General features: G+C 42.5%; 1 protein-coding gene across 1 annotated transcript; it reads right to left on the reverse strand.

Annotated features, from left to right (window-relative positions):
- Positions 1-7643: 7643 nt before the first annotated feature.
- LOC147201997 (contactin-associated protein-like 4) lies at positions 7644-119421 on the reverse strand. Its single transcript, XM_086115440.1, has 24 exons — positions 119279-119421; positions 105232-105342; positions 85006-85199; positions 71080-71227; positions 69441-69635; positions 58857-59032; positions 57932-58075; positions 56795-57062; positions 55568-55711; positions 52487-52658; positions 41305-41411; positions 39949-40068; positions 37439-37639; positions 37088-37250; positions 36736-36860; positions 35309-35479; positions 27654-27872; positions 24689-24928; positions 22171-22395; positions 16604-16737; positions 16317-16404; positions 15151-15366; positions 11716-11787; positions 7644-8805 (listed from the first exon to the last, which is right to left on the reverse strand). The coding sequence occupies exons 1-24, from the start codon at positions 119352-119354 to the stop codon at positions 8609-8611; spliced, it is 3906 nt and encodes a 1301-aa protein (XP_085971566.1). The 5' UTR covers positions 119355-119421; the 3' UTR covers positions 7644-8608.
- Between the last annotated feature and the right edge of the window lie 2475 nt (positions 119422-121896).

The following is a 121896-nucleotide window of genomic DNA, read 5'->3' on the forward strand; positions in this document are numbered from 1 at the left end:
GAGAGGAGTCAAGTGGCGCATTCAAGTGCGCTCAGATTGGTCGAGAACCGATTTTTGGTCCTAATCCGAGGCATAAAAAAACTAGAAAATTTTGGTCGAAAACCAATTTGGTCGAGAACAGAGACATTAAAAAACCGTGGTTTGACTGTATTTTGCTTTTATGGCAAAAAGGTTCCCGACCCCTGCTGTAGAGTCTATGTCTCACAGCTGGAGTGGGAATACCTTGGGATACCTCCAGAAGAGTTACACGATTTCACTGGAGAGAGGGAGGTCATTAGACAAGCTCAGTGTGAAAATAAACAAACAAAAACAATGAAAGTATCTGTCCTTGGTTCAAAAGCATGGCGGACACTTGCCGCTTTGGTCCTTTGGTTCGACGGTGCTGCCCTTGACGCAGATAGACTCAGGTGAAAAGTACCATAGGAACAGGCATGCTCTTCGCATTGCTATTTTGATCAGCTGATGACGACCTCTTTTTAGCTTGAGTGTGTTTTCCAGTGTCAGCTGCCTTATATTTGTCAAATGTTATATTGACTGCATACTTCCTTTCTCCTTTACCATGGGTAGGCAATGTTGGTGTCAGGTCTAGGAGGTAATCAGACCCTGAAGGCAAACTTTAAAAACATCAGAGAGACTTTAAGAGGTAAGCAGAGTTGTCTTCCTTGCAAAGAGTGTGCGCTGAGACGTGTCTCTGTTTACAATCTCGGAACAGCTCTGCAGCTAGCTGAGATGTGTAAACTGTTACAGTCCCTGGACAGCTCTAAAAAAAACGCGCTTGTCTCCTTGCTTTTATTAAGGATGTCCCTGATATATGATCTTCTAAAGGGATGTGGGGAGTGTTCACACGTTTCAGAACAGCAATGAATTCTCCAAATCGGGCATTCAATCAGAACACACAATGCATTCCTGAGGTGATTAGAGGGGTCACGCTGGAGGTCGGTGGTTTGTGATCGCAGCTGTTGACATCCCACAGATGCAACGTCCTGGGGTTGATGTTATCTTCAGTGTTATCTTTATCAGAGTCTGTTAACTCCATCAGAGGGTTTTAGCTTCAAGGCTGAGAACAGGAACATAGTGGTCTCTCCCAAACCGACAAACCACTCATCGTAAATTTATCCCATCGTAAATTACCGTATTTTCACGACCATTCGGCGCACCGGATTGTTGGGCGCAGTCTCAGTAACGGGTGCTATTTCTGTATTTGACACATACACAAAACACACTGTATTATTGGGCGCAGCCAGGCATGGTAAAACATACGGCAGTTTAAACATACAGCATGCATGCACGCATGCTAAAAACACGTTAGCTTGAAGCATACGGTGGCATGCATGCACGCTAAAACATACCAGGTATGTTAGCTTAAAGCATACGGTAGCAGCTAAGACATACGGACACACGCTAAAAACACGTTTTTAAAAAGGCAATGGAAGCAAAACCGAGTTTGGTTGTACTTTATTTAGCCATTTTACAATGTACTCACGCGACTGGTACCTGCTAGGGACGTGCGAAGTGTATTCTCCACAATGCAGAGGACCCAAAGTAGATAGAGAACAAAATCAAATCGTGGACTTCAAAAAGAAATATTGGTTTATTTTTCAAGGGATCCATGTACATACGGCCATCGACACTTAGTTATTAAGTGTCTGTTATTTCAGGTATCTGCAGTATGCATAAAATAGCCAGATGCATTTGATTCCATTTTATAGACACAAGAGGACCAGTGTGTTTAACTATAGGGTCCCTGTACAATACTTAAAGCTTGGCTGTTCCGATTATGAAAGCTAATGTAAAGCCATTAGTATCTACTGGTACTTAGACTCAACTAGGGGAATATTGTGTAGGCAGTAGCATTCTGGAATACAAGTTGCAAATGCACATTAAAAAAGTTTCAACCAAATTTAACAAGAAAAATAAAAGAATATCACACTGTGCTTCACTGTAATATTTATGTCCCCACTTAAAGGGACATATTTTTCAAAATGTACTTTCTAATTTGTTGTAAAGGAATAATGTGACTGGATCACTGGAGTGCCTGATCATCCATCAAGTATTAAAGAACCAATTAAGTCTTTTATCTGCCCCTTTTTAAAAAGGTGCCAGCGCACACGCAATTTTTACATATACCCATGACATTGACCAGCTTGGCTGCTATTGTCAAATGGCCAGAGTCCGTCACCTGGTCTACACAGAAGCAATGCCATGTCCAACCCAAGAGGTACGCTAAGCTGCAGAGAAAAGGGTGTATTCACATCCAAAAAGTTGTTCATTCCGCTTGTTGGTTCAGACGAATAGCAGACTTTTTTTTCATTTGTTTGTTTGATGCGGTTCGTATTCACACTGGTCTTAGTGCATCTACGCGTGGAACAATCCGCTCCAATTGGACAGAAATTACAAGTGTGGCACTGAGTGCAAAAACACGAAAATGGACGAAAACAAGCATTTCCTCTGTGTGGAATTCTTGCTCTGCATATTTGTGCTTGTGTTATTAGAGCTGCAGTATAATTTGGAATGTCAAAAGCAGCTCATTCAATGCATGTTTTGCGACCCTTTTTTTCTATAGCTAGAAACATCTTCAGTGAATTCGTGCAGAAACTCACAGGAGCCTGTGCTCTGAATGCTTTGGCCCACAAAATGCTGGCACCGGCGCATCTCAACTAAACACAAAGGATCATGTATGACCGTATGATTCACTACGGGCTAATATTTCCCACGATGTTGGGCTACGGTGGCTTGTTCACCCCAAAAAGTATCTCGTTTCCTGTATTTGGTGCAGATCAGCATTGATTTGTATTCAGACCTGTAGCGATCCGTTTGGAAGCACATCAAGATCACCTCAAAAAGAGGGTTTCAGTCCGGTTGTTTGATCTGCACCAGGATTCGTTTGTGTGTTCATACCTGCAGAAAAGGTTCGGACCGGCGTGGAAAATTAACCCCGGTCCGTTTAAAGTGCACCAAACAGGTGTGAATAGCCTTGAGTTTGTGAACAGTGTAATCAGTGGTAGTTGCTGATAATATTAATGTGTGTGCATTGGGGTGCGTGCAGGGTACATTTGTGTTTGACAATGCATCCAGTTACTATACGTTAATTGTAAAAGTGTCATTTGCTGTCTTGGTGATGAAATCTGCCCGAGGGACAATACAATTAAATCTTTACGGACCATTGCATTTATTAAAGAAGGTAGATGGCAACATTTTCCAATGGTGTGGGTTTGTGCAAGCACAATGCATTTGCAGTCTAGGTGCGGAGAGGTGACCACTTTCTGGTCCGGACAGTAACTCAGAGCCTCAAGAAGTCTACAATAATGGCACAAAAGGTTTCTGGCTAATGACGAAACATATCTGCGATTGGAGTTGTAAAGAATAGTTGATTGGTCAGATTGAGGACTCCACAACGGTGACCGACCGCTAAGAACATGTTTTTTTGGCTTGAGGAGGAAGGAGGACCACTTGTAATAACAGATGAATGCACTGAGTCAAATGAGTCTGTCATCTTAATTGATTGATTTGAATTGTCTACTTTTCTGAATTTGCATTTTGGATGAGTGAGGGAGAACTTCACAAGGGTGAAAAAAGCCAGGTTCCAGCATGAATTCTAACTTCAAAGTCAGTAAGTCAACAAGATGTTTTTTTTTTTGTTTTTTTTTAGCAAACACTAGAAAATCCCACCATGCAGAAGATGCTTCTATCGTGGTTTCAGAATGAATAGTGTTTCCTGATTGGCAAATTTGTGCATACCGGTACGTTACCTGGCTGCCCCAGTGGCAAGCACGCCGAGTGAAAGGATTTTTTTACTCAGACTACAGAAATCCCACCACACCAATGCTGGCGTGCCCCAGCCCACATCCATGCTCTTGCATTCTGATGAATGACTGATAGAGAAATCTATGAGCAAAGTGGTATCGTGTTTAAAGTTTCATTTAATTTGGGCATGTCCAGACATTTGGGTGCGTATCCAGCGCCCCCAAAAGCCTGTGCGCAAAGATGTCGGTCGTCTGGGCGGAGGGCTTTTGAAATCCACAATTATCACGTCAAAGCAAGGGGGAGAACACATAGAAGAAGACTAGACTCGGTCACAAAGTGGGAATAAACAATTTGGGAACGGCTGTCGCGCCCAGGCGGACATTTGTCATCTGCGAAGTCTGCAACTTGTTGATTCGTTGTAGACCAGACTGAAAGGTGTCAACGTATCTGTGGTTCAAAGCTTAAACCAAAGTAATTAGATCACTACAGAGGGGCCGGACCGGGGGCGTGGTATGCAAATATCGGGGCCAGTGTTTTTCTTGTATTTTGCATATGTAAACAATAAAAGTCCGACTGGAGGACAAGGAACTCTAAGAGTGACCACGGGGCAACTACTGTCGTTCGCCCTCAGAGATCCTCTTCCGCCGATCAGAAAGATAATCTTCCCTGTGTGTCGAGTCATTTGTTTAACCTCTTAGGCCGAGGGCAACTTTGCCAAAAACGCCTAAAAAAGGTGCACCCAAATTAAATTTTGAGCTGTTCTTGAACCATTTGGAGTATCAGCATAGTTTTGGTCTCTTTTTGAAGAAAACACTTTGAATTTTTCTCCCAAACAGTCAGAATCTGTGCTCCTGTCACTGAACTATGGATGTTTGGAAAAAAAAAATAAGTGAATCTTATGTTCGTCTAATTTCTTTTCAAATCTCCAGAAACTCAGCTTTTAAAAGATGTATAACATGTTCACAGATGTACTCAGCTGACGACGTGCATCAGCGATTTGTTGTGACAGACGACGGAGGGCTCCTCGTGGGCCGTCCTAACTTTACAGGGTTTTAACTTTGTCCGAGTAAAAAACTCTGACACTGATTGAAATGATCAGCTCATTAACAAGCTCTGATCAGCCTGATAATGATCCTGATCATTTGAATCAGGTGTATTGGAAGAAGGAGGCATCTAAAACAGGCTCGTTAGGGACCAAACTTGGGCACCCCTGATAGAGACCTTTGCAAAGCAGTCCCTCCTAATGTATTTTTTATTATCGGACCTTAGTGTAAAAATATCAAAGATTTCATCAGAGTATAGTAGACATCAAATTGACTTTCATCAAATTTGGGCCGATTAAAAATAAATAAATAAATAAGTCTTGCAACCCGTAATGTGTGAAAACAAAATCCCAGTTTGAATCCCATCACTCATTACTTGCTGGATACAGTCGTGTAAGTCAAGGAGCAAATGGGATGACCTAGTCAAGATTTGTCAGGTTTGTGCAAAACTGACAACATGACAGGTGCCATGACATCAAAACTGGTATGACTGTGACAGAGTTTTTCTCTTTGTTCCTCAACTCAACTCAACTGTATTTATAGAGCACTTTCAAACAGCCATCGCTGCACACAAATTGCTGTACATGGAGCAACTAAAATATACAATAGTAAAGCAACAAATCAGTAACAAAGATGGTAGAAAGCACTGAACAGCAAAACCAAGATCAAATCTGAGTCATGCTGAGTCAAATGCCAAAGAATACAAGTGAGTTTTAAAGATGGGCAGCGAGGAGGCTTGCCGAATGTTCAGTGGGAGGTCATTCCAGAAAGAGGGACCAGCAACGGAAAAGGCTCGACCCCCTCTGAGTCTCAGTTTAGTTCTTGGTACTTGTTAGGTTTATTGTTTTTAGTTATCATACATTTGCTTATTATTAATGATAGATTGATTATGCCTTTAATGATAAATTGATTATGCTTGCAATGAAGAACGTTTATGCTTTTCATAAAGATATAATGCTTTTAATCATTATATACTCACATTTATAAACAACAATACTTATTGCACTGTGTGGCAGTTGAGGGACGCAACCACCTTTCTGAGAAAGTGGTTGGGAAGAGATAAGTATTAAGACAAAACAAGAGATAAGTATTAAGACGAAACAAGAGATAAGTATTAAGACAAAACAAGAGCTGCTTGCCAGCTGCAACTTGGTGTTTTTGTAATGATCGCACACATGTACGTACGTACGTAATTTTCACTCACAGAGACACACATAGTCAAACAAGTTCAGTGTGTCTTCAACAGCCCTCATCCTTTAGGTTGGACACACCCATGTATTGCTGTAGATTCCCAATAAATGTGGGGGCGAGCGGGGAGATCCTTGGGTGGCGTGCAGAGAACTGAAACCTAACGCTTCTTTCTCCTGGTTCCCCCCTGGTACCAGAATTGAATCTCTTGTCTCCTCCTTGTGTTTTATTTCTGAATGTCAAATTGATGGACCTGACAGTACTTATAATAATGTCTGGTCTACAGACCTGAGGCGGTGTGTAAGGCCGGATGAGCTCAGAGAGGTAAGGTGGCGCGAGGTCATTTAGAGATTTGTAAACAAATAATAGGATCTTGAAAATAACTCTAAAATGTATACGGAGCCAGTGCAGGTGTGCTCCCTCTTACGAGTACCAGTCAAGAGGCGAGCAGCGGCATTCTGGACCAGCTGGAGGCGCTTCATGGAGGATTGGCTGACTCCAAAGTAAAGTGCATCGCAGTAATCGAGCCGGGATGTGACGAAGGCATGAATTACTGTCTCAAAGTGTTCATGAGAGAGGAGAGGTTTTACTTTGGCCAGCTGTTCAAGATGAAAGAAGCTGGATTTAACAACGGCAACAATTTGCCGGTCAAGTTTAAAATCACTGTCCAGTTTAAGACCCAAGTTTGAGACTGTTCCCTTGAAGTTATTTGTTGCGTTAGTCCTTTATTTGGTCACACAGGGCTGGACTTGTTTTCCTATATATATAAGCTTGAGTTACTCAGTTACACGTTGTCAGAACATGAAGCCTTCCGTGCCCTGCTACGTCCATCCCTGTGCTCAGTTTTGTACTTTGAATTTTTGCAGATAAAGTATTTTACTTCACTACTTTTGTGTTACTGTCTGCTTCTGGGTCCAAATTCCGCTCCTCACGTGACAAAAATATTGCAGAGGCCTACAGAAACGAGAGGATCTGAATTCAGAGTCCTTGTGATGTAGTTTGGAAATATCAATATTCAACTATCCACTGATTAAACTCAACTTCAAATAACACTGCATTGGAATAATGAATCCTGCATATCTAATAATTTCCGACAACAATGCAGGCGAAATGATTGTCAAAGTTCGGGAGCACCGAAATTCCAGATGGCTATCAAGCCGCTGGTTACCGACTATTATCACAACAACATTGTCTTCTCATCCGGTGTTCATGTTCAACACATACCTCTTGAAGAAACAGACTCAACTTCTTCTGGTTGTTAGTCAGCCAACGAGTTCTGCACAAGACATTTTTACATGCTACGGAGGGCTTTTAATCGTTTAGAAAAGTAACCAAAAAAACATTAGAAAATAAACCACTGTGGGAAACGAAAGACATTTTAACAAATGGGTCACCACTGCTTCCGGTGTTTTACAGGAAGTCACTCCCACAATTGTTTTCCATGACAGCCTTCATGAATAAGGTGAATAGACGCTGGTGGCACAAAGCACATTCTTGCTGTGATTGCTAGCATATGCTCTTGCCTAGATCCTTTGCGCAAGCACTGCATGAGTCAAACTAAAATAAACAACTGGCCGGCGTTCTTTATTTAATTGCAATTTTCCTCTGCACATCTACATTGTATCGTGAATTCAAGAGACTATTAAAAAAAAATACCGCGAAACCATCAACATTACTTACTGCCTTTTATTTTTGAAAGAAACCCAACAGCCAGGATGTCATAACAAATGTAAATGCATAAATCTGTACAAAATATTAAACAAGTATGTATGACACAGTATGTATTAAAATAATGACAGAGAACCAAGGCACACGATCCGATACATAGTCTTGTATATGGTTAGCACACCTGCAACACAGTTCTGCGTTTAAATCTTGCCTCTGAACTTGCTTAGTGCAGTTTGCATGACACCTGTCAGTCCATGACTGAATCTCCACTGTAGAAGTAACACATGTCCTGACCAGATGCCTTTCACATATTCAGATTGCAGATTAAAGATTAATTAATAAGACATTTGAATCGTCCCCATTATATAACTAACAGTTGTTTTGGAATAATCTCATACAATATGCAAGATTGTTGGTGCCTTAAAGTGTGAAGGAGACAATAAGACACGTTTATATAAACACTGCACACAAACATACACACACACACACACGCACACATACACTACGGTTCAAAAGTTTGGGGTCTATCAAAAAATGTTTTAAAAGAAAGCAATGCTGGTTTATTTTTAAAAAACACAAACAATGCCTAGAACTGTATTTCTTTTCATGTTATCGTCATTGATAAAACAGTGTATAAGGATATTTGGAATGATATAACTGTATACACTTGTGCTTTTATTTAAAAACAAAACAAACTAAAAAAAATCCCCCCAGGCAATTTTAGGTGATTTGAAGGGTAGTATAAATAATTAAATAAATACATGCGCTCGCGCGCACACAAACACAATCAGAATACTGCTGAGTGCTGAGAATCCACATATATGGTAATTGATAGTTTACCAATTTGTACAACACGTACAATATTTACAAATCAAAATGGAAAAGAAAATAGACCCATGTCTCCAAGATGCAGTCTCTCAAAAAGGACATCCAGATGAGGGTGACTCTGTCCTGTCAGTCATACTTTATATGAAAAACTCCTTTTGGTTGTCACCCCGAGCACTCTGATAATTAAGCTCATCACTTAAGTGGACATCGTTGATAACGTCGGGCTGTGACGCTTTCACATCCCTGTTCCGATGCCTCTCAAGTCTGCTGCAGGTGATTCCGATGATGATGGCCAGGGCAGACACAGTGATGAAGATGACCACTGCGATAACACCTACAAACAGCGGCATGCGGTGAACAGGAATAAAAGTAGCCTCCCAAGAATCAATCAGCCATTTTGTTGTGAGGATAAAGCGGCAATTTGTAATCTGAGCATGGTCAAGAAAATACAATTTCTGTTGAGGTGCATGTGAGATGAATTCTCCAAGTGTGCTTAATGATGTATAAAATATCATACTGCATTTACTGTACACAAAACATTCGCCAAACAATTGAAGGGTTTTTGTGAATTTGGATCTAACTTCAGTGACATATTCATTATTGAACTGTCACACAAGCAGAGATGTGTTCCTCGAGCCGGTCCTTGGCCTCGAGGACCGGCTCGAGGACCGAGGGGCGGTCCTTGGTCCTTGGCCTCGTAGTCAAGTCCTTGGCCCTTGGCCTCGGGAGTCAAGTCCTTGGCCTTGGCCTTGGCCTCGGATTGCCGGTCCTCGGACACAATGAGGGATTAGAGCCTCGAATCCTTTGCATAAGGACCGCAAAAATCACGAAGGAATCGAATAAATTCCATCGAAGGAAACCCGTATTGATGGATTAACTCTGTCGCTTTAAAAGGGGCGGGTCTGCCACTGACAGGTGACAGTTAGCGCAACGTGTAAAGAGCGGCATCACAGTTAGTTTCAATCACGGTTTGTTGCGTTCGCGATCGGCAGTTTAAATAGCGTGTAAGACTTTCTGTAACAGTGGTGTCTTTTATTTAGTTATTTTTGCACAGTCGTCACGTTTGTGTGGTCGCACTAGAATGTTTGTTTGAACCAAGTAATTTGCGTTACAGCTGGAGTCAATAATGCCGGCATTCACTTCCGGGTTTGGCCGTTGGGATTTGGAGGCCTTTTGCTCGATTCCAGTTATGTTTGCTGAATGCTTTCTCATGTTTGGAATAATGAATATTGATAATACATAGTTTAAAAATCATGGTTGGTTTAATTATTTATTATTATTATTGTGAAGTTGAAGGTATTAAATTAATGTAGTATTAGTGGTAGTGGTAATAATAGTAGTACTCAGAGAATGGTTAGAGATTCAGCCATCTCGTCCCGCGTTCTAGACGCATAATTTTCCCACGGGACGCACAGTTCCAAACAATGTGCGTTTTTGGGACGCAAGGAAATTTCTCAGTCAAAACAAACAAACAAACAAAAAAACTACGGCAAGCCTGAGGATTTCACAGTAACCATCGTTACCGGTAGCGTGTCGTTTCCGTGGCGTCATTTTCACGGTACCGAAAAATAGTGGCCTCGGAAAATTTCTCAAGTCCTTGGCCTTGGCCTTGCCCCGGAAGATTTTCCAAGTCCTTGGCCTTGGCCTCAGAGTCAAGTCCTTGGCCTTGGCCTTGTCCTCGGGTTGCCGGTCCTTGGACACAACACTGCACACAAGTAGTTTTTTTGTTTTTTTTGGACATACATTTGTTTCCCATAATTTACAGACTACAAAGTGTAACAGCCATGATTATGTTTGTACGGTACACACGGTGGTGCCTCATAATTTGTTATATCAATAAGTCATTTCTCCTTTGACCTTTTCACCACACCTTTTGTCACAGACTCTGTCGTGTGTACTCAGGCCGAGGTGCTCCTTTAAGTAATGCATGGTAAAGCTGAGTTTGTTTCTGTTCGCTACCAAGTACCGGTGAAAATCTACAATCTACATCTTTGCTCCTTCTGGTGTCCAACACCACATGTCCGTGGCTTGCCACCTTGTCAGCCCACACCACCAAACTTTACAAAAATGCACCTGATTAAACCATCTTAATCAAGCCATAAAACCAAATTTGTACAAATATTGGCCGCTTCATATTATTAGCCGCATGTCTCCATGTTACAACGTGATATTTGCAAAGAAAGAGGTCACACAAAAAACTACTTACCTTACACACCAGTAGATAACCCTCCACCTCTCTACAAAAAGCATTGCTGATCGCAGCTAGTTACACAGTCGCTTTCTCAGTCACAAATTTGCCGATGACCTTGTACAGTCATGCGGTAGTGCAGCTTTTGGAAACTCATTTGAGATGCAGGTTGCTGGAGTGGCTTTCCTCCGGGGATTGTGCCTGCCATCTGTTGCCAGCGATTGTGGGAGTCAGTTGCCATACAACAGAGAGACAGCCATCGTACTGAGGAGATGGCTGCGTTTATGGCACTCGCTCCCTTTGCTCATTAAACTAAACTCAGATTCTTCTTTTCAAGTGCTCGGACAGCACACAGCCATGCACTGTGATGCATATAAACCTACGTACTGCAACCACAGTTTCATTGCACCACTCTCTGTGACTTGTTTGGTAATTTTCATTGGTCAGTGTGATTTGACGATGGGTAAATCTAATAGCGTCTCGAAGCCCGTAAGTAAAAACATTAATAAATGAAACATGTCACGTTAAAAGCTGCAGGGTTTAAAGCGTGGGGAAAAAAGTAGCTGGCCTGTAGTCCGAAAAATACGGTAGGTGTTTTATACTTCTGCATTCTCTCATGCATTATTTCAGGGAGAAGAGGCACTTTTATTCAGTACCTTTTGAGATGCAGATTTTGCTGACAAAAACATTGTGAAAATGTATTGAACCATGATACTGAACGTACCATGTGTACCAGTACCGTCCCAGAATTATAGTTATGATTACAATTTTAAATAGTTGTTGGCCCTGAAATTGGATGTGTTCAACTGACAATGGTTTAAAATCCAAAATGGTGAATGCCATGTTTAAAAAAAATGTTAAATGTACATTTCAATTATGTTTGTTGGTGGTCATGATTGATGTATTGTGGTGGTTATACTCCATTAAAATCCTAAAATTCTGTCATTATCCAAAAAAAATGAACCTAACTACCGGTGCATGTTTTATTTTCTATATGAGAAGCAATTCATCCCCCTGAAATTAGATCGTAATCACAATAATAATCTGATCTGGTACCTCCAATTAGAGCTGAGTCACTCCTGATGGTTTTGACTAAGGGTTGACTTGGATCCAGTGAAGCAGGTGGGTCTGGAAACAATGTAAAAAAGAAAATTAAGACAAAAAAGTGAACCACATTTGCAGCTTACTGAAAGTATTATCGTTGACACTATATTGTACACAGAAATACTTTATGATGGAGTGATTGATTGCTTGTTTGTCTATTTTTATGCCCTGAAATTGGCTGGCAACCACTTCAGGGTGTACCCTACCTCACCCACAAAGACAGCTGGGACAGGCTTTGGCACACCCGGACTCCTAGTCAGGATAAACAGTTCAGATTGGACTGGTGGCTACTACTGAATATAATTTAATTCTCACAATCAGACAGATAAATTACAGGATAAAACAGGGATCCAACTTAAAATAATTTAACTAATTACATCGGGTGGGGTACCAATGAATCATAGACCTCCTGATTTAGTTGTCATACATCTAATATTAGTGGAGTCCGCAGGTGTCAACCTCAAGACCCGGGGGCCAGATCTGGCCCGCCATATCATTTTATGCCGCCCGCGAAAGCAGCTCAAACATGTCAACTTCCATGATCCTTTCTAAAATGTCTACCAAAATGTTCAATTCTCACATGTAATAAATAAGAGATATATTCTTAGCATTTTCTTGTTACCAAACCCCTCATGATAGAAACTTAAAAACAATAATAGTTGAATCAACAGTTATTCTTGACCTCTTTATAATGGTTCAGTCATAATAATTCACTCAACACAACTCAACTGTATTTATAGAGCACTTTCAAACAGCCATCGCTGCATACAAAGTGCTGTACATGGAGCAACTAACATATAAACAACAATAAAGTAATAAATCAGAAACAAAGATGGTCGAAGGCACCAAACAGTAAAACTAAGATCAAATCGGAGTCATGCTGAGTCAAATGCCAAAGAATACAAGTGAGTTATGAGGCGGGTTTTAAAGATGGGCAGCAAGAGGGATCTTGCCGAATGGTTCGTGGGAGGTCATTTCAGAGAGAGGGACCAGCAACGGAAAAGGCTTGATCCCCTCTGAGCCTCCGTTTAGTTCTTGGTACTTCTAATAATGCCTGGTCCGCAGACCAGAGAGGTAAGCTCAGAGAGGTAAGGTGGCGAGAGGTCATTTAAAGATTTGAAAACAAATAATAGGATCTTGAAAAAACTCTAAAATGCGGAGTTGAGTTGACTACTTTATATGGTTTCAGTCATAACGGCTCTCCAAGTGAAACATTGACTAAAATATGGCCCGCGCCATGAATGAGTTTGACGTCCCATGGTGTAGTCAAAAAAATAATCGTGGGTACCAAATCAACAAATGAGCTTGAAAATAGAGTGGCACTTCAGATGTCTGAACAGCTACTGGTTATACTGATTACTTTGGGCCTTAAAGTTGAGCCAGATACCGGTACATGATGTATGTGTGTATGCATTTATACTGTATATCAGAATCAGAATCATCTTTATTGGCCAAGTATGTAGAACACACAAGGAATTTGTCTCCGGTATAACACGCTGCATTAGTATCATCATAAACAAGGACATGACAAATAGGTATGGAAGGACATTTCGTAATGTAAGTGAACCGTAGTGCGGTGGTACCACCCAGTGACAACTGTGAGACAATGTGCAAAGTATCAAGCAGATCTAAAGTGATCAGTGGTAGAATACAATACTATGACAGTTGTACAGTTGGTGCAGAAAATCATTGAACCATTTTAGAGTGACCAGTAGCAGTATTTGTTGTACAAGAAGAGTGACTACGTCAGTGACTGTTTAGGGAGTTAATGGCTAGAGGGAAGAAGCTGTTTAAGTGTCTGCTGGATTTGGTGCGCATGGATCTGTAGCGCCTGCCTGAGGGGAGTAGCTGGAAAAGGTGGTGGGCAGGGTGCGGGGGATCCAATAGGATTTTCCGTGCCCTTGTTTTGATTCTTTCAGTGTGCAAGTCCTCAAGACTTCTAGGGCGGTGCCAATGATTTTTTCCGCCGTCCTAACTGTCCGTTGAAGTCGGATTTTGTCCTTTTTTGTGGCGGCCCCAAACCAAACCGTGATGGAAGAACACAGGATTGATTCGATGACTGCCGTGTAGAACTGATGTAGCACCTCCTGTGGCAGGCCATGCTTCCTCAGCAGCCTCAGGAAGTACATATAATAATAAGGGAGCAGAGGCAGCTGGGGTTTGCTCATGTGTGGGAGATGAGACTGGGACAGGCACTGGGAGTTTGCGGACAGGAGAGGGTCGTCGTGCATGTCCAGGACACTGTATTTATTTTCCAGATGGATGTTCCAATGTGGATATGTATGAGATGAGCGATTTGCTCTTGTGCTGCAAGAGCGGACAAGAGACCAAGGTGATGCGATGGAGTATAGCTGACTATTGTTTTCGACCTGGCCCTGAGCCGTGACCAGGAGTCATCCCTGACCATAACCGGAGCAGGAATAGCAGGAGCAGCGGCAAGCGGACAGGGTGAAGTGATGTAGTGATTGGTGTTGTTGGAATGAGCTTGCCCAAAGATCATGGTATCCATTTGTTTTTGGGCTTCCTGGATTTGATAAAGTTTGGTGATTCTTCCTTCTGGTTCTCTGATTTTTTTTCTGCCAAGAGGTAGCAGCTGATGCAGTCAAATGGAGAGGTGAGTGGAGCCATGGGCATATGCTATGGTATGCTATGCTATGCTATAATGTGGTAAAATGTTTCCTTACTCAGGGCACTCAACTAATAACTGTGCACTATGAATTTGTGGTTCATGCGCTTGACTTCAGTGCAGGTGAATGGGTTCAGCGCCGAGGCATCGTGGAGCGGCGTATCGCAGAGTGATTGCAGAGTGTAGGTGGGTTTTGTCAATGCTACGGCGCATTTGCTCAACTTGGCAAGTGTTTCTTTCTCTTTCTTATATATATACAGTGTATATATATATAAAACAGACACATGAGACAGAGTGCATGTGTTTCTGTCACTCATCAGCGAAGAGGTCAGTACTGACACGATTCGTGCTGATTACATTGACGGATGAAAACCAACTTCCATCAGTGCTTAGTCGATCATTGTTTCTTTTATGTTTCCTATTATTCGTCAGCAAAAAGGGCATCAGTGACAGATTGAGGGACCTTCTGTTAGCTCTGACGGAATTCCCACCTCTTCAGAGAACAATGAGGAAAAGAAGGTGAAGTCACTAAGTATGAAGAATGATAGCAGGGAAAGATACTCCCAATGTTAGATCACCATCCATTCATATATCCATTTGTAAAACTGGATGTTCTGTGACAGGGTATGGGGGTGCGCTATGGATATCATACAATAACAAAAGTAATATGCTGTACATTCCTAGAATGGGAGAGGTGGGGTCACAGGTACATACAAAAAAACAACTGTGGGTTGCACAAAGATAATTTATGTTTCACATACCTGGTAAAGAATGTGCTGTTACTGATAATTGGGGATTAGCAGAGGATAGAGAACCACAATTTGACTGTGTTAGTGGGCCTGTGATGGCGATATTGCGGTCAGGATGGAGAAGAGCTGCTTTCAGAGGACTGATGGAGTTAAAGTACACTGCTGACAAACAACCGGTGAAGCCAAGAGCGCCCACCCTGGCCAGCTCCATGTCAAACATATCAGCTCCTGAAGACACCAACACACAGATAAAAACAAAAAACAGAAACAAAATGGACAAGGGGGATAAAAGATTGCATCATACAGTGACTTGTTTTAAATTTTTGCTGAGTACAGCTCGGTCACGTAAAATATTGTACACTAACTCTTACACTATGTTCTCAGCAGTTATGACAGCACTGTTTGTCCAAATTGTAGTAAGCCATGGGATTTTGGCTATTTCTTTCTCCATATTCATGTCATGCTAAATTTTCTGAAGGTCAATCGTGGTATCCATGACGGGCATATGAGGGAAGGAACTGCTTTGTTGTTAAGACTTAAAAGTGCTCTCAATGACATGTTGAGTCAGGTGTGTCTTAACCTCCATGGCAGAATTGTTGTTTCTTCTGTGACAGTGAAGTGTGAAGACAAGGTTTAATTTAAGGGCCTTTTCTAAGGTTATGAACGCACTGGCATATTGAAAGCCACTGATAGGCAGACATGAAGTAGAAAGATACTGAAGCTCAACACTAAGATACCAGACAAAGGGTCACAGACATACAGACTGTGTCTGAACTTTTGCATTAGTGAAACAATAACAGTGCTGTCTTACCAGTGTACATCATTTCACTCGCCCACGTGGCTTAAAGTACTTTAAAAGCCATTTCAAAACATCATTAATGTAAGGGGGTGGCTCCATTTTCAGTGATGTCTTTGGTTTCTTATGTCATATTTTTGGAGCAAAGTGCTCCTTATAAGATAAGATAAGATAAGATATCCTTTATTCGTCCCACACTGGGGAAATTTACAATCATTCATTATGTGACCATGAACGCGTTAAAAGCTCCTGCTGTGATGACTGTATGAGGCCTTTATCCTTGCTGATAAACGATAACAGAGACCTGTCGTGATTTCTGTTCTAGTTTCTGTGGAAGGCAACAACCCATGTTGCAAAACATGAACAAGACTGCATCGCTTACCGCGTGCTCGTCCCAGAAGAATCGAGTTGATGCTGTTGAATTCTACATCAGATGTCAAGATGAAGTGCTCAGTGTCGTTCTTGTCAACCTGTAAAACAATGTCTCATTATTTAACCGCAAAATGTTGTCTCACGAAGCTTGAAAAGACTGCAATGGAAAAAAATGTAATGGGAAGACAAGAATGCATTTTACTGTTTTTTTTAAACTAAGCACAATAACAGAAACAATGAGAAAGAGTTTACGTGAGCCATTTGTTCAGTTAATTTAGGGGCAGTAATTTTGTGCACCTGAATGGAAATTGAGTCTTTGTGCCTCTTAATGGCCACTACATGCAAGTATCCATCTGCCAGGTTCATGACATTGCTTCCAAACACTTCCACATCTCTGCTGTTGTGCAACTTGTACCTTAACTCCAGTTCACCTAACAAAACAAAAGAAACAAAACAATTCAATTAACTCACATAATGCAAACTCAAATTATGTAGAGTTCAAAATTATACAAGACTATCAATTGTTTTGGAGACTTTTGAAGGCTAAAGTATGTAACATGACATCATCATAATTACCACTACAACAACTAGTACTACGATTATTACTACTACTACTACTACAGTAATCCCTCGTTTATCGCGGTTAATGGGGACCAAAACCACCCGCGATAAACGAAAATCCGCGAAGTAGCGACCAATTAACATATATATTTTTTAAATTGCCCCACGTGGGCCTTTGCGCTTGAGCAGAGCGCACTAACACACACTCACACACACACACACACACACCGGCCAGTGATCCCGGCATGCAGCAGACATGTTTATGATTAGTCAATGAAGGTTGCTTAGACAATTAAGGATGGAGAGACCTGCTTTTGTTCTTATAAGTCTCTCTCTCCCTTTCTCTCAGCAACACACATACACTCACCTGCGCCCCATGCGTGCACGCACACACGTGCCCCACGTGGACCTTCCGCGCGCTTGAGCAGAGTGCGCACACACTCGCACGCATAGTAAACAACACTTAGAAAATGATTTTTGCGGACTTCAAAAAATAAATAAATAAATAAAAAATATATATATATATATATATATATATATATTATGATTGTTTGAAAAAATCCGCGATGCATCGAAGCCGCGATAAACGAACCGTGAAATAGCAAGGGATCACTGTACTACGAATAAAAATAATAATAATAACAATAATAATAATAATACAGGCACCATCAAGGATATTGATGGTCATTGAAATCAAAAATAAAAGCATCCCATTTAAAAAAAAATCGGACTTGGACATTCTCTGAAATGCGCAAGATGAAATGAGTCTGATTAAATAAAACTGACGAGAGTAAGACTGTTGTAGTCTGACTGTGGAGAGGGCACTCCACTATTTTCCGACCGAGGACCATTGTTTCAAATTTAGAGGTACTGATTTTCATTCCAACCACCAAAACACGGTTCAACCTATTTCAGAAAGAAAACGTGGCAATTATTAGTCATGTGGTTTTGGGTCATTTTCAACTTCTGGAGGAATGTCATTGTCTTTTGTTATTGTTGTTGGCTTTGTATATGTGCTAGATTGTTTTTTGTACAGTGTAGCCTCGCTCAGCCTATCTGCAATTCATATTGTAACTAACTGGGTGAGTCCAGTGGTTTTGGGTCAGGAAACACTGAAACGTTCGCCATTTTGAACAACGAAGCAATGGGCCTTCCCACCAGAGGCATTGGCACCATCATAACTGCTGCCTTTTTGCTGTTTACTCAGATGTTCAATGTTGCACTCCTCCTCCTCTTCCTCCTGGGCAAACGGCCCCCGTCATGGATTTGCCCCCCCCCCCCCCCCCCCCCTCCTGGGTCCCACACCTGGTACGACTCTCGCAGGTGCCACGCGAGGTTCACACCCAGTGCGGGCCCCGGAAAGGCCCTCGCATGATTATTGTTTAAGGAGGGTTGTGGGGCAGCTACTCCGCCTCACCTTCCGGTGAGACCCCACCTCCTTCCCCGCCGGCTGGTGGGCATTTAGCCGCGTCTGGGGCCCAAGAGCCCCAGCGTTTCCCCCTCGCGCCACTCAGAGGAATCCCACCACGCGAGGACGACAGTCATCCTCCTCCTCCTCCTCCTGGGTAATCGGCCCCGTCAGGGACTTGCCACCCTTCCCGGGTCCCACAACCGGCACGACTCCCGCTGGTGCCTCGAGAGATTCCCCACCAACATCTCCTTGCCACACCTCCCGCAAATCACCCTTCTCCCTCCACTACCCCTGCTAGCCCGTTTTCCATCCTCCCTACCCCCCCTTCATGCGCCGTCCCCTCTCCCTCCTCCCCTGACCTCCTCTCTCTCTCTCTTTACTCTTTCACACTCTCTCACATGTCTGGCATGGTTTGCTTTTGTCACCCACCTTTCACACCCTCCGCACTGTCTCCTCTCTCCCCCCTCTTCAACAGTGTTGTGTCCAAGGACCGGCAACCCAAGGCCAAGGCCAAGGACTTGGAAAATTTTCCGAGGCAAGGCCAAGGCCAAGGACTTAAGAAATTTTCCGAGGCCAAGGCCAAGGACCAAGGACTTGCCTCCGAGGCCAAGGCCAAGGACCAAGGATTGATTTTGAAGCTGAGGCCTAACCGAGGACATGTATAAAACAATGCTATCATACCACTTGGGAGGTCTTCATGATTTGCAACACCCCTCCATCATAACCCCTTGCACTCCCTAACGCTTGAATGAAGTGTTTTTATTCAAAGAGTAGAACAGTCAGGGTACATGTTATTTATACTGAGAAAAACAAAAATAAAAGCAAATGATATACTGTACATTTATGAATTTATGTTTTAGTGCAGTAGTTTCTTAATATGAAGTAAATCAACACTCAACAGGCATGACATGGCACGGAACACAAGTTGAGAAATGACTTTGCATAGAAGTCAATCACTGACTGCAGAAAAAGCGGTAATCTCTCAGTGATAATTTTACAGTTTACCGGCAGCGAGTCCCAGGGACTCGCTGATCAGAAAAGTATGAGTGCCATTATGTATTGAGAGAGTCCCAAATTTCGAATTCTGAAATGGTCTACTTATTCAATTGCATATGATAATAACACAAAACAACAACATATACATACAATTATAAACAAATGCTGCAAAAATTTAAATAATTCAGTAGCAGGCCTGAGGATTTCGGAAATTCATGGTAACTGTTTTTCGGTTCCGTCGGATTACCAAATGGGAAACCATGGTAACTAATGTTGGGTTCCGTAAACGTTCATCATGGGAACCCATTTTTCTATTTTGACTGATATTGATAATCAAGAATTCCGAAACTCAAAAGTGTAATGTTTCAAGGGTCAATGTTTGAAAACGATACATTGACAATGAACATTACATCAGCAGCTGTGTACTCCAGGTTTATTCCAAAAAATAAATGGATCAAAAACTGGAGTACTCATGTGGCATCATCAGAGTAGTTTTTCCAATCTCACACTGCAAAGATTAATTGACTGGTAATCATTAATACAGGTAAGTATTGATGTGGCTTGACATCCTCTTCCCAAGACGATGCATGTGTAATCGACTATCAATTTGACGAAAGAATTTAACACACGTCATCATGAGTTCTACCAACAGTTAACATTAGCATTACTACACCTTGTGACGAATGTTTTATTCATAAAGTTACCATGCTACAACCAGTAAATTATAGAATAACCAATCCTGTTTCATAATATTTTTCAGAACGATTAGCCTACAAATCTAATGACCAACTTGCCTCGTAATCGTGCCTCTCGTCGTATCTCACTCTTGTTTTCTGTGCATACATCCCAGGTGAGTTTAGTGATACGCCCTTTGGACAATTCATACGAAAAATAGGACTGGCATTCCCATTTCTTAAATGTCGTAATTCGTAGACCTTTGTGAGTTTTTTTTCGTCGCCATCTCAAACTTTCATCCGCGCGATTCCTCAGTTTGCGGACTAAAATAGCAACCCGCATGCGCACATAACGTCATCTGTTGTGCCCCCCCCCCCCCCCACTGAAAACAAAACAAAACGAAAGTAAATTAGAAGAAAGACACTCACACACCACACCACACCACAAACACACATACAGGCACAGTGAAATCGCGTTGATCACACATCAACTCGTGTGCGGTGACTTTTATGGTTAAACTATTTTTCGGTACCGTTAAAATGACGCCACGGAAACGACACGCTACCGGTAACGATTGTTACCGTGAAATCCTCAGGCTCGCCGTAGTTTTTTTTTTTTTGTTTGTTTGTTTGTTTTGACTGAGAAATTTCCTTGCGTCCCAAAAACGCACATTATTTGGAACTGTGCGTCCCGTGGGAAAATTATGCGTCTAGGACGCGGGACGCAGAGGTACGAGATGGCTGATCTCTAAACATTCTCTGAGTACTCCTATTTTTACCACTACCACTCATACTACATTAATTAATTTAATACCTTAAACTTCACAATAATAATAAATAATTAAATCAATCATAATTTTAAACTATGTATTATCAATATTCATTATTCCAAACATGAGAAAGCATTCAGCAAACATAACTGAAATTGAGCAAAAGGACTCCAAATCCCAACGGCCAAACCCGGAAGTGAAGTGCCGACATTATTGACTCCAGCTGTTAAGCAAATTACTTGGTTCAAACAAACATTCTAGTGCGACCGCACAAACGTGACGACTGTGCAAAAATAACTAAATAAAAGACACCACTGTTACAGAAAGGCTTACACGCTATTTAAACTGCCGATCGCGAACGGAACGAACCGTGATTGAAACTAACTGTGATGCCGCTCTTGAGACATTGTATTGTCAGTGGCAGCCCCGCCCCTTTTAAAGCGCCAGATAAAGTCATCAACGTGGGTTTCCCTGGATGGATTTTGTTTGATTTCTCTATGATTTTTGCGGTCCTCTGGCCCACTTTATACCTGTGGATGGAGGATTAGAGGCTTTAATCCCTCATTGTGTCCGAGGACTGGCAACCTGAGGCCAAGGCCAAGGCCGAGGACCAAGGACTGCCCTTCGGTCCTCGAGGCCAAGGACCGGCTCGAGGAACACATCACTGCTCTTCATACGCTCCTCCTGTGCAACTCCTTACATGGCTTATCCTATTCCCCTTCGACACAAACATCCTCCCACATTTCCCACATTCAAACTTCACTTGTTCATCATTCACTCGATGCATCCGCTTCTCGTGCATTGTCAAGCCCGCTCTGCTTCTGCATACTTTCCCACACGCCTCATACCTACATCTAACCCATCATTCTGTCTTCTTATCTTCTGTTTTCTTATCTTATCTTATTCACACTCCTAACATTCATCTCCAATTTTTCCTCATTAATTCCCCATTCATATCTGTGGCCCTTCTGATCTTCCCATTTATACAAATGATCCATACGCTCACTCACTCTCTTCTTCCATCCTTCTCTGTCACTCGTTAGTCTGTCCACCTCCGTCCAGTCCATACCTGCGTTCCTCATTACCCCCTTCCAATACAACACAGTTTTCCTCTTGCGTCCTATCATCTTCCCTCTTCCTAACCAGTTGCTCCCACCTCCCACCACCCTAACACCATCACTTTCGTCCATTGTTGATTACCCATGCGCATCACATGTCCAATCCTTCATCATCATCATCATCAGAATTGTAAAACAGACAGCAATGTTTGAAATGCTATTAAAGTGATCATACGTTGTGGGGTCGTTATAAATATTGTCATCAATTTCAGGGGAGCAGCAATTATTTCTTTGTGGAAATTCCCTCTTCACAGTCAAACTCAGTCCCGAATCATCCACCTATAGTGGGGCTACGATGTAGACAGTACTTTTTACAAGCCACGAGTGGCCTTACCATGTCTGTTGATGAGCAGGGCAATGTATTCCCCATAGAATGAGTTGGCAAAGAACAGCAGTGCAGGAGTCTGTCTCGTCCTGAAGTTCAGGGAGATATTTTCACCTCTCAGTGTCATTTTAGAGAAGATAGATGAAAGCAAGGCACTATGGCTCTGGCTCAGCTCAAAGGGCTCCTTAAGTGTGTATCTGATAGATGTTGTTGACTCAAAGTTGGCAGAAATCACTGAAACAGATCACAATTTCTATTAAGTGTGGTCTCCCATGCATTGGCTTGTCAGACATTTGTAGCTAGGACAATGTTCAAGGAATAAGTTATCCGGGAAAGGAACTGCTTTTATTTGTTACAAGGAATTTGCCGTGAGCATGATGTTTGTCAACGGAGAGAAACTCATAATGTTGTTAGAATACCGGTAAGTTAAATTAGGTTCCTAGGGTGGATACTTAATCGGACCTCATAATTTGAGGAGAGAAAATACATTTGTAAATACAGACCGTAACTGCTTATTTTATGAACTGGAACATTGTAACACCTATTACTCCTGATAGTTATGTAAATTAATAGTAAAGTAACATTAAAAGTTACCCTTTATTTCCCAACAATACAGATCATTGCATTTCCACCGCAGTGCATTTTGACATTTGTTGACTTTCCCCATTCTGAAGCCAGTGAAGAACTGCAACTTATGTAAAATTACATAAAGACGTAAAGGAGTCCTTTCAAGTATGTTTTATGTGTCACCTTCTGCACAGAAGTTCTTGGTGTTTTCAAAGCCTCTCTTGAAAAAACAGACAGTGTCAAAGTGGACAGCACGAAGCTTCAGGGTCAGTCTGACGTCTACTGAGTGAAGGATCTCTTCAGACAGACCATGTTTCCTTTCATGATTGCACCTGGTCATGGTTCCATAACATACAGTAATTGTGCCTTATGGTAATTTCACCTGACTCATTTGTCACCGCAAAATCAAATGAATATGAATATGTTCATCATTTTGAATGAGTGATAAGACTTTTACAGAGTTACAATTGTGTCTGCATGCATCACTGGCTGTCAAGTCATCAGAAGAAATGTTAATTACCGTATTTTCCGCACAATAAGGCACACCTAGTGGCATTATAAGGCATTCAATTTTCCCAAAAGCCGGCAGTGCGCCCTATTATCCGATGCGCCTTGATTATGGTGTTACCGTCACCATTGGGCTGTTTCCCTATTAGTGTTCCGATGCCATCGAGTGGTGATTATTAGCAGGAACCAATTGTAACCTAAAAGGGTTCTGCCCCACACTAATTGACATTTGCATTCGCCAACACACACTCAAACAGAACCCTTCTTTGTGAGCTCTGCGCGCCCACAATGGAACAAAAATAATACCAACAGCATGGTTAACTAGTGACTAAACGAAGGAAGGAGACAAGCAAGACTTCTAAGGATGTTTAGCCCCTTGTGGATGTGAGCCCAGTGTTGAATCAATTGTCTTCATAATCTTTCATTTTTTGTTTTGTAATGCCATTTGTATTTATACGTTTCAATTCCGTGTTTGTGACCAGTTCTCATGGCTTTGTTACAGCTGCAGCGGTTGTGAAAATTATATGTAAATAAAGCTGTACTGTATTGTATTGTATTCCCTTTAGTGTAGCTCCATATTGTGGATGCATAGCGCAACCGCAGCCACTATTGTAGCTTCTATTCTTTGCACCTTATAATGCAGTGCACCCTATATATGAAAAACGTTTTAAAATAGGCCATTCATTGAAGGCGCGCTTTATAATCCGAATGCCTTATGGTGCAGACAATATGACACAATCTACAACTATGTAACGTAAATATGTAGATACTCGTGCTGCAATTCATGATTATTTGAATAATCTGTTAATCTGTTCATTGTTTCTTTGACTAATCGATGAATCAGATGATTTTTTTTATTATTTCAGTCCATTTTTTCAAAAAGGGGGCATTATTTCAAATTGGCACCCAGGGGAATACAAAAACAAACAAATTATAATTCAGTTTCTGGTATGGTGTGTTACATTCATCAGAAGATGGGCAAAAATGTTGATCATTGTTTTGCAAAATAAAAGAGCAGACATTTTCAAATGCCTTGTTGTAAAAACACAAAGGGAGTCTGCTTATTAATCTATTATCAAAATGGTTGTAAATTAATTTGACAAATGATTAGAATTGTTGCACCTCTTGTTTATATAAGCATGCATACACTTGGAAGTCTGCACTGTGGATTCTGACCACATTATGGTGGGTGTTTTATTTTCTTTGCTTATAAATTTCTGCCGCAACTCCGTTTTAGACGAGTCTTTAACGTGAAAAGACATACAGTTTTGATTTTGCATTTTTAAGTTAGACAAGACACATATTTTTAATAAGACCGTTATCTCATACCATGGATCATTTATCAATTGATCTATTTTTGGTTATGAGGAAGACACCATTGTTGTCTGTCATCTGATCATTCCATGACAGAATAGGATGTGTTTATCAGGAAGTCAAATTTGAAAATCCATACCTTTATGGCAGAAGGCTCCAGTGTAGGCTGACTGACTACAGTCACAGTAGAAACCGTTGGGTTTTTCCACACAAAGACCCTGGTTTTGACATAGAAAGTCATAGCTCTTGCAGTGGCCCAGGCATCCAGGTTGGACCCCAGGCGTGATCCTCGCCCTCTCCTCCAGATCAAGGGTGATTCCGTTTAACTGCAGAGAGCGGATGCAACCCAGAAAGCCCTTTTGTCTGGAAGCCGTACCCCCTAAAAAGGGAAATGAATGAAATCAATGCACTCTTAAATTATTTCTCTGCTGATGCAGGCTTTGTCAGAAGTACAGGCCTGTCTGTTCTACAATGCCAAGAATCAGGGTGATAGATGTGCCATCTGGCAGCACTGTAGACGGTTTACTCTTTTCACAAAGTGAGTCTTTTTCCTCAACAATAACAATTCTACAGCCTCACATTTTAAGTTCTGTAACAACCCACCACGACGGCATCGCAGCAACTGATAATAAACCCCATCCTCTAATGTGGAGTAATAAAAGGTTCTTGCCTAGTTTTACGTTCAGTATACAATACAATACAACACACCTTTATTAATATAGTATGAAAGTGTGCTCACAGACATACGGGCACACACAAGCATTGCTTGATTGGATGATTGACACTTGAACAAACCTTTCACAAAGGGCAGGAGATGCATAACAGAATCAATACACAATGCAAAAGGCAACAATTGATAGAAGTGTAGCAAACTAAAATAGCACTCGATGTTACAGCTGCAGCTGTTGTGAAAGCACCCTATGAATAAGGATGTATTGTATTGAATATGCCTGAACAAGCTTGAATGAAAAATTATTCACTTTCACAGGTATACAATTCTCGCATAATACAAGCTCATTTTGACCTACATTTTGGACTACTTTGACTTTCGTGTGTTTGGAATCTTGCCATTTCGTTTTGAGTACTTTCGGTTGTGTTGTAGGAAGAGCGGCCTCCTCTTCCCCGCGTGTTTGTTGAATTTTGGACGAGGAGAATGTTGGTAATCCAAATAAAGGCTGAAGGCGATGAACAGTTCCTTCGAAGGGTTTTAATTTATTTTCTGCAGTTTATGAGTCGATTCGGGCTCCTGAGGGGTCCAGATTTCAATCAGGAAGCGTAAAAGAAACACATTCATGTGATTATATAGAGACAATATGATAATGAGAGGCGGGGAGGTACACCTCTCAACCAAATGCCGGAAACAAAGAAAGTAACATGTCATCTGACCCAGTGTGGCTGGAAGAAGTTGGGAGTGGTGAGGGGAGACTTGACCCCCACTAGCCACCATTTGGTGTGATGGCACGAACACAGATACTTGAGATAACAGTTCCTCTTTTGATGTTTAACATGTCCTATGGAGGGGGGGGGGCCCTAAAAGTGGTGGGGGTCAAGGGGCACTAAAGGTGATTGTAAACACCGTGAGCAGGAAATACCTTCAACAGCATTCTACATTGTTTCTTTCAAGTGTCTGAACTAACACAACTAACAGAGACGAATAACACCGTAACCATCAAACCTAACTAAGAAGAGAGGAATAATACAAGAGTATTCCAATTCTAGGACATGATTGTTACAAGGACGCCAAGCTACGCTGTGGGCATGGGAAGGTTATACAGCATGACTGAATATGAGCAGAATACAGACCTCAGTTGTTAAATTACCTTGCCGTTTGCAAGTACTTTCTGTTCATATTTGGGTTTCCGGGCTTTTTGTTGCTAGCGATTTCCGTTTATACTTTGTTTTTCTATCAATAAATATTTTTGTAAAGCAGTTTATCTGATCCACACTCCACCGAGCTCGTTTACGAGCCCTTTCAATAACTACGGTCGCGCAATATACACTCATAAATAATGTTAAACATGTTACAGTATTTAATAAAACAGAAACTTCTTAGTCACCTGACCTCTGAAACACACGAAGGAGCCCGATTCAAGGGGCTGATAAACTATGTCCATATTTGGACTTCCTGAATGGAGCAGTCTGCGAGTCGAATGTGCGTCAATGGATGCATCAAATGATCATAGAACAACTACGTGTGCACCCTCGGTCGCACGATTGAAACTGTAATGGAAGTGGGAACAGTCTGGTGTCCTGTTTGTAGATTAAAGTGGGGCGGAAATGAAGGAATGATTGTCGAAATGTAGCGCGTGCGAGGTGCGCGTGAGCTGTCACCATGTGCGCTGCTGAGAGAGTGAGACGAGTGCGCAATTTCGAACAGCAGCTTCGAGGCAACATTCCCTGGAATGTCACCTCTCGCAAGAAACGAGCCCAAGCTGGCATGGTTGGTAGAGAAGTCCCGACTAGATACAGTATACCAGGGGTGGCCAACCAGTCAGAGACAAAGAGCCAATTTTTTTTTTACTGTGTCACTGCAAAGAACCAAATCGCACACGTGCACGCGCACACACACGACCTGCAGTAGTTACTTACTACTTGGGTCAGCTTGCAACATATTTGACCGAAGATCGACTTTTGAAGCGACGAACCTCCCGTCATCCACCCGATTGCGCACACACACACGCACGCACGCGCGCGCGCGCGCACACACACACACACACACACACACACACACACACACACACACACACGTACTGCCCTGAATGTCAATCCAGTGATTCAGTTGTCATCTGATTGGTTGCCCTCTATGTCAATCAAGTAACGGATTGGTGATAGGCTGACGTAGTTAGTTCTGTGTATTTAGAGCCGTTGTTTGAATGGCAGCGCCACCACCGAGGCGTTTTCGACGCGTTTCGTGAAAGCCCGGGAGCCGCATTGAACCAGCCAAAGAGCCGCGGGTTGGCCACCCCTGCAGTATACAGTAGTCGGGCTCGCTGATTGGCTGACAGATCTTTTTAAAAAGGCAGTTGCCGAACTACGTCAAAATGCCAAATCTCGGTGCTGATAATCGTCCTACAGTATCCTCAAAATGCATAAGTGCTTCTCACCTATAAATAGTTGACTGTTTAGCTGGAGATGAATTTGGCCATCAGAAGGAGCCTCCTGTCTGGCTGCAGGCAGGTCATCAACATGAAGCGTTGCCTCTTTGACGTTTCGTTCAGCTCGTACACTGTGCCAGCGGTTGTCATTCAGAGGGCCACTTGCTTCCACTTTGACCTCCAGTGGCCCGTTCCCCACATCAAAAGAGAACATCACCTCCAAGGGGGCTGTGGTTAAGAAAAGAGTTCAGTGGGCAGAATAAAGAGGACGTTTAGACCAACACACTTGAACTCAATTAAGCTGTAATTTAACTTTTGACTTGACTTCATATTCCTGCTATACATTCAAATGAACAGATCAAAGAAGCATTCCTGGCACTTTATATTTTGTCCTACTGCTGTACTTGCAGTGGAATCTCAAGGGTCAGTCCTTTGAGCGGCAACCGTTCCATTTTGTTTCACATTTTATATATGATGTGATGTGTTTGAGTACAGTGATCCCTCGCTATTTCGCAGTTCGTTTTTCGTGGCTTCAGTGCATCAAACATTCATAAAAAAAAAAAAGTTTCATATACATGGAGTACAGTACTGTATATGTTGCTCTATGTGACTCACTGTTGTTTTGCTGACTTTCGCAGCTTCTCGCGGACCGTTTGCGGACTTAAAAGTAAATAAATTAATATGTTAATTGGTCGCTACTTCGCGGATTTTCGTTTATCGCGGGTGGTCTCGGTCCCCATTAACCGCGATAAACGAGGGATTACTGTATTTATAGCAATAATTTCTTGATAATGTAGCGGTGTTAAATTGCATGTTTGCAGATTGCATACACTGTTGGTGGCTGTTTTACGCGTTTTTCCAATAAGATCTTTTCATAAAATACCAAATTGCGAGCACTAAATTGTGTGTTCACTAACTCTAACACACAGGTGTCAAAATCAAGGCCCAAGGGTCAGATCTGGCACGCCACGTCATTTTATGTGGCCTGTGAAGGCAAATCATCTGTGTCAACTTCCATGATCCTTGCTTAAATCTGTACCAAAATCTCCAATTTTCATTCAAAATGAATAACGGTGACATTTTGCAATAATTTGTTACCTTGTTTATACTCACATGAGCAATACTTGACTGATTTCAAAACTAGTGAGCCATCTTTTTTTTTTGTGCACAAGTAATCATACGATGTGATGATTTAAGTTTCACTGTCTTAACGGCTCTCCGAGGGAAGACGTAACTCCAAAGTGGCCCGCGACAAAAATGAGTTTGACACCCCTGCCCTAACAGATTGTGTGTGTTGCTGGCAACAGGTGTAAAAATGGCTGCAAAACTAAAACAGTGGCTATGTGACAAGAGCTGTGTCGCAGTTAAAATCTTACCAATAAACAAACAGCACAATATTCTCTTTATTTCTCCCTCCTTTTGAGGTGAATTCACATACTTGAGACAAGCACCGAGTTCTACTGTTGTCGGTGAGCAGTTTTTATTCACAACTGATGGAGGAACGGTAGGTAAGAAGGCATACAGGCCGGCGTGGCATCTCTTTGCTCACAAATGATTCCAACAGCTTGTTTAATGTATTGAAACAAAGTGTTTTGGTCACCATCAAACATTTGGGAGACTTTTGAAAGTTCAAAATGAAGTTTGATAGGATGAAATTAGAAGTGTTTGTGGAAGAGTAAAACATGTTCTTTTGTTAAAGTCACCCAGAGTGCATGGCAATTGGATGCCCGGGTACATGGCCACCTGAGGAACATTTTGTTTCAAACTTGAGAGCGCAAACTGCTCTGAGAGAGAAGAGCACCAATTGTCAGTGGGCATTGAAATGACACAGACTCATAGAAATGATGTTTTTTTCATTGCATTACTCTTTTGTGTGACTGGCTTTAAGTTAGTCCTTCAATCATTCAGAAGCTCCATCATTGTTTTGATGAATAAACCGTGATCCTTTTTGATGGCATTTTTAAAAAAGCTTACAAGAGCGGAAATGTTCTCCTCAGCGCCTCTCATTTTGCCTTCTGCTACAGTGGCACCGCTTTGTACCTGGGTTGTGCTTTAAATGGGTCTGCATTATTTAAAAGACACAAAAACTCACAATTTAGCTTGGGTTTGATAAATGACACTAGACACGGTGCTGCAATTTAGCACTTTAGTCAGATGCAATCCTACTTGTGTGCTATTAGTAGATCAGGTACCACATGGACAGTATTTTCATGCACAGCTAGTTTTGCACTATAGGAAATTAGGTACTGTGTGTTTCCTTCAGCATGATAAATTTAAAAAATGCATCCATCGTAACCAAATTTAAGTCAACACCAAGCATTGCAATTAAGCAGACACTTTTGGTTGTCAGTAGACTGGTTCATTCTCAAGAGCAACTCTCGTGGGTTTTCATTAACAACCATAAAGAGGCCCTATATTGAGTGTCCTGAATAGGGGAATATCAACTGAATGTCAGTTATGGGTTAAAATAATGAACATTTTAAAAAAGTATGGCTGTTGGCTAGTTTGAAGTGATGGGAATGAAAATGTAAAGAATAAGATCGCAGCCACCGCCATGGTTTATAGCAGAGGACAACATTGGGATGTGAAAAGGGCGATGCACTGAATATTCTATTCATACATTTAAAATGTCTCAGCCAGAAAACAAAAGGACATGAAAGCAGGGATCCAGCTTGCCTGAATGATGAAGTTTTTGTATTTCACTGATGTTCGTGGGTACACTTTACGCGTATGTAAGTTCAGTGTACTGAAATGGTCTCTGAAATGAAGCAACCTTCATTAAGAAAATTAAGTTAAAATAGAGCTGAGCCCACAAATTTGATTTATTTTTTGGTTCCCCACACAAACTGTCTTGATAACCTGTTTCCATCATGTGCCAAGTGGAAAAGCAGCCTTCCCAAGGCTCCATGGGTGTGAAGTGACTTCTTCCCTCTTGCCCATTGTTAGAGGGATCTATGAGCAAAATTGTATCATGTTTAAAGTTTCATTTAATCTGGGCACATCTAAGCGTTTGGGTGTGTATCCAGCACCCCCAAATGCCTGTGCACAAAGGCGGAGGGCTGTTGAAGTCCACAAGTAGCACGTCAATGCAGGTGGGCGATCACGGGTGAGAGGGCGAAACTCGGTCACAAAAGGGGAATGAATAATTCGGGAACAGCGGTTAAACAACAAAAGACGAGTTGAGAACACCCGTCGCGCCCAGGCGACATTGGCCATCCGCAAAGTCTGCAACATGTCAATTCGATGTAGACCAGACAGAAAAGGCGCCAACGTACTGGTGGTTCAATGTTTAAAAACAGGTAACCAATCACTACCGAGGGGCCGGACCGGGGGTGCGGTATGCAAATATCCGGGGCAGTGTTTTCCTTGTATGTTACAATAAAAGTCTGAATTGGCGGGAAGGGAGCTCGAGACTGTGATCGCGGAGCAACTAAACCGTCGTTCGCTCTTAGAGATCCGCTCCCGCCGATATTGAAGACAATTTTCCTGTGTGCCGAGTCATTTCTTTAACTTTGTCTGAGAAAATCTCTGACACCCATCCGTAGGCACAACTGGACAGCAGCTAGAACAGCTGGGCCAGCGATAGAGAATTGGAGAAGACTGTAGCTCCAGGCGCTTATCTGTGCCAGTCCAGTGGAACAAAAATAAGTCTCCATTTTATTATACTTTGGAAACATTAGTCATTTTGAGTATTTTCTTCAGTGCAGCTGCACATGCCTGGCAAGTCTCTCAGGTTTGATTCTTTTGATTCTTGGATTCATTTACAATCATACAGTGCTTTTTCTGTTTTAGGCCTTTTGAAGTAAACTACAACTACTGTTGAAATTCATGTTTCCCTAAAAAGTCTATTGTATTTTAAAAGACATTCTACAAAATCAGTCTGTTCTCAGCTATCGTCACATTTTTAGTGCTATTGTGACTTCCTAAGTGAAAAGTTATTAATGAATTGAGACTTTAAAACTGTGGAGGGATGGAGCTTCGATGCTTACGATGTCGATGGCCATGTGTTTGAAATTTACATGAGTGCTGGGCGCCCCGAGCTGTCTTCATCACCAATGCACGAGACGCAAATAATCACACGTTGGCTTGCTTGGTCAAATTTAGCCCCCTGCACCACTTAAAATCATTTTTCTAAAAAGGTGCATGAAGAAACGTGCATTTCTCAGTGTGTGAGTCATGGATCACACTATTGATGAGTAAAGCACTAGTTTATTCTACTTTATGTTTTTAAAACAGAAAGCGACCAGCGGCATTACGTGTGCTTCCGTATTCGTCATCTAGACATTCCTGCAAACCCTGGCGATTGTCTTAGCCATAGAACATGTCAAAAGGTCTGGTGGCCCATGTATGATGAACCCAATAATCTACAACCCAATTGCAGGGCACACATAGACACACAGACAAACATCCAAGTGCGCTCACAATCATGCCCAGGGACAATTTAGAGTGTTGAATTAGCCTGTCATGCATGTTTTTGTAATGTAGGAGGAAACTGTAGTACCCCACAGAAACCCCACACAGGCATGGGGAGAACATGCAAACTCCACACAGGAGAGCCGGAGCTGGAATTGAACCCTGCACCTCTGTACTATAAGGCAGATGTGCTAACCAGTTGTGCAGCGTGCCACAGGATGAGATACACATCAAATTACCATTTGCGAAATATATCTTTGAAGGGAATGACACATTCAGAGTATGACATTTAGAAGTGGAGATCGGGCACTGTACAAACACGCCCGAAACCAATTGACAAAGGAAATTAACATCGCTAAGAGAAGCTATGCAGAGAGGCTGAAAAACCAGTTCTCTGCTAATGACTCTGCATCTGTATGGAATGGCCTGAAAGCAATCACTAACTATAGAATGCCACCCCCCCAAACAGTGAACAATAAAGGTCTTGCTAATGAACTAAACATGTTTTTCTGCCGATTTGAAAAGGTCACCCCCATTTCCCACACACACCCACCTCTACCAGAAACCACTCTACCTACCCCCACACCCTCTTTTTCTCCACTACAGATCCACGAACAGGATGTGAGACGGCTCTTCAAGCAGCAGAAGATCAAGAAAGCTGCGGGGCCTGACAAATTGTCCCCCTCCTGCCTGAAAGTCTGCGCTGACCAGCTGGCTCCGGTCTTCACACAAATCTTCAACAGATCTCTGGAGCTGTGTGAGGTCCCATCCTGCTTCAAACAGTCTACCATCATCCCAGTTCCCAAGAAATCGGCAACATCGGAACTGAACGACTATAGGCCTGTCGCCCTGACGTCTGTGGTCATGAAGTCCTTTGAACGCCTTGTGCTGAACCACCTAAAGAACGTCACCGGACCCCTGCTGGACCCTCTCCAGTTTGCCTACCGGGCAAACAGGTCTGTGGAAGACGCAGTCAACATAGGTCTGCACTACATCCTCGAGCACCTCGACAGCACAGGGACCTACGCAAGGATTCTGTTTGTGGATTTCAGCTCTGCGTTCAACACCATCATCCCGGAACTCCTCACCCCCAAACTTCTCCACCTCGGTGTGTCCCCTACGATCTGCCAGTGGATCCTCAGCTTCCTGACGGGACGGACACAACAGGTGAGACTGGGAGCAACAACATCATCAATACGCACCACCAGCACTGGAGCCCCACAGGGATGTGTCCTCTCTCCACTGCTCTTCTCTCTCTACACAAACGATTGCACCTCAACAGATCCAGCTGTCAAACTCATAAAGTTCGCAGACGACACCACGGTCATCGGTCTCATCAAAGACGGCGACGAGTCTGCGTACCGCCAACAAGTGGAGCAGCTGGAGCTCTGGTGCAGCCGACACAACCTCGGGCTGAACACGCTCAAGACTGTAGAGATGATCGTGGACTTCAGGAAACATTCTTCTCCACAGTTGCCCCTCACACTATCCAACTGCCCTGTGTCAACCGTCGAGACCTTCAAGTTCCTGGGAATCACAGTCTCCCAGGACATGAAGTGGGAAGTCAACACCATCTCCATCCTGAAAAGGGCCCCGGCAGAGGATGTACTTCCTGAGGCTGCTGAGGAAGCATGGCCTGCCACAGGAGGTGCTACAACAGTTCTACACGGCAGTCATCGAATCAATCCTGTGTTCTTCCATCACGGTTTGGTTTGGGGCCGCCACAAAAAAGGACAAAATCCGACTTCAACGGACAGTTAGGACGGCGGAAAAAATCGTTGGCACCGCCCTACCCACTCTTGAGGACTTGCACACTGCAAGAATCAAGACAAGGGCACGGAAAATCCTCCTGGATCCCCCGCACCCTGCCCACCACCTTTTCCAGCTACTCCCCTCAGGCAGACGCTACAGATCCATGCGCACCAAATCCAGTAGACACTTAAACAGCTTCTTCCCTCTAGCCATTAACTCCTTAAACAGTCACTGACGTAGTCACTCTTCTTGTACTACAAATACTGCTACTGGTTACTCTAAAATGGTTCAATGATTTGTTGTTTACGATGATACTAATGCAGCGTGTTATACCGGAGACAAATTCCTTGTGTGTTCTACATACTTGGCCAATAAAGATGATTCTGATTCTGATTCTGACATTTATATGTACCTAAAATGCCAACAGACCAGCTGGGATAATGGATGGAAAGATGGATGAGATCCATCCAACCATTTTCTAATCTGCATATCTTCATGAGGGTCGAGGCTGAGCTTTTCACAGTTGTTTTCAGGCAGCAGGCGGGGTACACCCTGAACTGGCTGCCAGCTAATTGCAGGGCTCACAATCACACCTAGGGACAATTTGGAGCGTTCAATCAACCGAGCACGCATGTTTTGGAATGTGGAAGGAAACTGGAGTACCCGGAGAAAACCCACTCAGGCACGCGGAGAACATTCAAACTCCACATAGGAAGGCCGGAGACCGCAATTGATTTCATGACCTCTGCACTGTGAGGCGGACATGCTAACCAGTTTACCGCGCCACCCATCTGTATCTCAATATATTGGAATATATAGTATAGTGCATTTGTATATAAGTAGAATGAGTGAAATCAGTTTGATTTGATCCACTCACGTCTTTTAAATCATAACAGATTTTCCGATTCCGAGATAATTTTTTGGTTACATGCCTATATGGTTGCCATCAAGCGGTCTCTTGAAACTGTAATTTTTTTCCCCCACAGATGTATGACTGAGTTGCAGTCGAAAGCAGACCTGAGACTCCTTCTAATGTGGATTAGGTTGTACACTGTAATCTGTGCCACATCTACGTTTCTGTCTTAGGCATGCAACTCAAACGAGTCTTCTCCTTTATTACGGTAATCAAACTGCTCGACTGCAGGTATCCACATTTAGAGATAAAGTCAACAGTGTTGATTCTTGTTTGACAACTTTTTTCTCATGGAGGATGCGGAAAATAGAAATACATCACAGATGGGAAATTGTGAAAAAGGAAACAAATTAATAAAAAATAACAACAAAGAGTATTTTATATGTATTCTGAAGGATCCTATAACATCTAACCACCTGTTGCCTGAAGAATAGCAGCCAAATTGGAGGCATGCTGTTTTTTTTGAGCGAGAGAAGAAAAGACAGAGGGCAGAGAGAAGAGACTAGTGCCTAGCTTTGTCATGTCATACTCAAAGCAAAAACATGATTGCATTACAATAAGGAAAAAGAGCTGAGCTCTCACTTACATCTGAGTTCGATTCGGATAAAATCTTTGATGCCCAGATTTTCCAGGAAGACCCCAGAGGAAGATGTTGTTTTGAATAAAAAGGAGATGTCTGCATTCAGCTCTCCATGAAAGGTAGGGAAGTGAAGGTAGGATGTCTCTTTATCAAAGAGTGCAGCATTCCAAAAACTTTCTGGAACACAAAAAGGACATCGGTTTGTAAAGTCTGTACATATTTGTCACAAGAGCACTTTAATACTTACTGCCATGCTTAAAACTTAGAAAATTAGTACATTTAAAACAATCGAGTAATTGTAAGGTATGGTAATTAGTTTGGAACAAAAGCAGAGCTGCAACCAGGGTTTCTAAGTTCACTTTTTTTGAGCACCAGCCAAAGTGGCTTCGACCTCCCTGTGTGGAGTTTGGATGTTCTCCACGGTCCTGCATGAGTTTTCTCCGGGTACTCCGGTTTCCTCCTACTTTCCAAAAACATGTACAGCAGGCTGATTGAACACTAAATTGTCCCTAGGTGTGGGTGTGAGCGTGGATGGTTGTTCGTCTCTGTGTGCCCTGTGATTGGCTGGCAACCGGGTCAGGGTGTCCCCCGCCTACTGCCTGAAGATGGCTGGGATAGGCTCCAGCACCCCCCGCACCCCTTGTGGGGATAAGCGGATCAGAAAATGGATGGATGGATAGAATGCTTTTGTTTTGAAAATCTCATGAAAATAAATTCCCACACAAGGATAAATTAGCATCCACTCCACTGTGCTCCCACTGATGGGCTCACCTGCTGTGGAGACAGACAAAAGCAGAGTAACTTAATTCAGATTCGCAGCAGGTTCCATGTGTGTTTACAATGTACATGTTGTGGACACAGGCACTTGCTGTGTAGAGAAAATGTGCTCATGCTTGCTGTTTATTTGCATTCGAGTTGACCCACCATTGAGTTGTTGGATGCGTAACTGTTGGTAACTGACAGTTCAGCGCACTGGAGGCTTTGACTTGGAGCGGGAGGGAGCAATAAGCTCGATAGACACGGCACTCCATCTCAAGATGTCCTACCACCTCCTTTGCACAAATCATCTCATTGTAAGTGTTGCACTGAAGCGGCTCTTCATTTAGTCTGACAAAGTTAAGCCACACTTGTGATCAGCTCCAAGTGCACCCACATGATGTGCGGGTGTCAAAGTTATTGAACGCACCTCGTATATCTGACTGACACTATTGCCTCACGCATCACTGCCCAAACTGGCTGTTAAGTTTTTATCAACACCTGCCAAAATTAATTATAACTTGCATTTGGTGCGTTGGCAGGTGTTAATTTCGAACCCCGGCTGTATCTATGCAGTTTTTACAAGAGACCAAAATAGATTTGATAACTTGTGTTACGCAACAAATCTTCCCATGTTGAAAAATTACAAACATGTAACATAACCAAAAATAACCTACTGTCTCCATGACAACGAAGAGGTCCCACTTTGTAGGCAGCTTCTGAGCCTGGCTGGCCACCCCCGAGTACCAGAGATCGGACTGGCAGAGTCTCCATGTGGGTGAGGAGACCTGAGTCATTAGTCCTGACGATGGTCAAAAGAAGAGGAAAAGCAGAAGAATAGAAACATAAACAATGAACAAGGTGAGAAGAAAAAAGAAGAGCCACCAAAATGTTGTGGATAATTTCGCCATCTAAGCCAATTTTAGATTTGAAAAGCAGTACTACGGAAACGCCCCCCAAGACAAAACGCAAATCAATACGAATGCATTAACCAAACATCATACATAGGGGTATTACAAATTACAACACCATTGTTCACTGTCAGCATCACAGTTGCACTGGACATTTGAATTCAGACAGTTGTTATGCAGAGCGCAAGCACACTGTCGACTGCCTGGCAAAGCTCCAGCCCAATGTGTTTGGATCTGTCCAGGAGCTTGACCTCCAAACCACCAGCTTAGTGGCGTACTGTCTGAAACACAGACAACAATTACCATTTGGTATTTTACACAGACATTCATTAATTGTGGTCCGAGACACATGATTGGGTGAACCTGCACAACACAAGGATTAGTAAGATTCTTTTAAATTGTACATTTTCTTTTTAATACAGATTTCTAAATGGGATTACAAACAAGTATTAAAGCATTTAACTTTTACCTGGTTTGTTGAGGAGACGGGAATTCCTGCAAAAGTATGACAGTTCCTGCTCACAATGCTCTGATTGGTTGAGGATCACCGCTAACTGCTCCTCTTCTGAAGCGTACTGGAAATGGGCTCTATGATGTTGCTTTCTCCCAGTGCTTGACTGCAGTGTGCTCAGTTCTGTATTATTGTGCTTGATCACAATCCATGCCCTGTCTTAAGTGGTCACACGAGAGACATCATTTCCAAGTACGTTAATGCAGCACTTCGGAAGCAGAAATTTAGAGGGAACAGATGAAGTAACTATCTTGCCAAAAGTATTTGCTCACCTGCCTGACTCACTTGTGAACGTAGGTGGCATCATATTCTTAATCCATCTAATCACGATGACAGTGGTCCACCCTTTGCAGTAATAACAGCTTTAACTTTTCTGGGAAGGGTATCCATGGGAATTTTTCACCATTCTTTCACAAGCGCATTTGCGAGGTCACACACTGTTATTGGGCAAGGGGGCCTGGCTCTGGGGCTCTCGGTCTCTGCTCTAATTCATCCCAAAGTCGTGCTATCAGGTTGAGATGAGGACTCTGTACAGGCCATTCAAGTTAATGCTCACCAGACTCTGTCTGACCTGTCTTTCTGGACCTTGCTTTGTGCACTGTTGTATAGTCATGTTGGGATAGGAAGCGGCTACCTCCAAACTATTCCTACAAAGTTGGAAGGATAGATTTGCCTAAAATCTCTTGCTATGCTCAAGTGTTCACAGTTAAAGTTTAACTGTGACTAAGGGAGCAAGCCCAGCTCTTGAAAAACAACTCCATACCATCATCCCATCCATCCATCCATGATCTGATCTCCTTATCCTGATGAGGGTTGCGGGTGTGGTGGAGCCTATCACAGCTGACTTTGGGCAGTAGACCCTGAACTGGTTGCCAGCCAATCACAGGGTACGCATAGACGAACAACCACTCTCACTCACAATCACACCTAGGGACAAATTGGAGTGGTACATTGACCTGCCATGCATGTTTTTGGAATGCGGGAGCAAACCAGAGTAACCGGAGAAAACCCATGCAGGCACGGGAATCACTTGCCAACTCCATACAGGAAGGCCGGAGCCAGAATCGAACCCAACACATCTGTACTGTGTGGCTGACGTGCTAACCAGTCATCATCGTGCTGTCCTACTACAATCCCCCCTCCACTAATCTTTATACTTGGCACAATGCAGTCAGACAAATTCCATTCTCCTTGCAGCCACCAAACATATACTGTTCCAGCAGATTGGCAGATGGAGAAGCATAATTGGTCATTCCAGAGAACAGCTTCCTTACAAGAGGAAGTGATGCTTCCTCATGTAACATTCATTGTTAGCAGACGTGTTTGTTGTGATTTACGCAGATCTGACTGGTTTTTTTTTTGTGTTATTTCTGCATAGTATATTAGTCCCTGATCATGGGCAAATAAAATACTTTCGGATTTTGAACAAATCACTTTTTGAACAGCCTTCTAGAACGGATTATGGTCGAAAACCGAGGTATGACTGTATAGATAAAGCTGTATTGTATTGGATTCCCTTTCGCATAGCTCCATATAGTAAATGCAAAACGCAACTGCAGACAGGGCTCTATCTAAACAAAGTTGCATTGTATTGTATTCCCTTTAGCGTAGCTCCATCGAGTGGATGCATAACGCAACTGCAACCATTATTGGAGCTTCTATTATATATATACTGTATATGCACCTTTGAATGCCTTACATATGAAAACAGTTTTAACGACACAATTTTTGCCTTACAGGCAGGAAATAACATGAAAACAGTGAGGAAACATTGATTTACTGTATTCAAATTGGGCGAGCTGTGTGAGTGGCAATGTAAAATGGCCACCAGTGGCTTCTCTTCTCCCGAAAGCGATTAAGGCAGCATTAGCAGTCCTGATTATTATAAATCTATCGATAGTCTGTTTGTGAGCCAGGGAGGGACGGTGTGAGTCTTTTAGTTACTTGCTCGTTTAGTTAGATTTATGTATAAACTGTACTGTATTTGCAAACACATTCAAACATATTGATAAAATGTGGGCTAAATGCATTTTTCTTTTACTTGAGCATGTGCAAGTCAACACCGCATGGAATTATGGGAATAAATCCTGTTTTTAGCATTTAGCCTACATTTTATCAATACGTTTGAACTGAATGTACTTTGCAAATATGTTTGCACCCCCCCACTCCCCCCCCCCCCCCCCTTTACGGTATCGGTCAAAGCCATCCTTAGCCCCGGGAGAGAAAAAAGTCCTGGCACCATGCTGGGAACACCCGATTCCAATTATTCAGATGGGTGAGAGAATACTTTTGGCAATATATAACTTAATAGTTAGAAAAAAAAAACAAATGAGCAAATTACATTAAATGTAATAAAGAAAATATTTAGTAAAGAGTAGATTGAAACTGTGTGAATAATGGAATTATGCCATGAATGTTTAAATAGGTTTGTGTGTGTGTGTGTATGTGTGTGCGCGCGCATGTGTCACCTGACATGTTGCAGTATACCAGTTGAGGTTTGATTGGTCCACTGCCATCCACATCCACATAATAATGTCCTGATGTTCTCCCTTTGTGTTTGTATGCCTCACAGGACTGCTCATATCTTGCTGTGGAGAAAAATAAACACCAGCTCAAAATATCTGGATCATGAAGGATCTTTTTAAAATCTTGAAATTCGCTCTCACATGAACAGGTGTCAAGAAAAGTGTTTTGTGTGTCTCGGCGTGTTTTTAACCAAGGCGCAACATTGCAACATTTTGGAATTTCCTGTGCCTGGCTAACGATAAAAAACTAAAGTAGAACATTCTATTGTCGCTTCTAAAATGGGTTTTTACAAATGGCTTTTGATGGGCTGCTCCAGAACGAGATGACGATATTGCATTTCTACTGTGCCAGATTTGCATCAATGTCCGTTTCAACATAATGTATTCAATAATGCAAAAATAAAAAGCTGAGGAGGTTCACATTTTTTTTCTTCATATAATTAAGTGGAACGATGATAACCTCGGATCATGTGGACATTGAAGGTCAATTGGTTAATAGTGAACATCTGAATAAAATTAAAGATTTTTGATGAAATCCTGAAATATGAACGCACTGAACACCAGCTGCTGTGCGTGTTTTTTCATGCAGCAATACCATGCCCGCTTACACTGCGGGGCTGATACACATTTTTCATCATGGCCTTTTGCATTATGTCCTAAAAGATGTCGAGATGTGTGAGTAAAATATGTATTTACATCTAATATACATACTGGCCTCACGTAATGCTAATGTTGCAACATGCCTGCTGAATTTTAATGGGTCTTAGCACGTTTCCCTGCCCCTGAGTAAGCAGCAAGAAAAAGAATGCCGCTTTTGTTAATTTATGAAATACAAGTTATCTTTCGCAGCACGGTGGATGACTGGTTAGCATGTCCGTCTCACAGTGCAGAGTTCCAGGGATCAGTTCTGGGCTCCGACCTTTCTGTGTGGAGTTCGCATGTTGTCTCCGTGCCTACGTGGGTTTCCTCCCACATTCCAAAAACATGCATTGCAGGTTATAGGAGCATTCTACATTGGCCCAAGCTTTAATTGTGAGTGTGGATGGTTGGTTGTCTTTGTGTGCCCTGCAATCGGCTGGCAACCGGTTGAGGGTGTGCACCGCCGATTGCCCAACGACGGCTGGGAAAGGCTCCAGCACACCCGTAACCCTCTTGAGGATGAGCGGCTCAGATAATGGATGGATTAATTTATCTGTCAGTGTCTCAAGGGGGAATTCACATTAATGTCATAGATAGATAGACAGATAGATAGATATCACATTATTTTCCATCTTAACATCACAAAAACCTTTTGCTTACAGCTGTGACAGGTAGCGCCTCTGTAGCCATTGTTGGAACAGTTACAATGGAAGGTGCGCCATGACTGAGTACATGTTCCTCCATGTTCACAGTGATTGGGGGAGCACCTGTGAGCCAGACAAGTGAGCAAAAAGGAAGGTTTTCTGTTAGTTTCTCATAAATTGTGAAAAAAAATATATAAATAAAGTTACTGAAATGAATTGCGCTGCTAAATTAAAACAAAACACAAAAAAAACTAAATACATATTATCAAACCTTGCACTGCCGCACTGTGAGCTGGACGTGCAAACCAGTCGTCCACCATTTGTACCCCATGCTGTCGTATTTAATTAATTTAATATTTGATTAAAATTTATATCTATATATATAGATATATAGAGAGAGAGATAGATAGATATATATCTATCTATATATAGATAGATATAGATATATATCTATCTACAGTATGTAGATTGATACTGTAGATAGATATAGCCACGATGCTGTATTGTTATTTGTCCCGTTAACTGCTCTTTGCCATTGTTGTGTATATTGGCTAAATCAATCAGCAGCTTTGAAGCAACTTTCTTTGAAATAGGCCATTATGGTCCGATGCTCTGCCTTGTCATTTACCGTCCTCCTAAATACCGTCCAATAGGGACTTTGTGAGTGACTTCAAATCCTTTTTCATTCATTCATTCTCCGAACCGCTTTATCCTCACGAGGGTCGTGGGGGGTGCTGGAGCCTATCCCAGCTGTCTTCGGGCAGTAGACGGGCGACACCCTGAACCGGTTGCCAGCCAATCGCAGGGCACACAGAGACGAACAACCATCCACGCCCACACTCACACCTAGGGACAATTTTGAGTGTTCGATCAGCCTGCCATGCATGTGTTTGGAATGTGGGAGGAAACCGTAGGACCTGGAGAAAAAACACGCAGGCCCGGGGAGAACATGCAAACTCCACACAGGGAGGCCGGAGCTGGAATTGAACCCGGTACCTCTGCACTGTGAAATCAACGTGCTAACCACTGGACTACCAGGCCGCCATGACTACAAATCTTCCAGCTGAAATCAGGCTCAAGTACGGTCATATTGTTCTCGAGGGATTTTAATATTCATGTGATTTCTCCGAATAAAACACTGGCAAAGGACTTTTTAAGTCTCATTGTTTCCTTTAATTTTGTACTTATGACAAGCCCGACACATGAACAATGACATACTTTAGACCAGGGGTGGCCAACCAGTCGGAGACGAAGAGCCAATTTTTTACTGTTACTACAAAGAGCCACATCATACCCTTCCTCGCGCACGCGCGTGCACACACTCAAACATGCACGCGCGCACGCACACACACACTCACACACACCTTTTTGGCCAAAGATCGACTTTTGAAGCGACCAACTTCTCACGAACGACCAAATCGCGCACGTGCAAGCATACACGCACGCACACACACGCACGCACGCGGGTGCCCACCAGAGCACTCGCGCACATATGCACGCACACCCCGATGAGCAACAGTCGGAACGGGCCAAAAATGAATGAAAGCTAAAGAACAAACAAAACAAACAAATCATTTTTTTTCCTCACGCATTTCCTCCTCCCACCCCTTACGGTCGACTTGGGACCAGTTCGCTGGCTCCCGGTCGATTCTGATCGACGTATTGGTCACCCCTGCCTTAAAATCAGAGGTAATTCACTGACTAGCTTAGCGCTTAGCGCCGTTGTTTGCGCATGAGCGGTGATTCAGTCATCTGATTGGTTGCCCTCTATGTCAATCAACTAACGGTGCGATGATAGGCTGAGTAGTTCTGTGTAGTTAGCGCCTTTTTGAATGGCATCGCCACTGCCGAGGCGTTTTCGACGCTTGTCGTGTGAAAGCCCGGGAGCCGCATTGAACCAACCAAAGAGCCGCATGCAGCTCACAAGCCGCGGGTTGGCCACTCCTGCTTTAGACCTAGTTTTTATTCATTCATTCATCTTCCGAACCGCTTCATCCTCACTAGGGTCGCGGGGGTGCTGGAGCCTATCCCAGCTGCCTTCGGGCAGTAGGCGGGGGACACCCCGAATTGGTAGCCAGCCAATCGCAGGGCACACAGAGACGAACAACCATGCACACCCTCACTCACACCTCGGGACAATTTAGAGTGATCAATCAGCCTGCCATGCATATTTTTGGAATGTGGGAGGAAACCGGAGTACCCGGAGAAAACCCACGCAGGCCCGGGGAGAACATGCAAACTCCACACAGGGAGGCCGGAGCTGGAATTGAACCTCTGCACTGTGAAGTCAACGTGCTAACCACTGGACTACCGGGCCGCCACCTAGTTTTTATTTATGGTCAAATGTTCAATTTGTCCAAAAAAAGTTTTGGACAAGGTGGTTTCCGATCATAAAAAAAAATTCTTCACTGCTGTCTTTTCTTGTGCTGCTGTTAAATCTGCCCCTGCGGCATCCAGATCTGGATTTTTAACCCTCTCACTGCTGGTCTGTTCCCGCAAAGTGGAAAAAAAAAGCTCTTATCAAATATGGAAAGACTGTTGACGTAACTACCTGTTCACAGTTAAAGAGGCCAAAAGAGAACGTTTATCAAACCTCATTCAGACGAACTTGTCACAACCCATGTGTACCGTTTAAAACTATTGATTCGGTACTTAACCTTTTCAAGGACAACAGTGGACTGCTTATCATGTTACAGGGTGCATGAAAGGGTTAAACTCCCTCCGCCGATTTGCTTTGACTCTTCCCCTGAAATGTGCAATCGATTGATTCATTTTTCTCCGAGTGTTTCTACAGCTACTTATTTCAAACGCTACATTTGCCTCTCCGTTATGTCCTGTGTTCAGCAGTCTTAAATTCTTTTGAGGTTGTTTCCTTGATGTTTTTAGAGGATGCGGCCACCTGGCTTGTCTTATGACTCTGTTCCTCCACATTTCTTTAAGGAGGTTCTCTCGTGTATTGGTACATCAGTCATGCACTGTAATAAAGAACTTTTGGGTGTAGTAAATTACATCTACTAAATGTTAATAATATCTACATATAAATTGGGGTTTTGATGATAACTCTAAATAATGGTGTAAATACAACACAATGTATTCATACACTGAACAAACTAATACAAGAGTAACATTCACTCAAAAGTGGCTCATAACATTTACACAATTAAAAGACACGACGCATAAAACATAGAAACCCAAGTACATTTTACTTATATTGAATCCAGTTTGAATGTGCATGCTCATTGAGGGCAGCACATGAGTCACGCATGCGTCAGCCACTCGAAGGAGGAGCTGAATACCGACAGTCCCCGTCCACAGTTGGACGAGTTCATTGAGACAGAAGCACTTCATTCAGTTGGGTGTCCTCATTGAACTACTTGGCGATAAACCGTTGCATTCATGAAGCTTGCCAAAGTTAACTTGCCACGAGTCTGTTAAACTGACTTTAATCACTTTGCTATACGATGGTGATATCACTGAAGTGTTTGGTGTGACGTGACCCAAGGAGTTTTTATGAAGAGCAGGTGTGACCACACGCCAGGAATGGCATCGCTAATCGCGTGGCCAACAATTATGTCGATGTGTTGAGCAGCAATAGCTCATGTTATCCAATGTAATCGTTTCTTTCCATCTTCACCATCGAGCACAATCATCTCTAAATACATCTTGGTATATCCATCCATCCATTTTCCGAACCGCTTAATCCTCACCAGGGTCGCGGGGGGGGGGGGGGGGCGGAGCCTATCCCAGCCGTCTCCGGGCAGTAGGCGGGGGACACCCTGAACCGGTTGCCAGCCAATCGCAGGGCACACAGAGACAAACAACCATGCGTGCGCACACTCACACCTAGGGACAATTTAGTGTGTTCAATCAGCCAGCCATGCATGTTTTTGGAATGTGGGAGGAGACCGGAGCACCCGGAGAAAACACACGCAGGCCCGGGGATAACATGCAAACTCCACACAGTGAGGCCGGAATGGAATTGAACCCGGTTCCTCTGCACTGTGAAGTTGATGTGCTAACCACTGGACTACCGGGCCGCCCTATCTTGGTATAGTGTAGTCAAAATAATGCTTCCTCAAAATAGAGCCCGATCTAAGTTGTAAGCCAACATGATGAGCTAATGTTGTTCAATATGACACATTTTCTCTTTTGTAGGTTTTGATCTGTACACTCAAGTCATTCTTTAGATAGGTGCAGAACAGTATTCATAATATTAATCATAATATCATTTCACTATTTTGGCCAGTTCCATATCATATTCTTCAATCCTGGAAAATTATGTCTGGCACATGCTACTGCTGTATGAGTCAATGTGTGTCTGGTTTTGTTGGATTTAACTGCAGCTAATTGCATCTGCCTGGGGGGAAATGCAGGGTCCACGCTGGCCAGGTTATCAGTCAATCACAGGGTGCATTAATTCATCATTGCAGAAATAACATTGGTTTTGTCTTCCATATGACAGTTTAATTGGAATGTCAAAATTTTTTGCGTAACACACAAAAAGTACGTTTTGTAAGCCTCACCAGGCAGCTTCTCTGCTTAACGAGCATAAAAAGAAATACATGGAATGGAAGAACTTATTTTAACAGATGGCTTACTTGATTGCAAACAAGGAATTACTTCAAGCATTTCAAGTATGATGTTTCTTGCAATTAACATTTACACAAGCATGTGATATATATATATATATGGTGTTTTTTTCCAACTTAAAATTGGTCTCTCTGCTTTGAAAACACAAAAACACAACAAACAGGAAGAAGAAAATAATCAATCATGTTCTTTTCTTTATTTCATTGGGACAGTGCACATTAATCAACACAACAGTGTAAATGCGCCGGACTTAGCATTAATGGTAGTTTTCAGCCGTAGTCCCCAGGCACGTTTCTTAACACGAACAGAACATAGTTAACATAAAATAACAAAATAATATAAAACAACACATAATATAAAACACGGACAGTCATGCAATCTTAGCCAGTGGCGGATGCTGGTCTGTCAAGGAGGGGAAGCTCAATTTCGGCCTACATCATAAAATCTTCCTACTCCCTTGAACATAATAACTGTGTTGAATGAAGATTGATTTCTTTCTTTTTACTTTTTTTATCTACCTTATTTTCTGTCAAATTATTACTGTATATATGTTTTATGTTCAATAAACAAACAAACAAACAAACAAATGTGTCCGTTTATTTATAAGTGAATTCTACTCTCCATTCCTTTTCAAGAAACTGATCTGTGACCCTGTCATAAAAACAAGACGTCTTTTCCATGGACTTAACTAGTGTCCTCTCTATGGCCAGCAGACCTAGGCTGCTTTAATGGCCTTGGCCCATGGTGTTGCAGGTGTAAGACTTGAGCCACTTTAAACAAGAGAAGCTCCTCTCTACACCTGCAGATGTAGCTCCAATCGTTGCCACTAATGACAGCAGTTTGTAGACCTGAGGCATTGCATTGATCAGTGATGGGCTAATTTCGCTGTCAATCAAAAAGAGATTCAGGCTCAGACAGATCATTCGATCATCATGCAGAAAAGCTGAGCGCCCAGGCCAGTCAATAAACGCCCACTGTCCATAGACTCCCAGAGACACTGAGTGTCCGATGGGTGGGACAAAACCAGCATTTATCCAATGACTCGTCTTGTTTCAATGCATTGGGACAACGGGCTCTGAACTCCCGACGCCCAGCGTCCGCGCGGCAGACGCTCAGCGTCCACACAGTTTAAAGCACAGTGAAGCTACGGGAATGAATGAGAAGAGAGTCGCGTCGTAACCAGTAATAAGAAGCTGATTCGGAACAAAAGTTGAGTGTGTTGTAGCGCATATTTAGTCAATGACATATCCAAACAATTGTATGTCCACACATATATTTGATCACTTATTTTTGGACATTTTAGGGGAAGCTGAGCTTCCTTTGCAGTCTTAGAGCAATCGTCTCTGATCTTAGCCACTTTTCCTGTGTATTCTTTGTTGTTTAAAGCAGTTCTAGATGAAAGAGGAGATAATCAAAGTGATAGGTTCCAAATTGCTACAAAAATTAACAACACAGCAGGGCAGATTTGAGCATGCCTCTGTGTCACTGTTTTGGGGGTGGGGGTTGATAAGGGTGATGGAGGAGGTTTGGGGAAATTGTGTTCTGAAATAAGGGTGACTTTGGCCCTGGAACACCCAAATCTTGTCCTCAGTTCGTGGCCAGAAGTATCGGTTTCGCCTAATGTTGTGTGTATTACCTTCACCTCCCGGACACCTGTTGGAGATCGGAGAATAATATGAAAAAATGGGAGTTGGAGAAACAGGATATTTTTTTACATGTACCGGTAATTGAACTTAATATTTGGAAGGAGAAAACATACCCTGTTCCATATGTTCACTAATACCAGGATAAGGCCCATTGTCAGATGTGAAAATGCACCACAAATGCTTCCAACAAGATCTTCGGTAAAATCATCAACTGGACAGAGAGTCTCCTTTCTCTTGAAGGTGAAATGGGGCCCTCGTTGTCCATCTTGTGGGGCTGCAGAGTTAGGTGTTGTTTCATCTTTTTCAAGGTGTCTACGTCGTTCAATGTTGAATATCGGCAGTTGGAAACACGAACAGGTGGCCTCTCTGTCGCAAAAACAGCTGAGAACTCTGTCGTTGAATGTGCCAGGGTTGGAGCGATAACCTGACGGATGCCCAGTGTTCCTTGGATTGTTCGAAAGATCTTATGGAAGGAGTGCATTTATTCTACATATCTTTTCCTCCTCCATATAGTTGAGCGTCACTTTGGTAAGAGGCAGGATTGTGTCTTATAGCATTTTAGCCGTTGGTATATCAGTACCTCTGGCTACCTGAAATGAAAAGTCAATATTCATTTCCATCGCAGCTTTCATATATAAAATGCAATTGAAAGTACTTGACATACTGTAAAAGGAGATCATAGAGACGAGACCGGGGAATCTGCAGTTGGCTTTATGGTGGCTCTAACACTCAACAGGCCCTTTGGCATGACTGATGTTTGGGGAAATTGTGTTATGAAACACAAGGGGCTTTTTGATAGGATCTGGAACTTGGTACTGTACGTCATTCACTGCTTCTGAGTCTTTGTTCTTGGAGAGGTCTTCAGCTTCAACCCGTGACATTGTTTTCCGTCTTGTTCAGTTCTTTGAGCTTCAGGTTTAACTTGTGTATTTCTCTGGAGTTGTGTTCACCCTTTTTAGCGCTGAAGACCGAGGCCCCGGTGCGTGATCACCTTCACTGGAGGTACTAGATGGTGAGGAAGTCCAGCAAAACATCCGCATCTCTCTGTTGCTGTTGTCTTTTTCCTTCACGCTCTTCTGACTTTCCTTTGCCCTTTGCTGGAGAAGTCGTTGATAGATTTCAGTTCTCCTTCTTCCTTCTGTCTCTTTTGTCTTTTCCTTTGCTTTATTCAATATTCTAGGTATTTCATGGGGTCATTTTTTACTCTGCGCCGAAACTCTCTCAGTCTCTCTGCTCTGCTTTTTGGCATGTTGGTGTTTCTCCCTTAAAATTCAAATACAATAGGAAATTGAATATAATGAAAATCAGAAAGATGTATGCATGACAGATGCATCTAAGTATTATGACTTACACTATTGAAAAATGAACATCACATCGTCACGACCGAAACAATGATGTCACAACTGAAACATTTCCGTAGGTTTTGGCAGTGACTGTTTCAGTAGTGATGTTTTATGATAGTGGTTCACAGTGCTCAACAATGCTAGCCCCAGTGTGGCTACCAAACACAATTTTGAGCATGTGTACAGAGATAGATAACACAACATTTCGCATTAAAGTCAAAAGTGCCAATTTAATTGCAGAAATTAAGTGTTCGGTAGTGATGTCCCTGAATAACACCACGTGCTGATTTTCAGACTTTGGAGTCCATGTAATTAGTAATGCTCAGCAATTACTCACCATGTGACCATGGATGAACGGAAAGGCAATGTCTCTTCTTGGTGAAATTTCTGGGGATGTGGCTCAAACCAAGCCCTTCCTACAGACAAATAATACTCCTTGTGTTTCGGTAGTGCCATGAAAAGTTGGGACACGTTTTTTTTTTCTTTTTACATAAAATTTTTTCAAAAAATCTACAAAATCAATGTGCATCTTTCACCATACATTTAATAGCAATCAAAAAAGGTCTATTCAAATTGAATATTTAGAAACGACCATTTAAATGTTCTTTTCAGTATTTGAAATTTTGGAGTTAGAGGTTAAGAGAGCTACCTCCCAGTAGGAAGTGACATAAAATATATTTTTTTAAATATCAAATTTAATAGTATCTCAATGAATGTTTTGTGATAAAATCATTACAAGATAATAATATGTTTGCAAAATCTGAACACTTCATTGTTTTGTAAATCGTCATTTTCATGGTGTGACAGCAATTTGAAACAATTCGGCAGAATGGCTTAAAATAATTTCAAAGCAGTGTGAAAATCTCAAATAAAATGCTACTCCTCTCTATCAAAGTATTTTCATCATATCATGCAAGTAATGCTATGAAACTAGTGACACCCCCGCTCAATCCTTTCCGCAACAAATAAAAAAAAAACATATGCTATGGTGTAAACTGCTTTTCAGCATTCAAAAGACAAAGACGTCAGGACACTTTCCAGGGTGCTGATGCTGCAACATTGTGTGAAATGTTGGAAACAGGAGCTGAAGTCCCAACAGTATCACTCATTTTAATCACTTCAATAGAAACGATTTGACAGCACTGAAAATATATTGTCCGAGTTGTCCTAGTTTTTTTCTTTTTCTCTCTCAGAGGTTTCACGTCTTGCTGGGATAATGAAAGACAAGCATTTACAATAAGGATATTGTCTGGAAAACATTTTCTTCTACGAATAATAATTCCACTGTTTGTTTTACATGGGCGCAATTCCAATCCAAACGAAAAGAAAAGGTTTAACTGTGAATGTTGTGAAGTTTTTATTTATTTTATTTTTTTCCCAAGATGGCGCCCGAGTAGGCAGCCTTCGGCAAGTGCTCTTCAAGAGCCTTGCTTTTTTGTTCTTTTTTGGTATTTTTGTCTTTTGTTTTGTCACATGTTGTTTGTTGTTTCATCGTGTGGACCTGATATGGACTGTTTTCAGCGCTTTTTGGCCATGACATTCGTCAAAGGAGAAGTATCTGTGCTTGGTGGTTGCGCCTTCTCGGCAGCACGCCTGTACCAGCACAGATTTTGATTGGGAGGAATGACGGCGCCATTGACTGTCGGTGTTGGACAGCCCCGGGGTGCTTGTGTTTTTTGCGCCTGTAATGGGCAGCATTTTTCACAACCCCGTTTTGTTCAGTGGCTATGTCGGCGCTGTTGGACAGTCGGCATTGGTGCGGCTGGATGGATGGCTGCTGAAGTTGAGGATGAGGAGAGAGGAGCGTTGGCGCAGAGCGCCGATGCGTATTTGGAACTGAGAGTCGCCGCTTGGAATTGAAATGGATTTACATGTGACAGGAGAAGTGAACCAATCTCTTTTTCGTCAATGGATGCTACAGCTTCTTGTTGACTTTGAAACTTAGCTTGTAGCCGACGTGTGCACATTTTGAGCATGACGTCTCTGATCCACTGGTGAAAGGACACTTTGATTCTCTCCTCTTTCATCTCAAACTGCTTCAAACAAAAAAGCGTGTGACGGAAAAGTGGTTAGGACTGCACGACTGTCCGTGTTTTATGTTATGTGTTGTGTTTATTATTTTACTTTATGTTAACTGTTTTGTTAAGCGCTTTGTTACAGCTGCCGCTGTTGTGAAAGCGCTATACTGTATAAATCAGCATGTATTGTATTGTATTGTATTGTAATTATTAGCCACTGGCTAATAGCCAGTGCTACAGTTTAGTGTCTGTTCTTCTTATCAGCAACTTTTCACAGTTGACATCTCTCTCTGTAGTTGTAACCAATCTGACCAAACTGCTGTCGAGATGTGGAGTGAGAAAATAAATCGATAAAAAACACAACTCGCCACTTCTAATGTTGATATTTGTGTCATAATTCCTGTTCTCTCTTCTTTCAGAATTCTACCAATAATACCTGATCTAGCAGGGTTGCGATATCTGGAGCGAAAAGTATGTCATGGATTTTTTTGGGACTCACAGATAACTGCCGATAATGGTTCTTTTAGATTTGACTCCACATTAAAATGAAAATGATTCAGGTAAGTTCCAAGCTACCTGCAATCATGTATTTATTTGATTGGATTAATGCAGTGCTTCTCAATTATTTTCTGTATTGCTCCCCCCCCTCAGAAAAAGAAAACATTTCGAACCCCCTAACTCTCCATCCTGACAATAAATGTTTCATTTGTCTCTAAAATCTTTGATACGTCCTGTACACCTCTGCAGCACACTGCATGCTTATTAAAATTAAAGAAAACAACAACAAAAAAATAAAGAAATATAGATCATCTCACAACAAAGAACAACTTTATGAACATGTTTTGTAGCTTACAGAAAAGGCTTCAAGCGAACTTGGTTCAAATGGAAAATATACACATGAGAGCGCCACTGCCACCTACTGTAGTGGATTTTAAAATTACTCTTAATTCTTGTATGGGAAAAAAAAAAAAAAAAACATGTTGCCCAGGTCCCATTCGCCCAGGAGGCCTGCCCCACGAATTGAGAAGGAGTGGATTGATGTAACAAACATTAACTTCATCTTCGTGGGTTCAACTAACAAAGTACTGTAGCTGTCTAGGAAAAAAAAAAAGAAAAATTCAAATTTAACATTTTTATTATTATTATTATTATTTTACATTCTATTGTAATCAAATTTAATAAGGCGGCCCGGTGGGCGACTGGTTCGTACTTCGGCCTCACAGTGCAGAGGTGCAGAGTTTGATTCTGTGTGGGGTTTGCATGTTCTCCCTGGGCCTGCATGGGGTTTCTCCGAGTACTCTGGTTTCCTCCCACATTCCATCAACATGCATTGCAGGTGAATGAACACTCAAAATTGTCCCTAGGTGTGAGTGTGAGCGCGGATGGTTGTTCATCTGTGCATGCCCTGCAATTGGCTGGCAACCGGTTCAGGGTGTCCCCTGCCTACTGGCCGAAGACAGCTGGGATAGGCTCCAGCACGCCCCACGACCCTCGTGAGGATAACCGGATCAGAAAATGGATGGACGGATGGATATATTTCATAAGGCACATGCAGTGTGTTGTGAGTTGGTTTTGCAAGGCCAGTGCATTTGGAGCTTTACCTGTCGGTGATGCCACACATATCAATCTGCAAGTGGCTGTAATTTCCGAGCAGCCTTTCTTGCATCTTGATGAAGTCCGCCGGATGTTTAGACAGAGTCACAAGGCGCATACAACCCTGGAAAGTTGTAACGGGGTTGCTACATTTGTGATGACCACCCGACGGAGGACAGCCTGAGGAACACGCAAGACAACACAGTTAATGGAATACAGGCTTTGCTACCACTATGTATTGTTGACTAGTGTCTACTCTTATGCTGCTGCGTAATTACCATAAAATTCAACTTTAAATTGTATTAATTATCTGATATTAAAGTGTTAAATGGCAGCACTCAACTGCGAAACATGATTATGCTGATTAAATTACTCAAGGGCTGTTCAGTCAGCGGCTCCCTGGCAAATCCTGGTGAACGTGAGAAGGAGAAACTCGCAACAGAAAGACTTACATTTAGAAACCCTTGACCATATTCATGAATGATAATTCAGAGTTGTTATTGTTTTGAATTATGATCTACAGTATTTCAGCATGTCTTTGTTAACTCGCCATGACCTTAAGACATATTTAGGGGGAAAAATGAATTTATGGCAAGCATCATTGGATATTTGACAAAAGTCGTTTGTGAGTATAAGTCGCATCAGTCAAAAATGCACCACGAAGAAAGAACATCACACACCAGGCATTATCTTGGTACCTCCAAAATTGTCACTTTTCAAGAGACCCCAAAACAGCTTTTTTGCTCAATCCTAAACATTGTATCATCGAAGAGAGTTTTTTTCAACACTTTAGATTGGTCAACAATGAGTTTTGCCGCTTAGAATTGAAGCGGATTTATATGGGACAGGATTAGTGAACCAGTCTCATTTTGTCAACGCTACAGCTTCTTGTTTACTTTCAAACTTAGCTTGTAGCAGACGTGTGCACATTTTGTGCATGACGTCTCTGATCCACAGGTGAAAGGACACTTTGATCCTCTCCTCTTTCATCTATAACTGCTTCAAACAACAAAGCGTATGCAGGAAAAGTGGCGTTCTGACTGTTTTTGTTATGTGTTGTGCTATATTATTTTGTTATTTTAGGTTAACTGTTTTCTAAAGTGCTTTGTTACAGCTGCAGTTGTTGTGAAAGTGCGATAAAAATAAAGATGTATTGTATTGAATTGGGGCGACCTGGTGGCTGACTCTTTAGTGCGTCGGCCTCACAGTGCAGGGGTGCGGGTTCCGAATCCGGCTCTGGCCTTCCTGTGTGGAGTTTGCATGTTCTCCCTGTGCCTGCATGGTTTTTCTCCGGGTACTCCGATTTCCTCCCACTTTCAAAAGACATGCGTGGCAGGTTTTTGGGACACTCTCATCCACTGGTGAAAGGACACTTTGATCCTCTCCTCTTTCATCTATAACTGCTTCAGAGAACAAAGTGTATGCAGAAAAGTGGTGAAGATTGCACGACTGTCTGTGTCCTATGTGTTGTGTTGTGTTATTTTTGTTATTTTGACTTCAAAATGGCGCCGCGTGAGTGGCTGCCTTTCCAGCAGCTCCTATATTTTGTTGTTCTACTTCTTCCTTTCGTAACTTTGCTGCTGTGAATCTGGAATTTCTCCATTGCGAGACTAATAAAGGTTTTCTTATCTTATCTTAAATTGTCCCTAGGTGTGAGTTTGAGCGCGGATGGTTGTTCATCAATGTGTGCCCTGCGATTGGCTGGCAACCAGTTCAGGGTGTGCCCCGCCTACTGACTAACATATGTGTTCATGAATCAGTGACAGTAAAGCTACCACACTGTTATTAAAGTTTCATTTACTTTTCAGAAACCATGAGAAACAATTGAAAATCTCTGTCCGGATATGTTATAATGGACTACAACAATTCAGTTTGCTTCACATTCACGGTTTTGTCCTTATTCTTATTCTGCTTGATTTAATTTTAAAGGTACTCGTGTCACTGATACCATTCAGTCATTCATCTTCCGAACCGCTTCATCGTCACTAGGGTCGCGGGTTGCTGGAGCCTATCCCAGCTGTCATCAGGCAGTAGGCGGGGGACACCCTGAATTGGTAGCCAGCCAATCGCAGGGAACACAGAGACGAAAACCATGCACGCCCTCACTCACACCTAGGGACAATTTAGAGCGTTCAATCAGCCTGCCATGCATATTTTTGGAATGTGGGAGGAAACCGGAGTACCCGGAGAAAACCCACGCAGGCCCGGGGAGAACATGCAAACTCCACACAGGGAGGCCGGAGCTGGAATTGAACCGGTACCTCTGCACTGTGAAGTCGACGCGCTAACCACTAGACTCCCGGGCCGGTTGGTCACTGATACCAAATAAATATAAAAGCATTCTACTGACCACAACAGAGTAAACGCTATATGATCTATCCGATATTCTTTCTTGGGGGCTGATGGTCGTCCTCAGACATATTCATTACTATTCAGGCTACAGGCTGCGCATTTATAGTCAGGCCATTGGGTGCAGTTTGACAGCTCCCAGCAGAAAAAGGGGAGAGCGAGAGAAATTATTAATTGTGTATTATGACTTTAAATTGAAGGCGCTCCAACAGAGTGAGGGCATTGACGTCTTTAGGACTGTGATACATAATTTTATAGTTCATGCAAATGAGACTTTCATATTGGCCGACTCATACTAAGAAAGCATTGCATTTTGTCTTGAAAAGTCCACATGCAATACATTACCAAATCTTTTGTCGGTTAATTTTATTCACTCAAACATGTTTGAGAGCGAGCGAGCGAGAGAGAGAAAGAAGTGCATCAAGGTCTAGCGGTCAAATGGTGTTAGAAAAGTGAAGAAAATGAAAATAATAAAAATAATAATAAAGACATATGAAGGAAACGCTTTACATAAAGCCATGTGGTTCTATGTTCTAGAATTAGACACATTCGTATATTGATGAAAATGTACTGTGAGAGAAAATAAGTCAACATTTAGAATCGGAACCTTATCAAGCTTAACTATATCTGTTTTCAGGCCTTTACCACTGCCGGTTTTGTTGGTGTTGACATTTTGGAGGGAATGAATAATAAAGATATAAAATACATAATACAGTATAGCTTGAATCCTGTTTTCTTACCACCAAAGAATACCTGACCACCAGGATGTGGGATGCCTGCAGTGTGAGCAGTGGCTTCTTCATCTTTGTCAACTGTGACATTCAGGTGATCTTGGCCACAGCTGAGCTCCACTGAATGCCACTGACCATCGTTCAGCCCTGAACCTGTCACCAATAAATGTCATCCTAAAATCAAGTTGTCCGATGTGAAACTTTGTTTACAAACCTAAATCAAAAGTGGTTAAAATGGCATTTCTGAGATCCAATCAATGATAGATTGACTTTTTTTTCAGCAGAATCAAAACACTTTTGTACAAAGTTCAGTCAACATGAGAATGGTCAGGTGAGCCAAATTTCATCATGTCTGTCAGAATCTATCGAACTGAATACACCTCAAGGGTTGGTTGGCATCAAGACGGCAAATCCAAAAATTGGATTAATGTTGGAAAGATGACATCAATCTTAACTCAAACTGCTTCTGGAGATATACATCAACTTGCAAGTTTAATCTGTTGTGTGATCAAGATCGTAACTCAATTTATGCTATACATCAACTACATTTTTGCCATTGAAATGAATTCAAATGCCATGACTATGTTCCAGCTCCACAGCCCACCCCCTGAAAAATGTTCAGTGTTTTTAACCCTGGAGAACACACGGGGTCACAATTTGGCCCCTATAAATTCTGTTACTCAAATGCTACCGCTAAATCCCAAAGGGTCAAATTTGGCCCTAATCCCATTGAAAAAACATATTTTGGTGTTCAGTGAACATATAGCAGTCATTTAATGTAAAATTCATCATTTTCCAAAGAAGAAAAGGGGTCTTGGGTTCTCCAGGGTTAATAAAGGAAAATAGCACTGTATCATACAAAAACAATGTAAAATTTAGAAAACTGCAAAGATGTAAACCAGTGCTAGAAACACATTGAGACAAGTCACAGCAAAAACTTGTTGTATGTGGAATGCCTTCAGGTGCGTGTCCAACTGAGTTTTGGCCTCCTGTAGCTGCTCTCATTTATGTATTTTATTGCTCAGTAATTGTATAGTTCGGTAATTGGCCTGCTCCTGTTTTTTTCACTTTTTCACAGAGAGCAAAAAGAAATAAAATGAACCAAGTGAGAGCTTGTCAGCAACAACAACAACAACAACCCCCCCCCCCCCCCCGCATAAATTAGGGCACTGTTAAGGCGAGGTCTCATATGGTGCTATAAACCAAATGAGATTCATTGGACAGTATATGACCAACCTGTATTGAAGTGGAGCAGCACCCCGACAGTGTCATTGATCTGTAGTTGGAGTCTGGCATCACTCAGGTACAGCCAGAGAATTCTGTGCTGCTGCACAAAGTTAAAGGTGAGCAGCATTCCATCCACGTTCCATGTACGGAATTGTAAACCTATCACGGCGAGCCCCGATGACTCCGTTGTGTGTCCGGGCAACTGGAGGAAGCTCTGGGAGTCTGTGAACGTTACAGCCACTGCCACTGGCTCAGCACAAGAAAATGTCACATTTCCCTGAGAAGAAGAGGAAGGTAGCTAGTGAAAACACAATGTGGAAAAAAAAACCAAAAAACAAATATGACCTTTTGGTGACACATCTCGTTCGGAGCTCTCCGAGGAACACCTTTTACTGCCATGCAAACAGGCATTTTTTTTTTGTACTTTAGAATACACCCACAAGCAGAAATACTATCCACTTCATTGCCATTCTGCCATTCATTTTTCTACTTTTATTTATTTCTGTTACAAAATAGTTAACTTTTCTTTAGACTGCACTTGCATAATAGTTGGGAACAATAATTGTACAATTAATAAAGGTCATTGTACAACCTTTATTAATTGTACAATTATTGTTCCCAACAATATTATTGTTGTTGTTGTGCAAGTGCAGTCTAAAGAAAAGTAAATAAAGGTTTTACGATGGCAAAGCAAAAAAAGGCTAGAAACCATTACAACATGGAAGTGGCAGAAGGGATTATGTTCAATATTGGAGGATCCACTGCATTTTACCAATAAAGCAATATATTTTTCCATAATACATTTCATGCAACATTCTCTCGAGAATACGTACTGAGTGATAAAAGCCGCAACCAGAAAAATTACATCGTTGATTTTGATAGAAATTACATCTCTATCAAAATCAACGAGCCATAACGACCCTTTTTTTTTTATCCTGGACTTAAATTATCCTCAGAAGAGGATAGTTCGAGCGTGTTTTCTTTTCCCTCTCCTTACCCAGTGTTTTCCTTTCTGAACTCTGACTGTAGATTTCCCCATTGCGGGACAAATAAAGGATATCTTAGAGCATAAACAAGTCAATAACTGTTTGATGGTGCCACAATCGATCAATTATAGCAATAAAATGTCAAAAGATGCTAACTTACCAAGACAGTGACCTGAGAGTTGTTTTGTTTTGCCATGCCTATCAGGTTAAGATCATTGTAATGCAGGTTTTCCACACAGCCATGGAAATTCTTCTGATTGGGGTTTGACTTAAGTCCGGGGCTTTGGACAGCTCCTACAATCAACTGCACAGAATAATCAATGCATATGTAAACAGTTACCACAGGTAACTTCAAACTGCAAGAGCTACATAAAAGCACTTGAAATGTTTTTGACTTTGCTTGGAGAATCGAAGATACAGACTCTTCCTTGCCAGATTCAAGAGGGAAAAAAATGCATTCAATCCATTCCTCTTTTACTGCACATCTTCTTCAGGGTCATAGGAAGCTGGAGTTAACCAAAGATGATTTTAGGTGAGAGGTCCGATACTGACAACCATTCACACTCACTTTCACACCAAAAAATAATTCAGGTTTCAATAAATCTAACTAAGGGGTATCAAACTCATTTTCATTGTGGTCCATATTTTAGTTACAGTTTCCCTTGGAGGGCCTTTATGACTGAAAACATAGTCAAGAATAAACTTTTGTTTAAGTTACAAGAAAATGCTTCAATATCCTTCTTATTTATTACAGACGAGAATTTGAAATTTTGGCTAGCATAATGGAAGTTCACATTTTTATTTTGCTTTTCACGGGCCACATAAAATGAGGTGGCGGGCCGGATCTGGCCCCCGGGCCTTGACTTTGACACCTATGGTCTTACTCATGTGGTTTTTGTTTTTCTTTTTCTTTTTAATGTGGCAGCAAAACAAAGTAAAAGAGGTGATCCAACACATGTCACTGTGCTTCTCATAATCAAAACATTTCAGCTCCCTTTGCACAAACAGAGTGAGAGGACTGTTTGACTTGACTTTGACTTGATTCAAAAAATGTATGCTTACTGTGTTGCATAGTTTTTCCTCACCCAGTGAATGTCCCATCGGCTGAGTTCAGCGGGTATGACAACTTGCTGTTTATTCTTATCCACAGAAAGGTTGAGGTGGGGGCCGATTCGCTCAAGCTTTACATGGTGCCAGTGTTGGTCGTCAAGCAGACTACCAATTGTTGTAAGGATATGACCACCAGAGGAAGAACTCAAACCTGCGGGAAGGATGACAAAGCATGTCAAAGTTGAAGATATTTTCGACAGTGTGCATAGTTTTCAGATGACAATAAGCACACCTCTAAAATACATAAAGCTGAGCGTATGAACTGCTATTAGCCCAGTGTATCATGTAAAGCAGATGTAGGCAAACTACGGCCTGCGGGCCTGATCCGGCCCGTTAGTCTTTTTAATCCGGCCCGCCAAAGGTTGGTACACAAATAAGGTTCGATGTGAATGATTGCATTCATTTCATTTGGACTTGTAATGACAGGCATTTCAACGCCAGGTGGCACAGTTACTTGAAGTTGCAGAGCACAGGGAGGGAGGGGGAGACGAAGAGAGAGGGGGCGAGATGGAGGGAGAAATCTTATCTCCCACCTGCAGACCTCGGTCAAACGGAAATTCCCGAACCCAGTCAAAAAAACCCAAACAAACATAAAAAAACCCAAAAAACCCCATATGCATTAAACTTTCTATTATTATGTTACATTAACGGCCGATCCATAAAAACAAACGTTCCGGAAACACGCAGTAGCGCCAACTCAAGCAACTCCCGCTCGATACGAGAGAATAAATGTTGGATCCAAAACGGCGATGTGCAAGTGACTCTTGATTGCAGTGAGTTTTACTGGAATTGCAAAAGTTATTAATTTCATTCATTTACATCTACATCCTGTAGATATTGGCATCCAAACAAAGAGGAACAGTAATGATCGCGGAAGAGAAAGTGATACGTATTTGATTAAACGAAGTGGGTTGCAAAATACGAAATATTCAGGAGACGCTTGGAGTCGGAAAGATTCAACTCTACGAGACTTTGAAAAACAAGGAAGCTCAGTCCTATTCTAGCAATTTCCATGCTCAGAGTGAATTGCTTGCGGCTCGACGGAAAGTCGAGTAAATGAACGTTTCCTATAATGGTTTGACTGTTATCGTGTTAAAAACTTTCCGCAAACTGGACCACTAATAAGAGGAGGCGAGTTCCATAGCGCTAACTATGAGCATCGAAGACTTCGAAGCGTCCCTTGGTTGGCTTCAAAAGTTCGTTGCATGACATCAGCTGAGCAATGCTGTCATGTGTGGTGATCGAGGGGAGGCAAATTTAGAGACAGTGAGTGAGTGAGTGGAAAGAAAAGCCACCAGGTCTCTTACTCGTCTCATTTGGTAGCAAATAGTCCTCATTTTGTTATATGTTGTATATTTTTTATGTTGTATTTTTTTTATATATCTGTATTGTATGCTGCAGTTTTTGTGTTATAAACAGTGTTTGGGCAATACATTGTTGCACTTTGTTGCTTGCATTATCACACATGTATGTTGTTAACATACTTGGACATTGATACAGGACATATAACATAGTTGTTTCACTGTTCTCATTAAAAAAAAAGTATGTTAATACTTTACTGCTTTTGTTCTGTTTGGTTTGGGCTGTCAACATATGCAGTTTTCTACACGTACTGTATCTTGTGCTGACCCGGCCCATTGGTTAAATTTTAGAAATCAATGTGGCCCCCAAGCCAAAACGTTTGCCCACCCCTGATGTAAAGCCTCAAGATACATCATAAGGCCAAGGTTGCTGTCTCAGCAGACAGCAACCCCCTCCGGGGTGGTAAAAGGATTAACCCTTGGCCCCGGAGAACTGTGAGAAGAACCGGCCCAGAGCACGTGCCCTTATCAGGTCATGCAAATCCATCTGTTGCATGGGCCGGAGTGACAATAATGCAACGTGGAGACTTAAATTGAGCTTGGCAAAGACTACCACCACACCTTTCCACCTAAACAACATGGAATCCAAGCGCCAACTCTCTGTCTACCTGCATGGGACTCCACTCCCACATAACCCATCCCCCACGTATCTAGGAGTGAAGCTCGACCGACAGCTCACATATAAACAGCACATAGATGCTCTTCGTGCCAAAGTAACATCTCGAAACAATCTGCTGACACGCCTAGCTGGCTCGTCCTGGGGTGCAAGCACTCACACACTCCGTACACGTGCTCTTGCGCTTGCTTACAGCACAGCTGATTATGCAACACCAGTGTGGTGCCAAAGTACCCATTCAAAGAAGATCGATGTTGCCCTCAACGACACCATGTGGATAATCACCGGATGTCTGCGTCCCACCCCCACGGAGTTCCTACCAGTATTGGCAGGCATCGCCCCCGCCAGCTTACGTAGAGAAAAAGCTACCCACTGCCTTGCTCAACATGCTGTGCTGGACAAAAAACATGCCCTAAACCAGTTGATCGCCGAAGTACAACCTGGAAAGCCCCAAAGGCTAAAATCTCGCCACCCTTTTCCTCATCATGCTGCAGAACCTCATGATTCCAACTTTAACATTCTGGAAGCATGGAGAAGTAGTTGGGATAAAACTGCAAGACCCAACCAGTTCATGGTCCAACCTAACACCGAACCCCTACCTGGCTCAACGCTACCCCGGAAAGTCTGGGTACGACTCAACCGCCTAAGAACTGGGGTAGGCCGTTTCAACGACAACATGTTCCGATGGGGTCTTGTCGAATCACCGTTCTGCGACTGTGGACCAGAACTCCAAACTGCAGAACATCTCATCTACAATTGTCCCATTCATCGACCACCAGATGGCAACTTGAACCTCACAGCATCTAATGAGTCCACTGTTCAATGGCTGCAACGTCTGGACATTTAACACTGCCCTCATACGCGAGAGAGAGAGAGAGAGAGAGAGAGAGAGAGAGAGAGAGAGAGAGAGAGAGAGAGATAAGGCCACGGTTTTGTGAGCATCAACAAATTAATGAGCACATACGGCATTTTTCTTCGGCTTTTTGGTGATATTTAGTCCAAAGAACTTGACTCAACTCAAATCAACTGTATTTATAGAGCACTTTAAAACAATAACTGCTGTATCCAAAGTTCGGTGCGTATAGAAAAAAAATAATTAATACAACAACAAACTATACAGCAATAAATTATTAAGAAAGACAGTATAAAGCACAAAAACAGTCAAACTAAAAATCAAGTCTCATGCTGAGTCAAATGCCAAAGAATAAAAAAGAGTTTTAAGACACTTTTTAAAGATGGGCAGTGAGAGAGCTTGCCAAAAGTTCAGTGGGAGGTCAGTCCAAAGAAAGGGACTGTCACGTTTCGCACGAAGCAGGAAAAGGAGCTGCTTCGTACGTAATAGAGCAAATGCGAATGAGTGGATCCCCGAAATAGCAGACACTGAAAAAGGACTGTCTCACAAAATAATATTTATTACAAACCAAAATCACACCGTCTAATTGAAAAAAACAGAAAACGCTGGTTACTAACAAAAACCAGGAATTAATATAACGAGACAACGAAAAAGGCTTGCAAACAACGGCAAGGGAATCGATGAGGTAAATACGATAATCTTAACAATGGAACATCGAAGAATGTAAAGAACAGCAATAGTATCCAAGTAGCGCTTTCTAAAATACATGGGCAACAGCAGTGGCACGGCATGCAATACTCCGGCAATGAGTCAACCGCCGGAGCGCCTAGATAAGCAGGTGCAATCACCGACAAATAGGCAGCAGGTGTGCAGGCGGCCGAAATGGAACGCCTGCCACCTGCTGCCAAATACGGAACATGACAGGGACCAGCAACGGAAAAGGTTCAATCCCCTCTGAGCTGCCACTTAGTTCTTGGTACCTCTTATAATGTCTGGTCCACAGATCTGAGGGAGTGGGCAGTTGCGTGGGACCTCAGAGAGGTAAGGTGGGGTGAGGCCATTTAAAGATTTGAAAACAAATGATAGGATCGTAAAAATAACTCAAATGTATAGGGAGCCAGTGAAGGGATGCCAGAGTCGGAGTGATGTGCTCCTTCTTACGAGTCCCTGTCAAGAGGCGAGCAGCAGCATTCTGGACCAGCTGGAGACGCTTAATGGAGGAATGGCTGACTCCAAAGTAAAGTTTATTACAGTAATCGAGCTGGGATGTGACGAAGGCATGAATTACTGTCTCAAGGTGCTCACGAGAAAGGAGAGGCTTTATGTTAGCCAGCTGCGTAAGATGAAAGAAGCTGCACTTAACAATGGCACCAATTTGCCGGTCCAATTTAAAATCATTGTCTAGTACAAGACCCAAGTTCCAGACTATTGCCTTAACCTAAGGAGCCACGGGGCCCAAATCCACAGGATGGGATTTTCAAGGGCCATAATATAAAAAGCTAATGGAAAAATACCTGCAATCCAGAGACATTTGTTTTCTCGGCTTATTACCACTGTTTGTCCTGATCGTCAGGGTCACATCATTGAAAACATCATGAACATTTAACCGCGTCTGTTCTGGTTTCATAGTTTAGATCAGTGATTCCCAACCAGCGTGCCATGAGAGATCCTCACGTGTGCTGAGGCAAATTCTGTGTCACTTATTTGGACCAAAAAATTATTTATGCACTACAGAAAAATTATTTTTGTTCGTGTATCCACGCTAGCGCCATATAGTAATAGGTGGAACAATTTTCCATTAGGTGACAGAAGGTACATAATTAACCTGTGTCTCAACCTTTTGTGAAATTTTTGGAAAGCGGCTCAGCAAAGGTTTGTAAGCATGGGTTTAGATAGCTATTGTGGATAAAATATACTGTTTTACACAATCTGCAATATAACAAAACAAAAAGTTTATTTGCCTTTCGAATTTGATTAGCAAAACTTATCAGCAATTTTCTGGAAAGTACAGGGGCAAGACACACTCGCCGAATTTGCTGATGTGTATTACAGCACCTCATGACAGCCAAGAATTGATCTGAATTGGCAAGCAGTAAACTACATTACAGCCGACTGACATTTTGATGAATGCAAAGCAAGAAAGAAATGAAAGTTTCTGAAGAGAAGACATAAATCTTAATGAGCAAGTCACTTTATGCTAACTTCTTGGCATATTGAGATGTGTTGTTGCATGAGAGTGGTGCTTTGTCTCTGTTTTTCAGGGGTTTTTTTTGGCTTGGTTTGTTTATTGAACATAAAACATATACAGTAATAATTTGACAGAAAATCAGGTAAATAAAATAGTAAAAAGGAAAGAGAAATCAGTCATCATTCAACACAGTTATTATGTTCAGTTCAGTTCAGTTACTCGTTACTGTCTTCCTATACGTGCATGCAATAATCATTGGCTGGCGCACAAACAAATGCAATGTCTCTCAGTTGTTAATGGACTTTTGCTAAGATGTCTGAGTTTGATTTCTATTCTCAATTTTTTTTCAGGAGCGATCAAGTTTTCCTCACAATGGGACATGAATTATTATTTAAAAATGCCTTCAGACCAGACAGAACAAGAGGAGCCTTTTAGAAGTTCTAATACGCTGAGGGGTTTTTTCCTCTCCTTTCACTGTTGAGCCGACAACCGACAGTTTCTCTCGATGGGTGCACCGAGCCATTGAGCTAAATTATGCCGTCTGCCGAGTGTAAAGCCGGGGGAGAGTGGAGAGACATATGTCGTATGTAATAGATCGCAAAGATCATCGACTCTCTACTCACAGCAATGAACCAGCTTTGGTCATATTGCCAGTGCTGGAAAGTTTTTGGGCAAACTACATTAATGTTAATGTCTGAAATTTTGTCCAAAGTTTGAAGTTTACTGCAAATCTGAGTTGAAATTAATATCTAATTTTCTATTCTGCGTGTCCTCAATAGGATTTGCGATCCTGCTCGTCTTCATTAAGTTTGCAGGGAGGCTGGGCAGGGGACGGCAGAGGCCAGAGCTAATGGGGAGATGCCCCCCCCTCTTCCCCAGACCACAGAGGGGAAATGTATTTATAACTAGAGGTGGGCATTTTGTCAGGACCGACGAAGGTTCCATCAGAACATCACTGACAGATGCCCAGTTTGCTGAGGAATGGCGAATGACAGAAACTAAAAAAGAAAAAAAAAAAAGACGGACTAAGCACTGACAGAAATGGATTTTCGTCCGTCAATGTAATCGCCACTAACTATGTCAAGTACCGACCTCACTGAAGGATGCCCGGAAACAGGACAGCCTGTCTCGCATGTGTTTGTTTGCAGGGAATACGAAGATAAGAAAATCTTTATTAGTCTCGCAATGGAGAAATTACCAATTCACAGCAGCAAAGTTATGAAAGGAGGAAGTAGAAGACCAAAATATAGGAGCTGCTGGAAAGGCAGCCACCAGAGTGTCATGACTATATATGTGTGCATGTAAGAGTCTTTGAGAATGAGTGTTCCTGTTTCAATCGGATATCTGCGGCGACTGTGATGGCCCTAACCAAATGATGTCACTTCACTTTTACAAAACAATTCTCCTGTCTAATATTTTATGTGTGCTTATTTATTAGCATGTAAACTTATATAGTTGTGGTTTTCTGTTAAATCATGGTGAAATTATTTATTGCAAGAATATTTAATAAACAATTACTTCCGGTTAGGTTCGCACAGTTACTCCCCATTTTGACTAAAGCGAGCGAGAGAGAGAGCATATACTGTATGTCAATAAAGATCTGTCCACACCAAATGCTGACTGGGCATCAAGCGGCTATCAAGGGAGCATCTGCTGTGTTCAAATTCACAGCCTGGATCCTTCATAGGCCGCATTTTTGGCCACATGACATCACTTCTGGCGTGACTCAACCTCACGTGGTGTCCAAATTTACATTAAGCCAAATTAGTCACGGCTTATGCGCTCCACAGAGGCTGCATGAGGAGATGCCTTTAAAGACGTCAAAGGACCGACTGTATCGTCGAAGTGCGCCGGAAGTGACGTCATGCAGTCAAAAATGCAACTTTCGCAAGATCTGGCCTCGGAATTTGGACACAACCATCGTCTTCGAAAATGCTCCATCCCCTCCCTACAGTTGACAAAACTTTCTTCGGGGGCAGTGAAACCGGTCGTTTACATGTTGCTGCCCCTAGGTCCTAGTTTCCAACTTTCAGCGAGTGGCAAGGTACACCCTCGTGGTTCAGAGCAAATTGGGTACACAGACACAAACAAGCATTCACACGACATTATTATTTTATATAAATAATTCCATCCTTCAGTATTCATATTTAAAGTTAATAATGATCAATGGGAATAAAAAGAGTTCACAAAATAAAACAATTTTAACTTAACAAAACAAAGACCATCCAGGGGCGGCCCGGTAGTCCAGTGGTTAGCACGTCAACTTCACAGTGCAGAGGTACCGGCCGGGTTCAATTCCAGCTCCGGCCTCCCTGTGTGGAGTTTGCATGTTCTCCCCGGGCCTGCGTGGGTTTTCTCCGGGTACTCCGGTTTCCTCCCACATTCCAAAAATATGCATGGCAGGCTGATTGAACGCTCTAAATTGTCCCTAGGTGTGAATGTGAGCGTGGATGGTTGTTCGTCTCTGTGTGCCCTGCGATTGGCTGGCAACCGATTCAGGGTGTCCCCCGCCTACTGCCCGAAGACAGCTGGGATAGGCTCCAGCACCCCCCGCGACCCTAGTGAGGATCAAGCGGTTCGGAAAATGGATGGATGGAAGACCATCCATCCATTTTTTGTTCGTCTTATCCTTGCTGGGGTCGCAGATGAGAAGGCGCCAGTCCCAGCTGACTTTAGAGACAGGGTCGGGGAACACCTTCGACTGCTCACCAGCCAATCACAGGACACATATGGACATACAGTACAACCATTCATACACGCCTTCACACACACATTAGGGGTGTTCACACGGCACACATTTGCATCGGTGCTGCACCGACATATTTTGTTGCGATATATCCTACACCAGTGTAAATTTTGTGGAGCATTCACACGTAAAAAGCTGCTTACTAAAGAGAAGCGTGTTATCTAAGCGTGCAACCCCGCTTGCGTTCACATGGCAGTTTCTGCGGCCGTGCAATACGATACGGAATAATACGGAAATAATAATAATAATAATAATACATTTTATTTATAAGCGCCTTTCAAGACACCCAAGGACACTTTACAATAACAAAACAATACGGGTTGAGCAGCGGCAGCCAAAACGCGCCAGCGTTCACTCAACCCGAAGGTCAGAAAGAAACCACAGGGGAGGGAGAGAGGGAGAAAAAAAACCCACGCTCGAACTACCCTCATTTTGAGGATAATTTGAGTGAGGCAAAAAAACTCCTGCACAAGCATATGACAGTTACAACAGGTCACAAGACATAAACAATGAAGACGGTAAATCAAGGGAATGTATGAGGGAGGGGGTGATGGTGGGGGACTAGCTTCCGTGCATATTTTCATCAGGGGAAGGTCGAGATAGCAGATGTTGTTTTGGTAGCAGGCTGCCCAAGAATTTAAGACAGCCTTGAGTCCAAATAAAACATGTGCATTTGTAAAGTGAACTTCCTTTTCCCCACCTTGTTTGTGACATATCAAAAAGCCATGGTTTATACTTCTACAGACAAATCAACGCTGTGGTCTATCAGACACCGTAAAAGGATGAGAGAGAGAAAGGAAAGATGACGGAAGTACAACAGAGCACGAAAGCAACGCATTCTACCCTATGTAATCAACGCTTCTCATGCGTAGCGAGTCTACTCCTGTAGCGTTCACACGTCCCATTTTATATTGGTGCTGCCTCGCAAACTATCATTTACTCCGGAGTAAATTTTTAAACCACCTCCTGAGCAGGGTTAAATTTGCTCCAGTTTAAGCTGTTTTCAGGGGCTACACCCGTATAACTTTGTACGTGTGAACGCTCTACAGGGGGCAGCACCGGTGCTACACCGGAGTAAAAGTTGCCATGTGAACACCCCTATTAATACCTACAGACAATTTAGATGTTGTATAAATAAATAAAACCCCAAAGGAATATTTGAACAATGACAAATTTCTGTTGTTTATCTTTTACAATTATTTACGTATTTTCCGCACTAAAAGATGCACTGGATTATGAGGCGCACCTTCAATGAATGGCTATTTTGTAAAAAAAATTCATACATTAGATGCTTCGCATTACAGGGCGCAATCTAAAATGCCTCCACCAGATGGTGCAATGCTCCTTCCATTCAACTCGAGAGGCGTCCGTTCAACTTAAGAGGCGTTCATGACCGCCTCTGAAAAACGTAAATCAACTATTACTGTACTTAAATGAAAGTACGAAAATTTAAAATAATGCATCAAAACAGAAAATCAAGCGAGTAAATCACAAAATAAATTCTATATCCCCCCTACAGAATTTATTCTGTGATTTCCTCGCTTGATTTTCTTTGTGGTTTCATTGAAGTAATAATTAATTTATGTTTTTCGGAGGCGGCCATGAACGAGTCTCGAGTGGAACGGAAGAGAAGGCACGGAGACGGACAAAGACGTACAGTACCTGTATTTGTTGAGACTGTGAAAACCATTAATAAAGTCTGCGTTTAAAAAAATTAATAAAACCACAACCCCAGCTCTCCTTTTTTCAACAAATACAGGTGAATCTTTGTCCGTCTCCGTGCCTTCTTCCGGTCAACTCGAGAGGCGTTCATGACCACCTCCGAACAACGCATTGGCATTTCCTTGATCATAGCGCCACGACTACAACGATCAGATGTCAGTAGTAGTTATTTATTCCTTTGTTGTGTATTCACAAATGATGAAATCACAATATAAATTATTGTAGGGGTGGCTATAGAATTTATTTTGTGATATCCTCGCTTGCTTTTCAGTTTTGATGTATTATTTTAAATTTTTGTAGTTTCATTGAGTAATCGTTAGTTTCCGTTTTTCGGACGCGGTCTTGAAAGCCTCTTGAGTCTAATGGAAGAAGGCACGGAGACAGACAAAGACGTACCTGTATTTGTTGAGACTGTTTTAAAAAATAAACACCACAGCTCTCCTTTTTTCAGAGCTGTAACAAAAACTTATTTAATAAAGCAGCGACACAGTTCACTGAACCAACAGCAAGTTATAACATTGGAAGCATGTCTCCAGGAAGGAGCCATCTTGGAGTCGATGTATTACCGTAATGACCATACACAAGACGCACCGGATTTTAAGGCGCTCGGTAAGCTTTTAAGAAAATGGAAGACTTTTTGGTGTGCCCAATAGAGCGGAAAATACGGTAATTTTTGAGCTCTGCTGCATCAAGCTGGACATTTATTCTCAAGAACTGTATCTTCCTCATTGTAAAATTATTTTAATATTCACGACCACAAAGCAAAAATGCATTAAAAAAAAAAGACGAGGGAAAATGCAGATCTACTCTGGCTCAATTTGAATGCATGGACACTCATTGTTTGCGGTAGAGAGCACATCAATTGAACCTTAGGAATCCTAAGACTACTTACTGTAAGAAATAAATATCAATGTTTTACTTAGATAATGATTTTTTTTTTACGTAGATAATGTGTGAAATAGTATGCAGTACATCCTGCCCAATTAAAATACACGTGATTCTTGATAATTTTGTGTTCAAATTAGAATGAAAGACAAAGCTTCTAATTTTGTTTGTTGAGGAGAGGAATGTACCTCGTTGGTGAAAGAGAAGCAGCTTCCCTTTTTCCAAAGCCAGAGTGATGCTGTGATCTCCCATTCCCTCAGCATGGAGCAGGATTCCAGAATTCTTTGGAGTTTTCAAATTCAGAGAAATGGCCATCGGGCTCGACCGAGCACTCAGCCTGTATAGCACACTGCTGCTGCCATCAAAGTTTGCTACATCAGATGCTACAGAGTTCAAACAAAGAGCAACATCAATACAATACTTGGCACACAAAAAAAAATATGCAAACACACAAGATGATCATTAAAAAATCCTTTGGATCCTCCTATAAAGTGTTTCCATATAGCATTGGACCTGAAAACTTTTACTGAAGGAGCAACAACAATAGAGTACAGTGATCCCTCGCTCCTTCGCGGTTCGTTTATCGCGGGTTCAGTGCATCGCGGATTTTTTCAAACATATTGAAAAATATATATATAATTTTTTTTTTTTACATACAGTACTGTATGTACAGTACTGTATATGTTGTTCTATGTGACTCGCTGTTGTTTTGCAGCTTCTCGCGGACCGTTTGCGGACTTTAAAAAAAAAAAATCTTTTTTTTTACCTCTTTATGTTAATTGGACGCTACTTCGCGGATTTTCGTTTATCGCGGGTGGTTTTGGTCCTCATTAACCGCGATAAACGAGGGATTACTGTAGTCTGAAAAGTTCAAATGTTAACCACTCAAGATCCAGGGGAGAGAAGTTCTTGTCTCACAGACCGCACAAGGGAAATTCGATCAAGTGATTGATGATTGTAAATTTTACATTATTTTCATCAATAGTTGAGACCTTGAAAAACAGATACACTTCAAGTGTCATTCTTGCCAATTCTTAACCCTTAAATTGCCCTTTTTGCGTTTACAGCTCATCAGTTTGACATCTTCCATCAGCTAAATCAAACTGAAACTTTAAGAGTCTCATTCTTTTTGGTCCTGACAAGCTCCGAGTGAACCTACTACGCCAATTCAACAATCTTCTTCCCCACCCACCCCCCGCTTCAAATAACATTTCCCTTACACTACATAGTCATTTGTTCTTTGGATTTAAGATAAGATAAGAAAACCTTTATTAGTCTCGCAACGGAGAAATTCCCAATTCACAGCAGCAAAGTTATGAAAGGAAGAAGTAGAACAACAAAATATAGGAGCTGCTGGAAAGTCAGCCACTCACGCGGCGCCATTTTGAAGTCAAAATAACAAAAATAACACAACACATAGGACACAGACAGTCGTGCAATCTTCACCAATTTTCTGCATACACTTTGTTGTCTGAAGCAGTTATAGATGAAAGAGGAGAGGATCAAAGTGTCCTTTCACCAGTGGATCAGAGACGTCATGCTGAAAATGTGCACACGTCTGCTACAAGCTAAGTTTTGAAAGCAAACATTTATTTACATTTCTGTCATTCTGAAAGAGTATTACATCAACATGTCATGAAATGTAGATATCAAGTGCGGTAGTAGTTCAAGACTTTGTAACCTTTTGAAAAAAAAAAAGAATATGGAATATGGTGTGGTTAATACTCTGTGATATGAGTATAATTTGGCTCGAATCAGTAAAACAAAAATCCATATTCTTTTCAGGGAGTAATTTCTGCATAAAACTGAATTTTGATCAGACCTTACCATAGTGACACCCGTATATTTCTAGTCGAAGTCCAATCCTCCCATTTGGGTTCCAGGCCACAGGGATAAGGCGGAGATAGCGGGTTACCACCGTCTGTTCAAGTTTGTACTGCACCACAGTGTCAGCATTGCTGTTACCTGGAAGAGCCTGGAAAAAGCATGTCTTTTTCAATCAAATGGTCCACATTTCTCAAAATGGTCCACCGAGTAGCTGTATAGTTGCGACAGCAAAGACCATTTCAAATAAATCATTTTCTGTTTCACATGGACATACATGAGGATTGCCTTGACAAGCCACAAAGCAAAATTACTGTCGCAGCATCCTATATTAACCCTTTCATGCATCCATCCATCCATTTTCTGAACCACTTCATCCTCACAAGGGTCGCGGGGGTACTGAAGCCTATCCCAGCTGTCTTCGGGCAGTTGGCAGGCTGAACCGGTTGCCAGCCAATCGCAGAGCACACACAGATGAACAACAATCCCGCGCTCACACTCACACCTAGGGACAATTCCTGCTATGCATGTTTTTGGAATGTGGGAGGAAACCGGAGTACCCGGAGAAAACCCACGCAAGCCCGGGGAAAACATGGAAACTCCACATGTGAAGGCCGGAGCCGGGATCGAACCCACGACCTCTGCACCCTGTAACCTGATAACATGATATTCTGTCCACTGTAATAGCTGCTGTCCCTAAAAGGGTTAATCAACCCCTTAAATTGTGAAGTCTTTTATTTAAAACAAAACTTACACAGCCAAAGAAAAAACATCTTATTTGGATGAAATGTGGCATTCTGGCTCTCAGGAGTGTATCTACAAGTGGATCAAAAGCCCAAATCTTCTATAGTATATTGCTTCTCAATCATAAACACTAAATGGTGTAATATACATGACTCAAGCTGGTTTACAAAGCTGATCTCTGTGCTGTTAATACATCAGGGGCAAAGAAAATTAAACCTTAAGTTTAAATCAAACATTCTTTTTCTCTCCTAAAATTTCGGTTCTTTATTCCTGAAAGTTTTCATCATTTAGGGACAATTTAGAGTGTCCCATTGACCTGCCATGCATGTTTTTTTCAAACGTGGGAGGAAACTGGAGTATCCAGATAAAACCCACAGGCACGGGGAGAACATGCAAACTCCACGCAGGAAAGAATCAAACACTGCACCTCTGCACTGTGAGGCCGACATGCTAACCAGTCGACCACCGTAAAATGAGAGAAAAACTGATGCCTCATATTTATTAGGGCTGGACAATTATGGAATTTTTTTTTCTTTTTCCTAACAAAATCGATACTGCAATTTGATTTGAGATTTGTTTTTTTTCTGAAGGTACTTTTTCAATATATCGAAGATGAGTGAAACCAAGAGTTGAGTTCCTCTCTATTTGTAGAAGCAACACAAAGATGATCAAAGGCATCAGAGAAGGGATTAGAAATCCGATGGCTGCAGTGACGGGCAGTCGGTGCGCCTGGGCATTCCAAGATAACATAAAATGTTACATTACAAATAATAAAGGAACAATAAAAATTGGAATGAAAGCAATACACACAAAAAACAAAATGACAGGTTGAGTAGGCAGTTTTAAACAGGCGCATTTTGAGTTATGATATGAATTGAGTGAAAGAGTCTCTTCCTAACTGCCATCATTCTGGCACGGTGTTCTTGCTACAAAGCCTGCATTTATTCGTTGTCATGTATGCAATCAAGGGGGAAACAGGAACAATGAACAATACAACGTGTAAACATTTTTTTTAAGAAGATCCTTGGTTTTATAAAGGATACCTATAGTTTTGGATATTTTACTTTTCACGTTTTCAGATTTCCAGCAACGTTTTGCATCAATTACAAAAGGAAAGGTCATTTCATTTACACTTTCTATTTTACGGAACAACATAAATTTGTGTTTTGGGCAATTAAAACTTTTTTACAGACCCAGCACTCATCATTGCAATATAGCCTAGATAATTTAGAACCAAGCACAGACCCTTGGGGAACCCCATGAATTATCTTCAACTTGATTTTACATTGTTTAACTGCACATATTGATTTCTGTCATCTAAGGTAGCTAACTTTGTATCCGTTTATCTACCACATCTCTAATTTTCCCATTCATATTTTGATCTGTAGTGTGTGTCAAAATCTTTTTTGTAAGTCTATGAAAATCGAAACTGTAGCTTCTATAAAACTGTTGATTATTTTTTGTTTAAACTAGTGGCAAATTTCTTCCATCTTTTTTTCTCTGAAACCAGATCGGTTGTTGGGCTTCTCGATCAAGTTGTCAAGTCTTTGTGATAGGAGATGTTCTTGAATTTTTGAGAACTGTGCCAGTATACTGGTCTATAATTTGTAAACAGATGTATATCTCCACTTTTCTATATGTTGGAATAACATTTGCTGTTTTCACATTATATGGGAAAATACTATTTGAAGGACAGGATACAAATAAATGTGAACAGTTGTACTACATATTTTAGTTTTGTTTTTTTTACACCATATCAATGTTAAAACAATAAGTTTTTTGTGATTTTATAACATTGAATATTTCAATATCATTTATTATTCAATTAAATATAGGTTGAAGATGATGCAAATCACTTTATTCTGTTTTTATTTTTGTTTTACCCAATGTCCCAACTTAATTGGAATTGGGTTTATATATATATATATATATATATATATATATATATATATATATATATATAAATACTTTAACTTTGCCACGGCGGTCCAGTGGTTAGCACGTCGACCTCACAGTGCATAGGTACTGGGTTTGATTTCGGCCTCCCTGTGTAGCGTTTGCCTGTTCTCCCCGGGCCTGTATGGGTTTTCTCCGGGTACTCCGGTTTCCTCCCACATCCCAAAAACATGCATGGCAGGCTGATTGAACACTCAAAATTGTCCCTAGGTGTGAGTGTGAGCGCGGATGGTTGTTCGTCTCTGTGGCCTGCGATTGGCTGGCAACCGGTTCAGGGTGTCCCCTGCCTACTGCCCGAAGACAGCTGGGATAGGCTCTAGCACCCCCGTGACCCTTGTGAGGATAAAGTGGATCGAAAAAATGAATAAATGAATGAACTTTGCCACTTCGCTGTCTTGTCTGCTTTTGGTTCCAAATTCTGCTCTTCATGTTACAGTACATTTTGGCCAGTCATGGGCTCAGCAGATTCAGACACAATACACTGAACACTGCATGAGTGGCGGACATGAGTGTTTCTGCACTCTAATCAGAGCCTTTCCACCACCGTCAATTCAATGGTCGACCAGTTGATGCCGAGAGCTTCCCCGCAGACCTCATCACCTGCGCCACATGCTCATAAAGCAAGCAGGAACAAACCCAAGTAAAAAAGCAACTTTAAAAATGTGAAGAATTAAGAGACTTTTGTGTCATTGTGGTTTTTTTTTAGGTATGATTTGAAAGAATGAGCCATTGATCGTGTATGCAAAATGTTGTCGTTGTCTGTGCCAATTGATCACAATGTTTGACTCTAGCTAGCAAATCAGTGCCCTATGATAAAGAATAACGGATGCACGCACAGCGACCCCTGGCCACCCCTCACCGAGGCGGCACATCACTGAAAAATTTCTGGCTATGCCCCTGGTCTCCGGCACTTTCCCTTCCCCATAACCGACCATATGACAGAGCACCACGACCTTCTGGTAGACTTTACAACCTAACACACAATGGAGAAGTATTTCAGTAACTCCGTGCCTACATGACTCGGCCAACACTCTTTCTCTTGGATCTGTATTCTTCTTTGTGACTAAAAAATACCCTACTACCATATAAGTAAGAATTCCCAGCCACCGGACTTCGAGGCAAAAGTTCAATGCTGTCTTGTGTGGTGATCGAGGGGAGGTCAAGTCAGACCCTGTTGCGTTATACGAAATCTTTTTCTCTGCTCTTGCCTCGCGAAGAGATTCACTACAACAAAGTCTAATCCAACAGCGACCTCTAACTGCTTCGTTCGGAAATGACAACAGCAACCACCACATTGGTTTACACAGCTCCGAGTTTCCTGAGCACAACATACTCATAGCTGCTTCGCCATTGGCTTACCGAGCATCATCCTGGCCTCCGATTGGCCAAGAGGGACCTCACTATCTATGTGTTTGGATACTGTAGCAAGATCCGTGGAAGATAGAGTGAAATGCATCCGATTAGCTGCTCAGAGTAAATTGCTTGTGGCTCGACGGACAGTCAAATAAACGAACGTTTCCTGGAATGCTTTACTTGTTATCATGATAAAAACCTTACGCTAACTGGAGCGCTAATTAGAGTGAAGAGTTCCATCGCGCTAACTATGGCCATCGAGGACTACGAAGCGTCCCGTGACTGGCTTTTAAAGTTCATTGCATGACATCAGCTAAGCAACGCTGTCTTGGGTGGCGATCGAGGGGAGGTCGAGTTAGAGACAGTGAGATGGTGGAAAGAAAAGCCACCGGGTCCAGGAAGTATTTGTTATTGTTAGATTCAGACGCAACATGAACATTGTATTGCTAAAATTGCTACAAAACGGACCTTTGTATGTCAAGCAGCTAAGACAAGAAGCGCTCTGACACTGGAAGAGCGGGTAAAAGTGATCAAAATAAAATACCTGTACATTATCCAAGAAATTACACATACCTTTGTGTATGTGTGTGTTTACATCTGAATTCAAATTTGCTACAGTGAAAAACCCCCTGTTGTGAAAAATTTCTTGCTGCAAACATGATTTCGTTGTGGAGGAGTTTCACTGTCGTCCTAATTTTGTGACACGTATTGTTATACTGTATTTTGTCACATACCTGTACTGTATGCTGCAGTTTTTGTGTTATAAACAGTTTTGGGCCCATATATTTTTGCATTTCATTGCTTGTGTTGTTACACATGTATTTCGTTAACATACTTGCATGTTCATAAAGGACATGCACCATAGTCGTTTCCCACATCAGGAAATTCTGTTATAAGGAAAGATTGGACAACGCAAATATGATTCCTTACTAGAGAATACATACCTGTGTACGACTTTAGAGAAATTAATAACATCACCATCAAGAAAAGGTCACTGCTTCCCCTCATCAACCAATCCTTTGAGACCCTAACCAAGCCCCTATCTTCACCAAACTAGATATTGGCAAAGCTTATCATTTGTTGTGTGTTCAGGGAGGGAATGAGTGGAATTTTGTGTTTTTAATGTGAGTTTTTTCACGTAGAGTCAGCTGAGGCCAGATCCCACTCATACTGAGTCAGTGGCTAATTTGCAAGTCCGTTGCTCCTGTAAGCAGCTCCAACAGTTCCTGGGGTTTGCAATCTTACACAGGAGGTTCATCTGTGACTACAGCAAAGGTCAACACACCTCTCACGCAACTCATCTCGACAACCTCTCCATTCACATTCATTGACCCCTGAAGCTGAGGCCAATTTCAAATGCCCCAAACAGCTGTTCACGCTGTTCATCATTTGGGGTGTTACTTGTTCAAATTATTCAACAAGTTTGTCATTTTACCTTATTTTTGAGGACACACCTTGCACAAAGGCCTCCTTCCCAACGCACTGGAGATACTGCAACACAAGTGATGGGAAGGAAATTCTCTTTTCAAAATAGCTTCATCTTCGGAAGATTAGGAAAATTCTTGGCTGCACATCAGTTGTGCGTTTAGCTTGGGGATCGGCAACCCGCGGCTCCGGAGGTATTTGCGGCTCTTTAGCGCCCGAGTGGCTCCCTGGAGCTTTTTCAAAAATGTTTGAAAATGTAAAAAGATGGGGGAGGGAAATATATTTTTTTGTTTTAATATGGTTTCTGTAGGAGGACAAACATGCCGCAAACATTCTTAACGTTTTCCAATGCTGTAAAAATGTGTTGAATAAATATTACATTTGAACATTTCTGTCAACGAAGATTTGTGTCATAGCCGACAAACATGACGCAAACATTCTTAACGTTTTCCAATGCTGTAAAAATGTGTTGAATAAATAAATATTACATTTGAACATTTCTGTCAACGAAGATTTGTGTCGTAGCCTGCGACACACGTATCCATTAGCAGGGTGGGATGCCCGCCAGCCAAGTAGCTGTTGTAAAAAACAAAATGGTGTTTCATGTCCAATTCACCGAGGATATGTCATGATTCTGTTTGTGACCAACAGGTGGCACTGTAGGGCTCCCCCTGCTTCTGCACACCTGTTGGTCATTATGTAATTAGTCGTATAAAAGGACTCCCGCCAGACCACTCATTGTCGGGTTGCTGTTTGTTTGCTGGTTTGCTTCTGTCAGGTTTGTTTCAGTAATGTTTCGGTCACTGTTGTTATGTTTTAGCTTCGTCACCTTCTTTGTTTGATACTTTGGACTTTGTTTGTTTTGGATTTAGTTTTCTTTATGGTTTCATACAATTTGTCAAGTACACCCTGCTCCTCCCTCTTGCCTGCTTTTTGGGGTCCACCACCACCTCGCAACGTGACAGGGTACTGGCAAAGAATGGGAATCTGGAGGACAAGAGAAGCATTTTTAAACGGTACACGTGAGCTATGATAGTTAACATGCAGCAAAAGTGTGTCCCATGCCTCATCTTTGGGGCCGTTATGGCCGTTGCTCATTATGACATGCATGTGTAAGTGTGTGCGTATGCGCGCGTGTGCGGTAACGGGTCGTTCGCAAGAGGTTGGTTGATTGAAAAGTAGATCTTAGGTCAAAAAAAGGTTGGGCACCCCTGTTCTGAAAAGTCATTCAGGCTCATTGTGTATTTGTAGCCAACTTAGTCATTTTGATAGTAGGCTAATATAGCTAATGTAGATACATACAGCGTGTGTTGCCTTCATTATCAGGCTTATACGAGGCTTTAAATTTTTTGCGGCCCCTGAAATATTTGTTGTTGTTTTTTGTTTGTTTTTTTTGCTCCAATATGGCACTTTCAACATTTTGGGTTGCCGACCCCTGGTTTAGCTGCACGTCCGGCCATATTGTTACGATTACTTTCTAGTTACTGCTTCTTCATGCATTTATTGGTGGCTTCTGTTGACTTCGAATTGCAAACCAAAGCGAGAAAGAAACGCTGCAATCTTGAATGGCAGCAGTCACACACATTTCCGCCAGGTCAGATTGTAGAAAAGTACACACAGCTCGCAGCAGGTCACCATATATCCTGATTCACAATCATATAATCACCCAGCTCTACTGATGTTGCTCTTTGGAATGTAATCGAAAAGATGTGTGTTGTGGCTATGCTGATGCTCTGCAATATATATATATATATATATATAGTGCATGTCTCTGTGTGGGCCGTGGCCCCCGGTGGTTGGGGACCCCTGGCATGGATGGAAGAATTGTGGTGATGCGCCATACATGTATTCAAGCATGTGACCTTTGCTTCTACCATCTTGAGTAGCTGAGTGTTTGAAAATGTGTTCGTGGATGTCTGTTGAGTACAAGTGATGCGCTGCTCTGTGACTGATATTGGCTTGCGTAATTGTCATCTGAGTGCCGTCTTCAGCATTCTGAAGGGCTTATCTGACTGGTCAGTGGAGCATTAAGTTCACCAAATAGCTCTGAGTAGCATCTCATTTAGTTTTTCTCATCATTTTTGGGGAGCTGAGTGCGCTCTGACAGGTTTAGGGTAATAGCAGGAAGACGAGCAAGAGGGAGAATCACAGAAGAAAGAAGATCCATGAGAATAATATGCTCTTAAATGTTAAGAAGAGTTTTAGAATATTTGAAATATAATATTATACCTGATTTTCCATCAAACACGAGCTATGTTTAAAAATCACTCGTATATTCACTCACGCCCTACTCTTTAATCCAGACAGGGATTTCTATTTACTCAACAGTCAAATTAAATATAGTTTTCCGAAAAATACTTGGGTGCATCAATTATTACGTCATCAGTGTCACATAATTACAATCCTCTGCAGCAATGTCCCTTGGTGGAATACTGGTGGAATGTCTGCTATAAATTTTCATTTATTCATTCATTCATTTTCCGAACCACGTTATTCTCACTAGGGTCGCGGGAGGTGCTGGAGCCTATCCCAGTCGTCGTCGGGCAGTAGGCGAGGGACACCCTGAACCGGTTGCCAGCCAATCGCAGGGCACACCGAGACGAACAACCATTCGCGCTCACACTCACACCTAGGGACAATTTGTAGTGTTCAATCAGCCTGCCATGCATGTTTTTGGAATGTGGGAAGAAACCAGAGGACCCGGAGAAAACCCACGCAGGCCCGAGGAGAACATGCAAACTCCACACAGGAAGGCCGGAGCGAGAATTGAACCTCTGCACTGTGAAGTTGACGTGCTAACCATTCGACTACCAGGCCGCCCTGCTATATATATTGAAGATATAAATTAACTCCAGCATTCAATTGCAGTTATGTGTTGGATCGTCTCAGGTGCCTCTTTGCACAACCTACACCTTGGGTCTTGTCTGGTGTGGTATATCTGGGCCTCAATGGCTCTGGTGCTCAGGGCCTGCTCCTGAGCAGCCAGGATGAGTGCCTCTGTGCTGTCCTTCAGGCCAGCCCTCTTGAGCCACTGATAGGACTTCTTGAGATCAGCCACTTCAGTTATGGTCCGGTGGTACAGCCTGTGTAGGGGCTTGTCCTCCCATGATGGTCCCTCTTCCAGCGCCTCAATCTCTGTTCCCCATTGTCTGAGACATTCTCTGAGTACGTCATTCGTTGGAGCCTTCTCCTTGATGTATTCATGGAGCTTGGATGTTTCATCCGGGACAGTGGCTCTCACACTCACTAGTCCCCGGCCTCCTTCCTTTCGGCTTGCGTACAGGTGCTCGATTTGGGATGGAACCTTCCATGCATGGTTAGGAGCTTTCGGGTCTTAACGTCCGTGGTCTGAATCTCTTCCTTTGGCCACCTTATTATTCCTGCAGGGTATCTGATCACTGGCAGGGCATAGCTGTTTATTGCCCGGGTCTTATTTTGCCATTGAGCTGGCTTCTTAGGACTTGCCTCAGTCGCTGGAGGTATTTGGCCATAGCCGCTTTCCTTGTTGCCAGTTCGAGGTTGCCATTGGCTTGTGGTATACCGAGGTACTTGTAGCTGTCCTCAAGGTCTGCTATTGTTCCTTCCGGGAGTGAGACTCCTTCAGTGCGGACTACCTTTCCTCTCTTAGTCACCATCCGACTACATTTCTCAAGCCCGAATGACATCCCGATGTCGCTGCTGTAGATCTTGGTTGTGTGGATCAGGGAGTCTATGTCCCTTTAGGCTCTTAGCATACAGCTTTATGTCATCCATGTAGAGGAGGTGACTGATCGTGGCTCCATTTCTGAGGTGGTATCCATAGCCCGTCTTGGTGATTACTTGGCTTAGGGGGTTCAGTCCTATGCAGAACAGCAGTGGGGAGTGTGCATCACCTTGGTATATGCCACATTTGATGGACACTTGGGTAAGTGGCTTGCCATTGGCTTCAAGTGTGGTTTTCCACATCCTCATCGAGTTCGCAACGAAGGCTCTTAGGGTCCTGTTCACCTTATACAACTCCAAGCATTCAGTGATCCATGTATGTGGCATCGAGTCATAGGCTTTCTTGTAATCAATCCAGGCTGTGCACAGGTTGGTATGTCGGGACCTGCAGTCTTGTGCGACTGTTCTGTCAACCAGGAGCTGATGTTTGGCTCCTCTGGTATCTCTCCCAATGCCCTTCTGTGCTTCGCTCATTTATTGATCCATGTGTCCATTTCTCTTAGCCGCAATGATGCCTGACATGAGCGTCCATGTTGTGGAGAGACAGGTTATTGGCCGATAGTTGGATGGGACTGCACCCTTTAAGGGATCCTTCATGATCAGGATCGTTCGCCCTTCGGTTAGCCATCCTGGGTGAGTCCCATCCCTCAGCAGCTGGTTCATTTGTGCTGCTAGGCGCTCATGGAGTGCTGTGAGTTTCTTTAGCCAGTAGGTGTGGACCATGCCTGGTGCTGCCAGTTCTTCATATCTGAGACTCTTTCCTGTATGTCTGCCACTGTTATGGTAACTGGGTTCTGTTCGGGGAGGTTGCTGTGCTCCTCCCTCAGGGTCACCAGCCATTGTGCACTGCTGTTATGTGCAACTCCTTCTCCCATATGCCTTTCCAGTACCTTTCAGTTTCCAGTCTTGGTGGGTCAGCTCTGTTGTTAGGACCCTGCCACTGAGCGTACACTTTCGCAGGTTGTGTTGCGAACAGCCTGTTTATTCGTCTGGCCTCCTTCTCTTTCGTGTACCGCTTTAGGCGGCTGGACAAGGCTTGGAGCCTTTGTTTGGCAGTTTCGAGTGCTTCAGGGATGGTCATCTGGATGTACCTCTCGGGTATCGGCCTTTTCATCACACCTCTCTGGGCCTCCGTCAATTGACTCACATCTTTCCGAGCCGCCTTGATCTTAGCCTCCAACCGTTTTTTCCCTGGTGGGTAACGTATCTCATGACTCCCATGGTTGCTCTTATAGCCAAGCATCTCTAGGATCACTGATGCTGAAGGTTACAGCGTTCCGTATCCATATAAACACAGCGGGTGGAGCTTCTCTGTGTTCGTCTGACAGTGACGGTGAAGTTCAGCGGTGCAGTGGTAGCGACCTAGCAAAAATAAAACGTCTTCAGTGTAGTCATCCGAAATGATGTCTACACAAAACCGTAGAGAGACTTCCGCGCAAGAAGGACCAACAGAATCAACATAGCCTGACTGCTGTGTTCAAAGCAAACTTGAGAAAAACGAAGTATGCAACCATGGCTTAAATCCACTGTAGGCTGAGTACTAGTTTACCTTAGATGTGCACTTTGTTATATTGCTCTGTTTTGATTCCATAAAAAGAGCTGTTAAAGCAGCTGTTGTGTGACTAAATATTTTTTTCACTGTTGTTGATGGACAGTAATATTGTGTGAGAGATTATGTGTCAATAACTGCTCCAAGTGAAAAATGTTCATGTAAAATTGAAAATCGAAATTGTTATTTCAGTAAATATTTGCATTTTGCACACAGAAAAAAGATTCATGATTCCATGTTGATGAGAGCATTAAAATGGGTAAAAATAGGACAAAAAATATATAAAAGGAAATTCAGAAATGATAAAAAAATGCGCGAGTAATCACGATTAATTTTTCGTGAATTTGAGTTAATTATGACATTTTTAATTAGATTAAATATTTTAATCGTTTCACAGCTCTAATATATATATATACAGTATACCTGTATATATATATACACACCATTAAATTTGGCCTTATAAATATTATGTACTGTATACTCATACACATGTACATATACCTGAACGGGGGGGTACCTACTTCACGGATTTTCCTCTTTCGCGGGGTGTTCTGGTCCCCATTAACCGCGATAAGCGAGGGATCACTGTACAGTACTGGTAATACATCATTGACTACAGTGTAAATCCTAATCGTACAGCATGAATGTTACAACGGAGCAATACATTCGTCACTTGTTTACAGTGAACAAATTACTGTACGCTTGAATGTCTTTAACACTGTTGTTTTTGTTTTTTTTGCTGTTTGGTTTTGTTTGCTTCATCTGCTGAGAATGCCTATTCTTCAAACCTATGTCCTTTTGGGTTACTGTCAATCAGTCCATAAGGAGTCACTGGTAATGCTTCTTCGCGTGACCTGTGCACACAATATACAGTCCATCGAATGAAGTCTAAAACTCATCAATAGTTGGAGAATCGATATCCATCTCAATGACCATATACTGTAAGTGAAGGAAAGGCCTGAGACAAACCTTTTGCTGCTATAAACAAGCAGAATGAGGGTGCGGGGTATTGTCAGTAATCTGCAAAAAAAAAAAAAAAACTGACAGGCAGCTCAAGATCCCAAAGAGACAAAGCCGCACACCAAGAGATATCACACTGGCACAAAAATTGAGGAATTAATCACAACATATGAGACACAGTAGAGCACAAGGACAGGCAGGTAATTGATATGCTGACACGGATGGGGGTCCAGCAGACCAGGTAAAGCTAATGAAACAGCAACATAATGGGAGTGTATGCTAATCAATCATAACATGAGAGAAATATCCAGAGCCGTACATGTTGCTAATCATCTCTTTGCTGCCTTTATAAGCTTTGCGACGCCGACAACTGGCTGTCTGGTTATTCAGCCTTGCTCACGACTCTTGTCTACAAGTGTCTGATTTTTCTAGACGTTCAAGATGTTTTGCGTCACAGATTCTCGACACGTTTTTGTATTAGTATTATTTCACGTAAGAGGTTCTTGTTGTGATTTCTCGGTTCGTATTCTCGTTTATTGAATTTCCTTTGAGCAACAAGCAATTAACATTTATCTTGATCCTTGCCTTTTGCAAGCGTCTTTTGTTTTTTTTCCACTTTTTCCTAATTATTTGTTACCAATGTCTTTCATTAGTCTTTGTTGGGCATGCATTTTGTAAATAAACATTTTCTTTTGTCAAACTCTTGTCTGTGTCTACGCTTGTGGATCCCAATTCTGTCTGGAGCTTCACCGATAGTTAACATAGCCACAATTTTGTTATAAAAGGAGCTGTAGTGAGTAAACCCATCTTTTACCAGAATACACGATTATTTTATAGACTTTTCAGTGGGGTAATGAAATGATGAAATATTCGATAGCCTGTAGCCCAACATTCAACTGCCCTATTATATTGTTGGATATTTATTGTTTAATAAAATCCATGTTTCAAGTCCCTGGGATTAATTGGGACAAAAAAATGCATCCATCCATTCATTTTCCAATCTGTTTATCTTAACGGCAGTCGTCGGCCGGAGCCTATCCCAGCTATCTTCTCCGCACTGTGAAACGGACATGCATACCAGTCAACCACTGCACAGCCCGCTCTTCAAAGAAAAAAAGTTTTTTCAAGCCTTGAAGAAAACTGAGTACTGATTCATGAGCTGGGGTCAAGAAAAGCAAGCACAGAGAGATCATCAGTCAGTGTCTGTGTGAAAGACTAAGGAATGACTCCACTGGGTGCATCAAGTCTGTCTCAGGAGTGGCAGTCGCAAGACATACGTAATTCGACAATAAGGGTTTTCCTTAAGCATGAGTACAGTTAATGATGAACCGTTCATGCACTTACTTGGCAAAACTTGATGATGTATAATGGATACTTGTCAATAAAAACTACCCAGCTTGGCCTGAATAGGGCAGGTCTGGTATTCCGGGCCTCAGTCTTGTATCTCTGCTTTTTTCAAATGCTGATATTCATTTGGCTACATCAAGTCACCATCTCCAACTCTCACTAGAGCAGTTCGCAGTGTGTGAAGTGATTGGGATTAAAATCCATCCATCCCATCCATCCATTTCCTGATCCGCTTTATCCTCACAAGGGTAATGTGTGAGGAAACCGGAGTAGCCGGAGAAAACGCACTCAGGCACGGGAAGAACATGCAAACTCCACATAAGAAGGCCAGACCCTGCACCTCTGCACTGAGAGGTCGATGCTCTAACCACTGGCCCACCGGGCCGCGCGGGATGAAAATTAGCACCCTCATATCTGAGTCCATGGACCTTCGTTGGAAAAGAGCGGCGTGACCTTTCCAGGTTGGTGATCCTTCTCCAAGTGGAAGAAGTCAAGTATTTTTAAGTTTTATTCATGAGTGAGGGGAAGATGGAACGAGAGATTGACGGGTGGATCGGTCTGTTGTGGTGCAGAAGGGGCAGAGCCAAAAGGCAAAAAACAGATTTCAATTAATTTAACTAGTAAAGATCCATTACAAAATAACTGTGGATTAGGACAAAAGGATTCAAAGCCGTGTTTTTTGTTTGTTTGTTTGTTTGTTTACAGGTAGTCACAGCATGCTGTGCTTTACACTGTCAAGTTAACTTTTTTTTTTGACTGAATTGGTTTCTTGCTATTATGAAGTCACACTATTTACAGTTTGAAAACAATGAAAGCTGAGCAGAATTCACCAATCCAAACAGTGGGTGAAATAAAATAAACATAAAAAATGTACAGGATGGAGATCTACTTACCCCAAAACTGTCTTCTTGACGATGCTGTCTCCAATTGCGGCCTGTGTCGCTAAACATCAACAGGTAGGCTGTCAACCAGTCTGAGCTGCCATAACGTCCCTGAGTGGCAACAGTCGTGATTTGTGTCCTCCTCCCCAGGTCCACCTCCAGCCACTGGTTTCTGTCTGAGATGAGAGGAGACCAACCCCCAGCACCTACAATGGGGAAAATGTGAAGAGGTCATTAGAGACGGTAGGGAAACTTAATTACCGGTAGATTTGGACTTGTTGTCAGGCAGAGTTTATAAGGTGTATGTCTAACCTTCGCGTAGACCAATGGCATCATTGCCAAATGCCACTCAGTATGAATTCTGTACATGCTGAAAAGAAATAAGTCAGTTGTCTGCCAAACAAACTGTAACGCATTTCAATTGTAGGTTTTGAGGACCGAGCAAGAACTCATTTAATGTATACCTTTTGCAGACCAAAATAGTACTAGTTTGTACACTGAAGCTGTGAAATGTGCATATGTTAGTAGCATTTCACATTAACATGGAGTTGCTCCAGTGTGATCCTCAAAGATTCGATTTGTTGCCATATCCCCATCTGCAAAATTCTCCTGTAGAAGAAATGTCCATGGTGGTTTAAGTAAGCTTTCCAGGTGCTTTGTTTTGTGTTACGGCGTTATGCTCTGCCGTTGAATAAATCTTAGCCACGAGAGTGGGTGGGTAATCAGACTACCCGGTTCAATCCCTCGCTCCTTGTGAGGTTGTGCCCAAGTGTCCTCGAGCAAGATTTGCTATCAGTGTGTGATCTGTTCTTAAGCACCTTGAGTGCTTGGTAAAGTAGAAAATCCATAACAACATCCCCGATGCACCAACACATTCCGCTCCTTTTGCAACAGGCTCCAGCACTCACAGAGCCTTAAGGAAAAGTACCCACTTGTTCCTTCCAGCTTCCATCAGAGGGGATTATTCAATACAGCTCCCGGCTGGCAACTGGATCCTTTATAGACTAACATCTGTGTCATGCAGAGCAGATAATATTCACCAGACAATACCTCAGCTAGGTCTGGTTTGTTTTGCACTCACTGTCTCAGCTGACACTCATTTATTCTCTCCTCCTTTGTACTGCTACTGTAACAGTATTTGTATTTTTTTGAAGAAACAAATTGTTGGAGGAAAGGATACATAATATGCAAACTATGGTGTTTTGTTATACTGTCGGATGTGATTTCAACATCGGTATTCGTTGAAGAGCTGCAACAATTAATCGACAACTGAACAATTGTCAAATTAATCACAAATTATTTTGGATAATCAATTAATAATTTTAGGTGTGAGTGTGGACACGGATGGTTGTTCGTCTTTGTGTGCCCTGCGATTGGCTGGCAACTGATTCAGGGTGTCCCCCGCCTACTGCCCGAAGACAGCTGGGATAGGCTCCAGCACCCCCCGTGACCCTAGTGAGGATAAAGCGGTTCAGAGAATGAATTAATTAATTATTTTAAGACCTTGCATATGACCAAATCCTCAGAATTTTAGCCTGTGAGCTGTGAATATTCTCACATTTTTGCAGTGCTTCATGAAAGGACTTATTCTTTTTATGTTGAATCAAAATCACTTGTCATTGTCCCACTCTCTAATTTCATTTGTACTGTGAATTTTGGAAGCATTTGTTTGTGTCTTGCTCTTAGGTCTAAAACCTTTAAAAATGTGAAGTTGCACCTGGTTTCTGTAGCAAACTAACAAAATTGTGATCGACTCAAAGGAAAATAGACACAATTTTTTGAAGGCCATTGTGTCTTGCTTCAGTATGAAGAGCAGTTGAGTCAGTCAGACTGTTCCTGTTCATTAGGCGAGTGGCTTAAGGCCAGAGCTAATAAGTGCCTCAATAACAGACGAGCCCACTGACAGAAAAACAAGAGAGTGCAGACATTCTTGACCTTTGCTTGTTATGCTGAGTTAGAGGCAGAATCACACAGGAGTCAGAGAAAGACATCAACTTACAAAGACACCAAAACTTGGCAAAATATTATAATGAACATAACTGACAACTTTTAGCTCTTGTCCATTCAAGTGATTGACTTCATGGCCTCGGACTATAAAACATGATCATAGTCAAGTCAAGTCAAGTCAACAGTATTTATAGAGCACTTTCAAACAGCCATCGCTGCATACAAAGTGCTGTACATGGAGCAATTTAACATGCACAATAAACAGTAAGACAAATCGGTAATAAAGGCGGTAGAAAGCACCAAACAGTAAAACCAAGAACAAATCTAAGTCATGCTGAGTCGAATGCCAAAGAATACAAGTGAGTTTTGAGGAGGGTTTTGAAGATGGGCAGCGAGGAGGCTTGCCGAATGTTTAGTGGGAGGTCATTCCAGAGAGAGGGACCAGCAACAGAAAAGGCTCGATCCCCTCTGAGCCTCAGTTTAGTTCTTGGTACTTCTAATAAAGTCTGGTCCACAGACCTGAGGCGCCGGGCAGGTGTGTAGGGGCGGATGAGCTCAGAGAGGTAAGGTGGCGCGAGATTATTCAGAGATTTGAAAACAAATAAGAGGATCTTGAAAATAACTCTAAAATGAATGGGGAGCCAGTGAAGGGATGCCAGAGTAGGAGTTATGTGCTCCCTCTTACGAGTACCAGTCAAGAGGCGAGCGGCGGCATTCTGGACCAGCTGAAGGCGCTTAATGGAGGACTGGCTGACTCCAAAGTAAAGGGCATTGCAGTAATCGAGCCGGGATGTGACAAAGGCATGAATTACTGTCTCAAAGTGTTCATGTGAGAGGAGAGGTTTTATTTTGGCCAGCTGTCTAAGGTGAAAGAAGCTGGATTTAACAACGGCACCAATTTGCCGATCGAGTTTGAAATCACTGTCCAGTTTAAGGCCCAAGTTTGAGACTGTTGACTTAAGATAAGGAGACAGGGGGCCCAAGTCTACAGGATGGAATGTACAAGGGCCACTGGGACCAAACAATATCACCTCTGTCTTCTTTTCATTGAATCTCAAGAAATTTTGTGCCATCCAGGTTTTGATTTCTTCCAGACAGGATAGGAGTGGCCTTAATGAGAAGGCGTCTTTCTTGCTCAGTGGGACATAGATCTGGCAGTCATCTGCATAGCAGTGGAAGGGAATACCATGTTTCCTTAAGATGGAACCCAATGGGAGCAGATACAGCGAGAACAGCAGAGGCCCCAGAATTGAGCCCTGTGGAACACCACATGACAGGGGAGCAGTGCGTGACTCAGAGCAGCCAAGGCTGACACAGAAGGTTCTGTCAGCTAAATAGGACCTAAACCACTCAAGAGCACATAGGTGAAAGAGTGTGAAAGGTGGAGCTCAAATGATTAGATTTTTACCCAGAATGCTCCCAAATCTGTGAAAAAAAAACAGAGGTGGCGTGCTAGCGTCATGCATAGACAGGTGCAGGTACAGAGGTGGTCCTCAAAGAAGGTGCTTGGTTGACATCACATGTACCTAACTGGTGAACAGATATTCATTGATGTCCTTTGCTTTATCATTTGTGCACCGTATTTTCTGCACTATTTGGCGCATCTTCAATGAATGGCCTGTTTTAAAACTGTTTTCATATATAGCAGTGGTCCTCAACTAGAAATGCTGTCGGCCCACTTTTTTTTTATTTTTTATAAGACTAAGCACGGCGGTCATGGGGAGCAGGGCTATATGCCAATTTAGTATGGTCAAGCCAAACTTATACAAATCAACACTCCTCACAACCAACCAATAATGGGGTGCATGAAAATAACAATTATTCACTTTGCCAGTACACAGCAAATAATGAGAGGTATTGTGTTAAGGCACACAAACTCTTTTATTTTGTTAAGTTGTGCCTGCTTAATAATAGAAATAGCCCTTTTAGGGAAATAAGACATTTTTACTTTAACTTTGTTAAACAGTCGTTGTCTTTTTCTCCCTTAATTTAACAAAAGCAAAACAAAATACTCATTTTACCAAAATAAATACTAAACATGAAAACAAAAATATTATTTTCATTTGTACAATTCCCCTTTTCACATCCCCTCTGAAATCACTGAAAAATATATCAGAAGAGGAGTTAAGAACCATTTTAAAACCCTTATGCCCTTCGAAAAAAACTGAACCGAACCTACGCGTTTTACAATGTTTGAAAATTGTGTATATGGCATTATTCCAGCATGTGTTTTTTTTATTTTCAATCACTCAAAATGTTCAGCGGCATCTGTGCTATCCATACATATATAGTTTATATTAATTCCTTGGGATTTTTTGCCCTTTATGGACAATAAAAGCAGTTCTGTGCTATGACACTTCAAAGAAATATTGCATTATTTGTAAACGGTCGACTATGAGGGTTTTAAATACTGACACAAGGAGCACAGGAATGTGCAGTGCTGTTCTTCCACTAAAGGTGAATGCAATGTCTGAGGCATGCAAATATTATTTGAGGACGCCATTGGGATGTTCATTTACCATGTTGCGGTGTTCTGCTGTTAAACAGCTGCAAAGATCCCCGGGTAGACGGGAGCAAAACTGCACACAATCGAAACCTCCCGCAATTCGTCTTGTCTAATTGTCTGTGCGCGGCTCTCCTGTGCTGAAGCTGTGAGCACACTGTGGCGTCGCGCATGCGTCTGTTTCCTGACACAATCATCCATTTTCAATGCGTGACGCTAATGTATGGGCAGACCTAAAGTTCAGAGGAGCCAATCAGCGCATCGTATATGCTGACGCTTATGTATGGCCACACCTAAAGTTCAGAGGAGCCAATCAGCGCATCGTTATCGCCGACATGCCCTGCTCAGCCTCCTTGTCTCCAGTTCGTCAAACATTATACACACACAGTCGCGCTGCTGCGTCCTCTGCAATATATCTGTTCGTGCACGCAAATAATACAACGGATAATTTTAACAAGCGATCGCGGTAATGCGCAGATTATAGTCCAAAAATAGAAAATGTATAATGTAAAAATCACTTTATAATTTATTATTTTATACAATTTGCCGAGGGCCCGGACAGAGGAGGGCCGGACAGAGGAGGTCGGCGGTCCGGACAGAGGAGGTCGGCGGTCCGGTCGTGGATCGCGGTCCGCCAATTGAGGAAGACGAATATATAGGATGCACTGCATTATAAGGTGCATAGAATCGAAGCTACAATAGTGGCTGCGGTTGCAGTATGCATCCACTAGATAGTGCTATGCTAAAGGGAATACAATACATCTTTCTATCTATGTCTATCTATCTATTGAGCCCTGGCAGCGGTTGCGCTATGTGTCCACTGGATGGAGCAACGCTAAAGGAAATACAATACAGTACAATACAGCTTTATTTATATCGCCTTCACGATGCTGCAGCTGAAACAAAGCACTTTACAGAATGTTTTAATATACTACACCCAATAAATCTGAATATTGATCCATATGGAGCTCCTTCGGGATATAGCATGAATCATGAAACGAAGTCCATAAAAATACGGGGTGTTTTCAGAAAACTTTATTTATCCCCGTGGGGCAATTAGAGTTGTGCGAGAGCGGCTTATTATAGACAGTCAGAGCAAAGGAAAAACATAGGAGAGTAGGGCTGTAGGCTTAGCACTTGAGGTCTTGAGGTAGTGGTTCCAGCAACAAAACAGTATTGCACATCGTGCAGTATTGCACAGTAAGGACACAGTACAGACAGTATTGCACAGTGAAAACAGTATTGCACAGTGAACACAGTATTGCACGTCAAAAGTATTGCACCGTAAAACCATTTTGCACAATGGGGTGTGTGAGTCTGTGTGATGGGGGTGAGGGGGTGTCATGGTTCCTTGAAATAAGAGTTTAAGAGGAGAACAGCCTGGGGGACGAAGGTGGATCTCCTCCTCGCTGTCCTGCGAGCTGGGAACCGCAGCCTGCGGCCAGAAGGCAGCCATTCGAACGTGGGGAAGAGAGCATGTGAGGGGTCCTTCATGATCTGAGCAGCCAGACCACGGATCTGCTGCTCACACACTGCAGTCAGAGGGCGAGTGGGAAGTCCGATGATCTTGGAGCACACTCTGCTGATGCTGTCCAGGTGGTTCTTCTCCTGCAGACTTTGGGAGTGGAACCAGCAGGCCATAGAGAACGAGAGGACGGACTTTATGAATGCCTGGTAGAAAGTCAGGAGGATTTTCCTGCTGACGGAGAAGGAGTTCAGTTTCCTGAGCAGGTACATCCTCTGGTGGCATTTTTTCAGGATCACCTCAGGTTATTCTCCGGGATGGTCCCCAGGTACTTGTATTCGGATACAGTTTCCACTGGAGTCCCCTGGATGATGGTGGGGATTGTCGAGGCCAGCTCTCTGTTTTCTGGAGAAGGTCACCAGCATGTCCTTGGTCTTGCTGACATTCAGTTCCAGCCGGGAGGCGTCACACCACTCGACGAACAGCTGCAGGGCGGGACCATGGTGTTGCGTGGAGCTGGAGAGCAAAGACACTAGGACAGTGTTATCAGCAAACTTCATCAGGTGGCTGTTGGGGTGTGAGGACCTGCATTCATCCGTGTACAGGATGAAGAGCAGTGGCGAGAGCACGCAGCCCTGTGGGGAGCCTGTGGAGGTGGCGAGAAGGTCAGACAGGTTGTTGTTGATCCTGACTCTCTGTGTTCTGTGTGTGAGGAAGTCCAGGATCCAGAGGATAAGTTGGTTGTTCAGGGAGAAGTTCTGCTTGAGCCTCTGTGCCAAGATGTGAGGCTGCAGGGTGTTGAAGGCAGAGGAGAAGTCAGCAAACAGAAGCCTGGCCAGGGTATTGGGGAATTCCAGATGTTTGTGGATGGTATCGATGATGAAGGCTTTGGCATCGTTGACACCTCTGCCTGGCTGGTATGCAAATTGGAGGGGGTCGAGGCATGAGCTGGCCTTTGTGAGGATGTGCTGCTTGACGATCCTCTCCATGGCTTTCATCACGTGGGAGGTGAGGGCCACAGGGTGGAGGTCGTTCAGGGTCTTGGGGTTATTGTTCTTAGGAATGGGGGTGATGGTGGAGTGCTTCCACAGTTTAGGGACGATGGCGGTGTTCATGGAGGACTGGAATAAGAGCTGGAATACACACCCGAGCTGGTCAGCGCAGTGCTTGAGGACTGACGTTATCGGCTCCTGGTGTACTGTTGATCTTGGTCCTCTTGAGGGCCCTCACAGCGTCCTCTGTGTGGAATGTGATTGAAGAGTTGCCGGCGGAGTTATCAGTCTCGAACCTGGTGTAAAAGGAGTTGAGGTTGTTGGCAAGGGAGGCTGAGCTGCTCCCAGGGATGAGGATGGGGGCGGTGCTGGTGGTGGTGTTCACAGCTGCCATTTTCCTCAGGCCCTGCCAGGCTGCACGGAGGTTACTGCCATTAAGTTTCTCCTCCACCTTGCGCTTGTATTGCAGCTTGGCGATCTTGATGGGTCTCTTGACCTCCCTGTTGATCTCCTTTTTCTCCACCTCGGTGCTCGAGAAGAAGATGCGCTTCTTCCTGTTGATGTTCTCCTTCAGCTCCTTGGTGATCCAGGGTTTGTTGTTGGGGAAGATGGTGACAGTCTTGGAGAGGATGATGGTTTCCTCACATAAGCGGATATATGAGGAGACTACATCCACCTGGACATTGATGTCGTCGGAGTGGGAGAGAAGGTTGCACCAATCCGTGGATTCTAGGCACCCTTGGAGGGCGGTGATGCTCTCCTGCGTCCACTGTTTGATGGTTTCGGTTACCTTCTCTACTCTCCTGATGGCCGGGCTGTAGGCAGGGAGGAGCAGGATAGTGTGGTGATCAGCAGAGCCGAGCAGGGGAGGATGGCGGGCTTGTATGCATCAGGGATGGAGCCGTAGCATTTGTCCAGTGTCTTCCCCTGGCGGGTGGCGCATGTGATGTACTGGTTGAAGCCTTTGAGGGATTTCTCTGGGTTGCAGTGGTTGAAATCTCCCATGATGAATTTGGGAGAGTCGCGGGAAAGGTGCTCCAGTCTGTTGAGGGTGCTTCTTATGTGGTTGTCGCCGTGGTGGGCTTGGCTCTGGGGTTGATGTAAACGATGGTGAAGAAGAGTTGGGGAAATTCTTTGGGCAGGTAGAAAGGACGGCAGGACACAGCCAGGAGCTCGATGTCTGGGGTGCACAGTTTCTCCCTCACGTGGACAGTGGAGCACCAGCGAGTGTTGAAATAGAGGCACACGCCTCCACCATGTTGTTTACCGGTGGTGTCTCCGTCACGGTCCAGACTGATGGGAGACCCGAATCCATCGATGTGCATGACTCTGTCGGTGTCATCCTTGCTGAGCCAGGTCTCAGTGAACGCCAGAATGCAAGCGCACCTGAATTTGGTTGCAGCTGTTTACCTTAAGCTGGAGCTCGTCGGTCTTATTCTGTAGCCAGCGGACATTAGCGAGAATGATCGCTGGTAGTGCCCGCTGTTTCCAGCCCTCACGCTGCAGCCTTGCCCGGAATCCTCCATTCTTTTTTTTGCTCCGTCTGTTTTTTTCTTCTGGCTCCTCATGGCCGCTGAGATGAGTTGCGCACCGCGGACGCACATCGCGTCAGGAAGCCTCACGAGGAGCAGGGGGACCGGCAGCGAGACGTCTCTGAGAAGTAGCAGCTGTTCCCTCGTGTAGATGGTCATATTCGGCGTCTCAAATTGTGGTGAGCCAATATTAATGTGGAGGTGCAGTGTTGTTGTCGTTAGCACTGGCTTGGAGCGCTTGCCGTTAGCACCAGGCGAGCTGGAGGTGCTAGCTGTAGCACTAGCTAGCAGTTAGCACCGGGGCTAACGAATGAATGAAAAGCTAATCGAAGAGTGAAAGTGCGGAATTAATAGCTCGAACAGTCGCGCTGAGGTAACGCGGGCCTGTGGAGCTAGGAAAAAGCAGGGAGTGTAGGTAGGAAATGTGGAAAAAAGCAAGAAAAGTAAGAAAAAACGCTCAGGACGTAGACCTGTCGACCACAGCACAGCGACCTCGAACCGGAACCGGAATACATATAAATCCAAATGGCATTACAAAGCAATAAATGAAAGACAAACATTATGAAGACAATTGATTCAACAAAAAGGCACACAAACCTCATGGGCTCACATCCACAAGGGGCTAAAGATTCTTCGAAGTCTTACTTGTCTCCTTCCTTCGTTAAGTCAGTAGATAACTATGCTTGTGGAATTATCTTTGTTTCATAATGGCTGCACAAAACTCACAAAGTAGTTTTCTGTCTGAGGGTATGTTGGCGAAAGCCAATTTGTGTCAGGCAGAACCCTTTCAGGTTACAATTAGTTTGTGCTCATAATCACCACGAGATCGCATAGGAACACTAACAGGGAAACAACTCAATGGGGGTCTATAAAGAGACTGTAACTGAGTACCCGGAGAAAACCCACGCAGGCACGGGGAGAACATGCAAACTTCACGGGGAGAACCCTGCACCTCTCTACTGTGAGGCAAATGCCCTGCAGTCAACCACCGGGCCACCCGTGACTGATAGTGAGCTCTAAAATAAATAAATAAACAAACAAATAAATAAAGGTTCATTTTCACTGAACCCTTAGCCCTTATTATATCCATATCACGGCATCTGACATGAATGTGGAGACAAGACTTTTTTACCATATCATTCAGATGTTTGCTGTTGGTTAGATCTGTCACTATTTTGTAATCTGTCTTTCATCCGAAGTTAGCTGCAAGAGGCCTCAGCTCCCCGTGGAAGGATAAAAGTGCTTATAGAAATGGATAGATGGATCAACAACTACAATTTGGATAAAAACATTTCCCTCAACAATAGAGCTGGGGGTTTTTCCTGATATCAAGGTCCATGACGAATTGGAGGCATTGTGCATGATCATTTACATACATCGGTAAAAAGAAAAATATCTTCATAATAGATATAATATGCTGGCTCAACACAAAAAGAATTCCAAATTGAACCGACTCAATACAGAATTCTAAAAATGTAGTATGTTCAATGCAAACTACACAATTCCTCCTTCAAAGTAATCCTCCTGTAGTCGAATGCACATTCCCAGCCTTGTTTGCCATGCCTTCATGCACTCCTGGAAGGAATCTTGAAGGATCCTTCGTTGCTTTGTTCCGCATCACAATAACCTTGATAGGCCATGTCTTCAAACAAGACTATAAGAGCAGCTTCCACCAACCCGCCATCAGACTCCTGAAGAAATTACATCACAATCTGTCAACCACAATATTTTTGCTTTGTGATCTTAATTACTGTACTTGAACATTGCCAACATTCAATAACTCTACAACCTGCAAGACTGGGATAGTCAAATTCCTGTCTATTTACATTACATTATATCCATTTTTTTTTCTTTTTGCACTAGCTACACTGTTACCTCTGTCAAACTGGAATACTTCTGTATTCACCTTTCATTATTTAAGATTGCTCATTTTAAAAATTTTTTATTCAATATTCTTTTTAAAAGTGGAGAGAGACCAGCAAAGTAGAACTTTCACAGCTCAGTGTTGCCGTGGTACCGTGTGCATATTACAAATAAATTTTAATTTTCATTAATCTTGAAAATGGGTCCCTTTGACAAACCTCTTGAGCTCGGAAAGAGAGAAAAAAATGCATGTTACAGCATTTTTAGGGAGGGAGCACCTGTTCACCTGAAGCCTGAGCTATCTCAGCGATGTATTATTTCAATAAAATAGATATATTTTTTTAAATCACTTGAACTAAACAGAGTAAAGAGAAGTTGTGTGTTTCATAATAAATATTAAACTTCTGATATTGATGACACATTGCTTGAAATAGTATGTAGGGGGAGAAGAACTATAAATTAAGAATACATTTACATATTCCCTCCTGCAAGAGTTTTTGAATTGACTTCTAATACCATGATTAAAACTGGAATCTTAATTAGCCATAAGGAAAAAGGCATAAGCCTACTATCAAACAAAAATATCTGTTTTTAAATGAACAAGATGGAACAGCAACTACTACGTGGGTACTCCCATCTGGGGTTGCAGTAGCTCAGTCTGTTAACCTAAATTTTGGCTGGAGGTGGAGGACGTGGATTGAAGTCCAATTGCAGACATAAATGTAAAAACGGCAACTAGTTGTTGGAAAGGTGCGAGTCTGTCAGCTGGGTTCTGTAGCGTTGCTTTTGAGCACGGCATGGTTGTCATCACCCCAACTCAATTGATCAGAGGCGATTGCTCTAAGACTGCAAGGGAAGCTCAGCTTCCCCTAAAATGTCCAAAAATAAGTGATCAAATACATGTGTGTACATACAATTGTGTACATACAATTGTGTATACATACAATCCGCGACTCTCTTCTCATTCATTCCAGCAGCTTCACTGCGCTTTAAACTGTGTGGACGCTGAGCATCTACAGCGCGGACACTGAGCATCTAGAGAGTTCAGTGTACTATAGGTTATCCCAATGCATTGAAATGAGACAAGTCTTTGGATAAATGCTGATTTTGTCCCGCCCATCGGACGCTCAGCGTCTCTGGGAGTCTATGGACAGTGAGTGTTTATGGGCTGACCCGGATGCTGAGCTTTTCTGCATGATGATTGGATAATCTGTCTGAGGCTGAATCTCTTTTTGATTGACAGAGAAATGAGCCAATCAACGATCTTTTGATGTAGGCATCATGGGATCATTTTTCAATTCTCATTCTGTTCTGAGTTGAACAGGAGACTTCTTCTAATCATCTGAGCGACACTCTCTTTGTTGAAAACGACTAGCGACAAATAAATCTTTCATTTCTGGTGGGTTTTATTGGAGTTGCTGTAGTTGTAGGACACTAGTTAAGTCCCTGGAAAAGACGCCTTGTTGGTATCCCAGGGTCACAGATACTTTTCAGAGTCGAGCCGCTTCTCCTCCACATCGAGAGGAGCCAGATGAGGTGGCTCGGGCATCAGATTAGGATGCCTCCTGGGCGCCTCCCTGGTGAGGTGTTCCGGGCATGTCCCACCGGCAGGAGGCCCCCGGAACGACCCAGGACTCGCTGGAGAGACTATGTGTCCTAGCTGGTCTGGAATGTGTTTAGTTTAAACACGTTTTGTTTAAGATGGCTGAACGCGTCCCATCCTTGGTTGTGTAGTCTTGTTTATTGGCCTATTTGATGTCTTTCATTAGGAAAAGCACAGACACACATCCATACCCAAAGACCTAAATGAAACTCACAATAATGTACCGCTGTTGGAAGAAGATAGTTTGAAGTGAATTCAATGAAGAACACCTGGAGAAGAGGAAGGAAAGACTTGTCCTGTGCATTATTGGGAACCGTTCTCTGAGTCGGCTTCAAGTGATGTTTGGTCAACACACAGCTCATTTTCTTGAACCAGCAAACATGTAGCAGAACTCCCCTATGATCATACTTTCTATTTTTGTGTTAAGAAATGCGAGTGTTGAGTTGTTTATTATTCAGACAAGAAAAATCTGAAGAAACAATTGGGTTTTGCTTGATTGATGGGAATCCAAATATGATGTGAAAATGAAGCTTCAAATTTCAGGGAATAAGTAGCAGAACTCCCCGACAGTTAATTTCTATTTTTGTGTTCATAAATGCTGGTGTTGAATTCTTCATCACTCAGACATCAAAAATGTAAAGTAAAAATGGTGTTTAGTTTGATTTCAGGGAATCTAGTTCCAGCTCCGGCCTCCCTGTGTGGAGTTTGCATGTTCTCCCCGGGCCTGCGTGGGTTTTCTCCGGGTGCTCCGGTTTCCTCCCACATTCCAAAAAACATGCATGTCAGGCTGATTGGACGCTCTAAATTGTCCCTATGTGTGAGTGTGGGCGTGGATGGTTGTTTGTCTCTGTGTGCCCTGCGATTGGCTGGCAACTGATTCAGGGTGTCCCCCGCCTACTGCCCGGAGACGGCTGGGATAGGCTCCAGCACCCCCCGCGACCCTAGTGAGGATCAAGCGGTTCGGAAAATGGATGGATGGATGGATAGTGTGCAACAGCCTTTCATGTCACATAGGAGGTTTGAAGCGTGTGCGTTTTGTGTGCCCTTGCTTATGTCTCCCCTTCTGTTAACCCCTTAAACTGCACTTGCTGGTCACATTTGCTCTGGATCAGCGGAAACCAGCCAATGGCACATCCAAGGGCGGGAGCAACGAGAGCGTCACACACAGAGAATACAAGGCGGAGGTTAAGGAGCAATGACATTTGACGGATTTCATGGGAAAAATAAATCATCCATCATAATTTGGAGTTATTTTAGATGATAAAAATAAAAGAGACTGAACCAGTCTCCTTGTGCACACTTAACAAAAATTGTGACGAAGCAAGCCAGCGCATTTTGTTACAACACACCACATGAAACAAACACGGCACGTTTTTTTTGTGCAGTGAACAACATCGTAAATTTTGGCAGGTCCTTTCTAAGGCCAGACAAGATTAATAAAAGTTTTTCTCCCCTCCTAAAGACTGAGGTCTGCTGATGGGTCTGCGCGTATCAGTGTTTTGCAATGAAAAGTTGTGATGTATTCTGCTCTTAAAAGGGTCAAAGAAGTCACTTTGATCATTTTTCAACACTTAAATCTAACTGTTGAATCCCAAAGGCAGAGAAGTACGCTTCAAAACTAATACATTTCTTTCCCTCCCCCGGATTGAGCACATACTTAGCTTTCACTACTTTAGAACTTTTATCTGTCTTAAGAACAAAGCAGCAATTTCACATGAGGAGCAGAATTTGGACCCAGAAGCAGACACGACACGGACGTTGGAAAGTAAGTCTTTATCTATGAAAAGACGAAAGAACAACAGAGCGGGGCTGGAGGCAGAAGACATGGAAAAAAAGCTTGACATTCTGACTGGAAATTAGCTTGACCTACTGACTACTGATGAATTCGAGTTTAAATATACTGATCCTGTATGACAGAATAAAGGTGACATAAAAAAAGGACAGTAGCAACTGCATAGCAACTGATACATGAAGGAACAACCAATCACAACAAATTAAAAGCAACGCTTTAATGGGACAGTCAGTTGGGAGAACAAAAATATCCTCCCCATCATGAACAAACTTTAGAGTCGTTATATGCTTTTGTTATTCTATGGTTGTTCAGTTTTAACACAAAACCCTTTTCAGGCATCCCCATTTTTGTAAAAAGCTTGCAGTCACTGCTTTTGACACATCTTTGAAGTCAAGATGGCGCCCGAGTAGGCAGCCGTCGGCAAGTGCTCTCATGAGCCTTGCTTTTTTTGTTGTTTTTTGGTTTGTTTTGTCACTTTGTGTTTGTTATTACGTCGTGTGGACCTGGGACCTGATGTGGACTTTTTTCAGCATTTTTTGGCCACGACATTCATCAAGGAGGAAACTCTGTGCTTGGTGGTTGCGCCTTCTCGGCAGCATGGGTATACCAGCACTGTTTTTGCCTGAGAGATCGGTGCTGTTGAACGGTCTGCAGCTGGATGGATGTAAGGCTTGAGGAGCCGACGATGAGAAGAAAGGAGCGTTAGCGCGGAGCGCCGATGCGGATGTGGAACTGGGAGTCGCGGCTTGGAATTGAAGTGGATTTACATGGGACAGGAGATGTGAGCCAATCTCTTTTTCGTCAATGGACGCTACAGCTTCGTGTTTGCTTTCAAAACTTAGCTTTTAGCAGACGTGTGCACATATTCAGCATGACGTCTCTGACCCACTGGTGAAAGGACACTTTGATCCTCTCCTCTTTCACCTATAACTGCTTCAGAGAACAAAGTGTATGCAGAAAAGTGGTGAAGATTGCACGACTGTCTGTGTCCTATGTGTTGTGTTGTGTTATTTTTGTTATTTTGACTTCAAAATGGCGCCGCGTGAGTGGCTGCCTTTCCAGCAGCTCCTATATTTTGTTGTTCTACTTCTGCCTTTCATAACTTTGCTGCTGTGAATCGGGAATTTCTCCATTGCGAGACTAATAAAGGATTTCTTTTCTTATCTTATCTTATCTTATCTTATCTAAACTCCCGTATTTTCCGCACTAAAAGGCGCACCTAAAATACTTTTCTTTAAAGCTCACAGCGCGCCTTACAATCCGATGTGCCTTGTGTATGGTTATTACGGTAATATGTCGACCCCCCCAAAATGGCTCCTTGCTTGAGACATGCTTACAATGCAGAGTTCAAACTTAAGGCGAGCGGGTTAAGATAAGATACCCTTTATTAGTCCCACACTGGGGAAATTTAAAGCAGTTGAACACAGAAATAGAGCAACGGCAAGACAGTTCAACGTTAACGAGTCAATGTTATAACTTGCTGTTGGTTAAGTGAAATTTGTCGCTGCTTTATTAAATAAGTTTCACTGACATCTGATCGTTCTGTTGGCATTTCCTTGAGCTCCATCTAGTGGATGCATTATAGATTGTGTCTTATAATGCGGTGCATCCAATATATGAAGAAAAGAAAATTACAAAATAGGCCATTCGTTGAAGGTGCGCCTCATAATCCAGTGTGCCTTTTAGTGTGGAAAATACGGTATGCTCATTCTCCAAGCATATGGCCTCCTGAATGCTGACTGATACACTCACATTCTTGTCTATTCAGCTGTCTTACAAAGTCACTCCAAAAGCCTTGACTTCATCAATTATCTTCAAAGAAAAGTGCACCCCCCTCCCTCCCAAAAAAGCAGTAAAACAGTTCGTCATTTCCCTCCAAAACACAATCACCCTTTTTCGAAATACAGCATCTATTCACCCGCCCTGTATGACTATTTTTCTCGTCTACATGCACACAAAGGCAAATTTTCCTTCCTCTCAGTCACCACAAAGCTATCACAGACAAGTGTGAAACCACCACATTTGCCTTTGAAGTGTTGTTCTCTGTGTTCTGAAGAGGCAGAAACGCTTGTACTTCTGCAGCCTACATCACAGAACAAATCCGTCAGGGAGAACAGGACATTCGGGGCACATTGCCTTTTCAACAGCTCAATTTTCAGTCTGTTCACATCACTTCACTGGCCTGGAGCGTCTTCTTGACAGTGTCAGCAACTGAGCAAGTGCAAGAAGCTTAAAACGACAAAGGGCAAAACTTTTTATTGATGTTCTCGACAGAAACCATTTGTTGTTTCCGTGCACTGAGGACAGAGGTAGAGTTAAGCATGGAACCAAACTCATCAAGCAAAAGCCTCCAAGTATCTGTTGTAATCTGTTCCTTACAGCTTCAGGTTCTTAACCCTTTGATGCACAACATAACCGCACCCACTCTAATGCACAACATGGGTCAAAAATGTCCCACATTCATTTTCCAGGTTATTTCATGCAGGGTGAGTATTTTTGTGGTATAATAATTTGCTTCAAGTCATTATTTTTGCAGTGAAGTAGGCCAAACATTTGTGTTTAATATTTGCAAATGTGTTTATTTGTCATTTTGTCACATTGCTTTGATAACAGAGAACACAACTATTTAGTTGAGCTGAATCCATAGTTTAACAACTGTCAACTGGCTGCATTGCATTTTATTCGATTCTGCCTATAAAGAAATCAAATAAAAAATAAAATACATTTGATGTAGGCATCTTGCTAAAACTTACTTTCGCTGTTGTCCTGTATATTCACCTATCTTTCTGATTCCACTGCACAATTGTTGGGTGACATTCTCTCCTAAATTTCTTTGACCCTCTGGTCTTGGCTGTCTCCCTGTAAAGACAGTTCCTTCTATTCCATAAGGTACCCTTGCATCATGAAGGCCATGAATTCTTCTTTGTCAATGTTTCTCCACTCTTTCCCTTTTGTTGTGTCGGTTCTTCATCCCTCTAAGTTGGTGCATTTTAGAATCTCCTCAATGATGTTGTCACTCATGAACATATCCCAGGAATCTTTTGGTGAAACAGCTGATGTTCCAGGAGGAGGTCTTGGACAAATCCTCAGGATGTTTGTGGCTTCTTGTTCTGCCATGAGATGGGATTCTCATTCCAGTAAGATCCATTTTTACTCAGTCTATTGGAATGAGTCTGAGTTTCCTCTTCAGACGATTGATCAGAGGAGTCTTCTGTATCATGAGATGTGTCGTCTCTATGCAGGAAAGTTGTATTTCCAGACACAGCCACAATTCCAGCTTGACCCTGTGGCAAATATTCTGGGTCATCATCATCAGAAATTTCAGACCATGAATCAGAAAAAAAATGCCTCCTCATCTTCCTCATCTGGTTCTTGCTGCAGCATTGCTACACCTCAGTTAATCTGAAAACAGCAATACTCTGGATGTTTTCTGATCCACATCAATATGCACACACATACATCCAGATTTACTTTGGTGACTTAGCTAACCCCCCAATGAAAAAATTCTGCCAGCATCCCCCCACCACGACTAGTAAACACCACTACAGTGAGTGAGCTAACTAATTATAATTACCTGTAAATTTCTAACAAGTAATGTACTCTTGCTCAAAGTAGACTAAAAACAAATCAAATCGTATGTGCAATTCACAACTGTCACCAAATATTAAATAACATGAAAATGAATATGGGTCATTTTAGACCGATGTTGTGCATTAGCAGGGAAGTGATAAAAAATGTTTTTTATTCAAAAAGTAAGAAAGGAAAACATAAAATAATTGTGTCTGATGGTCAAAAACAAGCTAATTGAGGAATATCTTGAAGACTGATTAATTTACTACATATTGAATTGAATACAACTTTATTATCAAATGTGCATACAGCACAGATGAAATTTCTTCGCTCTCAACATAAAACAAGAGGAGCCGCTGCGGGTGTCCGCACCGCCATCAAAAGAAAAGTTAACAAAAAATGACAAAATAATACAAGACAACACATGAGACCCTCCAGCACGACCCTTGTGTATCCTCACAAGGGTCGCGGGCGTGCTGCAGCCTATCCCAGCTGTCTTCGGGCAGTAGGTAGGAGACACCCTGAACTGGTTGCCAGCCAATCGCAAGGCACGCATAGACAAACAACCATCCGCGCTCACACTCACACGTAGGGACAATTTAGAGTGTTCCAGTAACCTGCCACGCGTGTTTTTGGAATGTAGGAGGAAACCGGAGTACCTGGAGAAAACCGCGCAGATATGGAGAAAACATGCAAACTCCACACAGTAAGGCCGCCACCGGAACTGAATCATGTTGTTCTTTTGGAAAAAAACTCACCCAAAAAAAAAAACATGGAACATCAGCATGCTGTAAGCGAAAGATTCTTCCGAACTGCCTGAACAGCCCATCTTACCTGACTTTATCAGGTCCTTGACCAAAGAGCAGTAATTGCAGACAAGATAATACAGTTTCATTTTGCTTACACCACACCTTTTGATAATTGTGTCTTTAAATCACCCAAACAGGCATACTCGTCATTGCCTTCTTATTTGTTCTCTGTTTCCTCTGGCATGATCATCTATGTGGAGAAAGGGCGCTTTTTTTTCTTTTTTAATTTAAGCAGTATTTAGAGTGCCGAATTCATGCTATGCACGAATAGGTTGACATCTACTGATAAACATGTAAACCACGGTCACGTGGTCTGTAGCATATGCAAATCAAAAAAGACGTTGGTGACTTATCATTCGACCGTTTACACATGCTTCCAACTATTATGCAAACACTCGAAATTTTGAACATTCCCAAATTTCTTGTGACAAAAAAAAGAAAATAAATAATACTGTTTACAACAAGCAAACCTGTTTGGAAATGTATTCTCAACCGTTTACGAACCCTGACGAAACCCAAAACCGCAAGCATTCGCTAGTCACTGAGATATGAGCATCACCATTGTGAAGACATATAAATTCTGGTCATTTGTATGAGAATGCCAAGCACTGCCTCTTTCACAAAGTCAGGCACAGTTGCACTAGGTGATACTTTAAAATAAAATCTCAGATTTTCCCACACCCCAAAAACACAATTTCTGATTTTGATAGATTTTTGTCTCTTTCAACACAAACAAAATTTAATTGACAAGGTTAATATTAAAAATTCTGACATGGCTCTGTAAACACAACCATTAATACGTTTTAGTTAAACATTTCAAATCCTCAACAATGCTACGTCAAAAGTAATTCCTTTGAGATTAACATGTGTCAACTAAACTATAACTGAAGTTCTGAACAAACCTTATCGTTGTCTTTGAAAATGTCAAAAAAAAGCAAAGGAGTTTTTAACAATCCTGATACAAAGCAGGTAGGTTACCTAGTTTGAATTAAAGTCATTGTTTGACAACATGCTCTTCTTCAGGTTTTTAAAAAACGGTGGCCAAGACCTACTGCTTGTGAAATGTTATGGCAGAACCAGACATGCTGCGAATGTGAATAGCGCAGCGCAAACCAGCACAGTTCAGTTAATCCCGCTCCCATCCCGCCCCACACCTGCTGTCATGGAAAAGCAACGGAGGCCGTGCGGGGTCAAGCCATGTGTAGGGGTGCGGTGTTTTGCTTTTTAGGGCTAATGAAAAAGAGGCATAAGATGAACAGGTTAAGGAAAAAAAAAGTTGGACAAAACCTTGCATTTTACATTTTCATAGGTTTTTTTTGTGTGACATTTGTTTCACAAGACATAGCATCAGACAATGGGTGTTGAGTGAAGAGGAATGTGAGAAAAGTGGAGCAATGTACACCAGAAGTTAGGAAATGTTAAGACTGCATTCTTAGTGTCTTCACAGGATAAGCAGCAGAATATAGATGGACAGATATTAACGGGACAACTTATATTTGTACAAGTGTATATTTGACCTCATATGTTCTGCTGTACCGTGAACTTTAAACAGCAATAAAAGTTTTTCAACCAGTGTTATTTACAGACTTAAAGTAAAGAGCATTAAGCCATTTAAAACATGCCACACTCAATTTAGTGAAAGAAAAACAGCAAAGAGCTCTATCACAGTGAAACCAAGAACTGAAATCAGTTCACCCTAATGAAATTCTGGTCATTGTGTGCAGTCAGCCAAATACATTCTTCCCACGAAATGACAAATCCAACAATGGATCGACGTAAATAGGCTCTTAAACTAAAGTGACAAAGTGCCTCTTACTCAGCAAAGTTGGACTCAACTATTAATTAGTTTCATCACCCTTCACTCTCACTCAGACCTGTTAGTACAATTTACTGCTAATGTTTAAAAACTTTAATTATGAGTAATGACTTGAAGTATTAAAAGAAAATACTATTTAAAATCATTCTGATCCCAGTCGGCACCACTACCTCATACTGAATGCCATTTTTAAATATAAGAAATGCTAAAGAAAAGCTTGTATGATTATCCATTTTGAAGCATCTAGACTGAATAAAATCATTTGTTTCAAATTGAAACCTTGTATTAATTGTGTTTGGTCACCCTGATTGTGTCATTTATTGCGTCATTTGATTAGAAGTCTCACCTTCTCTCCTATTGACCTTCGCATAGACCGGCCCATGGCTACCAGACAGCAGTGAGGAGCTACGGAATGATGAGTGGGGCAGATTCGACACTAGCGGGCTGTCACAAACATCTGTTGACAAAGCAAAAAGGGAGAGATGTGGGTTTGATGGCAATGCACAAGCATTAAAAAGTTGGCGCACATTGTCACAAAACCAAGACTGAAAGAAGTATAGTGATCCTTCGTTATTTCGCAGTTCGTTTATCACGGCTTCGGTGCATCGCAGATTTTTTTCAAACATATTCATCTTTTTTTTTTTAAGTATTTTTTTTTTGAAGTCCGCAAACGGTCCGCGAGAAGCAGTGAAAGTCAGCAAAACAACAGTGAGTCACATAGAGCAACATATACAGTACGTGAGGGGTGGGGGGGCTGAGAAGATGTAAAGCCATGTTGATTGGCTGTGCATCTTCTTTCGGTGTTATCACTGGGTTACTCTTTGAACTTTAATCAGTGCTCAGTGTTGTTTACGATGCTGCTAGTGTGTGTGTGTGCGTGTGTCTGTGTGTGTATGTGTGTGTGTGGCTGAGAGAGAGAGAGAGAGAGAGAGAGAGAGAGAGAGGAGGCTTATAAGAGCAAAAGCAGGTCTCTTCCATCCTTAATTGTCTAATCATCCTTAATTGACTAATCATAAACACGTCTGCTGCACGCTGTGGAGTGGGATCGCTGGCCTGTGTGTGTGTGTGTGTGTGTGTGTGTGTGTGTGTGTGTGTGTGTGTGTGTGTGTGTGTGTTAGTGCGCTCTGCTCAAGCGCAAAGACCCGTGGGGCATTTTTTTAACCCTCATATTATGTTGAAAAAAATCACATTGATTATGTTGTGGGTCATTTTGACCCGCACTGTAAAAATCCACACAAAATAGTCAAAAAACAGGTTACACCAGTAACAACTTTGTTTAAAATGATGTAAACATTCAGATAAGAGACAGACAACAGATTTTTAATCCCAAAAGTATATTTAAGAACTGTTTAGTTAAAGTTTTTCCATGTCACGCTTCTTTTTTTTTTCATTTAACTTTTCTGAGATTTTCAGTGTTTTATCTACAAAGTATTGCACTGGCAGTTGTATGTGTGCTGTCAGATTGTCAAATCCCCTTTTGGTGGAGTTGTAATCCAGGATCATTTGTGGCTTCATGTCTTCTCTTGTGCTCAGAGATGCATCTGTGTGCATTGTGCTCATAACATTTTTGTTTTTCTTTGGGCAGTATGAAACAACTGCTGATTTCTCAGTGAAAACAAATACTGAGGAATGCAGAGGTCTGCCCTGCATCTTCAGAATTTCACCGGGAATTTCTGTCTTATTTCTTCTGACTGTTGCCAACATAGTCAGCTTTCTCTCCTGAACTTCATCTCCAAGGCCGTAATATTGTAAACAAGTTATGACTTTGCAGTCCTTCACTCATTTTCAGCACCACACGCATCATCTGAATCTTCTCAGATGCTCCTTCAGGTAGCTTTCCAGTATGCACTTGCATATTACATGCAAAACTAGATATTGCATCACAGGCTGCCCACATTGTGATGCCATACGTGCCAGAAAGATCCTCTGTCTCTGAAATATCTTCCTCTGCATCACTATCCCAGTTCAAACTCTGTGATGAAGCTTATTCATCTGAAAATTTTCTGGAGAATCATTATTGGTATGTTGGTCAAAGAAATGACATGAGAAGAGTGAAATTGACCCTTGACATTATATAAGGGTTAAATTTATGTTAATTGGTCGCTACTTCGCGGATTTTCATTTATCGTGGGTGGTTTTGGTCCCCATTAACCGCGATAAACGAGGGATTACTGTATTGATATTTGTGTCACAGATCAGGGTTTTTGTCGTGGAGATGGGGATGCAAAGGTGGACTCAAATGCAGGGAAGCAGAGGAGGTATGGGAGCTAAGTAATCTAAAAAAAAGTATATACTCAAAAACCTAAACGAAGTATGTGGTAGGATAAATTGATTGATTTTTTTGATTGAAATATTTTCTTCAAACATGACAAAACAGTAAAATCAACAAAAACAAACAAACATCCAACCATTTTCCGATCCGCTTTATCCTCACAAGGGTTGCGGGGGTGCTGGAGCCTATCCCAGCTGTCTTCGGACAGTAGGCAAGGGACACCCTGAACTGGTTGCAGCCAATCACAGGGCTCACATAGACACTCAACCATCCATGCGCACACTCGCACCTAGGGACAATTTTGAGAGTTCCATTAACCTGCCACACATGTTTTTGGAATGTGGGAGGAAACTGGAGTACCCAGAGAAAACCTGCGCAGGCCTGTGGAGAACATGCAAACGCCACACAGGAAGGCCGGAGGTGGGATCGAACCCACGACCTCTGCACTGTGAGATCGGAGGGCACACATAGACGAACAACAATCCATGCTCACAATCACACCAAGGGACAATTGAGGGTGTTTCATTAACCTGCTCTGTATGTTTTTTTTGAATCTGGGAGCAAACCGGAGTGCCCGGAGAAAACCCACACAGGCACGGGGAGAACATGCAAACTCCACACAGGAAAGCCAGAGCCGGAATCGAACCAAAAACAATAATTAATTGTAAATTAAAATAAAGAAGAAAACAAAACAAATTACGAAATTAACAAAATCCAAAAAAACAAGACTGTAGATAGCAACGACACACAAAGAAAACACTTACCACCACAAGCTACGGACACATTACGAATCAATCGACGCAAACTAAGAAAAACCAGGGACCTAAATACAATTATATTATAATAGCAAATAGCATCCATTATATTGCCATAATGACCATCAAATCCAGTTTACTATTGGTTGTTTGCAGGCTTGCATACATTTTTCACATTGCGCTCTCACTGGAGCGTGACACAGAGGAAGCAGCCTATAACTTTATGGCAGGCTGAGTCAGCATTGAAGTCGGTGAAGGCCCTCGTTATCGAGGAATGCGGCCCCCAGGACAAGGCGACGGCTCCCGGTGCTTGTGTCTCCGATGACTGTGGAGGCCCAGTCTTCCCTGGAAGCCCCGCCCGCAGGATTGACAGAAGTGGGTTGGGGGGCCGGGCGGTTGCCGGGCCCTCTCCTTCCTCCGCGCTCGCCGGTCCTCCTCCGCAGCGACGCGTCGAGTCTCGAGGACCCGGACCCCGCCCCGCACAGCCCCACGCCAGGCCGCCCGATCCGCGGCCAGGTCAGCCCACTGTGCCGGGGGAATCCGGCACCGCTGAAGATGACCCTTTAGCTGGTCTTTGAATCGTCTTTTCGGGCCACCGCGGGGACGGGTGCCCTCCAGCAACTCCGCATAGAGGAGCTGCTTCAGGAGACGGTCGTCGCTCATCCGCTGCACGTGGCTGGCCCACCGCAGTTTGGCCAGGGTGATCATGGCCTCGATGCTGGTGAGGCCAGCCCGGGTGAGGATCTCATTATTGGTCACTCTCTCCTCCCAGGAAACGTTGAGGAGAGATCGGAGTCGTCCTTGGTGGAACCTCTCGAGCCTCTTGATGCTGCTCCGGTAGAGGGTCCAACATTCGGCGCCATAGAGAAGGGTCGGGAGGACAACAGACTTGTACACCATGATCTTCGTGTTGGTGGAAATGGCGTGATTCCTGAAGACCCGACGACCGAGGCGTCCAAAGGCTGTGTGGGCTGCCTGGATACGGTAAGTGAGGTCCTCCGTGAGGTCGGCGTCCTCCTGGATAATGCTGCCCAGGTAAGGGAACGCCGAGACCTGCTCGATGGATTCGTCGTCGATGGTGATTTGGGGTGGACGATGGTTCAGGTGGAGGGTCTTTGTCTTTTTGGTGTCCGCGATGAGCTGGAGGCCCCCGGAGGAGTTGGAGACCGCAGCATTGTCATCAGCGTACTGGAGTTCGCTGACGGTCGTGACCATGGCCCCCCGCCTGCTCCTCAAATGGCTGAGGTTGAAGAGCGACCCTTCAGTTTGGTAGCGTAGAGTGATTCCGTGCTCCTGGACAGGGGTGACGTGGTGGATGAGCGCGGCGATGTAGAGGCAGAACAACGTCGGCGCCACCGTGCAGCCCTGTTTGACTCCGGTCCGAACCGGGACTGGGGGAGTCATTTCGCCCTGCGTCAGGACGCAACCCTTCATGCCGTCGTGAAACATCCGGATGAGGGATATGAATTTGGGGGGGGGGGGCAGCCTTGACGTTCCAGCACTTTCCAGAGTGCTGCTCGGGACACATAATCAAACGCTTTGGCCAGATCATAAAAGATGGCGTGGAACTCCCTCCGCTGCTCCCAGCACTTCTCCAGGAGCTGTCTGGCGCAGAACACCATGTCCGCGGTTCCCCTTCCTGGACGGAAGCCCGCCTGGGACTCCGGAAGAACCCGCTCAGCGAGACAGGTCTTTCATAAATCACAAGGTCTTTTAATGAAACGAAGCCCATTTCAATACAACACCAAATAAGTGCAATCACAATCTAATCAAAGTTTAGTACAACTTGCAAGTGTGTTACAAATAACAAACCCAAGTCACTTTGCTAAGCCAGCTGCTAAACTTTAATTGGAATACCTCATATACTTGTTCATTCTTTATTCAGTTTTACTGGGAAATGAAATGGTAAAAAGACATAAGCACTGGCTCGATAAAGAAAGCTGACTTGACTTTTTTAATACATGCTTCTTCTTGCTTTATTCAATTTTAAAGTGGAAAGCACTATAAATGGCCCTAAATGGCTATTGCATGAACAGATTGAAGTTGGTATACTGAGCGGAATAAAAAACAGAAACCCCACCATTCTCTGAATCTACATTTTATGTTATTTTTCTTTATATCTTACCTTTTCCGGTTTCTCACTGATCGACTCTCATGAAATTTTATCCCAAAATAAATGTATTAAACTCACTGAATGAGACTCCCCATTATTTTAATGGACTACAAAAAAATTAACACAATTTCTCAACGAAAGAAACCACTCTGAATATGGTCATGGCCCATGTGCATGGCAATGCATGAAACATGGAAAGGTCAAATAGCATAACAGTTCCCACTGTCAATAAATTATAAACTACTGAGACACCATCTGATTTTAAATAACGTTTGCCATTATGTGTGATAACCTGAGATTGACAATAGGTATTCTATAGTTTGGTGCTTGTACTTTTGAAGACTGAAATCTCTGAAAACGTATTTACTTGTCAAAGTCTGTGAGATTGCTCCTCCAGTCATGGACTACAGACTTGGATTACAGATTACCTCACAAACCGGCCGCAGTATGTGAGGGCACAGAGCTGTGAGTCAGACAGGCTTCTCTGCAGCACTGGGGCGCCGCAGGGGACTGTCATGGCTCCATTCCTGTTCACCCTCAATACCTCGGACTTCAGCTACATCACTCCAACCTGCCACCTTCAGAAGTTCTCTGATGACTCCGCAATTGTCGGCCTCAGTAGAGAAGGAGATGATTGGGAATACAAAGGACTGACAGAGGACTTCGTGGACTGGTGCCTGCAGAATCACCTCCAGATCAACCCCGGAAAAACTAAGGAGTTGGTTGTGGATTTCTGCAGGAAACAGTCCTCACCTGCACCGATGAACATCCAAGGTACAGACATAGAGACGGTGACCTCCTACAAGTACCTGGGTGTTCTTCTCAACAATAAACTTGACTGGTCTACCAACACAGATGCCCAGATCAAGAAGGGACAGAGCTGGCTCTTCCTACTCAGGAAACTGAGGTCTTTTGGGGTTCAGTGGTCACTCCTTAAGACCTTCTATGACTCTGTGGTGGCTTCGGCCATTCATTATGGCATTGTCTGCTGGTCAGGCAGCATCTCAGCCCGGGACAGAGAGAGACTGGGTTGACTGGTCAGGAGGGCCAGTTCTGTCCTGGGCTGCTCCCTGGACACTCTGGAAGAGGTAGGCAACAGGAGGATGATAGCTAAACTGGAAGCTATGATGGACAGACCCCCCACCTCCAGTCCACCCTGACAGCACTGGGCAGCTCCTTCAGCCAGAGTCTGTTACACCCGCGCTGCAAGAGGGAGAGGTACCGACGCTCGTTCTACCGACTGCTGTCAGGCTGCTGAACAAACACACGTGAAAACCTGGACTCACCCCATTCACCCATTGCAAATAGCACAGCTACCTTATACAGCATATATGCAGTTGCACATATGCTTGTATCTATATTTATATTAGATTGCATTTGGTACTGTGTACAGTTCCTTTTTCGTAAACATTATTTTGTGCATGCAATACTTCATTTTTCTCCCCCCTCCCTTATTTTGCTGCTGTAGATTCCAAATTCCTCCATTGTGGGACAATAAAGGGTTTCTTATCTTGTCTTATCTTATCTTATCTTAACACTGCGGCAGGTCGCTATGTATGGTGTCAACTCAGTTTGGAGTTTAAAAGCGTTAGCCATGTTGTTACTATGCATTTGCATGCCAACTGGAAATTAACATACCACGTTAAAGCTAACGCGGAAAGTGCTCTGTGTATAAAGTCCAATAATACGCTGATATGGAGTTTTCTCATTGAAGTTGGGGCATTTATAAGATGAGTGAGAGGAAAAATTAAGCCGAAAGGAAGCCGCCTACAGGGAAATTTAACTAAAAGGTTGCTGGACTTGCAGAAAGATACTGCAAGTTTACCAGTCATTTATAAAGCAGACCTGAAGGGAATTCACTGATTTATTTCAAAACCCTTCACTGATGGCAGAAAGGAATTGAAAAACTAAGCCCAACACATCCAAGTGTATGTAAAATGACTATACGGTACTCTGAGATGTTTCTGTGAGTACAAAGAAAATACTACACTACATTGTCTGTATCGATAGATAGATACATAGATAGATAGCTAGATAGAGTATATATGCAGGGATAAATAGTCATTGACAAAATACTTGTTGCGTAAGGACATAGTAATTTAATAAGGCATGTTTTTATCTTATTAGTTGTTGTAGTCAATGGTTCATTTTAATGTCAAGGAAAAAAGTCATGCCGTGTCTTTAAATGATTCAATCAGTCAGAGACGAAAGCTTCACCTATGACAAATCCTGTAAGTAGTCCATTTCCAGGTGTGTATAAAAAGAAGCCGAGCACACCAGACGTTCATGTCACTTGCAACCTGATCTTTGACAGCATCTTTAAGCTTCAACCACAGACCAAAGAACTGATCATCAAGAGTCTGACCACCACAAATCTACTGCTGAGGTGGCAGACATCTATAATGTATAAATGTCAAGTTTAGTATAGTATAGTAGTATAATATAGTAGGTACATGAGAACAGGTGACCACGGGCCTCATTTTAAAGTTGTGTATGCATAAAAACAGACCTGAAAAATGCGTATGCAGCTTCCTGCGCAACATTATGTGACTTATTAAAATAAACCTTCGAGAAATTGTACACCTTTACCTGAATTGAGACCCACGTGTGGTCACATTTAGGAGACCAGAATTTAGTGACACAGTTTGTGAGGTGGTGAATTGAGACAAGATTGTAGAATGATGCCTCCCACACATCCACTTTCACTTCATATCACCAATTAATCATGATTATATCCAGATTTTGCACTTTGTGAATAATTTTATGATGGTGATGTTTTGTAGGTCCTTTGTTAATTATGCTTACCGGTAATTTTGCAATCATGCCTTTTAAATTGGCCCTCAGGGATAAATAGTGTTTTGGTTGATTGATTGCGGATGCTGTGCTGCCACAACCCCTTCCACCAAGAACTCATTGACTTGTGGGCCGACCTCTTCACTAACCAACCACTCGCAGCTCTCAAGGACGAAACAAAGGACGTATTAACCAGGCATGTCCAGCCTGGAGGGCCACTTTCCTGCCTGTTTTCCAGCTCTCCCGGCTACAACACACCTGATTCAGATGATCAGCTCATCAGCCAGCTCTGAAGCAGCATTAGAACGATCCTGATGATTTGATTCAGGTGCGTTGCTCCTTGGAGAGCTGGAAAACAGGCCGGACGGCGGCCCTTGAGGACCGACTTTGGACACCCCTGCATTACACCATTTCTTTTTTCATCACTGCTTTTTCAGTTAAATAGCATTTTGTCTCTTTCTACCTCCATCTGAGAAATAATGCTAACACTTGCATCCCAAAGGAGTGTCGCTCTGTGTGAGCCCTTCATCAGTAGCAGCAATGCACTGCTGATGGGCAACGCCTTGCATAGCAGCAGTTGCCCATTGGTGTATCAGTGTGGTCATAAATTGTCATGTCTTGTGTTCATTTTATTTAGTTTCAGCTCCGGTTGTAGTGGAGGGCGTTCCCTCCAGCAGCGCAGATATTCCTTGTTGTAATCAAGCTTAGACTAAAACGACTCCAACCTCTGCCATTTCTCGTTGAATTATTGACCTTGTTCACTCTTTTGCCTCAAGTGTTGTATTCCCGACCTTTCGCTCATGATCATATTTGCTTTTGTTCTCATTGATCCTTGTTTTGTAAGTATTTATGGTAATAGTGTTTTTACAAACAAATGAATCAGGACTACAAGCTCATCGAGTAGAATAGGAGTGTGTCTGTCTTACATATCTAACATTTGGAAATTGGAGCAGGTTTGTCAGTCAGAATTACTTTCTTTAAAAACATGAAAAGGTTGAATATTGCATTGGTCAAGCCCAAAAGGAGAGAAAAAAAATCCTAATGTTGTGCCTGAGGCACGTCCAACAGTCCAATATCCAACAGTCAAGTTCCACTTTTCATTGTTTGAGTACTTTTCGCACAGCATGCTATTCTGTAACAAGGGCGTTAAGCAGTTGGACTTGTGCATTCAAAGGTTTGGAGAAAGTCATATTAAGTTCACTTCCTAAGGTTGGCAAGCATTAGGACCATGCATCTCACCCAACAGGCATGCAGTTGGAGGCGTGTTTCTATGAATGTTTTGGGAACAGTTGTTGAGATTCATTTGTTAGCAGTAGAGGAATAAAGATGTGGTTGCAGTCAGTCGTGTCTGCTCCTTAATACTGCCACAGTAGTGCATTTCAAATACAGTACATTCTTAAATTTTACCAAGAAGCCAAATAAGTATAGCAAACGTCTTGGAAGGATTGTAACGTTTACAGTAATGTGGAGAAATGTATTATGTTGTGTCAGTGCATTGTTCTTTTAATTTTTTTTTTATCATGTACCTGTACATACTTTATTTTGTAGTCAGCCAGTCCTCCCTCAAGCATCTCCAGTTGGTCCAAAATGCTGCTCTTAACTTTCTACCTGGTGCTTGTAGGGAGTACATAACTCCAACTCTGGCATCCCTTCATTGGCTCCCTGTACATTTTAGTGTTCATTTTAAGATACTTTTTATTGTTTTCAAATCTCTAAATGGTCTCACCCCACTTTACCTCTCTGAGCCCCTCCAAACCTAAGCACCTTCGCATTGTTTCACGTTAGCCTAGCAGATGCGACTCGAGGTAGCAAGGGCTAAGCAGAGGGTCAGAGGGGATCGAGCCTTTTCCGTCGCCAGTCCCTCTCTTTGAAATGATCTCCCATTTTCCGTTGTATTCTGATGTCCAAAACACGGAAACCTCATTAATGTAAAAAAAAAAAAATTATGACAAAAAATTGATGGGTTTTTCACAGGAAAGCAATGATTTACTCAATTTTATTTCATCATACGAAATAAAAGTATTTAATTCCAAATACATTTTTTTAAGTAGAGTCGTAGAACCACTTGACAAAATGAAATTGAAAAGAATTCAGCACACCATTTTTATTTCAGTGTCCCTAATGGCCGGTTCAATATTTCCTCCCAACTTTTAAAGACTGGTCGTGAATGATGACCTCAGCAGAATGTGGCTGACTCCTGGTCCAATAAGACGTCATTTCTATATCCTGTAATGACAGGACCTATTGATGAATGGCTTTGCATTTCCATTTACAGGGAGCATACCATCTCCAAATATGAAATATCACAGGTCACAAAGTGCAGGTGGATTGACTGCAGATTTTTGTCCCTTTTATTGCTTAACGACCTGCTGTGGATTCATAAATCAAGACTCACGACAGGCGGCTTCAGACATGCACCACCACCTGCTGGTACCTGCTACATAACCTTGACTTAATCACAACCTCCTCTTAACTCCACTTGTACACAGCACATTGTCAGAATGACGCCGAGTAGGGGAAGGTGATTTATCCACAACCTATCACAGATCTAATTAAAGCATAAAGGATGGGGCAGGGCCTTCTGAAATATCCAGCACATTCACAGCAAATCGATTTTATTCAGACGTTTATGGTCTTGTGGGGCCGTACACTAGCTCTTTGAAAAGTTATAAATTCTGATGGGACAGACTGTTTGCATGTGAAGCAAGGAGCCGAACTTAAATCAAACCCTCATGCTGCATATTTGAAAAAGATTTTTCTGCCCTCTAAGAAAATAATTGCTGATTTAAGTGGCCCCTTCAACCTCAGCTATTTAAATAATCAGAACCCACTGCTCATTTTCTCAGCCAACTGCGGAAACACTCTGCTAGACAACCATAAGGGAAGTGATCAGCATGGGGATAAAGAAAGGTGCTGTTGGTAATATTTCAGATCATGCTCAATAATCTGCTCTGTAGACCTGTCGCGGACCAAAGCATACGTACAGTTAGATGTCGTTGAGCAAGATAACACACCATTAACTGTTTTAGCTAAAATCACATTGTGACCAGACACACTTTTTTTTTCTTTTTTTGGTAACAAAAAGGAGTGGCATTCAAACTGAAACTATCATTGACATTTCAACAAGACTAAACTAATCAACGAATCAGAAACATAAAACAGACTACGGAGCATTCACATGGGTCATCAAAAGGGCTTGTGAACGCAACTACAAAAACGCAACTTTGAAAATAACATGGAAAAAACAAGCACCAAATACACTGGTAACAAAGTAAAATAATAATATATTAAACTAATTGTGCAAAAAAACAAAAACAACAACAGCAGCTGTTCTGCTGGGCAGATATAGGATTCTTATGCGGTGTGGTGCAGTGTCTGCACAGAGTACACACTTACATTACGATAAGAAGTGTTGTTCTTGAGCTTTAATATTATAACTCATTTTTCACAGAATGAGAAAAAATATATGCCTATGAGTATTGTTCAATTGCTTGTCTGTATGTGTTCCTCTGCAGCATTTGTGTGTGAATATTGGTTATTTGAAGGAATATAACTCAATCCAAATTTTCTGTTAACCTATTAATGGGATTTTACATTGACTGCTTGAATTAACACTGACGATTCTCATGCAAAGCAGGATTCCTCAACCACCGCGCCTCCGAGACACTTATTTCAGTCACATTTATCCACACACTCTTTTATTTTTAGAAATCTAATTGCTTTCATACATGCTATGTTCTCACAGTCCAATGTCAAAAGGAATTATTTGGTTATTTAGACTGCATTTCACGTGGCTTTGAAAAAACACATTTCTGGGGAAAAGACCAAAAGTCATTATCACAGGTGACACGTTGGACACAGAGTACCACCTAACTCTATGTCCGGAGGCATGTTTTAACAGGTCTTGCTAATTTTGCTCCAGGAGGTGCAAAAGAGAATGTTTTTGGCCGCTGTGGGTGTGACACAGGTGACTTAATTCGCAGCCAATCCATGCAGCTACCCTCATTCTCTTTAAATGTGGCACACTCACATCTCCGTACAGAAATGGACTCAGCGATCCATGTGTGACCGGAGCATCATCACTGTGCTTGGCCACTGTGGCAATAAACAGTGTAAGTAGGTACACTCATGAAATACTGAGTGAGCTGGCGATCACCGCTGGTGACTTAAATATGTCAACAACACCTTATGCTGAATATCTATCCCCACCCCTGATAGTTCATGTGCCTCCCAGTCCATTGGGATGATTTAAAAACTACAATAATAATATCCATCCATTTTCCGAACCGCTTGATCCTCACTAGGGTCGCGGGGGGTGCTGGAGCCTATCCCAGCCGTCTCCGGGCAGTAGGCGGGGGACACCCTGAATCAGTTGCCAGCCAATCGCAGGGCACACAGAGACGAACAACCATCCACGCCCACACTCACACCTAGGGACAATTTAGAGCGTCCAATCAGCCTGCCATGCATGTTTTTGGAATGTGGGAGGAAACCGGAGCACCCGGAGAAAACCCACGCAGGCCCGGGGAGAACATGCAAACTCCACACAGGGAGGCCGGAGCTGGAATCGAACCCGGTACCTCTGCACTGTGAAGCCGACGCGCTAACCACTGGACTACCGGGCCAAATAACAATAATAATAATGTGTTTAAATAATTTATTTCTCTGATGATTCCGAGGCCTGCTGTTGTCATAGTTATTAATAAAATACAGTGCCGGGTACATTGCTCAGAATCTGACAAGCGTTCTGACTGCATCTGACTTCGACAAAGTTCGGACAGGCGTATAGTTAAGATGGCTTTCTGCCACGAAACTGTCAAATACGACAGATGCATGTCCAAGGATACACCTTTGCAATGCCAGGTCGCCCAGCTTGGCGCAAAGCAGTCAGCCAAATTCCCAAACAGGCATACTGAGGGTTGCACCTGCACAAAAATCAAGAAACGCCAACATTTCCCCATGCACTGTCTATGAAAATAGAGCCCAGGCTCTGTTTAATGCGGTGTGCTCTCACTCCAATGACAAGTGACAATTGCCCTTTTTTTCGAGAAGCAATATAAAACTACAGAAACATTTTTTTATCAGAACAGAAAACCTGTGCGTGTTAGATTCAACACTGGGAAATATAATGGAAGAGGAACATTTAGTCACAGCCATCGGTTTTTGCTGTCCCTAACATCCAGGCCATAATGGTTCTAAATTACAAAGTGATGTTTTTGAGGGTTTTTTTATGTTCCTCTCACCATGTTAACCATGTGTTGCACAGTAAAACACTTTTCACAAAGCTTGCAGTGGCATCACACAACGCATGCACATTTTAAAATCACTATCAGTACACCAGAAATATAGCTTTATTGTTTAATTATCATCTCAAAATGTAGTGTTCATGATCCAAGGTTGGTCAATTCCAATATTTTGGTGTGTATATAAATCGATGCACTACATTCAGATATAATTGTAATTTTGATATGGTTGGCATCTCAATTTTAAGCAAATTTTGATTTAGTTATGTGTGGGATGGGACTTTGGGACATTTTCTTTAAGCTAACGGCCACTAGTCAAGGTGCTGTTATGTCTTACATGAAAGAGAGTGCGGACTGTGACAAAGACAAACACCTATTGCTACATGTGAAATGAAGGACTTTGTGTTCCAACAACAGAAAATCTACATTTTCATGTAAATTTGGGTCAATGTCAGTCAATATATGTTATTCCCTTGCTTTCTTTTCTGTTAGGCTTCCCAAACAATCAGTTGAATTGATTAAGCCCAACACGTGTTCATGCTTACATACCTCTCATCAATCTAGCACTCAAAAAACACATTTCAAGCTCACAATCTAGATAAACACAGACAATGTTTGATGTGACTGAATACATTTCCATAAGAAGACTATATTATTAATACTGTATATATTATTTTCTTCCCAAACCATGTCAGTAAAGCTCAAACTAACACACGATTGATTAAAAATTCTTGATTTCACTGCACTGAGCAGCCCCATCGCCTCTGCAAAATTAAATATTAAGTGTATAGGTATACAGTTGATTATAACTCTGCAATGCTACTTCATCGTTGTTTCACGATCCATCGTGTTTTTTTCAAAATGCATAACATGTTCGAAATCATTTAAAATATAAACAATTTGCAGAATGCATTGAACTTGATTTGAATGTTTGTTTTGTCCCCAGTTAGATTTGCCTCAGGTTGATTTTGATGAATCTGTTTCATAGTTAGCTCACATGTTCCAGACAAGAGAAATATAGAGCATGCCAAATCATAGTTTGGACATTTTTGAAAACACAGGAGAAAATGTTGTATTTAAACAGTTTTAGTATAAGCCTTTCAACATTTCAAGTTCCTTAAATTGATCTGTTTTTCCTACATATACTTTTTAAAAATGTAGCACACTACAGAATAAATTATTTCATACTTCAGGTGGAAACTATAAGGACTGCTCACCTGTCCCATGGGAGCTGAGAAGCAAGGTGAAGATGAGCACAGCAATCGCAGGCAGTCTGGTAGTCTTCGGAGGCATGTTGAAAGCACGTCACTGCGCACAATATCAGTCCCGACTGAGTCGAGACCGTCCTCTCCTCTCCCGTTCGCTGCCTTTCTCGCCTCTAGCTCCACTCGGTCACTCAATCTGCTGGTGCGGGCAGTGAGAAAAGGGGAAGCTCTCACATCGTCTGCACTCCGTCAAGTGATCGAGAGAGGATAACGAGAAGGCAGATCAGATGGGTGGGGGAATGGTTTCCCAGACTATTATAGTTGTACAACACAGTGCAGTGACAAGTTGAAAATTACTACTGTTTGGGGGGTACACATACTCCACTAAGAGCCTTGTGCATGGGGCATCAGGGATGTAGAGAATATGTCCAACACGTGAATAAAACTGCACAAAATATATCATCTTACAAACTGATGATCGATGAGGAGAAACATTTTGCAATATTAAATCTTCACAAAGAGACTCCATGAGAGCTTGGCATCTCACAGCCCAGCAGAGTATTGCCAGACTGACCTTTGCCATCTAGAACACAAGAATTTGAAGATTTGGGTCCTGTTTTCTTCACACATGATAGTATGCTCACATTAAGTTTCTGTGTAAGACAGAGTTCTTTGACCGGTTTTGTGGTGGGCTTGATCAGTTTAGTGGTGGGTCAATGACAGACTTTGAATTCTTGTGAACAGACTTCCAACTATTAACCAGTGGTATGCCGACCTTGATCACTGGCATGAGATCGTCACACCCATTATCAGACCATATGTTGATGTCGTGGGTCTTTCCTTCTGGTCCATTGTAATGCCCAGCCTCGTCTGAATGAATTGAAGTTCTTGGATGGAAATGGGAATTCAATTTTATTGTAATTGCGATTGTTCAAAAGGTACAGAGCAACAAATTTCATTTTCCAGTGTCAACCCATCCAAAAAAACACAACAAGACAGTGACACCTAACAGGGGGAGACCAAAATAGGAAGCTGATAAGATAAGTAATGGAAAAAACTGTGTGAGAGAGGAGGAAAAAAAGCAACTCTCAAACTATGTTCATGTGGCGGGAAGAGGGTGGTGGGGGCACAGTGTAGGATCTGGAAAAAAAATCTCAGCACACAGCAAATTAAAAACAAAACAACAGACTTTGCACAAAGGTTATGTGTCAAACTGCGTCCATATGAGTGTGTATGTATTAACGTCTGTGGAGTCGTTCCTACCCAACTTCTGTCACACATTGTCTCTGCTGATTGATGACTTGTTAATGTGGAGTTTTGATCTATGTTGAAGTTGCAAGGCTGACAGGAGGAGTAGCGGTGGGGATGATTATCACTTTGACGCGAATAACTGGTTGGTTCGTTTCCCATATCCAATCAAGAAACTCTAAGACCGTCATCAAGCATCTATTGTTGATTCAAACCCAGCCACACCACACCAAAGAATGTCCAGGAAAAATTGATGCACTGAATCAAGTCTGGCAGGATACCTCCTGAGGAGACACCCAGAAATTCACATTATATAACTGGAAAAGTACTGATATATACTAATTCAAATAGAATTGATTTTTTTTTTTTGTTGAAAATTGGAGTAATCAAATGCCCATATTCCTCGATGAAGTGCATGAGTTTTGAGAGAATATGAGAAGATTTAACATGTAGAACCGTTTAGACTGGAGCCATTTAGTGCTTCATAAGTCACCAAAGAAATCTACTGTCGAATTAGCGTGTCATTTTACAATAAAAGTATTACAGCTCAGCACTGTGACAGCACAAGATGAAAAGTGCTTGTACGCGGCTTTACTTTAAGGGAGGATTAATTAGGAACGTTTTTTTCCTCTCAGACATTTTGAATGTTACAGGAAAGGATACACCGTGCTGCATAAGATGTCAGAGACTAAATCTCGTAAATGGTGTCTCAACCTTCACACATTTGCCCAAAACAGTTTCACACAGTGTGGAAATAGAACACGAACAATTATTAAGCATACAATGTACAGTACTGCCATCACAATGTGCATTATGATTCCATGGAAAAGAGGATGCACTGTAAAGGAGGAATAACTGGGTACAGAAATGAGAAGTGGCACATTTGGAAAGGACAATGACTCAGAAGCGGCCCATGAGAAGTGGCACTGCAGTGTGGAGAGAGGAGTAACACCCCTCACTTGGGCGCGCGCACACGCACACGCGCGCGCACACACACACAGAAGCTGCAAAAGTATCCATATGTCTTTCTCAACTGAGAGCACATAAAGAACTCAATCGACTGTGTAATGGCAATATTGTCTCAAGTGCAGTACCAAAATAGGATATAAGAGACTCTTAAAAGGTGTGAATCACAAGATTCACTTGCTGGTTTATACATGAAAACGAAACAAGATATCTTTTCTACCTGTAACCACAGATTAGTGACATTGTGCACCGTTAACACACGTTTCAGAACATACTGTAAATGTCTAACAAATATTAATTAGAAATGCGTGTTCACAGATGACCAGAATGTATTAAACTGGATCGCTTCTGACATACAGTATTTCATGTACTGGTTTCCTAAACAACAGTCGCTGAACCCAAATAAGCCATGTTTC

This window comes from Hippocampus guttulatus, chromosome 7 (genome assembly GCF_054856545.1).
Source record: "Hippocampus guttulatus isolate MCC_2025c chromosome 7, RoL_Hgut_1.0, whole genome shotgun sequence".
NCBI classification, from domain to species: Eukaryota; Metazoa; Chordata; class Actinopteri; order Syngnathiformes; family Syngnathidae; genus Hippocampus; species Hippocampus guttulatus.

Bases quoted from the DNA above. Each gene is read 5' to 3' on its own strand.
- LOC147201997 (XM_086115440.1), bottom strand. From the start codon at position 119,354: ATGCCTCCGAAGACTACCAGACTGCCTGCGATTGCTGTGCTCATCTTC. The intron at 37,640-39,948 runs GTGACACATGCG...TGACCACTTAAG, and splicing joins GGTATACTGCAACATGTCAG to ACAGGGCATGGATTGTGATC. The intron at 36,861-37,087 runs GTGTTGTAATTT...GACCATCGTCAG, and splicing joins GATGCTGACAGTGAACAATG to GACTAATGACTCAGGTCTCC.